Source organism: Sceloporus occidentalis, unplaced genomic scaffold (genome assembly GCF_023333645.1).
Source record: "Sceloporus occidentalis isolate IW3139 unplaced genomic scaffold, rSceOcc1.0.p SCAF_39, whole genome shotgun sequence".
Lineage (NCBI taxonomy): Eukaryota > Metazoa > Chordata > Lepidosauria > Squamata > Phrynosomatidae > Sceloporus > Sceloporus occidentalis.
This window is the reverse complement of record NW_028317019.1, coordinates 8,295,337-8,424,995: the sequence shown is the minus strand read 5'-3', so window position 1 is coordinate 8,424,995 and position 129,659 is coordinate 8,295,337. Positions and strand designations below refer to the sequence as shown.

Here is a 129,659-nt window from a genome sequence, read left to right as displayed (position 1 = left end):
TCTGACGTAAACGCTGAATTTCTGACTATGTGTTCTCAATAAAATTCTTTGTTGTTTCAACAGACTGGACTCATTGGTGTACAGAAGTTCTGCATTTGCACAAAATTTACCCTTTCTTCTCTCCTCAGCCATCATCTCCATTCCCAGCTATAAGAACAGCAGAGGCAAACACACATACATTTATATATATATATGTATATATGTGTGTTTGTGTGTGTGTGTGTCTGTGTGTGTGTATTATATCTACATACATACAGTATACATAGACTTTATTTCCAATGCAGAGCCTTCCTTTCTTGCCTTTCCTGGGCTCCATTGTGGCCTCTTCGAAGTGTCCTCTAAATAAGGAAGGAAGGGGAGGTCGCTGAACCCCCGGCACACTCCTTCCCTTCCCTCAAAGGCCGCCAATGGAATAAACAGCAGGAGCAGTAAAGCCCTGGTGATCCCTGCGCATGATCAGAAGGGGTCTTTGGATGTATGTGCGCATGCACAGTCTCAGCCCTAAAGCCATTGCTGCCCTCACACTCTGTTCTGAGGGAAGGAAGGATGGAAATGGGGGGAAACCGTTGTTTGTTCAGAGGAATGGCTGGAATGTCTTCGGGGGGGGGGGGGGGGCTTGGGGATTATAAGAAGAAGGAATCCCCTCTTCTCCCCCCAACCAAAACGTAGGGGACCTGCCAGGTCTCCTCTCCCTCTTTCCTTCCCTGCCCCCTCCTCGGGGGATTCCTTGGGGCCCTGGTACTTGGGGGTTATCATGAGAAGAGAGGACAGGGGGGGACCATTGGAGAGAGGCATGACCATGGAGGGGGATCCAAAGATAAAAAGGGCTTTGAGGAGCCCCCTCCATCCTGGAAAGTGGGGCAGAGGAGAGTCCCTCCCTTCTGATGCCTCATTTGGAGAAGATTTTTGTGCCAAATAAAGAGCACCACACAGCATAGGCTTCAATAGCATTGGAAACAACATTATTCGGGGGGGGGGGGGGGAGGGGGGAATCTGGGACCTGACTCAGGCACTCCCCCCCCCCCAGAACCCATTATTAGAGCCTTCCACAGCTCACTGTGATGCTTTAAATGACCATTTTGCAAATAAAATCTCTCAGATAAGAGCCAACTTGGATGCTGACATTATTGCTGATGCTATAGGTGAGGTGTCCAGTGACTCTGTGAATGGGATCATCCTGGATGAATTTAAATCTGTGAGTACTGAAGACATGGACAAGCTCCTTGGAAGTGTGAAGAAGACAACTTGCCCTCTCAACCCTTGCCCTTCATGGCTAGTCATCCAAGGAGGAGATGCACTTAGGACTCACCTGAGATATATCATAGATGCATCTCTGAGGGAGGGCTATTTTCCATCTTCCATAAATGAAGCGGTGGTACAGCCGCTTCTGAAAAAGCCCTCCCTAAATCCCTTGGACATGAACAAATACAGACCGGTCTCCCATCTTCCATTTCTAAACAAGGTGATTGAGAAAGCTGTTGCTCTTCAACTCCACGTGGTCTTGGATGAAACAGATTATCTAGACCCATTTCAAATTGGCTTCAGGATGGGATACGGAGTCGAGACTGTTATGGTCGCCTTAGTAGATTATCTCCGCTTGAGTATGGATAGGGGAAGTGCAACCCTGCTGGTGCTTTTGGATCTCTCAGGGTCCTTCGATACCATCAACCATGGCATCTTTCTTGAACGTCTGAAGGAATTGGGGACGAGGAGGCAATGCATTGCAGTGGTTCTGGTCCTATTCTAGATGGAGATTCTTGGGGATAGTTGGTCCTCTAAGAGGGAGCTTAAATCTGATGTTCCTTAGGACACATAAACATGAAGCTGCTGGGAGAGATCATCTGGAGACATGGCATTGGATGTTATCAGTACGCTGAGGAATCCCAGATATATCTCTCCATGTCCCGGACTTCAGCGTCAACTAAGAAAGGCATCTCCCCTCTGAATGAATGTCTTGAAGAATTAATGGGCTGGGTGAGAAAAAAACAGAATGAAGCTGAATCCAGATAAGACAGAGCTGCGTAATGCTGGAGATCCTAATCCAGGTATGGAGGTTTGACACGTGTGATCCACCTGTATAAGGGGTCACACTTTCCCTAAAGGACTATGTTAGTAGTTTGGGGGATGCTCCTGGATCCATCACTCCAGATGTCAGCTCAGATACATGTGACGGCGAGGAGTGCCTATTATCTCCTTCAGTTGATATGCTAACTGCACCCAGTCCTGGAAGCTGAAGACCAAAACACTATAGTTCTGATCTTAATTTTATTTCATTATATTTATCAATTATTTCTATTAACTGATTTTCTGAATATATCTGCTCACCTTTTTCCTCAAATAATTTTTCAAAATATATAGTGAAAGTATTTTTAATTTTCCCTTGTTCCGTTATGATTGTGTTATTTTGTTTAATTTTAGTTATCATTTTCTTTTCTCTCTCATTCTTTAATCTATTAGCCATCCGTCGGCTTATTTTATTAGCATTCTCAAATTGATTTTGCGTTGATCTTCTTAAATTTATAGCTATTTCCACTGTCATTTTTTTTCTCTAATTGTTCTTTCAATAGTTTTATTTCATTCATTATTTTTATCCCCTTTTGTTTGTTGTAGTTTTTGCTCTCTAATTTTAAATTCATTCCTAATTTTTTCCTCTTTCTGCTTTTCTAATTTTTTATTTCCATTGTTCTTTGTATAAATAGTCCCCTTACAAATGCCTTACTAGTATCCCATACAACCTTCATTTTTACCTCCTTTCCACTGTTTTCTTTGAAAAACATCTTTAACTCTCTCTTTACCTTATTTACAAATTCTTCGTCATCTAGGATATCCTCTTTCATTCTCCATCCTATATTTTTGTCCCAATTTATATTTAATTCCAGCTCTATCATATTATGATCCGACATCGTCCTTGGCCAAATTTCCATTTTTTTCACTTTAGTAACCAGTTGCTTCGTCACGAAAAACATATCCAACCTTGAGAAGGATTTATGTGCATCTGAATAGAAGGTATACCCTCCTTTGTTCCCATTACAATGTGACCAAACATCTAACAAATTAAATTCCTCTTTTAAAACAAAAAACCTCTTGGTAATTTTCCTTGTCTTTTCTTAATTACTTTTTTCTGGGATTTCCTGTCCCAAATTGGATTTCGAACTCCATTGAAATCTCCTGTCAAGATTAATTTGTCATTATCAACTTCTCTCTTAACCTCCGCCAAATTTCTGTAAAAGGTTTCCTTCTTCTCTAATGGCCCATAAACATTAATCAGTACAGATTTAACATTATCTATCAAAATCTCCACACACAAGAATCTACCGTCTTTATCTTTCTTCAGTAGCTTTGCTGCATACCTTTTATTCACAAAGATTGCAACTCCCCTCTTCCTTTTATTTACTGTGGCACAAAATAATGTCCCCAATTTACTATTTCTCAAATATTTTATATCTCCATCTTTTATTTTTGTTTCCTGTAAACACAATAAATCAAAATTATTCTTCCCTAGATACTGCATTACATGCTTTCTCTTTCTCTCTTGGCTTATTCCTTTTACATTCCACGAAACTATTTTAAGCCCCATTTTCCTTTTAGAGAGGTTCTTATGTCTTTTATGTAGACTTTCCTATCTCTCCTGAGTAACCCTCTTCTGAGCTTTTGTTTCCCAAATTGTCAGTATTTACCTCCTTAATCCCTAGATTATCTCTCCTTCCTCGCCCTTTTCTCTGGGTCTTTTCTTCTCTTTGTCTATTTACACTTTCTCCTTCCTTCTTGTCCCTTTCTTTATTTCTTTCTTCTTGCTCTCTGTTATCTCTGCTTAATCTCTCATAAAAGGCTTTTGCTTGTTCTATTGTACTTATCCTATATCTCCTCTGATGGTAATGAAAGATCACTCCTTCTATCTTATCCCATCTGTACAGTATCTCATTCTTACTGCAAAAGAATATTGTTAGGAATTTATATTCCTGTCTCTTTCTAATTATTTGCAATGGTAAATCCTTATAAATTTCCACTATTCTATCTTCCACAATCAATTTTTTCTCATAATTTCGTTGCAATATTTGCTCTCTCATCCTTGAGCTTGTAAAACATACCGTAATGTCTGTCCAATTTCCTTTCCTTTGCTATCTTTGAGCTAAGTCTAAATATCTTATCAATCTGTGCCTCCATCAAATCCTCCTCAATATCCACATATTTTGCCAGCATAGGTATAATTTTGTCATATATTTGTTCGTCTTGTTCTTCTTTACTTTCCCTAATTTTAATTGCCCTTTCCCTATATCTGACCTGCTGCAGAAGATTACTCTGTTGTTCCCTTAATTGAGCCTTTTCCAATTCTTCTGTTTTTTTTTCCATACTTTCCGTTCTTTCTAATACTTCCTCCACCTCCACTTTCACTCCTGATATCTCTTTAGCTAAGTTGTCTATGTTTCCCCCTAATCCATCTAGAGGAAAGGAGATTAAATGATGGTCAGAAAGTGGAAAGTCATTTGCCAGGTAGTCAGAAATGGCGCAGTTTGCAGCAAGAACCAGGTCAAGACAGTGACCAAGAGAATGAGTTGAAGAGTTGGAGTGTGGTTGGAGGCCAAAAGAAGCCAGGAGAGAGTTAAAGCGAGATGTTGTCGGGTTATTGGAATCATCAACGTGGATATTAAAGTCACCTAGGATCAAAGTGGGGACTGAATCTGAAAGAAAGAATGTCAGCCATGATTCGAAGTCTGAGAGGAACTGGGTGGCAGAACCAGGAGGGCGATAGATAACTGCAACACGGAGCTGTAGAGGAGAAAAGAGTCTAATAGGATGAAACTCAAAAGAAGAGGAATGATAGCTGGTGGGGAAGATAGAACTTGAAACTGGCAGGAGTTAGATAGCAAGATACCAACCCCTCCTCCTCGACCCTCAGGGCGGCTGGAGTGGGTGAAGGAGAGACCACCAAAAGAAAGGGCAGCGGAGGTTGTAGTATCATGGGCTGGGAGCCAGGTTTCTGTGAGAGTGAGGAGGTTAAAGGATTTAGAGAGAGAAAGGTCATGAATTGCTGTCGCTTTAGGGGCAGCAGAGCGGCAGTTCCAGAGGGAACAGATGAAGGGAAGCAGGGAGACAGGGAGAGGCCGAATGGGGATCAGGTTAGGAGAAATGTGGGGAGCCATGGGAAAGATAGGATTCACTGCCCAGTGATTGACGGGGGAAGGTGTGACACAACAGCAAGGATGACCCTAGCAAAAACAGCAAGGATGACCCTAGCAAAAACAGCAAGGATGACCCTAGCAAAAACAGCAAGGATGACCCTAGCAAAAACAGCAAGGATGACCCTAGCAAAAACAGCAAGGATGACCCTAGCAAAAGAATGGAGACAAAGGAAAGTTCTTGAAGTAGAGGAAGGCTGTTAGGACTATTTGATGCATTGGAAGCAGATAAACTCACAAGGATCTTACAGAAACAAAACAAAACTAAAATGTATAGATTGATAGAAGACTGGGATAAGGTGCTGGACTATATCAAAAAAGAAAGGAAGACTGAAGGGCAAACAACAGATAAAGAGAAAACAAAGACGCAGCAAAGAACATAAACTTTGGAAGTCTTTTAGTTTGTTTGTTGTGGAATCTGAGGTTGGATGTATGGTGAGTTTCAATGTAATTTAGTATGTTTTACAAGTTTTGTCGCTTGTGAATATTTGTATTTGTCAAGTCTTTTAATTGTATCTGTGTTATTGTTGATGGTCCTATATGTCCCCCCCCCCCCTTTTACCAATAAAGTTTTAAAAAGTACAGAATCCTGAAATCTAGAAAGCATATCCAGGAGAAGGTATTTAGGCCACACTGCAAACAATAACCTCCAAAATGCACAAAACAGTGATACCTTTCTCCTGTTTGATGTTTAACGCTTTTTCCCAATGAAGAACCCAGTTGAGCTTCAAAAGCTTGTTTTATCTATTTTGTGCATTTTGGCTGGCCACTAAAGGTATCCCTGTTTTGTGGATTGTGGGTGTTATTGTGGTTTGCTGTATGGTCCAGCCAGCATGGCAACCTCTGGATATGATCCCTAGAGTAGGAATCCCTCTTCGTCTCATGGCTGTTTGGGGCTTTTCTCCCTCCCTCCCTCCCTCTCTGCCCCATAGAAGTCAAGGGTACTTACCTTTGCTAAGGTCTCTTTCAAGGGGCTAGGATTCAAAGACATAGGTTCAATTTGCATTACAGAAATCATGCATTTCAACACTGCTTTAACTGCCATGGCTCAATTCTATGGAAATCTGGGATCTGTAGTTTTGTGAGCTATGTAGCCTCTCTCAGGGAGCTCTAGTGTGAAAAGAGACTACAAATCCCAGAATCCCATAGCATTGAGAAATGGCAGTTAAAGCAATGTCAAACTGCATGAATTCTGCAGTGCAGATTCAACCATAAGCCATGTTATTCAGGAATATCAGTATCCTAAGGGATCTTGTACCACCTTTGAGACTAACTGAGTGAAAAAAGTTGTAGTATATGCTTTTGTAGACTTGCGTCTGGAGTTTTGTGGAAGAGAGTTATGGCAACCCTAGTAGCCAGGACCTTCTTTTGTCCTCCATTTTGGGAGAGGAGAGAGGGAGGCCGAATGGAGAGCTCCCTGGAAAAGAAGTTGTGTCTCTCCAGGCTGAGAGGCCAGAGACCTAGGAGCAGGGCCTCTGCGGTTGGGGAGGAGTCGCTGTCTGAAGCATTGGACCTTCTGGGACCTTCCTTTTGTGCCCATGGAATACAACTGCTTCTTCCCACCAAGAACCCAAAGTAGTCCTCTCCGAAATCCCTTTCTGGGAGCATTGGTGAACTGCCCTGGGCCCTACTACGTTGCAAGAAATAAAAATACACATTTGAAATGATGCAAAACAGCTCATGCTTAAATAATACATGCCTTAAAAGTGACACCAGATTCTCCCCATCCCACCCTGGGCTTCCCTTTCAGGTTAAAATGTGGTGGGCAAAGCATGACCCACGGCTCAATGCATCAGGGACTTCTCTGTAACCCACAGCGGTCAAAAATGTCTGGGGTCTTTTTGTGATCTTGGAATGTGAGGGGCATTTCCGCTATGTTTTGTGGGACCCCAGGGTCAATATAATGCCATAAGATGAGGTGTCCTCCACTCGCTTCCCAGAAGCATGGCAAAAACGTCCCTCATGTTGATGTTGATGTTTCAAATTGTTGCTTGCTTATTTTAACCAATTCTATATTATATTGTTGCCTATTGTTTTATACATATTTTGTAGATTGGCAGGTTTTATTTTTATTGACTTGATCATTTGTATGTACAGCACTGTGTACATTTACAGCGCTATAGAAATAAATGATGATGATGATGATGATGATGATGATGATGATAAAGTTGCACTCTCTCAGCCTCAGAGGATGGCCATGGGAAACCCACTCTGAAGGAACCTGCCAAGAAAACCCCTTCAGAGACTCCCATAAGGTCACCATAAGACCTGGAAACAACTGGAAGGCAGACCCCAAGAACAACATTGGGAAATAGGTGCAAGCCTTGCCTTGGGAAAGTGTAATGACTGGGCCCCAGTCAATGGAGGTCTTCTTCAGGCAGTAAAGGGAGGTTTATGCAAATGCAGAGTGACATCACTGCTACGGAAGGCTCTCTTGACCAATCAGAGAGCAAGATAAAGGTTCTTCTGGAAGCTTCCGTGAGAAGGAGAGATAAGGCCTGAGAGACCAAGAGACAGTTGGGGGAATTGTGTCGGTTGGAGATCGAGAGAGAGAGAGTTAAAGAGCGGATCTTGGAAGTTAGGCTCAGAATTGGACATTTAGGTCTATTTATTATTATAATAGCTTGTATGAATTGAATATTATATACTTACAAATATTGTACCTGCAAGATTCTTAATATCTTGTAGGACTTATATTTTAGTTATATTTTGTTATTTATAATGGGTATCTCCTTAGAGTATCTACTACTCAGGCAGATCCAGCCATTTTGTGTTCTGGTGGCCATTTTGTGCTGCTTGTGACTGTGGGGAATAATGTTCCAGAACCTTCTCTGAGGCCTCAGTTGAACAGAGGCTTCTCTTTCTCTGCTGAGGCTCCAGAGTCAGAAGGAGGCCAGGCTCCTTGGGCCAAAAGAAAGGAAGTGTGTCCCTTTCTGCCTCTGGCCCTCCATTTTGGGGAGAAGGAAGGAAGGAAGGAAAGAAGGAAGGGGTCTGTGGGGGTCTGAGGAAGAGGAGGCAGGGTCTCAGGGCCAGTGGGGAGGCTGGGCTTTGGGGGCTGGGAGAGAGAGAGGTGGGGAAAGAGACCCTCCCTTTGGGCCCTAGCTGGGGAGGGTCCACCGGTCCTTGCCTCCCCCTTTGGGAAAGGAGACCCCCTCAGCCCCCTGGACTCACTCCTGCCACTCATTCCTAGGGCTGGGACTCAGAGGAGTTTCCTAGGCATTGTCACCTTCTGCCCTCCATGGCCATTGGCACTGACCTTTTCCCATTGCCTTCCCTCCCTCAGCCCTGTGGACTTCCTCCTCCTTCGCACTCAGAGCAACCCTTCTCTACGGCTGAGGAGACGGCCTCTGACCCAGGGAAGCTCCGGCCATAAAGGACTACAGAAGAGCCCTTTCTGGGGCTGCAGGAATCTGGGTCTTTGTACTGAAGGTAGGCCTTTATTCCTGGAGCTGGAAGAGGACTTTTGCTTAAATGCTTAAGTCCAGGATTGTGTGGAAGGGTTGCAGCTGAGAGAGTGAGCCCATGCTTTGCAGGCATAAAGCCCCAAATTCAGTCTCTGGCAGCATTATCTTCCCAGAAGGTGGAAGTGAGATTTCCAGACCCCAGAGACACAGTGCGCCAGTGAGTCCTTTGTGTGGGGACTGTATTTGTCTGTGTTGTTTACTAGAGCTTTGTGAGGTATTTGTTTCACTGGGTTTATAAAATAAATAATAATAATAATAATAATAATAATAAAAACTTTATTTATATACCGCCCTTCGAAACATCAGGGCGGTTAACAACAATAACAACATACATCCAATATAGATTAAAAACAATGCAATTAAAACAATAAAAGAACTTGTGCCAAATCACCAACTACTAACGGGGGGGGGGGGGGGAGGGGGCTCTCAGGGCAATGAATCAGGGGTAAGCCTGCTTGAAGAAGAACGTTTTCAGCCCCTTCTTAAATTGGACCAGGGAGGTTGCTGAATGGAGCTCAATGGGCAGCGAGTTCCAGAGGGTAGGGACCGAGGTGGAAAAGGCCCTTCTGGTGGTATTAACTAATCTAGCCTCCGGAACTCTTAACAAGTGCTGCCCGGTGGATCTGAGTGTGCGGGGCGGATTGTACGGAGAGAGGCGGTCCTTTAAGTACTCTGGGCCCAAGCCATTTAGGGCTTTATAGGTTATAACCAACACCTTGTATTGCGCCCAGAAGCGAATAGGCAGCCAATGTAGGTCTTTTAAGTCCGGTGTTATATGACTGGTCCTAGGTATGTTAGTGACCAGTCTTGCTGCCATATTTTGCACTAATTGCAGCTTCTGGGTATGGTACAAGGGTTGCCCCATGTAGAGCGCATTGCAGAAATCCAACCGAGAGGTTACCAGAGCGTGTACCACTGTTTCTAGGTCCCCCCGGCTCAGGTAGGGACGCAGCTGGTGTATCAGCCGAAGCTGATAGCAGGTGCTCCTGACCGTTGCATCCACTTGAGATGTAAGGTGGAGCGACGAGTCAAGGAGCACCCCCAGACTGCGTACAGAGTCCTTCACAGGAAGCGTGATCCCATTCAGGACAGGTGGAACCACCGCCATCCCTGGGCCAGGAGAACCTATCACGAGTACTTCCATTTTCTCTGGATTCAAGCTGAGTCTGTTTTCCCTCATCCAGCCCATTACTGAGTCTAGGCAGGCATCAAGAGGAGAGATGCCATCCCCGGTCACTGCATCAGTCGGAGACATAGAGAAAATTATTTGGGTGTCATCAGCGTACTGATAACCCCGCGCCCCATGTCTCCGGATGATCTCTCCCAGCGGTTTCATGTAAATGTTAAAAAGCGTGGGAGACAGAATGGCTCCTTGAGGGACCCCAGATGTTAGGGGTCTCTTGTCAGAGCACACGTCTCCCAGCTGAATTTCTATAGGTCTTCATATCCCAAAAATGAGCATAATCCAGGATGCAATCTTCACTCATAAACCTATACAGAAGAAGCAATAGAAATACAGAATAAACTTAAATATCTAAAGGAAAGTGATAACATACAAAACATCTTAAATATAATTGAATATTTTGAAAGGCACAATGAAAAAACTTGTACATATCTTTATTGATTTAGAAAAGGCCTTCAATAACATAGGATGGGATATGTTATTTGCCACAGTTGAAAAAATCGAAATAGGAGCTTCTTATTTAAGATGGATAAAGGCAATGTATAAAGACAAAGAGCCAAACTAATTGTTAACTATAAAGAAACAGAAAAATTTAAGATTTCTAAAGGTACAAGGCAAGCTTTCCCACTATCACCCCTTTTGTTCATTCTGATCCTTGAAGCACTGAATAATAGGATAAGATTAGAAAATAAGATCAATGGGATAAAAATTTCAAAATGAGAGTCTTCTCAGGCGACATTTGTATTCCCTGGAGAACCCAGAAAAGAGCACAAGACAATTGCTGGATGTAATAGTGGGATTGGAATATGATTCAGGACTAAAAGGAAACAGAGACAAAACAACATTAATAAAAAAAATAGGGAAAAGGAAGAACAAATCCTGGAAGAAATTAGTGGATTTAAAATGGGAAAGAAAGTTAAATATCTAGGGATAAATTTAACAAATAAAAACTCAGATCCATTTCACAATAACTATGAGACACATGGAAGGAAATCAGAAAAGACCTAGAAAAATGGGGGAAATTACACTTATCGCTATTAGGAAAAATGTCACTGATCCAAATGAGTTTCCTTCCTGAAATACTGTTTCTGTTCCAAGCGATACCCATCATCCAGAATGAAAAACCATTGAATCTATGGCAAAAGGAAATCTCAAAATTTATTTGGAATTAAAAAAGAGTCACGATAAAAATGAAAATACTTTGTGATGACAAAAGTAGAGGAGGGCTGGGTTTACCAAACTCAAAACTTTATGATGCTGCTTGTTGTTTAGTTTCGATTAGACAATGGATTATGTTAGAGAATGAACAGTTGTTATGTCTGGAGGGTGAACATTTAAGATTGGGGTGGCATGAATACCTAATTTACGGCAAAGAGAAAGTTAATAAATAAAGCTCAAATCATTTAGTAAGAAAAGCTCTATTGAAGATCTAGGGGGGAAAAACAAGTGTAGAATATGTCCAAAAATACCTTTATGGCATTTGTCGCATGAGGCTCTTTTCGGGAAGAAAAGTATCCAGAAAACTAAATGGTTGAGATACAAGGATGTACTGAAAGGATTGCAAGGAAAACTAGAGATCAAAACACAAGAAGAACCTAAAGAATCTGGCCTAGATTGTCACTGGTATCTTTATCATCAAATGAGGGAGAGGTTTAAAATAGATGTGAAATTAGAAGGACTACAAAATGAAAAATGGGAATTGTGGAAGCCATGCTCCATGGTCATTCCATGCCTGATTAGAGTCTTGGGTGCGAGGCATTGAAGAAGCATCCAGCTGTGTTTCTCTAGCCAGAAGCCAAAGGAAGGCATTCTCCTCTGAGGGCCACTGGGGAGGTCAGGAGGTTTCAGCAGATGATGCGCTCCTTTTACATCTAGCTACAGGGACATAGCCAGGGTCCTCTCCAATTCCCCATCCCCTGACCCCCCTCCACTCTCACAAGGCATGGAGTGTCAGGACCATGGTGAACAGGTCTGAGGAAATGACATGCATGTGGCCACTAGGGGGAGCTGTTGTGGAAGTCATTGACAGCTCTAGTGGCAGTTAGATGTGTCACCATTTAAACAGTGCATCATTGGAATGTTGATGCAACTGTCAACTGTCATTCTCAACTGTCACTGAGGAAGAGTCAGACAGTGTGTGCCTCAGAGTGGGTTGTTACTGGTGTGGATGGTGGAGGGTGTCAATGTATATAGTGTTGTACACAGTGGAACTTCTTATATGTATAAAAGACTCATCTGAGAGAAGATTACAGTGTCTCTTTGCTCATTGAGAAAGCGACAGGTGTTTCTTCAGCTCACAAGTTACTGACTACAGTCAAGGTGGAGAATCTGGCGCCATATGTTAACGTGTTGCCTCATGTGTTGCGCAATATAGCAACGTCAAAAGCGTTTTAACATGTAGAAGCTATTATGTAGGGGGAGCTGCAGTGAATCTATGCTAGGTCCAGAGGGCTTTGTTTGGTGAAGAGGGAGGAAGGGGATGCTCACCTCTGCATTGGCTCAAAGAATGCATATGTCACCTGCGTATCTCACTAGCAGCATGTTGTTCTCTGTATCTTTGAGTGATGCAGGGTTTCGTGACAAAGCAAGCCTAATCCTAGTCTCTTTTTTCAGGAACTTCATCTCGGCCTCCTTGTACACAGCTTTGGGGCATATTTTGCTGGAAGAGACCCAAGTGCAGGGCCACCAGGACCCCTTCCCACCTAATGGCCAACACAGAGGCCAAGCAGAGGGAGTTGGGCTCCAAGAGAAAGAGGCTGTCGAAGTACAACAACTCTTTGGTGAGTCACCATCCTGACTATTAATTTCATTTGTGTCAGTGCTGAGGCAGCTCATGAAAGCAAGTGGAGAACATATTGTCCCAGTTTGGCTGAGAAAGTCCTGGTTAATCCTCTGTCACCACACTTTTTCAGGGGCTTTCAAAGATGTCCCGGTTTCTCTCTCCTTCTCCCACTTTGCCTCTTCTCCTCAGCTGTCTTGGCTTGCTGCAAAATGACTTCCAAGGAGTTTGCACCCCATCAATTCAAAAAGGGAGTGAGGAGAGGAGATAAGTTGCTAGGGTCTTCCCTTGCCAGGAAGCTGAGGCAAAAGCAAACTGCTGTGCCTTTCCTAGCTTGTGTGAACTTTCTCATAAAAACTTGGGCCATCCTCACCACCTTCTGGTGTTGCTTGCACACATGTGCCTTGCTTTTCCTGTCTGTGAAATGATGGGGATATGGGAGATCCTCTCTGGATCTAAATTGGGGGTGGGCCCAGTGGCCCTCAAGTCCAGAGTGCTCCCCAGAACTCTTTTTTAAAAATGACATTTCTTGTACTATATATTTTGGGATAGTCAGTATCCTAATTCATCCTCAATAGCCCAGCCATGGCCTAAATTGCAGTCGGCCCTTCTTATACATGGATTTTTTATACACGGATTCAAGCATACACGGTTTGAAAATGTTCCAAAAAAGTATAAATTTACCTTGATTTTCCATTTTTTATAAGGGACACCATTTTGCTATGTCATTATGTTTAATGGGACTTGAACATACACGGATTTTGTTATACACGGGGGATCTTGGAACCTCAGCATATAACAAGGGTCCACTGTATATTGTTTATTATGGGCCCGTACAGACAGCCACAATAAAGCTGATTCGGGTCACTTTGGAGTTATGTTGTTTAAATGACACACGCATCCTAAGAGGCCAGAAGCTGCACCATAGCCGTACTCAAGTCCTTAGGACTGGAGGGTGGCTTTGGCGTGGCGTCTGGACTCTTAGGACGCATGCATCATTTAAACAGCATACCTCCAAAGTGACCTGAAGTAGCTTTATTTTGGCCTGTCTGTACAGGCCCTATATTATATTGAAAGGATTCGAGACAAAGTGGATCTCAAAGGCAGTAGCTTTTTTCTTGCTAACAGAATTTAAAGTTTATATCCTGTACTGAATTCTGAAGTGATGAAATACTAATATTTGAATATGCACCATGTGCTTTCCTCCCCTTTTGCTTAGTCACTCTCTGGATGAGGGCTTTTTTCTATTTCAGGTGACCTTTGCAGATGTGGCAGTATATTTCTCCGAAGATGAATGGAATCTGTTGACGAAGAAACAGAAACTTTTGTACAATTATGTAATGATGGACAATTATGAGAATGTGGCTTCTGTAGGTAAGGAACCTGAATCCATGGCTCTTTCTATAAAGACTGAGGGCCCTTTCATACTATATTATCATGTCGCTTTGGTTCCACTAGAATTATAGAATCATAGAGTTGGAATAGACCACAAGGGCCATCCAGTTGAACCTCCTTCTGCCATGTAGGAATACACATTCAAATCACCCCCAAGAGATGGCCATCCAGCCTCTCTTTAAAGACCTCCAAAGAAGAGGACTCCACCAAACTCTGAGGGAGTATATTCACCGTCAAAGAGCTCTTACTGTCACAAAGGTCCTCCTAATGTTTAGGTGGAACCTCTTTCCCTGTGTCTTGCATCCATTGTGGTGTCTCCTTTTCTCTGTAGCAGCAAAAAGCAAGCCTGCTCCTTGCGCAACATGACACCCTTTCAACTATTTAAACATGGATATCATATCCACTTTTTATCTCCTTTTCTCCAGGATAAACATACCCAGCTCTCTATGCTGCTCCTCATAGAGCTTGATGGTTTCCAGAGCCTTCACCACTTTGGTTGCCCTCTGAATATTTGTCAAGATCATTTTTGAATTGTGGGGCCCAGAACTGGACACAGGATTATTCCAAGTGAGGCCTGACCAAAGCAGAATAGAGTGGCACCATTAATTCCTTTGATCTAGAAACTATACTCGTATTGATGCAGCCTAGAATCACATTGGCCTTTTTAGCTGCCGCATCGCACTTTTGGCCCTTGTTCAACTTCCGGTCTACTAGGAGTCCTAGAGCCCTTTAAAGCGTAGTTTAATTGTGATAGCAACATCCTGTAGAATATTTGAATCTGTAGTTCAGTGAGGCACTATTGCTCTACAGTTTCTAAGGATTGTAAATACTCCATCCTAAACTGCCAATTCTAGGATTTTGTGGAAAGAAGCCATGGAGATTAATGCTTTTCACACCCAAATGTTCCTCAGTACATCCCTGAGCAAGTTTCCTACCTTTTTTGGCCCCTCTTCCATCCTTTTTAAGCTCTGAAGAGTCTTCTTGGTGGAAAGACCTCTCTTGGGCCTGCAGTGGCTCAGGGAGGGCCCAACAGTGTCAAAATGGCCTCCACTTCCCCAAAGGGATGCTGTGGGATGTTGAGGGGCAAAATATTATTTCATCCCCCCCCCCCCCAGCAATACAATGTGGGGTGGCCCCCTCAGTAGTCCTTGCCTGTCTTATAGATGTTTTATGGCTCCTCCCTGGCCCTTGACCCTCACCAAAATTGGAGTCCGGGCCCAGCCCCCTTGCTCTGCCTTTGCCAATGAGTTATTTGTATATTGATTATCCTGCCTTTCTCAACAAATGGACCTCAAACAATCCCTTTTATGCACCACACTCTGTGGGTATGTGTCTGTAATAGATAGACGGAGGGAAAGTGAAATATTTAAAGGCAGGGAAGAGATGCTGAAAATGAGATGCTGAAGCGGTGCAGATAGGCAAGAGGGAAGATTGTAGACAGGGACGTAGCCAAGGGGGGGGGGTTCTGCCGCACCCAAGCCCCAATATAATGGTGGCATTTGGTCTGGACCCCCTTCCTAAAATCCTGGCTACGTCCCTGTTGTAGAGCGGATGGAAAAAGGGAAGGGGCTCAGGCAGATGGGAGCCAGGAGGGGAAAGCAGGAGCAAAGCCAGGATTGCCTAGCTCTTTGCAGAGAGGAAGGGAATCTGGGAAGGGCCAGGAGAGGCGCCTTGGGGATTGGGAGGCAGCCATGGACCTGACAGATTTTAAGACCTGAAATGGTGAGAACCAGCTCAGATCCTTGTTTTGAAACATATTAAGGGGTTCCATTTAGAAATTATAAGCAATGTCTATGAAGAGAAGAAAGGACGACACCAAAATTCCTTTTTCTCGAATGTTTCTTTTCCAACCTGAGCTTGCTTAGCTCCATGGTTGATTTCAGAAGCCCTTTGTTAACCGAAATGCTGGAGTCTGGAGAGGATACTCCCAAGTGCTATGCTTTTAGGGAAATTTCATACTTAGCTCACAGAAGAGAGTGGGGCAACAGTGACCTCGGTAGTCATCCTGTTCCGCCCCCCCCCCCCGCCCCCCTGGCGTTAGGAGAATTCAGTGTATTCTCAAGCCCTCTTTAAATGAATGGGGCTCCGTGCAGTGGAGCGGACACGCTCCTGACAGGCACACTCGCTATTAACCCTTATGGTGCACACCACCCCTTTTCTCAGTGTAGCTTTTAATGTATGCTGCAATCCGCATAAGGCATGCCCGCGTATGACGCAAGTGCACTGTACACGCATGCACACACATATAGGTGTTCACGCACACACACAAGAACTAGGTACCAAAGGTGGGAGTGATGAACAGATGTTAGGCTTTGCTAATGGTAATACATAACCTAGACGAAACTTGATTCCAATTGCTGAGGGTCCAGAATGGGAAAGAAGTCAGTAACTCCCATGGCAAGTGGAGCTGGCGAGTGTAGTGAGGGGTTTAGTGATGTAAACCAACAGAGTGTTTATCTGCAATTGGACTGGTGCTGAAGAACAGCCAGGTGGTATATTTATACTGAAATTGTTGCTAGTGGGCAGAACCTGAGTTTTCTATAAGCTTTAAATCGCTTTAGAATGTTTCATGGGTGGGGAAAATATGGTCCAAAATCAAATTGAATGCAGTGGGTGCTTGGTGCAAATCAGGGCTGGCTCTAGACATTTGGCCACCCTAGGCGAGAAATATTTTGGTCCCCCTCCGGTAAGCCCTCAAAATGTAGGGAAAATGTAGGACATTATGTACGACAAAATGTAGGACAAATTGTAGGACGTTCAAAAATGGAGAACACAACCAACTAAAAGCCAAAAACATTAATAAAAAAACAATATAAATTCATGTTTCTCAGTCATGCTCAAAATGGAGAACATTTTGACATTCTTCCTTGGTAGGAGGTTGGGATATAGCTTTGTGTGTTGGACTAGGAGGAACTTCCTGGCAGTAAGGGCTGTTCAACAGTGGAAGACGCTCCCTTGGAGAGTGGCGGAGTCTCCTTCTTTGGAGGCCTTTAAGCAGAGGCTGGATGGCCATCTGTTGGGGATGCTTTGATTGAGAGTTCCTGCATGGCAGAATGGGGTTGGACTGGATGGCCCTTGGGGTCTCTTCCAACTCTATGATTCTATGATTCTATGACTCTGGATACCAGGCTTCAATGAAAATCTGATTCTCTCCAACAGAGAAGGCTAAATATCTTACGTGGGGCACGTGTCGATGACGTGGCTCATGCGCCGTGTCCAAATGGTGTGGCCCACGAGGGACATCACAGTGCTTGTCACACTCTCTCAGCCTTAAGGTAAGGTGAAGGCAAATCCCCTCTGAACAAATCTTCCAAGAAAACCATTGGGCAAGTCACACTCTCTCAGCCTCAGAGGATGGCAGAGACAAACCCTCTCTGACAAACCTCCCAAGAAAACCTCTTGAAGGCACACACCCATTCACTCGCACACCCCCAAGTCACCAAAAGCAAACTCTCTGAACAAACCAAGAAAACCCACTAGGCAAGTAAGTCACACACTCTCATCCTAAAGGAAAGACTGGCAAAGGCAAACTCTCTGAACAAACCAGGATGTTTTGAAATTCCTCCTGGGCAGAAATGTAGGATGTGCCCTGGATAAAGGATGACGTCTGGTCACCCTGGTAAAATGGAGGATGTTTTGACATTGCTCCTGGGCAGGGCTCAAATGTGTGCCGTATCCTGGATAAAGGAGGACGTGTGGTCATCCAACCAAAAATGGAAGACATTTTGACATTCATCCTGGCCAGAAGGCTGAAACATAGGACATGTCCTAGAAAAGGAGGACATCTGCTCATCTTACAAAAAATAAGGGTGTTTTGAAATTCCTTCTGGGTAGAAATCTGAAATGTAGGACGTGTCCTACAAAAAGAGGCCAGAAGAGTCAAGCCTTGATATCTGGGCCCCACAACATACTCCAACTCCCAGAATTTCATAGCCATGAGCCAGAAAAGAGTTAAGCCTTGATATCTGGACCCCAGAACATACTCTGACTCCCAGAATTCCATACCCTTGAGCAAGAAAAGAGTCAAGCCTTGATATCTGGGCTCCACAACATACTCTAACTCCCAGAATTCCATAGCCATGAGCCAGAAAAGAGTTAAGCCTTGATATCTGGGCCCCACAACATGCTCTAATTCCCAGAATCCCATAGCCATGAGCCAGAAAAGAGTTAAGCCTTGACATCTGGGCCCCACAACATGCTCACACTCCCAGAATCCATAGCCTTGAGCCAGAAATGAGTTAAAGCGCTGCCAAGCCGGGTTACTTCTTCAGTGTGGATGCAGCCTGATGCAGCCTCTTGTCCCTCTCTGCCTCTCCTTCAGGGTTTTTTACTGGCTTTGCAGAAAGGAGTCGGGGCCAGGAGAAAAGGAAAGGGCGCTTGCTGGAGTGCCTGTGCGCAGCCTCAAACAAGCGCAAGGGTGCCACTTGCGCTCCTCCTGAAGCCTACAGGAGCGCAAGTGGCGCCCTGGTGCTTGTTTGGGGCTGTGTGTATGCACGTGTGCACGCTCCAGCAAGTGCCCTTTCATCTCCTCCGGGCGACGCACAGCCCAGCAAAGCCAGGAGGAGCGCTTTTGCTGCCCTGGTGCTTGCCTGGGGCTGGAGCTGAGCGTGTGCGCACATGTGCGTGCTCCAAGAGAAGCGCAAATGGTGCCCTTGAACTTGTTGCGTCCTGGGCGGCTGCCTATGTGGCCTATATGGAAGAGCCGGCCCTGGTGCAAATACCTCAGACATAAGGGTTTGGCACACCAGTCCTCAGGTCCTTGTTGGCTCTGAATTCCAGTCCTGTTCACAAGCCCATGTACAGCGCAATATGAACACGATGCTCCCAGATGCAGCTCAACAATATTAGCACAGTATGGAAACAAATTTCCAGATACAGGTATTGGCAATACACTGACCACTTTTCACACTTAAAAGTAAGTCACAGAAACAGCTGATTTCATTCGAATCTTTGGAGGTTCTCTATCTTGAGTTGGAAAATAATAAAAACATTTGCAAGCATTCCTCTCTGACTTCCATCATGCTCACCATCTCTTGTATACACAACTCCAATCCAATCCTATCCACAGCAATCCACATGTGACCCGTGTACTGTATTGGTTGTGAGTCATCTCCTGGTGCCACAACATACTCTAACTCCCATGAAGTGTCCTCTGCAGCTAGCTTGCATCATGCCATGTGCTCTGACTCAACCCTCTCTGGCCGTCTCACAGGATATGAGGCCACTTTTCAATCAAAATATGTTTACACATGTTTAAAAGAATCTTTTTTCAACAGTCTGTATGACTATCTGCTTCTACTGATTACCTCAAGATAGTTCCCCCACAATCTCTTCTTTGCCAGCTACTGTGAGTAAGGATATAATCATTTCATGGATTTGGGGCATCTGCAACAGGGTCATGCTTAGGTCTCCCAGTCCAACTTTATATCAAATAGGGAGGTGTGAATTTAGGGATAAATCTTGGGCTAACACCTTTCTCTCTTAACTCTGATATTCAGTATTGTCTGCCATTATCCTTCTTTACAGAAAAACTTGTCAGTCATGAGAGAGTCCACACAGGAGAGAAGCCATACAAATGCCAGCATTGTGAGAAATGTTTTTCTTTGAAGGCGCACCTAGTGATACATCAGAGAGTCCACACAGGAGAGAAGCCATACAAATGCCAGCATTGTGGGAAAGGTTTTTCTTGGAAGGGACACTTAGTGAGATATCAGAGAGTCCACACAGGAGAGAAGCCATACAAATGCCAGCACTGTGGGAAAGGTTTTTTTCGGAAGTCAAACCTAGTGACACATCAGAGAGTCCACACCGGAGAGAAGCCATACAAATGTCAGCATTGTGGGAAATATTTTTCTTTGAAATCATACCTAGTGACACATCAGAGAGTCCACACAGGAGAGAAGCCATACAAATGCCAGCATTGTAGGAAATGTTTTACTTCAAAGTCAGACCTAGTGAAACATCAGAGAGTCCACACGGGAGAGAAGCCATACAAATGCCAGCATTGTGGGAAATGTTTTTCTTGGAAGGCAATCTTAGTGAGACATCAGATAATTCACACAGGAGAGAAGCCATACAAATGTCAGCACTGTGGGAAATATTTTTCTTTGAAATCATACCTAGTGAGACATCAGAGAGTCCACACAGGAGAGAAGCCATACAAATGCCAGCATTGTGGGAAAGGTTTTTCTAGGAAGTCACACCTAGTGAAACATCAGAGAGTCCACACAGGAGAGAAGCCATACAAATGCCAGAATTGTGGGAAATGTTTTTCTTGGAAGTCAGACCTAGTGAAACATCAAAAAGTCCACACGGGAGAGAAGCCATACAAATGCCAGCATTGTGGGAAAGGTTTTACTTCAAAGTCAGACCTAGTGAAACATCAAAAAGTCCACACGGGAGAGAAGCCATACAAATGCCAGAATTGTGGGAAATGTTTTTCTTGGAAGTCAGACCTAGTGAAACATCAAAAAGTCCACACGGGAGAGAAGCCATACAAATGCCAGCATTGTGGGAAAGGTTTTACTTCAAAGTCAGACCTAGTGAAACATCAAAAAGTCCACACGGGAGAGAAGCCATACAAATGCCAGCATTGTGGGAAAGGTTTTTCTTTGAAATCATACCTAGTGAAACATCAGAGAGTCCACATAGGAGAGAAGCCATACAAATGTCAGCATTGTGGGAAATGTTTTTCTTGGAAGTCAGACCTAGTGAGACATCAGAGAGGCCACACAGGAGAGAAGCCATACAAATGCCAGCATTGTGGGAAATGTTTTTCTTGGAAGTCAGACCTAGTGAAACATCAAAAAGTCCACACGGGAGAGAAGCCATACAAATGCCAGCATTGTGGGAAAGGTTTTACTTCAAAGTCACACCTAGTGAAACATCAGAGAGGCCACACAGGAGAGAAGCCATACAAATGCCAGAATTGTGGGAAATGTTTTTCTTGGAAGTCAGACCTAGTGAAAGATCAAAAAGTCCACACGGGAGAGAAGCCATACAAATGCCAGCATTGTGGGAAAGGTTTTACTTCAAAGTCAGACCTAGTGAAACATCAAAAAGTCCACACGGGAGAGAAGCCATACAAATGTCAGCATTGTGGGAAATGTTTTTCTTGGAAGTCAGACCTAGTGAGACATCAGAGAGGCCACACAGGAGAGAAGCCATACAAATGCCAGCATTGTGGGAAATGTTTTTCTTGGAAGTCAGACCTAGTGAAACATCAGAGAGGCCACACAGGAGAGAAGCCATACAAATGCCAGCATTGTGGGAAATGTTTTTCTTGGAAGTCAGACCTAGTGAGACATCAGAGAGGCCACACAGGAGAGAAGCCATACAAATGCCAGCATTGTGGGAAATGTTTTTCTTGGAAGTCAGACCTAGTGAGACATCAGAGAGGCCACACAGGAGAGAAGCCATACAAATGCCAGCATTGTGGGAAATGTTTTTCTTGGAAGTCAGACCTAGTGAGACATCAGAGAGTCCACATAGGAGAGAAGCCATACAAATGTCAGCATTGTGGGAAATGTTTTTCTTGGAAGTCAGACCTAGTGAGACATCAGAGAGGCCACACAGGAGAGAAGCCATACAAATGCCAGCATTGTAGGAAATGTTTTACTTCAAAGTCAGACCTAGTGAAACATCAGAGAGTCCACACAGGAGAGAAGCCATACAAATGCCAGCAGTGTGGAAAATGCTTTTCTTGGAGGTCATGCCTATTCAGTCACCAGAGAGGCCACACAGGAGAGAAGCCACACAAATCCAAGCAGTGAACAAACATTATTTTTGTAAAGAAGGAATGCAAAAATATTTTTTTCAATTAATCGGCGCTAAGAAAAGGCCCTTATGATTTTATTTGTACGGTTTTTCTGTCTGTATGTCTGTCTATGTTTTAAAGTTATGATTTGTTAAGTTTAGGTTTTAATAGCTACTAATATAGACAATTGCTTTCGGTTATGAATTTGGCTGGGGATTGTGGGTCATAATATAGGTTAGGTAGCTGGGGAGCAGGGATGTTGGCTGAAGAAAGTTGGGGACCAGTAGTAACAGAAAGGGAGCTAGCTTCTTTGAATGTCTGGGGCAGGGAGAGATTGTGCGTGTGAGAAGGATGGCAAAGAGGGGCTGGTTAATAGTGGGGGGTAGATGGTGGGAATTGCAGGTGGGGCTAGGTTTGGTAGAAGGTGGAGTTTTAGGTTTTAGGGTTTCAATATATTCTTTGGCTTGGGGAGGGCAGTTCTGGCTTAAACATTGAATTCCTGACTATGTGTTTTCAATAAAGTTCTTTGCTATTTCAACTCACTGGACTCTTTGATGCACAGAAGTTGTGAATTTGCACAACACTGACACTTTCTTCTCTCCTCAGTTCTCAGCAACATTCCCAGCCATAAGAACAGAGGAGGCAAACACACTACATCTATCTATATCTATATCTATATCTATCTATATACATATAGTATACACAGGGAGACTGTTTCCAAAGCAGAGCCTTCCTTTCCTGCTTTTCCTGGGTTCTATTGGGGCCTCTTCAAAATCTCCTCAAAAGAAGGAAGGAAGGAATAAAGGAAGGAAGGAAGGAAGGAAGGAAGGAAGGAAGGAAGGAAGGGGAGGCTGCTGAACCCCCAGTGCACTCCTTCCCTTCCCTCAAAGGCCGCCAGTGGAACAAACAGCAGAAGCAGTAAGACCCTGGTGATCCCTGCACATGATCAGAAGGGGCCTTTGGATGTATGTGCGCATGCGCAGTCTCGGACCTGAAGCCATTGCTGCTGTTCTCAGGGAGGTAGGGAAGTGGGGAGATCCCTCTTTCCTATGGAGGAATGGCTGGAGGGTCTTCTGGGGGGGCACTTGAGGGGTCATAAGTAGGAAGGAAGGCCTATTCTCCCCCCAAAGAAAGGCAGGGTGCCTTCCAGGCCTTCTCTCCCTCTTTCCTTCCCTGTCTCCTCCTCAGGGGATTCCTTAGGGCCCCAGTACTTCAGGGGTTATTATGAGAAAAGAGGGCAGTGGGACCCTTGGAGGGAGGCATATCCATGGAGGGGATCAGGGTCCAAATGTAATAGGGGCTTTGAGGAGCCTTCTCCCTCCTGGAAAGTAGGGCAGAGGAAAGACTGCATCAATAGAAGTATAGTGTCTAGATCCAGGGAAGTCATAGTGCCGCTCTATTCTGCTCTGGTCAGTCTGCACCTGGACTACTGTGTCCAGTTCTTTGCACCACAATTCAAAAAGGATGTTGAGAAACTGGAGTGTGTCCAAAGGAGGTGAAGGGTCTGGCAACCATGTCCTATGAGGAACGACTTAGGGAGCTGGGGATGTTTAGCCTGGAGAAGAGAAGTTTAAGAGGTGATATGACAGCCCTGTTTCAATACTTGAAGGGATGTCATATTGAGGGAACAAGCTTGTTTTCTGCTTCTCCAGAGACTAGGACCTGGAATAATGGATGCAAGCTCCAGGAAAAGAGATTCCACCTCAACATTAGGAGGAACTTCCTAAGAATAAGGGCTGTTCGACTGTGAAAGACACTCCTTCCTCGGAGAGTGGTGGAGTCTCCTTCCTTGGAGGTCTTTAAACACAGGCTGGATGGCCATCTGTCGGGGATGCTTTGATTGAGAGTTCCTGCATGTCAGGGAGTTGGACTGGATGGCCCTTGTGGTCTATTCCAACTCTATGATTCTTCAAAGACATAGCCATGTAAGTCAGTAGAATCAGTATGTACAGAGATCTTGTAGCACCTTTGAGACTAACTGAAAGAAAGAAATTGGCAGCAAGAGCTTTCCTAGACTTAAGTCTATTTCCTGAGATGCATTTGCCAACTTCTTTCTTTTAGTTAGTCCCAAAGGTGCTACAAGATCTCTATACATAATAATAATAAATGCATCTGAGGAAGAAGACCTAAGTCTAGGAAGGCTCCTTCTGTCAACCTCTCTCTTTCAGTGAGTCTCAAAGGGGCTGCAAGCTCTCTACGTATTTGGGATGTCTAGTTTGGCAAGGCATTTTGCAAATTATATATATATATATATATATGGATCTAGGTTCGAGTCCTGGCTTGAGCAAGATATCTGAGTTGGCCAGATTCACAGCTCTCAAAATGAAAAATAAAATAAAATAAAAACCTGCGCTTGGAAGGCATTGCAGATTCACATTTGCAAATATATATATTTATATATTTTATTTTATTTTTCATCTTGGAAGTTGTGAATCTGGCCAAGTCAGTCCCAGATCTCTTGCCCAAGCCATGACTCGAACCCAGGTCCCTCCTTCCTTCCAAGGGTCTGCTTATTAAGCAAGGAAGGGGAGGCAGCAAGGAAACTCTTCCTGGGAAGAGGCGGATCTCCCAGGCAACTCAAGGCTTGCAAAGGCAGCATGGCTGGGCTGGATCCTGATCCTGAAGAGCCAGAAGCAGCCTGGGGCTTCTCCGATCTGAGTGACTCCGAATTGTTGCAGATCCAGGAACCGGAGTGAATCTGCTTTCCTCTCTCTCCCTTTTCCCAAAGTCCCTGGGGTGCTACAAATCCCAGCAACTGAGGTCCCCTCCCTTGGGTGCTCTGGGGTCCCACAGGGATCTGTCCTGGGTCCAGTTGTATTCAACATCTTTATCAATTACTTGGATGACAGAAATGGGGGCATACTTATCAAATTTGCAGATGACACCAAATTAGGAAGAGCACTTAATACTCCATAGGACAGGATTAAAATTGAAAATGACCTGAATAGACTAGAAAGCTGGGTCAAAGCTAACAAAATGAACTTCAGCATGGAGAAATGTAAGGTACTGCACTTCGGGCAAAAAAGAAAGAAAGAAAGAAAACAGCCCCAAGGACACTCCTTTCCAGGCCGTGGGGAAGCGGCGGATTGGGGCCTTGGAGGCTGCTTCTCTGGCAGCTGAGGCCCTGATCCGGTGAGGAAAGGAGCACCTACAGCCTGCCCAAAAGGGGCGGTCTGTAACGCGCCAATGTCAAATGTTTCCAGGTCCAGTTGCTCTTCCTCCTCTTCTTCCTCCTGTTCCACAATAGCTATGGGCTCACTCCCAGCTGAGACGTAGAAAGGGCCCTGTGGTGGGATCCCTTTATCTCCAACTTTGGCCTCACTCTCTTTGGCCTGTGAGAGAAGAAAACTGGGCAGATTAGTCCTAAAGCAAAATTAGGGATGTGACAAAATCAGGGATCTGACCAATGAAAGAAAGGAGGGTGACAGGGTGTGACATTGCCTTGTTGTTGAGCTGCTGGTGGTGGTGCTGGTGTGTCTCCAAGTCATTTTTGTCTAATGGACACCCAAAGATGCTTTTCTTGATTCTACATTTTGAATTCTAAGCCACCTTGAGAGCCACCCATGGGAGAAAGGTGGGATGAAATGTAATAAATAACACAACCATACAGTTCAAAGAAGGTACAATAGGAATGAATGAATAAGAAGGATGCTTTCAGGTGAGATCAACCAGTCCAACTTGTGATGCCTTCACAAAGCAGGAGTAGGTTCCACTGTAAGAAAGACAGTACAGTGGTACCCCGGGTTACGAAAGTAATCCATTCCGCGGAGCCCTTCGTCACCCGGAAACTTTCGCTAGCCGAAAAAGCCCATAGGCTTTAATAGCGAAAGCCGCGATTCCGGGTGAAATCGCGCCGAAAAGCACCAAAATTTCTTTCGCAACCCGGAATAACCTTCGTAACCCGGAAATAATTAATTAAGTGAATTTCTTTCGTAACCCGGAAATTTCGTAAGGCGGCGCATTCGTATCCCGGGGTACCACTGTACTCAAAACACTAATATCAAATAGGAAACAGGGAAACTAACCCAGAGAAATGCTCTTGTCCTGAGGTCTCTCCTCCTTCTCTCAGCTTCAACTGACTCAACTCCCACCTTGGCCAAGATTCCCAGTTCTTTCCAGGGAAACCAACCAAAGAAACACATTCTCCTTGGTTCCATCTGACCACTTCTCCATGAGTCCAATTACATGGGTTGCATTTCTCTTAACAGGATGATTTCAACTGCTTTTTAATCTTTCACAGTCAGCTCTCAGGATCCACAGATTCTGCATCTCAATATATCCCCCAAAAGCCAACCTTGATTTTACATTTTATATAAGGTTCATCATACTACAACCTCATTGTTTGTAATAGGACTTGAACATCCACGGATTTTGGTTACTAAGTGGGGTCCTGAAACCAAACCTCAGCAGATACTGAGGTCAAACTGTAAATAATGTTCAAATTCCTTTTATTTTCAGAATAAACAACCATACAATCAATAAAATTACAATTCAAACATACATCACAATTCTTGTTTTCTTATTATTACCATCTTTCTCCTTCCTACCTCCTCTATTCTTTAAACTGCATGTCATCCTACCTTTCTACTACCTTCTTTTTCATTCTTTCCACCTCTCTCCTCCTTTCTCTCTATCTCCTTCACAACTGTGCCACTCTCTTACTTATCATTCCACTCTACCCAACTGCAACTTCTACCTTTTACAGTTACACATACCTCCAACTACATACATAACTCTCTTTTTACTACCTCTATCTTCTTTCTCCCTTTCTTTCTCACTTCTAGAAGAATAGGAAGGAAGATCTTATTTCAGCTTCCTCACTTCTAATTTAGTCTATACTTTACTATGTATCATAACTTTCCTTTCTTTCTCTATTTCATATTTACTTTACTACTACACTTCTATGCTGTTACTCAATTTACATTCTTCTACTCTATCCAAAGTTCAGTTCATACACAGAAAAGAATCTCCAATGTCATCTCCTTCTATCTCCTTTGAAGGCTGACTGATGCATTTCTGCATCATTATATACAACAGTAATGACTCCACTCCACTCTTATGCCCTCTAACTCTGGGTGAATTTATAAATAATAATAATAATAATAATAATAATAATAATAATAATAATAATTTATTTGGATCCCGCCTTTTCCTGAAGGAATCAAGGCGGGTTACAAGAAAGAGTAATAAAATACAATATGTGTAAAATATACATTTAAAATAATTGCCAAACCCTAACCCTCCCTCCCACACCCCAGTCCCAGTTATAAAAGTAAATGATGGGTCTGAACAGACATGCCAAAATAAAGCTGCATCGGGTCACTTTGGAGGTATGATCAGAGACACATGCGTCTTAAGAGGCCAGAAGCTGCACCAAAGCTGCACTCCAGTCCTTAGGACTGGAGCATGGCTTTGGCATGGCTTCTTGGCTCTTAGGACACATGCATCATTTAAATAGCATACCTCCAAAGTGACCCGAAGCAGCTTTATTTTGGCCTGTCTGTATGGGCTCTAAGTAAGATAAATTACAATACAGATAAGAAAAAGAAAAAAGGGGTTAAAATTAGGGTGGAGAGGCTGATGGGAGAACTTATATCTATGCAAGTTAGCCAAGGTATCGGTATCAATAACTGTGTCAGTGACAATGAAAAGCCCTAATCTGGAAAGGCCTGACAAAAGAGATCCGTCTTAACAGCCTTTTTAAAGGCTTCCAAGGTGGTGATGTGACGGATCTTTTCCGGAAGGTCATTCTAAAGCCTAGGAGTGGCAGAAGAAAAGGTCCTCTGGGTTGTTGTAGCCAATCTAGTCTTCTTAGGCTTTAGGAGACTTTTTCCAGTGCAGGGAGGATTGTGTGGAAGAAGGCACTCCCGCAAGTAGTCAGGACCCAAGCCATGTAGGGCTTTAAAGGTTACAACCAACACCTTGTATCTTACCCAGACACTAATGGGCAGCCAGTGGAGGGATTTAGGAACCGGTGTAATGTGGGCAGTTCTAGAAACTACAAACTACAAATTCCATGATTTCACAAGATGTTGCTATAATAATTAAATTGGAACCAGTGTTGCATGCAATGTAGCTTTCTAGAGCACTTGCCTCCGTTCTATAGGAAGGGCAATGGGTCCTTACCCACAGAGGACACATTTTCATAGGTTTCCATCATCACCTCGTTGTACAGAAATTTCTGCTTTGGACCCAAGAGTGGCCATTCCTCCTCTGAGAAGAACACTGCCACATCTCAAAAGGTAATCTGCAATAGAAAATAGCCTTTGCTGAAAGACAGAGGATTTTAAATAACACCCCCATTGCATCCTAGTCAGTCAAATTCCCAATGGCTCCACCACAAAAAAGGAGGTCTGGACACTAACCTGTCTGGAGGTCTTCTTTCCTCCAGTTTCTTCCACAAAGGAGGAATTGAGGGCTGTTTCTCTTCTCTCCCTTCTTTGGAAGCCATCTTGGTTCTTTCCACACCTGCAGAAAATACAAAGTGTTTTTATGTGCACACATTTATGCAATCTTTCATGGACCACCGAAAATACAATTCAATAGCGCTAAGGGCAAATCAAACCTGAACCTTCCCTAAACTTCAAAATAAATCCATTGGAAAGCAGGATATTAATTAGTGATGATATTATTATCATTACTATTATTAGTCTCACCTCCAAACCCTCAGAGAGAGAATCTTGTGAATGCTGGAAGACTAAGACAGTTCACTGGGCCTTTTGGGGTGTAGAGACCAGCATCCTTAGCCGGCATGAGGGCGAAGATGGCGTCAGCACAGCGCACTCCCTGACTCTTCCCGCATGCCGGTGTGATGCTGCACATTGCACCACATCGCAGGTGATGTCACGGCGTTCCTCTGGTGCTACATCCAGATGACGCATTGCCAAAGGAGTGCAGAAAAGAAGCACCGTTGGCGGATATGGCACTTTTTCCCCAGTGCAGAAAGGAGCTCCTTTTTGCACCATGGAAAGGCCACATCAGGGCCACACTGTACCTTATCATAGTTCAAAAAAGAGCTGCAAAAAGCAGCGTGTTTGCCATGGCCTTGATCTGGCGCTAAAAGGGGTGGCCTGTACATCCCCTTAATTTCTAGAAAATGGGTCTAGGATTGGAGTCCTAGGGTTGGCCCCAGCCTTCGTGACTCCCAAAGATGTCAATAGGAGGAGGGCTGGGTGGGAATCATGTGTCTGATTGATTTTAATGGGTCTATTTTTTTCTTGCAATAATCTACATAAAATGATAATGATAGACAATAACAACAACAACAACAACAACCCAATAACAACAACCATAGCAACTGCAATATTTAAATGTCTATATTTAATGTTCCCATTGCCTTCCCCTAAGGCTGAGTGAGTGTGACTTGCCCAGTCACCCAGAGAGTTTCTATGTTGGAGCTGGGATTCCATCCCTGATCTCCAGAGTCCTAGTTCCACTATGCTCAGACCACTAGGCCACACTGGCTCCTACAACATGGACATCATTTCACTGGGCCATTGTATGTCATGGACTTGGCCCAGCTTCCTCATCCACGGAGGTCATTTTGCAAGCCCCCCTTCTCCTCCTCCATTTCCAGGCCCAGCTCCTTCTCCATACCCTCCATCTCTCCCAGTTTGGCAGGGACCCTCCCCTGGTTCATCCTCTGCCCTCCCACCTTTTCAGCTGCTCTTCAAAGGCCACAGTTTCCTCCTCCTCCTGCCATTTCTCCCCTTCTCTTGAGCTCACTGCCATTGCTGCAAACTGAGTCCAAAGGGCAAAAGGAGTCTGCCCTCCATGAAGACAGCCAAGGAGAAAGGAGAAGAGGGGCCCTTCCCAGAGGCTCAGGCAAAACAGCTGCAGCCTCTCCTAGTTTGCCTCTCCTTCCTCAGAAAGAACCTTGAAGTCTTGATCATATTCTGAGGTTCCTTGGTCCCAGCCTCCCTTTGATTTTCTTGGATCCCTCTCCAAAATCTCATGGCCCCACAGAGACTCCCAAGAGAGGAGAGGAGGCCTGGCACCCGGAGAAGAGGGGAGGAGGAGGGGGGCTTCCTTGCTTCCGGCCCCCAAAGCTGCCTCCCTACAGAAGAACCTCCAGACCCCCATCCTTGGCTCCAAAATGGGGGCTCTTCCCTTCAGCCATCCGTCTCACAGAGGAACCAAATTTGGGGGTCCCCCATCGCCATCTCGAGGCCCCCACCTTCCCTTTCCTGCCAACGAAACCCAGAAGGAGCCCTTCTTCTTCCTAAGCAGCCAACGGTCAAAGCCACCAGCCTTCTAGAACCCTATTCAGGCTCAATCCAAGCCAACCTCCAGCCTTTCCCAGAATTCCATGCTCTCCCTCCTCCCAGCGGAGGAGACCGGGAGACGGAGCAATGGGTGCAAACTCCAGGGAAAGAGAGTTTGTTTTCTTAAACTTGTAATTTCAGTTGTGTCCCTTTATGAATGGGATTATTATTATTATTATTATTATTATTATTATTATTATCATTAAGAACAATTATGATGATTAGTTTCTTGTTCCCAAAACCACAGAGCCTTGTGAAATCTCAAAGACTGTATTTATCACACGGGGTTTTTTGCAGCTCTTTGCAGCTCAGATCCGTAGCAACTGGGGGTCCAACGATGCGAATTCAGGCGACAACGTTTTGTGTTATCACAGGCGATTCCTTTCTTCTTCTTTTTAAATAAAGTTTATTGAGTTTAAAATAAAACATACATACATACATCTTTCTAAAAAACCACCGACACTTACATTGACAAGGTATATGATATATCAATATTTGTATGTAGCCTTTTATCCTCAGAGGTTCAACAGTCAGTTCTTTGGCTTCTCCCATCTCAGACCTTCTTCAGATCAGCTCCCTGCTCCTTTTATCTTTCTTATCTCACTCATCCAACTAATCACACTTTCCGTGTCTCTTCCTCCTCGTTCATACATACTCTAACCTTCTTCACTTACTTAATCTTATCTCTTCTCTTTACGAATCTGCCTCTGAATCTACATCTTCTACACACCTTGCTAATCTATCAACTACTTCTTCTAACACTCTCATCTTCCACACTAAAAGACTTCCACCGCCATTGATTTATAAAGCTTAGTCCTCTCTTGCAACCCACTTCTCTTCTGTCGGTTCAGTTGTCCATTTGAAGTATAAGTTCTAGAAGATGGTCTGTTTACTTATATGAAATGATGCAAATGGATAAACTCTCCTGTAGGATTAAAGAAGGCTCCTGGGAGACTGTTCCTAAGGACTGGTGTAAAGCCTTAGACCACATTAAGAAGAAATGGGGAGATATAATTATATGCTATTATCAGCTACATCTTGGGATACTATGTTTGAGGTTAAAGAGATGATTACTTTTCTCTCTCTGAAAGCATGCTGGAAGAAATCAATTGGTTTGCTTTGTTGTTGGAATGGTTTACCCTTTACTATAATTCTGAATTTGGTGAAAATAGTTATTCTTCAAGACTGGGCAGCTCTTTCGATCTCCATTTCTTTGCATACAGGATCCTGGCGATAGAAACCATATACATTAAGGTTTTCTCATGTTTCTTATCCAGATTATCTTCAAACATTCCTAATAACAAAGCTTTAGGGTTAATGGAAGTAGGAACCGCTTCCAAGCTCACTCCGATTCCACTCCGAATTGGTCTGGTGTGGAATGCAGCTTCACTTCTGCTCTGTTTCAACACCGCAAACCCCCCGGTTGCAAATTTCCCACAATGCAGCGCTGCAAGTCCCCCCATTTCCTTCTGGTGGTCCTTTCGCTTTCAGGGCAACCAAGGGGGGTGAACAGCAGCCAATGGGAGCGGAGGAAAGTCCAGGTAAAGGGAAGGAGGCCACGCCCCCTCAGGAATGGGAGCCAATGGGAAAATCACATTAGTCCCCATAGACTTCGGTTTTATCAATCAAGAACATTCCTAATGCAGCGCCGCCCTCTTGTGGATACTCAGGGCACTACAGCCTCCTTGGGCTTCTCACCAACTTCTATCCTGGAGCGCCATCTGGTGGCCACTCTTGGCAATTCACTAATAGCAGTTAACCAAATTAAACAGTATATAAAAGAAAAACATGAAACAAGCTAGACAAGGAAACTGTTACATGGATTTGTAATTGGTTGACTGGCCGAATCGAAAGGGCACTCAACAATGACTCCTTTTCATCCTGGAGAGAAGTGACCAGTGGGGTGTCCAGTGGGGTTCTGTTCAACATCCTTATCAATGACTTGGATGACAAAAATGAGGGCATACTTATCAAATTTGCAGATGAAACCAAATTAGGAGGTGTAGCTAATACCCCAGAGGACAGGATCAAAATTCAAAATGACCTGAATAGTCTAGAAAGCTGGCCCAAAGCTAACAAAATTTAATTCAATATGGAGAAATGTAAGGTACTGCATTTAGGGTGGAAAAATGAAATGCACAGATATAGGATGGAGACACCTGGATGAATGAAACTACGTGTGAAAGTGATCTGGGAGACCCAGGTAGACAACAAGTTGAACATGAATCAACAGTGTGATGCGGCAGCTAACAAGGCTAATGCGATTTTAGGCTGCATCAATAGAAGTATAGTATCTAGATCAAGGGATGTAATAGTGCCACCCTATTCTGTTTTGGTCACCTGGAATATTGTGGGCACCACAATTCAAAAAGGACGTTGAGAAACTGGAGCACGTCCAAAGGAGGGCTACTAAAATGGTGAAGAGTTTGGAAACCAAAGATCACAATGGGACAGTCTCAATGCTTCAGGCAAGGAGCATCAACTTCCCTCGGTTCGCCTCTGACGTCTTCCTCCTCCGCATCTTTAACTTGGGCGCCATCCACTTCTTAAGGTCCTTTAATTCCTTTATGTCTTCCTCCATTCAATAAACGTCTACCTGGGGTTCTTCTGTCCTGGGGCAGCTATCAAGCGACTTCCCCACTGCCAGGTCCCAGGCTGTCACTCTGCCCCCCGACAGCCTTCCTTTCCCCAGTCTGGGGCCGGAAACCCAAATCCTCCAGTGGTGGCCTGGATGGTGTGAGCTTCAGGAGGTTTCCCAGTCTTGGGCTTGGCCCTAGTTCCTCTGAAGAAGGCACCTGCTCCTCCACCACCGGACTCTCCAGAACCACCTGGTTCCCCAAGGACTCTTCTTGTTCCTGGGTCTCCATTGGAGTTAAAACTGTGAGACTTTACAAACAGTGAGATCTGGAGTCAGTCCTGTGCTCAAAAAATAAAACCCATTTGAAACAAAATAAGCTTTATTGATGAATCCAGGCAGAAACATCCATTAACACCTTTTTGCAAAGTCTGAAGTCCAAAGGAACTTGCTCAACCCCTTCCTAAGCCAGCCCCCAATTCCCAAGCTAAAGCAACACAAGCGGAGGTTGCATAGATACCAAGGTTGTCTATACTTCCCTTCCCTTTTCCCAGACAGCCTCACCTTGAAGAGCGGTCTTCCCAAGCCAGCTTCACTCCTCCTTGATAACCAGTCTCCAGCTGCAACCCCAGCCCCTCTCCAAACGCCCTCCTTCATCTAAAAGTCACTCCATCTGCCCTTCTAACATTTCCCACTACATCCTTTCTATAACCCATCACTCTACACTGCCTATTATGAACTACAACTATCACTCCTACATTAACTCTAATTACCAAACCCTAATATTTTTACTCTTTATGACAGAACCCTTATAAACTGTTTCTGACACGCAATGGGCCAGTCCCAGTCCTTCAGGTAAAGAGCACCAGTCTGAAGTGACAATTCTCCTGTCTCAATCTTTCAGGCAAGGAGCATCAGCCAGAGGTTGCAATGGGACAGTCTCAATCCTTCAGGTTTACAGCACCACCCTGAAGTCACAATAGCACCGTCTCAATCCTTCACCCAAGGAGCAGAAGCCTGAAGTAAAAATGGCCACATCTCAGTCCTTCAGGTAATCAGCACTAGCCCAAATTCACAATGGTCCCATCTCATGGCAGCAGACAAGGAGCATCGGCCTGAGATCACAATGGGCCAGTCCCATTCAGGTATGGAGCACCAGCCTGAAGTCACAATATGTCATGAATCCCTTCATTCATGCATTTATTCATTTAGGGATTCATGACATAAGGGTTATAGGTTTAGCTTTAAGTTAGAGTTAAGATAGCTGGGATTTATGGTGGGTTAAAATTATATGTTTTAATATGTGCTTTAGTAGAAGATACTAGAAAGAGGCAGGGAGATCATGGATAAAGAATGTGCTTCTTTGCTAGTATTGGAATGTGTGGGAATCACCCTTCTAATAGAGTCTTGATTTTAAAAGACTGGTCTCTGGAAAAGGAGGGGGAACCTAGAGAGTTATTGGTATTGTTATATTGTATTATGTTGTTATGGGTTTATGCTTCTTATATTTTAATTATATATATATATATATATATATATATATATATATATGGTATCGTATTAGATTGGGATGGCTGAGGTTTCATAATATATCTATATATCTATATCTATAGATAGATAGATAGATAGATAGATACACACACACACACATATTGTTAAGCCATAATGTTAATTAAACTGTTGTGTGGCTGAGTTCTATGGTCCAAGGCACATGAGAGCTTAATTGTTTTTAGAAATGCTGCCAGAATCCCATATGGGAGGACACTGCGTGGGAAAAGGCTATCCAATTAATAATTTATTGGTTAATGGGGTGGAGTGAATTGATATGGTTAGAAAAGTGATAGGTTTATAAGTTCTTTCATTCCTGACAAAAAAGTCACTTCTATTGTATGTATCTTCTTCAATAAAAGCTGTTCCTTTTTCAAAGTACTGCCTTTTGTGTTGCAAGAGGGGCTGCACTTAGGACCCTGACAGATATCTCTCTCCCCTTCCATTCACCCTGATATCCCAAAAGGGCTGGAGAGCATACCAAACCAACCACAGAACCTTTCCCTGCTCTTGTGTAATGCCAGGTCAGTCAAAAATAAAACACACATAGTCCATGATCTCCTACTGGATGAAAAGGCTGACCTGGCTTGTTTCACAGAGACCTGGCTGGTGAAGATAGCTCAGCCACCTGGGCTCAGGCCTTACCAGCCGGGTTCTCCATCAGTGAGCAGGTAAGGGGACATCACTTTGGTCCATGAAGACAATCTTGCTTTGGCCAGGATACCTATCCATAAGATGGACCACATCGAATGTATTTATTTCAGCTTAAAGACTAGGGAAAGTCAGGGGATCCTGTTGGTTTAATGTCCACCTCGTTGGTTAACATAAATACTCTCTGTAAAAGATAACATTAGAATTAACACAAACCAGGGAAAGAGTGACATTCCTGGAGGAAGAATATAAAAAATTGGGAAAAGAGATAGAGAGATTAACAAAAGAACATAGTGAAGATACAGCAGAAAGAATTAAATTAGAGCAAAGATTTAGGGAGAGATGTCTTGGAATAATAGGTCTTCCTGAACAGAAGGACAAAGATCTGTATAAAAGGATAATACCGGCCTTGGCTGAATTTATGGACCTAGATAATGAATCTTTTCTCCTTGAGGTGGACAAGATGTTTAGAGTAAGCTCCTGGGTCGCAAAACAGAAGAGTCTGCCCAGTAAAACCAAGGCGTCCAAAGCGCCAGGGCCAGATGGCCTAAGTGCAATCTATTACAAGAGCTTACAGAAAGAGCTAATTAAACCCCTAGTAGAAATCACAAATAGACTCTCACAAAGAAGAACGCCTGACTCTTGGAAGATAGATGATATTGCACTGATTCCTAAAGAAAGTAAAGAGGTGCTGGAGGTCAAACATTTCAGACCGATTTCTCTCCTTAACAACGATTATAAAATCTTTGCAATGGTCTTAGCAGAAAGATTTTAGAAAACCCTACAAAATATCATAAAGGAAGACCAAAGGGGATTCCTCCCAAAAAGGCACCTTAGAAACAACACGAGGAATTTACTAGATATTATAGACTTCTATGAGAAGAAAATAGATTAAAAAGCAGCTATGATTTTTCTTGAGGCCGAAAAGGCATTTGATGAAGTTAATTGGAACTTCATGCTGGAAACCTTAAGAAAAATGGTTCTAGGAGATAGCTTTATCATCTGGATAGATGCAATCTATAGAAAACAAACAGCAAGTCTTATTATTAATGGGGGGGAAGCGAAGGCGTTACCTGTAATGAGAGATACCCCTCTCACCTTTGTTATTTGAAGCCACTTTAGAGACTCTGAGTCCTAGCATTAAAGAAGATAAGAAGACCAAAGGCCTGGAAATAAAACAGGAAGAGTACAAACTTAAACTATACGCGGACGACGTGGTGATATACTTATCTGACCCAATAGAAAGTGTTAATCCCCTACTTTATAAATTTATAAATTAAAGGAATATGGGCAGCAGGTTTCCGGATTAACAGGGATAAGACAAAAATGTTACCAATGAATTTAACAAAAGAATGATCAGGAAAATCTACAAGAGGAGACTGGCTTTAAAGTGGAAGAAAAGGGTCAAATATCTAGGTGTTGAGTTCACCCCTAAAAACCGAGAGCTCTTTAAAAACAGCTACAAGAAAATATGGGGTGATATCAAACAAGATCCCAATAGATGGGCTAAACTCAACCTATCCCTCTTGGGAAGGATCAGGGCAGTTAAAATGAACGTACTGCCTAAATTACTATTTTCATTTCAGACTATACTATCCTTCTTAATGACAAACCATTTTTAGAACGGCAGAAGGACCTGCAAAAGTTCATCTGGGCAGGAAAAGACCTAGATCCAGATTTAAATCTCTAATAGATGACGTAACGATTCACAATCCTCTCTTCTATTTTGACCTGACACCTCTTTGGGTGTTTGAAGGACAGTCGTGTGGATGGATTTTAAAACACAGACCAAGTGGCTGATTTAACAAGGATATAAGTTTATTTTTAAAACAGAATAGGCAAAGGTATCTTTGAGATGGAGTTGTTACTATGTCTTCTTTTGTTAAATATATACAGGGCTGGTTTTAACTCTATAGTAATAATAATAATAATAATAATAATAATAATAACAACTCTGCCCCGCAGGCTATACTGTCACTCAAGAAATGATGTAAGCCAAAGCCCTCTTCCTGAGTCTGGTTCCACGGAGTCTCTCTTCTAGACTCTCCAGAACTAATCCTGTCCCTCTCTGGACAAAGCAGTTCCTTAAGTAACCATCCCTCAGGAACTATGGGAACCCACTCCTCTCTTGGACTCTACTGTTCCCATCCTCTCTATCACTATCTCCCACTGAACTCCCGCTTCATCCCTCAGGATTGCAAACCCTAACTGACTCCACCCAACTGCCAAGCGGAAGCTTCAAACTCCTCAGCCAGCACCTGATTGGCTTAGAGTCTCTGGCCTCTGATTGGCTGGTTTGAAAGTCAGTCCGTCACACGCCTCCCCCTTTAATAGGTTCATTGAGACACAGAACCAAACGGTTCTATGGTCCAAGGAACTCCCAGTTATCAATTATACTTACCCATGATATATAACATTATACACACATCAGGTGACACATGTGATATATTTCATATACTTGTTTTATCAATAACCATTTCCAACTTAAATATCTTTGGTATTTTCCTGTATGTTCCCCTTTTAAACATATGTCTAATATCAGTTTTACTTGTTATAACAACTTACCATCATTTTCTTATACATTTAGCATATTATATCCATATCCCTTATCACTTGTTGGGTTTTAATATTTTAATAACACTTAAATAACCTTTTCCCCAACTTTAGATCTTTATATGTTCCATTTAAATGTTGTTATCAAACATATTTAATCTTTTAACCCTTTTTTCTTATTGATGGAGCATCATCTCCAACTACTTTGCCCCGTTCCCAGTATGGTTTTGAAAACATTTCATCTTCCATTATACTAATGGCAAACTACAATATATTGGTTTTCTAGTCTATCAACTCAATTATATCCTTGTCCTTTTTAGGAGTCTTCTCTGGATCAGTCCTTGTAACTGACCGCATGTTTCTTTTTACCGGCTGTGGACTTAACACCTCATCTAGTAAAAAGTCTTTGCTTCCTCCTGTTTCACTGGACCACATTCCTTGAATGCGCTGAGCAATCTTTACATCTTCTTCTGTAGACCGTAAAGTGTCCCTTATCAAAATCATCCCGTTCTCTAGATAGTTCATCACAATCTTTGGTCTTTTTCCCTCTGTTGAATCTCCTTTTCCAGTTGGTTGATGGCTTTTGGGGTCCCACCGACGCTTGTCTGTCATCTGGTTGCCACCAGTATGTTTGACAGCGAAGTTTATAGACGTGAACATGCTCTGCATATACACAACTATTCTTTCAACTTTTACTTTAAGATTCTTCCAGTCTCTGTGAACTAAACCATTTTCTTGGGTTATATCACCCATTTGCCAAACTACATATTTTTCAACACTGTCCATTTAATATATAGCTTCCAGAACCCTGAACTCTTTATTAGAACCTACATAAGCATGCTGTGATGCTTTTAATAACTACTTTGCAGACAAAATCTCTCATGTAAGAGCCGATTTGGATGCTGGCCTTACGACAGAGGCGACAGGAGAGGTATCCAGAGCCTCTGCTTATACTGTTATTCGGGATCAATTTGAGTCATTAGTACAGAGGATGTGGACAAGCTCCTTGGGAGTATGAAAAAGGCGACTTGCTCTCTCAATCCTTCCCCGTCTTGGCTGGGCATCCAGGGGGAGATACCATCAAGATGGTACTTAAGAAATATAACTAATGCATCTTTCAGGGAAGGCTGTCTTCCATCTTGCCTCAAAGAGGCGGTGGTTAAACCACTTCTAAAAAAAGCCTTCCCTTGACCCTCTGGACAGAAACAATTACAGGCCAGTTTGGATCTTACCATTCTTAGGCAAGGTAATGGAGAGGGAAGTCGCCATTCAACTCCAAGCAGTCTTGGAAGAAATGGATTTTTCTACATCCATTTCAAACTGGATTTAGGAAGGGTTACAGAGTTGAGACAGCCATGGTCACCTTAGTCGGCGATCTCCGTTTGAGCATCGACAGCTCTTTGAAAAGGGGAAGTGTGACCCTGCTGGTGCTATTGAAGGCCTCTCAGCGGCCTTCAATACCATTGACCACAGTATCCTTCTGGAACATATGGGAGAGTTGGGAATTGGGGCACTGCTTTCCAGTGGTTCAGGTCCTACCTCTCGGGCAGATTCCTGTCACTTGGGGACAGTTCTTCGTCCAAGAGGGAGCTCAAGTCGGACATCCCTCAAAGCGTGATTCTGTTCCCAGTGCTATTCAACATTTACATGAAGCTGCTGGGTGAGATCATTCGGAGACATGGGACAGGGAGCAGGGAGACCTTGAAACAGTAGTACATGCGCTGGTCACCTCTCGGCTGGACTTCTGTAACGCACTCTACATGGGACTACCCTTGTGCCAAGTTCAGAAACTTCAATTGGTACAGAATATGGCAGCCAGGTTGGTTATGGGCTCTTCTAGAACTGCCCACATTACACCGGTTCTTAAATCCCTCCACTGGATGCCCATTAGTTTCTGGGCAAGATACAAGGTGTTGGTTCACTCTGGAACGGCCTCCGGATGAGATCCGTCCTATTAACACCTTGGAAGCCTTTAGGAAGGCTATTAAGACAGACCTCTTTCCAGACTAGATTAAATCTATTGACTTGCCTCCCCCTCCTCCTGACCCTTACCCTTGCCATCGTTAGTGTGATGGAAATTGCTATTAATGTATATCGTTCCTGCCCTCCCACCTCTCCTTCAGAAAACGACCCATTTCTTGCCCGAATAAAACTTTTTTACTGTATTGTGTTATGAAAGTTTTAAATTTTCTTGCTGTTTGATAGGATTTTTAAGGGATGATTAATGTTTTTATAATTGGGAGAAGGTTTTTGGCATTTTAATTGTATTTCTTAAATTGTATGTTATTTTATTACTGTAATCCTCTTTGATTCCTTTGAGAAAAGGTGGAATAATAATAATAATAATAATAATAACAACAACATCTCTTCAAGGGGGTCAAAAGCCCTTTTAGTATGCTCCCAGAACTGGGGGGGGGGGGTGTTTCTGGGCTGTGGGTCTCTCTGTTGGTCCTCCTCTGCAGGGTTGTTGTGAAGGAAAAGGTAAGTATGTGAGGGAGGATGCCCAATCTGGATCCTGTGGGCCTCTAAGCCTAGTTCCCAGGTTGACAGGGGATTGCCAGAGTTTTGAGGTCCCTCCATCTCCCTCCTCTTGGCTTTGGCCAAAAGGATTTTGGCTCTTCTCCCCCCACCCCAGAGCCCCCTCCCCCAGGACTCCAGAGAAACCCCCAAGAAAAATGCTATTGAATCCTATCCTGTGCGATGCTTTCTATTTGGCACAAAACTCTTCCATAAATGAGGCATCAGAAGAGAGGGTCTCTCCTTGGCCCCACTTTCCACGAGGGAGGGGGCTCCTCAAAGACCTTTTTACCTTTGGATCCCCCTCCCCTCCATGGCCATGCCTCTCTCCAAGGGTCCCACCGGCCTTCATGTCTCATAATAATTCCCCAAGTACCCGGGACCCAAGGAATCCCCCAAGGAGGGGGCAGGGAAGGAAAGAGGGATATGAGGCCTTGCAGGACCCCTGCCTTTCTTTGGGGGGAGAAGAGGGGCTTCTCCCCTCCAGCCATTCCTCTGAATGAACAAGGGCTCTCTCCACTTCCCTCCCTCCCTCACAACAGACTGTGAGGGCAGAAATGGCTTCTGGGGCTGAGACTGTGCAGGCGCATATAGCTCCAAAGGCCCCTCCTCAGCATGCGCAGGGATTGCCAGGTCCTAGATGCTGCTGCTTATTCCGCTGGAGGCCTTTGTGGGAAAGGAAGGTATGCGCTGGGGTTCAGTGGCCTCTCCTTCCTTCCCTCCTTTCTTCCTTTGAGGAGACCACGATAGAGGCCAAGGTGCAGAGCTGGACTCAGGAGTAGGGTTGCCATTTCACAGTGGTGGGCGGGACTTTCCCGCCCCCTGGGGGGCGTGCCCGGTCCCGCCCCGCCCCCACCCCCGCCCCCATTCCTGGGTGGCTGCCCGACTCTGAGCTCCCAGGGCTGCTGCCTGCCTTCTATAGAGTGCTGTGCAGTGCAGCATGTTTGGAGCAAGCAGCAGGACGACTGAAACGAGCAGGGGCGGGGTCTGCTGCTCTGCCCTGCCTCTATTGGCCAGCCCTCTGCCTCCTTATTTGGCATGCTCCAACGTCGAAGCAGGGAGGGCTTTGCACTCAGGCAAGCTTCTTTTAGTCCTTCCCCTCTTTCTCTTTCTCTTTCCCCTCCTTCTCTTCTTCTTGTTATTCCGTTTTTTTTCTCCTCCTCTTCCCCTCCTCTTCCTCCTCTCCTTTTTCTTCCTTTCTTCCCCTCCGCATCTTCTTTTTCTCTTTCTTCCTCTCTCTAAGCCCCCCTCCTCTTCTTCTCAGGGGTCCAGGGCTTCTCAAGGCTTTGCCCCCATTAGAAAAGAAAATAGGCTTTGGATCTGTCCCATAAATCCCTCCTAAGTTGAGACATACCTGGGAAAAAGAGGGGGCGAGGGGTTTGGGGGGGTTGGAGGGGGCAAGGAAAAGGAGGAAGGGGGGGATTGCTAAGAAGGCTTGGGAGTGGGATGCTTTGATCTGGATTCCTGCATGGAAGGGGGTTGGACTGGATGGCCCTTGTGGTCTCTTCCAACTCTATGATTCTATGTAGTTTGCAGTGGCACAAGGGGCTGCCTGTGATCTTGCAAATGGAAATGTAGTTTGCAGTGGCACAAGGGGCTGCCTGTGATCTTGCAAATGGAAATGTCGTTTGCAAATGCACAAGGGGCTGCCTGTGATCTTGCAAATGGAAATGTAGTTTGCAGTGGCACAAGGGGCTGCCTGTGATCTTGCAAATGGAAATGTCGTTTGCAGTGGCACAAGGGGCTGCCTGTGATCTTGCGAATGGAAATGTCGTTTGCAGTGGCACAAGGGGCTGCCTGTGATCTTGCAAATGGAAATGTCGTTTGCAAATGCACAAGGGGCTGCCTGTGATCTTGCAAATGGAAATGTAGTTTGCAGTGGCACAAGGGGCTGCCTGTGATCTTGCGAATGGAAATGTAGTTTGCAGTGGCACAAGGGGCTGCCTGTGATCTTGCAAATGGAAATGTCGTTTGCAAATGCACAAGGGGCTGCCTGTGATCTTGCAAATGGAAATGTCGTTTGCAAATGCACAAGGGGCTGCCTGTGATCTTGCAAATGGAAATGTAGTTTGCAGTGGCACAAGGGGCTGCCTGTGATCTTGCAAATGGAAATGTCGTTTGCAGTGGCACAAGGGGCTGCCTGTGATCTTGCGAATGGAAATGTCGTTTGCAGTGGCACAAGGGGCTGCCTGTGATCTTGCGAATGGAAATGTCGTTTGCAGTGGCACAAGGGGCTGCCTGTGATCTTGCGAATGGAAATGTCGTTTGCAGTGGCACAAGGGGCTGCCTGTAATCTTGCGAATGGAAATGTCGTTTGCAGTGGCACAAGGGGCTGCCTGTGATCTTGCAAATGGAAATGTAGTTTGCAGTGGCACAAGGGGCTGCCTGTGATCTTGCAAATGGAAATGTCGTTTGCAGTGGCACAAGGGGCTGCCTGTGATCTTGCAAATGGAAATGTCGTTTGCAGTGGCACAAGGGGCTGCCTGTGATCTTGCGAATGGAAATGTAGTTTGCAGTGGCACAAGGGGCTGCCTGTGATCTTGCGAATGGAAATGTAGTTTGCAGTGGCACAAGGGGCTGCCTGTGATCTTGCAAATGGAAATGTAGTTTGCAATGGCACAAGGGGCTGCCTGTGATCTTGCGAATGGAAATGTAGTTTGCAATGGCACAAGGGGCTGCCTGTGATCTTGCAAATGGAAATGTAGTTTGCAATGGCACAAGGGGCTGCCTGTGATCTTGCGAATGGAAATGTAGTTTGCAATGGCACAAGGGGCTGCCTGTGATCTTGCGAATGGAAATGTAGTTTGCAAATGCACAAGGGGCTGCCTGTGATCTTGCAAATGGAAATGTAGTTCGCAGTGGCACAAGGGGCTGCCTGTGATCTTGCAAATGCTATGCCTGCTTGGGAGTGGGAAATGTAGATTTGGGCAGGGGGGGTGTTTGGCCAGAAAGAGACGTACATTTCAGCCTTCTGTCTAGGAATAATGCCAAAATGTCCTCCATTTTGAGCATGCCTAAGAAACATGGATTTATATTAACATTTTAAAAAAATTATCAATTTTTTTCATGTGTCCTCCATTTTTTATAAAAACGTGTCCTACATTTGAAAATGTGGCTCTACATTTGTCCTACATTTGTCCCGGCTTGGAGGTCCTGCCTTATGGCAACCCTACTCAGGAGGGAAAGGCAGGAAAGGAAGGCTCTGCTTTGGAAATATAGCTCTCTCTGTGTATCCTGTATGTTTGTGTCTGTGTGTCTGTGCTGTTCTTATGGCTGGGAATGGAGATGAGAACTGAGGAGAAAAGAAAGGGTCATTTTTGGGCAAATTCAGAAATTCTGTGCATCAAAGTCAAGTGTGTTGAAACAGTAAAGAACTTTATTGAGAACACATAGAAATTCAGTGTTTAAGCCAGAACTGACCACTCCAATACAAACAATATATTAAAACCCCTAAAACCTAAAACATCACCCTCTGCCAAACCTAGCCCCCACTTTCAATTCCCACAGTCTCCGCCTCACAGGTAACAAGGCCCCCTTTTGCCATTCCCAGAAACTAGCCCTTTCTGTTAATACCTGCCCCCACCTTTCTTAAGCCAAAATCCCACACATTGCAAAAGCTATAATTCCCATAACTATGCTAACCAGCTGCAACAAATCCCAACCTCCCATCTACCTAACCTATACCACAACCCACAATCCCCAGCCAAATTGACAACCCAAAGCAATTATCTATACTATTGGCAATTAAAATCTAAACTTAACAAAATTCAACTTGAAAACATACAGAAATATTGACAGAGAAATTTTACAAATAAGATCACAAGGGCCTTTTCTGTATTCTGTATTTTTTGTATTCGTTATTGACAAATATAATGTTAGGATTTGTGTGGCTTCTCTCCTCTGTGGACTCTCTGATGTGCCGTTAGGTGTGACTTCCGAGAAAAACATTTCCCACAATGCTGGCATTTGTATGGCTTCTCTCCTGTGTGGATTCTCTGATGTGTCACTAGGTGTGACTTCTCAGAAAAACATTTCCCACAACACTGGCATTTGTATGGCTTCTCTCCTGTGTGGACTCTCTGATGTTTCACTAGGTCTGACTTCTGAGAAAAACATTTCCCACAACGCTGGCATTTGTATGGCTTCTCTCCTGTGTGGACTCTTTGATGTCTCACTAGGTCTGACTTCTGAGAAAAACATTTCACACAACGCTGGCATTTGTATGGCTTCTCTCCTGTGTGGACTCTCTGATGTTTCACTAGGTATGACTTCCAAGGAAAACATTTCCCACAATGCTGGCATTTGTATGGCTTCCCTCCTGTGTGGAATCTCTGATGTATCATTAGGATTGACTTCCGAGAAAAACATTTCCCACAACGCTGGCATTTGTATGGCTTCTCTCCTGTGTGGACTCTCTGATGTATCATTAGGGTTGACTTACGAGAAAAACATTTCCCACAATGCTGGCATTTGTATGGCTTCTCTCCTGTGTGGACTCTATAATGTCTCACTAGGTCTGACTTCTGAGAAAAACATTTCCCACAACGCTGGCATTTGTATGGCTTCTCTCCTGTGTGGACTCTCTGATGTATCATTAGGATTGACTTCCGAGAAAAACATTTCCCACAACGCTGGCATTTGTATGGCTTCTGCCCGGTGTGGACTCTCTGATGTATGACAAGGACTGACTGGAAAGGAAAACATTTCCCACAATGCTGGCATTTTTGTGACCTCTTTCCTGTGTGGACTCTCTCATGACTCAAATGTTTTTCTGTAAAGAAGGACAATTACAGATGAGACTGAAAATCAGACTTAACAAAGGAGGGTGTTACCACATGATTTAGCCCTCATTAATCCCTCCTTCTTAGAGATTAAATTAATAAAGTTGCTGTGAGTAAGCCAAGCCTGACCCTGCTGCTTATGCCTCTAAATCCATTGAATGGTTGCATTCTTACTCATAGGAGCTAGCAAAGAAGAGACTGTATGGGGACTGCCTTGAGGGAATCAGTGGAAGAAGATAGTCAAAGGACTGTTGAAAAAAAATATTTAATTAAACATGTGCAAAAATACTTTGATTGACAGGTGGCATCATATCCTGTGAGACGGCCATAGACTGCTGAGTCAGAGCACATGGCATATGCAAGCTAACTGCAAAGGATGTTTCATGCTATGTGGCACCAGGAGATGACTCACAACCAATACAGTATGCAGCTCACATGAGGATTGGAGTGGATTGGATCTGAGTTGTGTGAGCAAGAGATGGTGAAGTTGATGGAAGTTGGAGAGGAGAGCTTGCAAATATTTGTATTATTTTGCAACTCAAGATAGAGAACCTCCAAGGATTTCAATGAAATCGACTGTGTTTGTGACTTATTTTTAAGTGTGAAAAGTGGTCAGTGCATTGCAAATGCCTATATCTGGATATTTGCTTCCGTACTCTGCTATGATATTTTTGAGCTGTATTTGGTGCATCACCCTCAGATTGTAGCGTACATTGGCTTGTGAACGCGATCAAAATTCAGAGCCAACAAGAATCTGAGAGCCGGTGAGCTAATGCCTTTTGTCTGATGTATTTGCATCCAACACCCATTGCATTCAATTCGTTTCACACCATTCTTCCCCCACAAAGGAAATATTCTAAAGTGATATAAACCTTTCTGAACTCACAGTTTCTGCTCCCAAGCAGAAACCAATTTCAGTATAAATATCAGCCCCGACTTGCTGTTCTTCGGTGTCAGTCCAGTTACAGATAGACACTCTGTTTGTTTTCATGGCTAAACACCTCAATGCACTCACCAACCCCAATTGTCATGGGAACTACGGACCTCTCCTTATTTCAAATCCTCAACAATTGGAATAAAGATCTGGATAGATAACGTATCACCATTATCAAAGCCTTACATCTATTCACCACTCCACCTTTGTTACCTAGTTCTTGAGTGTGTGCATGAACACTTCTATGTATGTGTCTGTGTGTTTTGCTTTCCCCCTAAATAAAACACAAAAACCTATTTCAAATGCCTCTGAAGATCTGTTTGATTCAGGACCTGCTATAGATTGGCTGAGTCCAGAGGTCACTATTGCCCCAGTAAAACTATTTCGCTCTATTGAACTAAGTACCAAAATCCCCTAAAAGCATAGCACTTGCGTCCCACAACATTCCAGAATTGGCAGTTTAGCATTGGATATTTAGAAACCTTACAAAGTGGAGAACAATAGTACCTCCCTAAAACTAGAAATTCCAAGATTCCATAAGAAGTTGTTATGACAATTAAATTACGTGTGAAAGGGAACTAGGAATGGTAGTAGAGAACAAGTTGAACATGTGTCAACAGTGTTATGCAGCAGCTAAAAAGGCCAATGTGATCCTAGGCTGTATCAATAGGAGTATAGTGTCAAGATCAAGGGAAGTAATAGTGCCACTCTATTCTGTTTTGGTTAGGGCTCTCTTGCAATAATCCTGTGTCCAGTTCTGGGCACCACAATTCAAACAGATGTTGAGAAGCTGGAGCATGTCCAGTGGAGGGAAACCAAAATGGTGAATGGTCTGGAAACCATGTTCTCTGAGGAACGACTTAGGGAGCTGGGTATATTTAGCTTGGAGAAGAGAAGGTTAAGAGTGGATATGACAGCCCGGTTCAAATATTTGAAGAGATGTCATATTCTGGATGGAGCAGGCTTGCTTTCTGCTACTCCAGAGAAAAGGACATGGAACAATGGATGCAAGCCACAGGGACAAGAGATTCCACTTAACCTTTAGGAGGAACTTCCTGACAGTAAGGGCTCTTCAACAGTGGAATATACTCCCTCAGAGTTTGGTGGAGTCTCTTTCTTTGGAGGTCTTTAAACAGAAGTTGGATGGCCATCTCTTGGGGGGTGCTTTGAATGTCTATTCCTGCATGGCAGAAGACTGAAACGGATGATCCTTGTGGTCTGTTTCAACTCTTTGATTCTATAATTCTAAAGTGGAATCATAGCACTCTGACAGTGAATTATGAAAGGGCCCTCAGTCTTAACAGGAAGGGCAATGGATTCAGGTTCCTTACCCACAGAGGCCACATTCTCGTAATTCTCCATCATCACATTACTGTACATAAGTTTCTGCTTCTTCGTCAACATTTTCCATTCCTCTTCGGTGAAATATACCGCCACATCCGCAAAGGTCACCTGCAACAGAAAATAGCCCTCATCCAGAGAGTGACTAAACAAAAGCGGAGGAAAGCACATGGTGCATTGCAAATATTATTTGATCACTTTAGAATTCAGTCCAGGAAATAAACTTTAAATTCTGCAAGCCAGAAAAAAGCTGCAGCCTTTGAGATCCAGTTTGTCTCGAATCCTATCAATATAATATACAATATAATAAAGAATATAATTTAGGCCATTTCTGGAATATTATTGATTGATTAGGATACTGAGTATCCCAACATGTATAGTACATTTAGTCACCAATGAATTATAGTGCATTTAGCCATATCTCACCTAATTTCAGAGGTATATTTCATTGTTAAAAACAGTTCTGGGGAGTGCTCTGGGTTTGAGGGCCACTGGGCCCACCCTCAGTTTAGGTCCAGAGATATTCTTCCATATCCCCCAGCATTTCACAGATGGGGAAAGCAAGACACATGTGGCTAAGCAACACCAGAAGGTGGTCAAGATGGCCAAAGTTGTATGATAAAGATCACACAAGCGAGGAAGGGTACCGCAGTTTGCTTTTGCCTCCGTCTCCTGGCAAGGGCAAGACCCTGCTTCCTCCTCTCCTCCCTTCTCCCCTCTTTTGAGTGGAAGGGATGAACACTCTTTTGAACTTGGAACAAATTTTTCAGCAACTGAACTGACCTGAGGAGAATGGGGAAAGTGGGAGGAGGAGAGAGAAATAGGACATTTTCTAAGCCCCTGAAAAAATGAGGTGACAGAGGATTACCCAGGACTCTTTCTGCCAAACTGGGACAGTATGTTCTCTGCTTGCTTTCATGAGCCGGACCAGACATAGATGAAACTAATAGTAAGGATGGCAACTTACCAAAGAGCTGTTGTACCTCAGGAGCCTCTTTCTGTTGGAGCCCGACTCCCTCCGCTTGGCCTCTGTTTCGGCCATCAGGTGGGCAGGGGGTCCTGGTGGCCCTGCACTTGGTCACGCCCAGCAAGAGAGGCCCAAAGCCGTGTCCAAGGAGGCCGAGATGAAGGTCCTGAGAAAAGGGACCAGGATTAGGATTGACTTGCAAGAAACCCTGCAGCACTCAAAGACACAAAGAACAGCATCCTGCTGGAGACATACGCAGGTGACAAATGCCTCCTTTGGCCCAATGCAGAGGTGGGCATCCCCTTCCTCCCTCTCCACCAAAGAAAGCTCCCTGGACCTAGCATAGATTTACTTCAGCTCCCCTACTCAACAGATACTCCATGCCTTATTAGAGGGGGGGGGGATTAGGGGATGGGGAATTAGAGAGGCCCCTGGCTATGTCCCCATAGATAGATGTGAAATCAGTCCATCATAAATAAATAAACCATCTGCTGAAACCTGCAAAGGTCGCCAGTGCTTTTCCCCAGCATCAGCCCCTTTCAGAAGAAGGCTGCATGCACACTATGGAAATAAGGCACTTTGACACCGCTTTAACTGCTCAGTGCTATGGAATCCTGGGATTTTACCTTTAGGACACTTAGCCTTCTCTGCCAGAGAGTTCTCATGCCACAACAAACTACAAATCCCAGGATTCCATAGAATGAAGCCAGGAGTTTCAAACTGGATTATTTCTGCAGTGCAGATACATCCCGAGTCGATTGTAAAAGGATAGAAGCACCCATGTCTTGTTTTTACCCTCCTAATAATGGTTTTCCTTTAAAAAATTAAGTAGTTTGTTTTAGTCTATAATCCTTATTTTTGTTGTTTGTTTTATGTTTCATTCTTGGTAATATGAGTTATTCTGGTCTGTCTCCTTCCTTCTTGCCTGAAAATCTATTAATAAGGAAACTGGGGAGACTTTTAAAACCTCCCAAAGGAGCCACTTTTGGCCTTTTTGGGGGGACAAGCCTCCTCTTAGAAGCCAAAGTCCAATGTTTGTGAAGAAGAAGAATAAGGCTTGTATTAAAACTCTCCTCCCCATTTCTGATCCCTTTTAAAACCCATGTTCCCCAGAAGGAGCAGAGCTGTGTAATAACAAAACCCTCTCAGAAAAGACACACAAAAGACACACAAAGAGACACACTTCCTTCCTTTTGGCCCAAGGAGCCTGGCCTCCTTCCGACTCTGGAGCCTCAGGAGAGAAAGAGAGGACTCTGTTCAACTGAGGCCTCAGAGAAGGTTCCGGAATATTATTCCCCACAGTCACAAGCAGCACAAAATGGCCTCCAGAACACAAAATGGCCAGCTCTGGTTCAGCACCTGGAGGCCTCAGTGCAGTAGTGAAACCTACCACTTCCAGGCCTTGTCCCTCTGCTCCCTCTCCCCTCTCTCTCTGCCTCCTTCCTTCCTCCTTGTCTCTGTCTCTGTCTCTGTCTCTGTCTCTGTCTCTGTCTCTGCTTGCTTGCTTGCTTGCTTGCTTGCTTGCTTGCTTGCTTGCTTGCTTGCTTGCTTGCTTGCTTGCTCGCTCGCTCCCTCGCTCCCTCGCTCCCTCCCTCCCTCCCTCCCTCCCTCCCTCCCTCTGTCCCCTTCTCACTCACTCTTCCGCGTGCAGAGCTAAATAGAGAGGCAGAAGCTCCTCCCCTTCTTCATTCTGGCCAATGGGGGAAGAGGAGCTGGAAGACCCCGCCCCCCTGCCCCACCCTCACAGGCTCCTCCTGCAGTTAATATGGAACAAGGCAGGAGGTACTGAGGGACCTTGGAGCCTCAGCCACACTGGCGGCCATTTTGTGTTCTGGCAGCCATTTTGTGTGCTGTTTGTGACTATGGAGTATGTTCTAGAACCTTCTCTGAGTCCTCAGTTGAACATGCATAAACACACACAGATACACACACACACACACACACAGACATACAGACACACATATACACACATTTTATATATATATATATATACACACACACACACACACACACACAGACATACAGACACACATATACACACATTATATATATATATATACACACACACACACACACACAGACATATATACACATACATATACTGTATATATATATATATACATACGTGTCACAACAAACTACAATTCCCAGGATTCCCTGATTTGACAAGGGAATTGCCTCCACGCTTCCAGATCACAGCCCCAGAGAAAGAGTCTCTACAGTATATCAGCATTGCCAATTTAAGTCCACTTTTTCAGCTGCATTTGAATTTAATAATGATAATAATAATGGTGATGATGATGATAGATAGATAGATAGATAGATAGATAGATAGATAGATAGAGTAGCACATTTGAGACTCACTAAAAGAAAAGTTGGCAGCATGAGCTTTCCTAGACTTAAGCGTACTTCCTCAGATGTATGGGAATTGTAGTTTATTGTGGCACCAGAGCTCTTTCTCACAAAACTACAATTCCCAGGGTTCCCTAGCACTGAGCCACGGCAGCTAAAGTGGTCTTGAACTGGATTATTTCTGCAGTGTGTCTTGGAACCAACTCAGACTGCATCTTCACTCCAGAGACAATCCAGTTTCATACCGTTTTAACTGCCATGGCCCAGTGCTATGAAGTCCCAGTAATTGTAGTTTGTTATCATACCAGAGTTTGCTGAGAGAGAAGGTTCAATGTCTCACAGAACTAGAATTCCCAGGATTCCATAGCACCGAGCCTTGGCAATTAAAGGGGTGTCAAACTGGATTATTTCTGCAGTGTGGTTGCAGCTGAACACGTTTCTATTTTGCATAAATCTTCCTGGCCCCCCTTCATTTCCAAATAAGTATCTTAAAGGTATTAGAAGGACTGAAAGATTCTTTGTTTGGTCCAATGGTAATTTTGAGAGTTGAAATAAGTTACAATTATTTTTATTCAATTAGGTTTACATTTATTTGCTAAAGATCCACCATATTAATAAAAATATAAATAAATCCTATTATTATTATTATTATTATTATTATTATTAACATTACGGGAACTTTCAAGGGATTTTGACTGAATATTCCGTGTAATATGGGGTGGATTCCATGGATTTTGGTAAAACATGCCGGGAAATAAGTTCAAGGCTTCTTACCAACACTGGTCCTGCCCTGCAGTAAGGCTACTCCAATCCCTCTCAACCGAGGACTACAACTCCCAAGTCTTCTTTCTTTCTTTCTTTCTTTGTTACTTTCCTTCTTCCTTCCTTCCTTCTTTTCTCCCAAGCTGCCTTGTGTTAGTGCTGTTACTGCTCTTGTTGTCGTTGTGTGCTTCTAAGTTGTTTCTGACTTATGGTGACCCTAAGGGAAGTCCATTGAAGGCTTTTCTTGGCAAGATTTGTCCAGAAGTGGTTTTGCAAGTGCCTCCCTCTGAGGCTGAGAGAGTGTGACTTCTTGCCTAAGGTCACTCAGTGGATTTCTGTGGCCAAGAGGGCATTCGGACCCTGGGCTCCAGGGTCATAGTCCAATGCTCCAGCCACTAAACCACCGCTGGCTCTTTCGTGAGGCTTTGTAGTTTTTTGTGGAGTGGCTCTAAGTCATTGCCGACTTCTGGGGAGCCTTCCCTGGGGTTTTCTTGGCAAGAGTTGTTCAGAGGAGGTTTGCCATTGCCTTCCTCTGAGGCTGAGAGAGTGTGACTTCTTGCCCAAGGGACCCGGCTGGTTTCATGGAGGAGTGGGGCACTGGAGCCTGGACTCCAGAGTTGTAACCCAACACTCAAACCATTGCACCACACTGCCTCCCATTCCCATGTACAACCTGAGAAATAATACCAGACTTTTTTCTGTTCTTCATGTGTGTCTTCAAGTCTAATTTATGGCAACCCTAAGGCAAACTTATCATGGGGTTTCCTTGGCAGGTTTATTCAGAGAGGGGATGTCATTGCCATCCTCTGAGGCTGAGAGAGTGTGACTTGCCAAGGGTCACCTAAGTCCCAAACACACTGCAGCAATAATCCAATCTGAGATTGCTTTAACTGCCCTGGATCAGTGCTAGGGTATTGTGGGAGATGTAGTTTTGTGAGACATTGAGCCTTCTCTGTCAGAGGGCTCTGGTGCCTCAATAAACTCCAATTCCCAGGATTCCCTAGCACTGGGCCAGGGCAGTTAAAGCGCTCTCAAACTGGACTATTGCTGCCATGTGTTTTGGACCTTACTTGGCCGCAAACTGTCCATAGCCTGCAATGCATCTCCTAATTCTGTTGGCAGTCCCTCCCTCCCAACAGTTTCTCATTTCCCCCAAAACCAGCGCAAACCTGGCAAATGGAAAGAGGTTTTAAAGCAGCATTTAAATCTGCCATATTTGTTTTTAAAAGACTAAATGTCCCAAATGCTATTATCAGTTTTGTAGCTATTATTACAGAAAGACGTAGAGTTCAAACTCCTCAAGTACCTTTATTTTCTGGAGTGAGATGGGCTTTTCCAACTGACTCACTCTGATGATCTCCGGTGGTCCAAGCAGCCAAACCGCGGCCCTGTAATAATAATAATAATAATAATAATAATAGTTTTATAACCTCTCTTCAGCCAAAAGGCTACCAGAGTGGCTTACAAATTGTTAATTAGACATTTAGACATTATAGCTCTTAGCCCAGCAGACCCTTAAATTCCTTAAATCTCGCTGCCATCATCCAGTGAATTATAAAAGGGTTTCCCTTAACCTACACTGGGACCAGTTAAGGAACCTTATTTCTACTTCTTTACTGATCCTCCCAAGCATCAACCGAGCCAAGATACGTGTAAAATGAGCGTTGAGTAGAAGATACTCCAAGGAGATGTTTATTATAAATAATAAAATATAACTAAAATATAAGTCATACAAGATATTAAGAGTCTTTGAGGTACAATATTTGTAAGTATATAATATTCAATTCATGCAAGCTTTTAAAACAAATAAATAGACCTAAGCGTCCAATTCTGAGACTAACTTCCAAGATCCGCTCTTTAACTCTCTCTCTCGATCTCCAACCGACACAATTCCCCCAACTGTCTCTTGGTCTCTCAGGCCTTATATCTCCTTCTCACGGAAGCTTCCAGAAGAACCTTCATCTTGCTCTCTGATTGGTCAAGAGAGCCTTCCGTAGCAGTGATGTCATTCTGCATTTGCATAAACCTCCCTCTTCTGCCTGAAGAAGACCTCCATTGACTGGATCCCAGTCATTACAAGGCAAGGCTTGCACCTATTTCCCAATGTTGTTCTTGGTGTCTGCCTTCCAGTTGTTTCCAGGTCTTATAGTGACCTTATGGGAGTCTCTGAAAGGGTTTTCTTGGCAGGTTCCTTCAGAGTGGGTTTCCCATGGCCATCCTCTGAGGCTGAGAGAGTGTGACTTGCCCAAGGCTTCGGTTGTTTTGGAAGCCTTTTTGCTTTCTCTTCTAGAAGGCAGCTGAAGTGTTGCTTCTTGCTCTGAAGAAGGAGAGGAACATTATGGCATCCAAAAGGCTAACATTCTCTGGAGTTATGTCTGATAATATGAATATATAGAATTGAAATGCCTGTTCATTTATTAAAAGTTTATAGTGCACCCCATATCATAGACTCTCATAGCTATGTCCCTTAATAGCAGTTAACCAAATTAAAGAGTATATAAAACAAAAACATGAAACAAGCTGGACAAGGCAACTGTTACATGGATTTGTAATTGGTTGACTGGCCAAACCCAAAGGATATTCAACAGTGGCTCCTTTAATCCTGGAGAGAAGTGACCAGTGGGGTGTCCAGTGGGGCTCTGTCCAGGGCCCAGTGCTATTCAACATCTTTATCAAGGACTTGGATGACAGAATTGGGGGCATACTTATCAAATTTGCAGATGAAACCAAATTACGAGGAGTAGCTAATACCCCAGAAGACAGGATCAAAATTCAAAATGTTCTGAATAGACTAGAAAGCTGGGCTAAAGCTAACAAAATGACATTCAACATGGAGAAATGTAAGGTATTGCACTTAGGGTGGAAATATGAAATGCAGAGATATAGGATGAGGTACACCTGGCTGAATGAAAATACTTATGAAATGGATCTAGGGGTCCAAGTAGACCACAAGTTTAACATGAGTCAACAGTGTGATGAGGCAGCTAAAAAGGCCAATGCGATTTTAGGCTGCATCAATAGAAGTATAGTGTCTAGATCAAGGGAAGTAATAGTGCTACTCTATTCTGCTTTGGTCAGGCCCCACCTGGAATATTGTGTCCAGTTCTGGGCCCCACAATTCAAAAAGGACATTGAGAAACTGCAGCGTGTCCAAAGGAGGGCGACTAAAATGGTGAAGGATCTGGAATCCATGCCATATGAGGGAGTGGGAATGTTTATCCTGGAGAAGAGAAGGTGATATGAGAGCCCTGTTTAAATATTTGAAGGGATGTCATATTGAGGAGAGAGTAAGCTTGTTTTCTGCTGCTCCAGAGACTAGGACCCTGAACAATGGATGCAATCTACAGGAAAAGAGATTCCAGCTCAACATTAGGAGGAATTTCCTGACAGTGAGGGCTGTTCGACATTGGGACACACTCCTTCCTCGGAGTGCAGTGATCCTTGGAGGTCTTTAAAGAGAGGCTGGATGGCCATCTGTCGGGGATGCTTTGATTGAGAGTTCCTGCATGGCAGAATGGGGTTGGACTGGATGGCCCTTGTAGTCGCTTCCAACTCTATGATTCTATGATTCTAAGTGAACGTGAAACATGTAATAAGAAAGTAATGCTATGTAATGAGAGGAAAAGGTATGTATACAAAGAACAATTACAATACACAAATCAGCTTCAATTTATCTAGTCTGAATAACATACTGATGTAATGCAGAATAACATCTAAACAATGATAATGTAAAAACTAATTTCAGTTTATTACTATGAATAACCTACTAATGTAAGTAATACAGAATGACTGTATATAAACAAGGGCAATTGTGAGTACAGTTACACAAAGGCTTCAGTACAATGACAATACATATAATTAAGAATGGGCTACAACAAAACAACAAAAGGAACAATTACAAGACACAAACTCCCTCCAATATATCTGCTCTAGGAGACATGCTAAAATAGATGATATGAAACTGAATAAAGTGCTGTTATCCCTGTCTTTGGGAATTGATGGAGGACGTTTCAAGACAAGAGGCCTTCCTCAGCCGTAAGGGAGCAGGCTGTCATCTGAGATACTCTAGTACTTCCTCATTCAAGAAATGTGCCAGAGACGTATTTTGCAACCGATTTTCCTCTACTTTCCTGCATGAAACTTGTCCTGGTTTTGGGATCTTCTGGGGAGGCCCTGGTTGCTGTCCCAGGAAACTCTCAGGTGCATTTGAGGGGAAGGCAGGAGAGGGCTGCTTGGGGGCTGCTCTCAGGATTGGGAACCCCTTCTTAGTCTTGCCATTTTCATTAATATTCTGCTTCCCCCGATTTGGGACACAAGGCAGGTTCTAACCATTAAAACAACCGTTGTTTTTGTTGTGTGTCTTGAAGTGGTTTCTGACTTATGGCGACGCTATCCTGGGTTGTTCTTGGCAAGATTTGTTCAGAGGAGCTTTGCCATTGCCTTCCCTTGAGGCTGAGAGAGTGCGACTTCCCCAAGGTCACCCAGAAGGTTTCTTTTTTAAATCTTTATTGTATTAAAATACATATTTTTTGACGGCAGCTAGAACAGAAATAGCTAAATTATGGAAATCTGATAAGAGACCAACTTGGGAAACCTGGGAAAGTAAATGAGTCCAAGGAATTGGATAGACTTTCATGTATAGCCCAAAATCATGATAAAGGCAGAAGAAAGGAGGAGTGGAAGAAAGTTTTGATAAAGTGGGGAAAAGAATGGGAATTAAACTTGTCGCTAGTGGAGGACTAATCAAAGTCCTCTCTTTTTACTGTTCTCAGTGGATTTGGGAGAATGAAATTTAAGTATCTTTAAGAATATTATGCTATGCATGTTAAAAATTGAATATAAGAATATTCTGTTTCTCTTTGCTTTCTTATATAAATCCCAGGTCAACAAAGAATGATTGAATGACTCACTGTGTATATTAAAAACAATAGAGAGAGATCCATACAATGAAATTGATGTAAACATCTGTATAAATATATATTTCTTCAGTTGTTGTTAACCTTACAAAATAGTAAGAGAAGTAGACAAAATTTCTTTGTAAAATTGAAAGAAAAAAATTGCAGTTTCTTTCTTTTTTTACTTAAATTGTAAAAGAATAATTCACAGCTAGACATCATATTTCGGAGGGAGGTTTCAAGGCGAAGGACATTCAAATGGGCTCAGATTCAGAAGACGGAAAAGGAAGACTTAAGAGGGTCCCAAATGACCAGTCAAGACTCAGATTTGCTTTTACAGGCTATTTTTATTTGGATTATGTATTGGTTGTGTTTTATGTATTTGGAAACTTAAATAAAGATGAATTAAAAACATGTATAATACTTATAACAAAAAAATGAACAACCTTTAAATTACCAAACATACATAGGAATGCCATATATACATATAATTCTAAATGCAAAATACATTAGAATAAACTTCCAAACCTAAAGTGACAGCTAGCTCCTTTCTTTAAATAATCCTCTTTTATCTCTGGCTAATTAGTCTTTACATCTTTTCTTGTTCTTAGCTGCCCTCAAGTCGATTTAGACTCATGGCGACTCTATGGATGAGAGTCCATAATTCTCTATTTGTCTTCATACTTGACCTATACCAATTTTATTTTGAACTGGAATTATTCCCTCCCCTTTTCAATGTAAATCCTTTGTACATATTCCCCCAGATATTACCATTTCTTTCCCCAATACATAGTAATCTTCATTACAAATTTGACGTTTATATAATCTTTATTATTTTCTGAGTCATAAAAATAGAAAAAACGATACAAATCCAGTATCCATAACATCACTGTCACAAATCTTTCCGTTTCCTTGGACCCACTTTCTGCTTTCTGTCTTCTTGGCCTTTCAAGGAGCTCACTTTCATAATATTATAACCGAACCCTGCTTTTAAACACACATTTTATGCACAACTCTAAAACGTATGAACACAATATATCCCAATTGCTTACTGATAATATCAGTTTTCATTTATGTTCTTATCTATTGTCAAAATACCATATGCATAACTTCGCAGTATTCGATTCCTTCTTTATCATGCTTTACTTTAAGCAGGAGACTCAAACTTTCTTCTACTGACCTATAATTAATCAGGAAATAAAAATACACATTTAAACAAATGTTTGAAGAACAGACTTTGTAGATTCAATTCCAGTTAATTCAGACCTCAATGAGCTTCAGATTTCAGTTCCATTCTTTTCCCATTCCTCTTCTCTTTTTCCATATCCTAATTCTGAGCCCTACAAGAGAGTTTGTCCAGTTCCCTGTAATCATTAACTCTCTGCATCCAATTTTCCCGTCTTTGAGTCTCATCTGACTTCCATAACTTTGCTATTTCAATTCTAGCTGCTGTTACAAGTTATAATATAATCCTCCAATATTGTCTTTCGTCCTGTGGGCTTAAAATCGAAGTTATATTGAGTAAGTACAATTTAGGGCTCATTGGGAATTTTATTCCCAATATCTGCTGTGTTGAGTCATGTACTTTCTTCCAAAATTTCTGAATTTCCCTGCAATGCCACCATATATGATAGATGTTTCCCTTTTCACAATCACACCCCCAACAATTAATTACCCTGTGATAATTTATAAGGGTTGTTTTAGCTTCCATGGGGTGTAATATCACCTGTTCATTATTTTCATGTGATTCTCTTTTAGATCCTGCGCTACTGTAAATTTATTTGTTCTATTCCAGGCGTTTTGCCATTCTTCCATTTCCATTTTGCATCCCATATCCTGCACCCATTTCCCCATATACTCTTTTACAGTCTCCTGTTCCATATTCCTGCTCAACAGTAGTTTGTGTCATTTGGATATCTTTTTCTTATCAGGTTGCCAGAACAAATCATCCAATCCGTTTAGTCTAGCTTCGATCCCTATTGTTTTGTTGTCTACCAGAAATCTTTGTTTTAGCTGGTAGGAATTAAACCACTGTCTATTATGTCCATCCTTGTTAATATCTTCCCTAGATCTTATCGGCCAATTCCCTGATTGATCCTTCTTAAGCCAATGTTTGTAAGTGAGCCAATTTCTGATGCTTATCCATCTACCAAAGAGTGGCTCCTGGGCCGATGTCCGAAGTGCTAACTTAAAATAAAATGTCTTTTTAATCTTGTTCCAAGTGAGTAGTAAAGATTTCCTCATTGGATGATTATTGAAATCTTTATTCATCCCCAACTTCTCATAACATAAGAAGGCATTTCAACCAAATCTCAACTGCACAGCCTCTAGATCAAGCATTTCTTTGTCCTCTAATCTAATCCCTCTTTGGATCCAAATTAGATTACATGCCCAATAATGTAATCTGAAGTCTGGAAGCAAATAGCCCCTCTCTCTGAAGCATCTTTGAGCTCTTCCCATTTAATCCGAGGTTTGTGTCCTTTTCATATGAATCTTTTTAGCTTGGCTTCCCAAACTTTAAATATCTTATCCTTAATCTCTATTGGTAAATTTTGTAGCAGAAACATACTTTTCTGTAGAAGTGCCATTTTGATTATGGCAATTCTGCCTAGTAGTGAAAGATTTAACCAGTTCCCTCTCCTTAAATTTTCTCTTATGTCTTTCCATACCCATAAATAATGATTGTCTTTAGAGATCCAAATTCCTAAGCACCTCAGTTTCTTTCCTACTTGGAAGCCCAGTTTCCTCTTTCATTCCTCTACCTCTTCTCCAGTCATACTTTTAGTTATCAACACTGTCTTGTCTTTATTGATTTTCAGTGCCGTGAATCTGCCGAATTTGTTTAGCTCCTGTAGCAGCGGTTCTCTGCCCTGATTTGGGTCCTCCAAAACTGTTACCACGTCATCCGCAAACGCTCTTATCTTGGTTTCCTTTCCTTTCCTGTTAATCCCTTTTATATTTGGATTACCTTTAACAGAGCAAATCAAAATTTCCATCACTTCTAAGAATAAGAGCGGTGATATCGGGCATCCTTGCCTTGTGCCCTTATTGATCATACATCCTTGGGATCTTTCTCCGTTGATAATTAAGCTCTTTGCCGATTATATATTTGCCTTATTGTCTCCCATTTCCATACTTTTTACCACTTCTATCAAAAAATCCCATCTCACGCCGTCGAAGGCTTTCTCCATGTCAATAGCAATGATGGCACTTTTTTTCTCATTACTGACCTGGTAAAATTCAAGACAATTTATAATCGTTCTGATATTGATCCTAATCTATCTGCCTGGTAAAAACCCGTTTTGCTCCTTCCCAATTGTCAAATTCAAAATTCCCTTCAGTCTGCTGGCAAGTATTTGTGTGAATATCTTATAATCAGTGTTCAGCAAACTTATTGGTCTATAATTAGTCATTAACAAGCTGTCCTTTCCTTCTTTAGGAATTAAAGAGATACTCGCTAGCTCCCATGAGTCTGGAATCCCCTCTGCATTATTAGAATCAAACCATTTATATAGTGGATCCACTAGTTCCCTTTGAAATATTTCATAATATCCGTCCACTCCAGGGGATTTCCCCTCTTTATAATCTTCTTATCTTCCCTCCGTCTATGGGGCCTGCAAAGGGAGGGGGCTTCCTTTCCTGGGGAGGGCATGGTCTAGATCTTCCCTGTCTATGGGGCTTCAAAAGAAGGCTCCAGGGCAGAGGAGAATGTGGCCCAATAGAGGGACCTTAACATTTCCCCAAATGAGCACATTGTCCGTCTCTCTGTCCAGAGGCAGAGCCCTCTTTCCCAAAATGGCTGCTGAGGGATTCCTATCCAAATGGCCCCTGTCTTTCAGCAGCCCCCTTTATGCCATCTCTTCCCTTGGCACTTTCCTTCTTTCCTTCCTTTAACCTCCATCCCTTCAAGGAAGGGGACTTTCAGGCAAAGAACTAACAATGGTTTCCATGTCCTTTCTGCTTGTTCCCAGAGGAGGATCACTGGGATCTTTGCAGGGTTGTTGTGAAGGGTAAGGAAAGGATGTGTGTGTGTGTGTGTGGGGGGGCTAATTCAGATCCTGTGGGCCTCTAAGCCTAGTTGCCAAGGGGGTATTGCTCTCCCCAGAAGGGGCTTTGAGCTCCCTCTGTATGCCTGCTTTTGGCTTTGGCCTTAATCTGGGCTCTTCTCTCCCCCACAAACAGAGCCCCCTTCCCCCAGGGAAAACCCCTTCCCCCCAGAAAGCTATTGTTTCCAGTGCTATTGAAGCCGATGCTATCCGATTCTTTTTATTTGTCACAAAAGTCTTTTTACTGGGAGCCTACCCTCTTTCCAGAGATGAAGAGGGTGCCCCCATTGGGAGACCAAAGAGGGGGGCTTGCGAGCCCTTATCTCCCCCCAAATGAGGAGGAAGGGAGGGAGGGTCTCTCCTCTGCCCCACTTTCCAGGAGGGAGGGACTCATCAAAGCCCTTTTTACATCTAAAGGACCCTGCCATGCCTCTCCTCAAGTGCCCCCTGCCCCCTTTTTCTCATACAGTTCTCTCCCCAACTTCCACCTCTTCCTCCCTCTGAACAGACTGTGAGAGCAGCAATTGCCTCAGGGCCTGAGACTGAGCATGTGCACATGCCCCAAAGGCCCCTCCTGAGCATGTGCAGGGATCACCAGGGCCTTGCTGCTGCTGCTGCTGCTGAGGCTTATTCCATTGTGAGCCTTTGCGGAAAGGGAAGGAGTGCACCCTTCCTTCCTTCCTTCCTTCCTTCCTTCCTTCCTTTGAGGAGACTTGGAGGATGCCAGAATGGAGCCCAAGGAGGAGCTGGACTCAGGAGGGAAAGGGAAGGAAGGAAGGCTCTGCTTTGTACATATAGCTCTATCTGTCTGTTTGGTATGTGTTTGTGTGTGTTTGCCTCTGTTCTTCTTATGGCTGGGAATGGAGCTGAGGGCTGATGAAAGAATAAAGTGTATTTTGTGCAAATTCAGAACTTCTGTGCATCAAAGAATCCAACACATTGAAAGAACAAATAACTTTATTGAGAACACATAATCAGAAATTCAATGTTTAAACCAGAACTGCCCTCCCCAAGACAAAGAATACATTGAAACCCCAACACCTAAAACCCCACCCTCTTCCAATCCTAGCCCCCACCCTCAGTTCCCGCAGGATATGCCCCAAAGGGAACAAGGCCCCCTTTGCCATTCCCAGAAACTAGCCCCTTTCTGTTAAAACATCCCACACTTTCCAAAAGCTGTCATTCTCATAACTATTCTAGCCAGTTGTAAAAAAATCCCAGCACCCCCTATCTAGCTGACCTATGGCATGACCCATAATCCCCAGCCAAGTTTATAACCTGAAGCAATTATCTATACTAATAGCAATTAAACTTAACAGACAGACAAACGTAACACACAAAATCACAAGGGTCTTTTCTTTTCACCATTGGATTGAAAATATACTTTTTGTATTCCTTATTGACAAAAACAATGTTAGTTTACTGCTGAGATTTGAGTGGCTTCTCTCCTGTGTGGACTCTCTGATGTCTCACTAGGCTTGGCTTCTGAGAGAAACATTTCCCACAATGCTGGCATTTGTATGGCTTCTCTCCTGTGTGGACTCTCTGATGCATCACTAGGTGTGCCTTTGAAGAAAAACACTTCCCACAATGCTGGCATTTGTATGGCTTCTCTCCTGTGTGGACTCTCTGATGTGTCACTAGGTGTGACTTCTGAGAGAAACATTTCCCACAATGCTGGCATTTGTATGGCTTCTCTCCTGTGTGGACTCTCTGGTGTCTCACTAAGTCTCCCTTCAAAGAAAAACACTTCCCACAATGCTGGCAATTGTATGGCTTCTCTCCTGTGTGGACTCTCCGATGTATGACTAAGACTGACTTGCAAGCAACATTTTTTCCACAATGCTGGCATTTATGTAACTTCTTTCTTGTGTGGACTCTCTCATGAATCACAAGTTCTTCTGTAAAGAAGGACAAGGACAAATAAGACTGAAAATCAGAGTTAAGAGAGGAGGGTGCTACCCCCAGATTTAGCCCCCATTTACCCTTCCCTATTTGACAGTAAATTAATAAAGTTGGTGTAAGTGACCCAAGCATGATCCTGTTGCAGATACCCTAAATCCATGGAACGATTGTATCCTTACTCATAGGAGCTAGCAAGGAAGAGCCTGTATGGGGACTGCCTTGAGGGAATCAGTGGAAGCAGATCGTCAAAGGACTGTTGAAAAAATATTCCATTAACCATGTGCAAAAATACTTTGATTGACAGGTGGCATCATATCCTGTGAGACTGCCATAGAGTCCTGAGTCAGAGCCCAAGGCATGATGGAAGCTAACTGCAGAGGTCACTTCATGCTGTTTGGCACCTGGAGATGACTCACAACCAATACAGTATACAGCTCACATGCGGATTGGTGTGGATTGGATTGGAGTTGTGTGTGCAAGAGATGGGAAGTTGATGGAAGTCAGAGAGCTTGCAAATATTTGTATTATTTTGCAACTCAGGATGGAGAACCTCCAAGGACTTGGGTGAAATCAACTGTGTCTCTGAGTACTTTTAAGTGTGGACAGTAGTCAGTGCATTGCCAAAACCTATATCTGGATATTTGTTTCCATACTCTGCTATGTTATTGTTGAGCTGCATCTGGAAGTGTTGCTTTCAGATTGCACTGTACATTGGCTTATGAAGAGGACTAGAATTCAGAGCCAAGAAGGACCTGAGAGCCGGTGTGCTAATCCCTTTTGTCTGAGGTATTTGCATCAAGCATCTGTTGCATTCAATTTGGATTCAGACAATTCTTTCCCCTCCCAGGAAACATACTAAAGCGATTTAAACCATTTTGAACCCTCAGTCTCTGTCTGTAAGCAACAATTTCAGTATAAATATCTGCCCCGATATTTACTGTTCTTTGGCGTCAGTCCCATTGCAGAGAGAAACTCTGTTGAGTTACATGGCTAAGCTCCTCAATATACTCAACAAACCCACTTTCCGTTCCCATGCAGGACCCTCAGCAATTGGAATCAAGAACATTCTAGGAAATGTATTACTATTAGTATAGCTTTACATTATTCACCAATCCCACCTTTGTTACTTACCTCTTGTGTGTATGTACGAATGCTTGTGTGTGTGCGTGCGTGCATGTATTTTGCTTTTTCCCTAAATAAAACATAAAAACCCATTTGAAATGCCTCTGGAGTTATGTGAGATTGCGTGCCTGGTATAGTTGGGCTGACCTCCGAGGTCACTGTTGCCTGAACAAAATTATGTCTCTTCTTTGGGCTAAGTACCAAATCCCCCCCCCCCCACCCAAAAAAGCATAGCACTTGCAAGTGTCCTCCCCAGACTCCAGCATTTTGAGTAACAAAGGGCCTCTGGAACCAAAAATGCAGCTAAGCAAGCTCAGGTTGGAAAATAAAAGTGCTTTTTCTCTAATAGTGTCCTCCTTTCCTTCCTTCCGAAATATTACTCATAATAGCTAAATAAAACCACTTAATATGTCTGAAAACAAGGACCTGAGCTCTTTCTCATTAGTTCACTGAAACCAGTTCTTAAAATCTGTCAGAACTGCTTCCCAATCCCCAAAGCCCCTCTCCTGGCCCTTCCCAGGGGTCCCTTCCTCTCCGCACAGAGCTAGGCGATCCTGGCTTGGCTCCTGCCTTCCCCTCCTGGCTCCCAGAGGCCTGATCCCCTTCACTTTCTCCCTCTGCTCTCTAACCTTCTTTCTTGCCCATCAGCATCTCATTTTCAGCGTCCCTTCCCTGCCTTTCACTTTTTCACTTTCCGTCTGTCTCTTTATCACAGACACATACCCACAGAGTGTGATGCATAAAAGGGACACTTTTAGGCCCATTTCTTGAGAAAGGCAGGATAATCAATATACAAATAATTCATTGGCAAAGACAGAGCAAAGGAGCTGGGACCTGGACTCCTATTTTGGTGAGGGTGAAGTGCCAGGGAGCAGACTTAAAGCAGCCTTAAAACATGTATAAGACAGGCATGGACTACTGATGGGGTGTGGAGGAGATCTCAGGGGCAACCCTACATTGTATTGCCTGGGCGGGGGGGGGGGGGGAGACGGGGGGCGGAATGAAATAATGTTTTGCCCCTCAACATCCCACTGCATGCCTTTGGGGAAGTGGAGGCCATTTTGCCTCTGTTGGGCCCTCCCTGAGCCACTGCAGGCCCAAGAGAGGTCTTTCCCCCAAGAAGTCTCTCCAGAGCTTTAAAAGGATGGAAGAAGCACCAAAAAAGGTAGGAAACTTGCTCAGGGGTGTGCTGAGTACCATTTGGGTGTGAAAAGCATTAAACTCCATGGCTTCTTTCCATAAAATCCTAGAATAGGCAGTTTAGGATGGAGTATTTAGAATCCTTAGAAACTGGAGAGCAATAGTCCCCACTGAACTACAGATTCAAATATTCTACAGGATGTTGCTATCACAATTAAACTAGGCTTGAAAGGGATCTAGGACTCCTAGTAGACCACAAGTTGAACATGGGCCAACAGTGTGATGTAGCAGCTACAAAGGCCCATGTGATTCTAGGCTGCATCATTACAAGAATAGTTTCTAGATCAAGAGAAGCAATAGTGCCACTGTATTCTGCTTTGGTCAGGCCTCACTTGGAATCATCCTGTGTCCAGTTCTAGGCCCCACAATTCAAAAAGGATGTTGACAAATTGGAGCATGTCCAAAGAAGAGCAACCAAAGTGGTGAAGGGTCTGGAAACCATAAAGCTCTATGAGGAGCAGCTTAGAGATCTGGTTATGTTTAGCCTGGAGAAAAGAAGATAAAGAGTGGATATGATATCCATGTTTAAATATTTGAAAGGGTGTCATTTTGCGCAAGGAAAAGGCTTGGTTTTTTCTGCTACAGAGAAAAGGAGACACCACCAATGGATACAAGCCACAGAGAAAGAGGTTCCACCTAAACATTAGGAGGAACTTTGTGACAGTAAGAGCTCTTTGACAGTGGAATATACTCCCTTAGAGTTTGGTGGAGTCCTTTTCTTTGGAGGTCTTTAAAGAGAGGCTGGATGGCCATCTCTTGGGGGTGATTTGAATGTGTATTCCTGCATGGCAGAAGGGGGTTGAACTGGATGGCCCTTGTGGTCTATTCCAATTCTATGAGTCTATCATTCTAGTGGAACCAAAGCGACATGATAATATAGTATGAAAAGGCCCTCAGTCTTTATAGAAAGAGCAATAGATTCAGGTTCCTTACCTACAGAAGCCACATTCTCATAATTGTCCATCATTACATAATTGTACAAAAGTTTCTGTTTCTTCGTCAACAGATTCCATTCATCTTCGGAGAAATATATGGCCGCATCTGCAAAGGTCACCTGAAAGAGAAAATAGCCCTCATCCAGAGAGTGACTAAGCAAAAGGGGAGGAAAGCACATGGTTCATCCCAAATATTATTTCATCACTTCACAATTCAGTCCAGGAAGTAAACTTTAAATTCTGTCAGCAAGAAAAAAGCTACTGCCTTTCAGATCCAGTTTGTCTTGAATCCTTTCAATATAATAAACATTATAATTTAGGCCATGGATGGGATATTGAGGATGGATTAGGTTACTGACTATCCCAACACATATAGTACATTTAGCTACAAAAGAATTATGGGGCATTTAGCCATTTCTTACCAAATTTCAGAGGCAAATGTCATTTTTAAAAAACAGTTCTGGGGAGCACTCTGGACTTAAGGGCCACTGGGCCCACCCCCAATTTAGATCCAGAGACATTCTCCCATATCCCCAACATTTTACAGACAGGAAAAGCAAGGCATATGTGGACAAGCAACACCAGAAGGTGGTGAGGATGGCCAAAGTTGTTTATGAGGAAGATCACACAAGCTAGGAAGGGCACAGCGGTTTGCTTTTGACTCAGCCTCCTGGCAAGGGAAGACCCTGGCAACTTATCTCCTCTCCTTTTGAGTTGATGGGTGCAAACTCCTTGGAAGTCATTTTTCAAGAACGCAAGAGAGCTGAGGAGAAGAGGGAAAGTGGGAGGAGAGAGAAACCTACACTTTTGAAAGCCCCTGAAAAAGTGGGGTGACAGAGGATTAACCAGGACTTTCTCTGACAAACTGGGACAATATGTTCTCCAGTTGCTTTCATGAGCTGGCCCAGCAGTGACACAAATGAAACTAATAGTCAGGATGGCGACTCACCAAAGAGTTCTTGTACTTCTCCAGCCTCTTTCTCTTGGAGCCAAACTCCCTCTGCTTGGCCTCTGTGTTGGCCATTAGGTCCTGGTGGCCCTGCAGTTGGGTCTCTTTCAGCAAAATATTCCCCAGAGCTGTGTAGAAAGAGGCTGAGATGAAGTTCCTGAGAAAAGAGACCAGAGTTAGGCTTGGTTTCTCAAGAAACCCTGCACCACTCAAAGACACAGAGAACAGCATGCTGCTAGTGAGATATGCAGGTGACGTATGCCTCCTTTGGGCCAATGAAGAGATGGGTATCCCCTTCTCGCTCTGCACCAAACAAAGCCCCATGGACCTAGCATAGAGTCACTGCAGCTCCCCTACACAACAGATACTCCATGTTAAAACGCTTTTGACGTTTCTGTGTTGTGCAATACGTGAGGCAACACGTTAACGTATGGCGCCAGATTCTCCACCTTGACTGTAGTCAGTAGCTTGTGAGCTGAAGAAACACCTGTCGCTTTCTCACTGAGCAAAGAGACACTGTAATCTTCTCTCAGATGAGTCTTTTATGCATATAAGAAGTTCCACTGTGTAAAACACTATATACATCGACACCCTCCACCATCCACACCAGTAACAACCCACTCTGAGGCACACACTGTCTGACTCTTCCTCAGTGACAGGTGAGAATGACAGTAGACAGTTGCATCAACATTCCAGTGATGCACTGTTTAAATGCTGACACATCTAACTGCCACTAGAGCTGTAAATGACTTAGAATCATAGAATCATAGAATCGTAGAGTTGGAAGAGACCACTAGGGCCATCCAGTCCAACCCCCTGCCATGCAGGAAATCCAAATCAAAGCATCCCTGACAGATGGCCATCCAGCCTCTGTTTAAAGACCTCCAAGGAAGGAGACTCTAGCACTTACTGTCAGGAAGTTCCTCCTAATGTTCAGGTGGAATCTCTTTTCCTGTAGCTTGCATCCGTTGTTCCGGGTCCTGTGTTCTGGAGCAGCAGAAAACAAGCTTGCTCCCTCTTCAATATGACATCCTTTCAAATATTTAAACAGGGCTATCATATCACCTCTTAACCTTCTTTTCTCCAGGCTAAACATCCCCAGCTCCCTAAGTCGTTCCTCATAGGGCATGGTTTCCAGACCTTTCACCATTTTTGTCGCCCTCCTTTGGACACGCTCCAGTTTCTCAATGTCCTTTCTGAATTGTGGTGCCCAGAACTGGACACAATATTCTAGGTGGGGCCTGACCAGAGCAGAATACAGTGGCACTATTACTTCTCTTGATCTAGACACTATAATTCTATTGATGCAGCCTAAAATAGCATTGGCCTTTTTAGCTGCCGCATCACACTGTTCACTCATGTTCAACTTGTGGTCTACTTGGACTCCTAGATCCCTTTCACATGCAGTTTCATTCAGCCAGGTGTCACCCATCCTATATCTGTGCATTTTATTTTTCCGCCCTAAGTGCAATACCTTACTTCCACAACAGCTCCACCTAGTGGCCACATGCATGTCATTTCCTCAGACCTGTTCACCATGGTCCTGACACTCCATGCCTTGTGAGAGTGGAGGGGGGTCAGGGGATGGGGAATTGGAGAGGACCCTGGCTATGTCCCTGTAGCTAGATGTGAAATGAGCACATCATCTGCTGAAACCTCCTGACCTCCCCAGTGGCCCTCAGAGGAGAATGCCTTCCTTTGGCTTCTGGCTAGAGAGACACAGCTGGAGGCTTCTCCAATGCCTCGCACCCAACACTCTCATCAGGCATGGAATGAACATGGAGCATGGCTTCCACAATTCCCATGTTTCATTTTGTATTCCTTCTAATTTCACATCTATTTTAAACCTCTCCCTCATTTGAAGATAAAGATACCAGTGACAATCTAGGCCAGATTCTTTAGGTTCTTCTTGTGTTTTGATCTCTAATTTTCCTTGCGATTCTTTCAGGACATCCTTGTATCTTAACCATTTAGTTTAATGGATACTTTTCCTCCCTAAAAGAGCCTCATGCGGCAAACACCATAAAGGTGTTTTTGGACATATTCTACACTTGTTTTTCCCCAGATCTTCAATAGAGCTTTTCTTACGAAATGATTTGTACTTTCTTTATGAACTTTCTCTTTTCCGTAAATTAGATATCCATGCCACCCAAATCTTAAATGTTCACCCTCCAGACATAACAACTGTTCATTCTCTAATACAAACCATTCTCTAATCCAAACTAAACAACAAGCAGCATAATAAAGTTTTAAGTTTGGAAAACCCAGCCCTCCTCTACTTTTGTCATCACAAAGTATTTTTTTTTTTTTTTATCCTGGCTCTTTTTTTATTCCAAATACATTTTGAGATTTCCTTTTGCCATAGATTCAATGGTCTTTCATTCTGGATGACGGGTATCGCTTGAAAAAGAAACAGTATTTCAGGAAGGAAACTCATTTGGATCAGTGACATTTTTCCTAATAGCGATAAGTGTAGTTTCCCCCATTTTTCTAGGTCTTTTCTGATTTCCTTCCATGTGTCTCATAGTCATTGTGAAATGACTTTTTATTTGTTAAATTTATTCCTAGATATTTAACTTTCTTTCCCACTTTAAATCCACTAATTTCTTCCAGGATTTGCTCTTCCTTTCTCCCATATTTTTTGTCATTATTGTTGTTTTGTCTCTGTTTACTTTTAGTCCTGAAACATATTCCAATTCCACTATTACATCCATCAATGGTCTTATGCTCTTTTCTGGGTTCTCCATGGAAAATTCAACGTCGTCTGAGAAGGCTCTCATTTTAAAATCAGTTTTATTTATTTTTCTTCCATTGATCTTATATTCTAATCTTATCCTATTATTCAGTGCTTCGAAGATCAGAATGAACAAAAGGGGTGAAAGTGGGAAAGCTTGCCATTTACCTTTAGAAATCTCAAATTCCTCTGTTTCTTTATAGTTAACAATTAGTTTGGCTATTTGATCTTTATACATTGCCTTTATCTATCTATAATAAGAAGTTCCTATTTACATTTTCAAGTGTTGCGAATAACATATCCCATCCTATGTTATCGAAGGATTTTTCTAAATCGAGAAAGATAAGTGCAAGTTTTATTTCCGTTGTGCCTTTCAAAATATTCAGTTATATTTATGATGTTTCGTATGTTATCACTGAGTTTTCTATGAGGGAGAAATCCTGATTGGTCCTTATGAATCCAGTCTTTAAGAACTTTTTTGAGTCTATGGGCCAAAATCATAGAAAACAATTTATAATCCATATTTAATAAGGAAATTAGCCTATAGCTCTTTACCTCAGTTGCATCTCTATCTTCTCTTAACAGCAAAGTTATATTAGCTTGTTTCCATGTTTCAGGATAATGGTTTTCTTTGATGGCATTTTCTTTGATGGCATTTACAGGAAGAAATACCTTTAAACCCTTTGATCTTTTTGCTCAATATGACATATAAACTGAAAAAGGAAGTAGCTAAAAGATTTCCCAGACTAATTTTGTAGATGGTCACTCACAGTATTGGAAAAACATCCAAATTCCTAAAATAGAGGAGTGGATAATTAAACTAAGGGAAGCAAAGGGATTGGACATTTTAACTGCAATCATGAGGGAAAAATCAGATTAGAAAACTAAAGCAGATTGGCCACGCGTTGATTTATTTTGTAATACCAATTTTTAATTTAAAGTCCCAGATTTCATATGGAAAGTCTACTTGAACATTAGAGGTTTAACACGTATCGATACCTTATAAGAATTTAAGTAAATTAAATAAAAGGGTCATCTTAGCTTAACTTGGAAGTAACTGAATAGTACATTTCTGACAGTTTTGTATATCAGGATGTTATTTATTTCATGTTGTATGTGTATGTTATAGGTATTTGTACTTTTTGTTGTTGTAGCTGTATTTGTTATGCAAATGTCTTGGTATGTTTTTTTTTCATTTTTGTTTGCAAAGGATTGTTTATAAATAAATTACAAAAGAAAAGAAAAGTGGTTTCCAACCGGATTATTTCTGCAGTTCAGATACAGCCTGATTCGGTTATAAAGGATAGAAGAAGCCAAGTCGATTTTTTATCCTGGTAAAATGGTTTTGCTTTTTTTTTTTTAAATAAAAGCAGTTTGCTTTTCTGTCTAATCCTTATTTTTGTTGTTCTTGTTTGTTTCTATGTTTATTTGGTCATAATATGAGATGGTCTGGTCTGCCTCCTTCCTTCTTCCCTTAAAATCTCTTAATAAGGAAACTGAGGAGACTTTTAAAACCTCCCAAAGGAGCTGCTTTTGGCTTTTTGGGGGACTAGCCTCCTCTTAGAAGCCAAAGCCCAATGTTTGGAAGAATAAGAATAAGGCTTGTATTAAAACTATCCTCCCCATTTCTGATCCCTTTTAAAACCCTTGTTTCCCAGAAGGAGCAGAGCTGTGTAATAAGAAAACCCTCTCAGAAAAGAGACACAAAAGACACACAAAGAGACACACTTCCTTCCTTTTGGCCCAAGGAGCCTGGCCTCCTTCTGACTCTGGAGCCTCAGGAGAGGAAAAGAGGCCTCTGTTCAATTGAGACCTCAGAGAAGGTTCTGGAACAAAATGGCCACTGGAACACAAAATGGCTGCCTCTGCCTGAGTGTTTGGCTTTTGGCAGTTTGAGGCCTTCAGGGAACCCAAAATGGAGGATGAAAGGGCCCCAAAGTCAGAAGAGACCCCAAACAGCATTTCCAAACCTTAACAACACCTAAAATCTTTCCTGATGATATTGAGAGGAACAAATACCTAAAGTCTAAAAGACAGTTGGGCAGTTTAATGATTACAGCACAACATGGCAAAAGCGAACTAGGGATAAAGAGGAACAATGGGATTGTGAAAGATTAACCAGAACTGTGGAAACTTGCCTGGAAGGCAGGAAGACAGGAATTAGTCAATAAATTGGTTCTGGAAATTAAGAAATGTTAAAAGGTAACTTGAAGAAAGGATGTTGCTAAAACTATGCATTTTTGAATGTATAAAAGGCTTGAAGAAAGGCAATGGGGGGTGACAGTCTTGGAATTGCCATTGAGGCAGCTGTCACCCCGTACGGATAATAAAGATGTGCTTATTTTGAGCTAAAGTCGGACTCTGGATTCTCTTTGTTGCTGGGTGCTCCAAGGACCCTTCCTGCATAGGTTGGGAGGGCTTGCTACCCTCCCCCTTCATTTTCTGGTGCGGTTGGCCGGGAAGTGGAGCACCCTTGCCTGAGAGTTTCAGAGGAAGGTGTTAGCCTCACCCAGCTGGCACAACCCCGGAGGACGACGGTGACTGCTGTACGACGAGAGGGGCCCCACTTCTACTAGACCGTTGGCAGCTCTCCCGCCGTCCTACGAGGACGTCTCAGCCAGAGGTGCCGACTTTTCAAGTGGCCAAAATAACCGCATAAAGGGGAAGACCAGCGCGCTGGAGGAGGCAAGTATTAGTGCACATTGAAAAGGGAAATATTGTTGGGAGGTTTTTGTGTGTTGAGTGAGTGATTTTATAAGCCTAATCACGATTCCTGTGAGCCTGCCGTCTGCGCAACCGGGGGCCCAGGCTGGTGGGTTGTGAGTCAAGCAGCTACTCCCCCATTTCCTTCAGTAGCTGTGAATCCCTGTTTTCCCTGTGTGTCTGTTGATTTTGTACCGCGGTTGGGTTATAGTAAAAGAAAAGTCTAGACTATAGATTTGGAGGGACATAAACCTCAGGAGCAATTGCATAGGAAGTCGGACTAGGTGAGGGTGCCCCAAGACCCTAGTTTCCGCAATGGGGGGGGAGGACAGTCAAGAGGAAAGACTCCCCCAGAGAAAACAGTAGAAAACAGTTGTTAAGACAGGCTAGTGAGGGTGGGTGCCTCCACCCAAGACCTAGTCTGCAATAAGACAGACTAAATGTAGTCTGCAATGGAAAAAAAAGAAAAAGAAAAGAAAAAAAAAGAAAAAGAAAAAAAAAGGGTTCAAAAAGGCAAGACGTCTTTGGATTGTATGCTAGCAAACTTTGGAGAAAAACACTTTTCGGCAGGCACTGAAAAGCAGGGAAGTTGGAAAAAAAAAAAAAACCTTTTGTATGTTAGAGTGGCCACTTTTCCCTTTAGATTCCCCCTGGCCAGTTATTGTGTCCTTGGACCTAGAACTTATAAGGAAAGTGTTAGTCTTTACAGCAAAGTACCAATCCAGATCAATGCTACTACAATGCTTCTACAATGCTACTACAATGGTACAATGTTGTAAAAGAAAATCTGCCATGGATAATGTTACATGGTAGTTAAAACAGAAAAACCTAAAAGTAAAAAGACAGGAACCAACCCCTTTTTACTGGACTCTGGCAGACAAACCTACCCAACCTTACCCAAGGAGGAGGCTATAAGACAATTACCATCAACAGATGATAAACTACTAATCTGTTTCAATGAAGATGCTATGCCACCATTAGAAGGAAAGAGGATTATCCTGATAGAATAAATCGCAAACCAAACAAAAGGAAGGAGGAAAACAAGCAGGAGTTTTTTTCCCCTTAGAGTAGTCACTCAAATGGTTCCAATTGGAATAACAGAGAAAGGCATTCCAAGTTATACTATTCAAAGTACTTATCAACATGTACTGTTCACCAGTAGTGATTTATTAAACTGGAAAGTAACCAGATTCCCATGGTCGGAAGATCCTACTGGAATGACCACTTTAATTGAAGGCATCATGGGCACCCATATGCTCACCTGGCTTGATATCCAACAATTGTTAAATGTTTTATAAAGTCTGGAAGAGAAAACCATGGCATCAACTCAAGCCAGAGAAAAAGTAGGAAAAGACTATACCAGACCAGAAGAAAATAAGACCCCTTTTGTCAACCTATTGGAAGAGACTAAAGTTTATACAAGCCATTGAATAGCCCATAAGTTCTAAAATGCTCCTAGATGCCCAGTACCTTTGAAATAGACTTTGCCTGAAATTAGAAATTGGCAATGAAATTTGAAAAAGCCTATGTCCGTTTGCTCTGAGGACTGTGTTTAAAAAAATTTTTAAAGGAGCAAACAGAAGATAAACCCAGGAGCATGGGCAGAAAAAAGAAGATTAAAAGCCTGGAGTGTTTAAAATGAAAAATGAAAGATGGGTGTTAGAATAATTTAAAAACACCCAAATGGACTATGTATCATATAAGAAGGAAAATCACATTAATGAAATACCAGTTTGTGTGAAAAAAACACTCCTGTTAAAGAAAAATATAATCCCAATCTGTGTGAGTTTAAAGGAAATATTATTTATTTATAAAGCACTGTAAAGTTACACAGTGCTATAAACTATAATACATACAATGTACAAACAACAAACTTCCACAGATTGAGTTAGAAAACACAGAACCTAAAGTAACAAAGACAAGCTTGAAATTTGGTTGTGAGAGCAGTAGAACAACCACATTTAAAGAGTAAGGACGGGTTTGCAAAGTTATGCAGAACACATGAAAGAACCAAGCATGTTTGTAAAAGGAAAGAGACTCACAAGAAGCCTTTGGATTGTGGAAATCCAGGCTGAGGAAGGGTGTATGCATGGAGGCCTGAGAGAGGAATCCTGAGAGAGAAATCCTGAAATATAATACAGAGCACACAGCCAACCACCCAGAGAAAAGCAGGAGACAATGAGGAAATAAATGGGACAGGATTGCTAACAGCTTTTTAGGAAAACTTTCATTGAGCAATTTAAAAAGGAAAAGTTTCCTTCTAGAGAGCGAAGGCTTTCTTTTTTTTTTTCTCCTGCCCCCCCTTATTCTTGCCATGGAGGATGAAAAAAAAAAAAATACTTTCAGTTCCTCAAGGCAAGGCCAGAGATAAGACACTATGTGCACTACAGAGAGAACAAAGAGTTTGCTTTAAGAAAGCATGAGAGAGAAAAAGAGAGAGAGTTCTTGCAATACTCTGAAAGTGAACACTGGAGGCACTAGAGAGTCAACAAGGGTTCCAGAGCATAACAAGAGTGCTATCTTAATGAAAAAGGAGATGAAGTTACCATTGCAGAATAAGTTTTAGCTGCACTTGATAACAGCAGCAACAACAACAACAATAAAATTACAGAGAGACATCTTGCTAAGTTGAAAGAGTCTGAGAAGGATTTCTAACAAAGAAAAGCATTTCCAGACTTTAAAGAGTTTTTCAGTTCTTGTTTTTTAAACTTTTGATGTTTATGAAATTCAACCACTTTTGAGAGTGTTTGGGACTGTTTGGATTTTGAATTTTGAATTTTTGGGGAAAAGGACACTGTTTCATCATTTTAGCATTTTTGAGTTTTTGGAGGTTGTGATCCTGAGTGAGTTTTAAATGTTTTGTAACCAGACCTGAGAAGATTTGGTAAAACCATTGAAATAAAGATTGTAAGAAAGGACAGAGAAGTGATCTAGAAGAAGTCGTAGAAGGATTAAGGAATGTCCCAGCCTTAGCAGACAGAAAGTTTACAAAGGAAAAGAGAGAAGTGAAGGAGCAGATGCAAGAAAAAAGCAAGTTTACTGGCCTAGCAGCACTGAACCAAGAGAAGAAAGGAGGACGATATGTCCCATTGGACTGAAGAGGCCAGATGAGAGTATGTGGAATGATGATATATGAGGAAGAGGAGGAAGACGTGGACTTAGACAAAGAAGGAAGGGAAGCCATGAACTTAATGTTAGTGCCCCCCTTCTACCCTGCTTCCTAGGATGTTCCTGCTATGGCAATGAGAGATGCGGAAGAAGAGGATTAGTGAGAAAAAGAAAAGTCAGAAGTTTGTTTTGAATTAACCACAAGGAAGGAGCTTCCATTTGAGGTTATTGGAAGAGTAAAAGGATACATCCTCCCAGATTCACTAGTATGAATGCCATCCCAACTTGGCCCAGAAGTTGTCAGAAGAGACACTGAGATAATTGAATGAATAAACTTTATATATTGACTGGCTCTCAAATATGTGCAGAAATGCCCCAGAGGTTGTGTGATTAGAGCTAAGTCAAACCCCTGCAAGAAGTCTGAAGTGGTACTTGAAGAAAATCTGTCAGGAAATAGGATTGGGGTGGACACGGGTGTTATCAATGTGTTTGTTAGAAATCAGATGTACACCAACTAGAATGTTAGGATTGCCATCCTATGAAATGGTTTATGGAAGACCCCCCTTGAAGAATAAAACAGTTAAGAGGAGATGTAACTATCTTGGGAAAACAAGCTTTGATTAATGAGGTTCAAGCATTGGGAATTGTGTTACACAAACTGAACCAATATGTGGGGGAGGCAAAGTACCCTTTCCCTTTTACTGCGCTACATTTTTTCTCTCCAGGAGAATCTGTGTGGCTAAAAGATTGGGAGACCACACCTTTGGGACCCAGGTGAAAAGGACCATTTGTGATTTTGCTGATGACTCCAACCGCAGTCAAACTAGAGGGAGTCAAGCCTTGGGTCCATTATACGAGAATCAAAAGAGACTACACCACCAAAGATCCTGAGTGGCAAGTTACTTTGGACAAAGACAATCCATTTAAGGTAAAACTTAAAAGGTTTGCAGGTTCCAGATGGAGGAAGGGGCAGCATCGCAACGTGAGCCCCCCTTCCGAGGTCATGATTCTAAGATCAGCCTCGAAGTAAGAGGAAGGATTGCCAGCCGCGGGTGATCCTGAAAGAACCAAGGGACATTATAAACATTCAGGAACACAAACCACAAATTTATTTTGGCCAGACCTACCAATTTGTCCCCCATCATCACAATTCACTTGTTTCACGGTTCAACACATGATTATTTGGTGTATTGTTATGATGTTTGTATTTCTTGTAGGATGTGATGGAGGGTGGGGACAAAACAGATTTCACCAAATGGTGAATAATATTTCTAAGGGATTCAACAGGAGCAGCTGTTGGATATGTTCACATGGCCCCTCACATCATGGTCAAGGTTGGCCAATCACTGTTTCAGCAACTCTAAACTTGACAGGGTGGAATGTAACCAAAGTATATTTTGGAGTAGGAGATCCCTCAACATTTGATAAGGCACAATTTTCATTAGAGCAGAATGACAGGCCTCAGGCAGCTTTATGTGTTTGCCATTTTCAGCAGTCAGAAATGGTAGAAAAAACAATATGGATGGGAAATGTAAGCATGGGATATGGCACTAACGTGCTGGTAAGACGTGCAAACTTGGGAGATTATGATAAATGCAATCTCACTGTACATTTGAATAATAGCGAGGTTTGCACAGGATTGCCCTATCCCTTAGGTTGCTCTATCCAAGGTAAACCCACTCTATTTGAACAAGTAGGAAGCCATACACTTTTGGGGGCACTGAATAGACAAATGGGACTACTTGCAGGCCCAGGTAATTGGATAGGAGGGTTGCCCCCGGGTGTATATTGGGTTTGTGGACAATGGGCAGGAAAAATATTACCACCTGCATGGAACGGTACCTGCACTGTTCGAACCCTTATGGCTGGTGAGTTGAGGTTTCACCCACAAGATCAACCCCCCAGTAGCCTGGGACCGACAGTTTGGCTGACATAGACATATGTTGAGAAAAAGGGTGTATGATGAAAAATATGGATATGACCCTGATAACACATACCTGACCGAAGGGGAAAGATTTTCAGCTATAGGTATGCCTATGTTAGGTGTGGCATGGAATATAAAACAGCTCAGGATCCTGTCATACCAAATGGAAAGCTTAGCCAATCGATCTGCAGAAGGATTGGAGACTCTACAGAGAGAGGTAAACTCATTGGCAGAGGTTTTGGTCCAGCATAAAATCGCACTGGACTATCTGTTGAGTTGAGAAGGAGGATTATGTATGTGGCTAAATACTACTTGTTGTCATTTTATTAATGAGAGTGGAATAATTGAGACGGATGTAGAAAAACTGCACAAGATAGCAGAAAGTGTGAGAAAAACATACCAACCAACTAGTGACTGGTGGTCATGGATAACATCTTGGCTACCAAATCTAGGATGGGTAAAAGGCATAGTCATAACAGGAGTCCTAATTTTGGTAATAGGACTGGTTTTATGTATGTGTATTCTCTGTCTAATGCAATATATGCAAAATATGGTAAATAGGATGCTTAATGTGGCTGTGGCCAAAGAAATGGTGATGTTAAGTTCCTATCAGAGGACCCCCAGTAATTCAGGAAGAAATTCGCCAGAAGAGAAGGAGTTCTGGTAGAAGCAAGACTGATAGTGTTACTCGTTGACACAAGTCACAAGAAAAAAATGGGGGAATGAGAGGAACAAATACCTAAAGTCTAAAAGACAGTTGGGCAGTTTAATGATTACAGCACAACATGGCAAAAGCGAACTAGGGATAAAGAGGAACAATGGGATTGTGAAAGATTAACCAGAACTGTGGAAACTTGCCTGGAAGGCAGGAAGACAGGAATTAGTCAATAAATTGGTTCTGGAAATTAAGAAATGTTAAAAGGTAACTTGAAGAAAGGATGTTGCTAAAACTATGCATTTTTGAATGTATAAAAGGCTTGAAGAAAGGCAATGGGGGGTGACAGTCTTGGAATTGCCATTGAGGCAGCTGTCACCCCGTACGGATAATAAAGATGTGCTTATTTTGAGCTAAAGTCGGACTCTGGATTCTCTTTGTTGCTGGGTGCTCCAAGGACCCTTCCTGCATAGGTTGGGAGGGCTTGCTACCCTCCCCCTTCAATATAATATAGAGACTCACTGAGATGCTCTTTATAAATACTTTTACATGTCTTTATAAATAAATAAAATTTAATAATACTAATGCTACTACTAATAATAGTAATAATAAGTTACATCCAGGAGATTTCTCCCTGTGGCTTCTCCCCCAGAGGCCTCTGCGTATGCTCAGGAGCCCCTTCTTCTTCTCCTTATTCTTCCTCTGCAGAATCCTCCAGAGGCCTCTCTGCTCCTCCTCCTCCTCAGGTCCTTCTTCTAAGCCTTCCTCCTCTTCCTCCTCCTCTTCCTTAGGCCCTTCCTGTAAGCCCTTCCTCTTCCTCCTCCTCCTCCTCAGAACCTTCTTCTAAGCCTTCCTCCTCCTCTTCCTCAGGACCTTGCTGTAAGCCCTTCCTCTTCCTCCTCCTCCTCCTCAGAACCTTCCTCTAAGCCTTCCTCCTCCTCCTCCTCCTCCTTAGGCCTTTCCTCTAAGCCTTCCTCCTCATCCTCTTCCTCTAAGCCCTCCTCCTCCTCCTCCTCCTCCTCCTCCTCCTCAGGCCCTTCCTCTAAGCCTTCCTCCGCCTCCAGCCCTTCCTCTAAGCCTTCCTCCTCCTTTTCCTCCCAGACTTTGGGGGGACAATTGTGTGCCTTCAATTCCTTTCTGGGGATCCTAAGGCAACACTGTCACAGGAGTCTCTTTGTAGGTTTTGTCGAAGGGTGTTTACCATTGCCATTCTTTGACGCTGAGAGAGTGTGCCTTGGGGGCTGGGGGTGTGCTGCGTGCCTTGAACCCGTGTCTAGTGACCCTATTCCCAGGGTTTCCTTGCCTTCAGGTTTGCCTTCCACTTTGCCCTTTGTCTTCCTCTGGGGCTGAGAGATTGTCTACTGCCCAAGGTTCCCCTGCAGTGGGTTTCATGGCCCAGAATGGATTGCACTTCCATCATGTAGATGTGTGTGTGTGTGTTGTGTTCCTTCCAGTTGGCCATTGGTCTTTCTCTGAGGCTGAGAGAGTGTGACTTACCCAAGGTCACCCATTTTATATAATGGGACTTGAGCACCCATGGATTTTGCTATCCAAACCAAATCTCAAAGGATACCAAGGGCCCATTGTTTCCCATCTTTTTTTGCAAACAGCAAAGCAGATCTTGCTTGCCTGATCTTTGCATGTTGGGCAAATGCTAAGAGCTGTCTTGTGAGGTTAGGAAGAGGGTCCTGGAAAACAGTCCTTTTCCTCTGGACCCACAGATTCAGAAAGACATGGGCCCCCAATCAATGGGACCCCTTTCTTTGGGGCTGCTCTGGGGCCAGGAGGATCTCTCAGGAGAGATTGGGAAAGTCAGCCTTTGAGGAGTTCTGGTCCTTAAAGGTTAATATCTCCAGGCTTTGCTGAGAGGGCAATATTTGGGATTTGGGCAGATCCAGGCTGCAGGGCTCTCTCAGTTCTGGTTCAAAGACACTGCAGAAATGATGATGATGATGATGATGATGATGATGATGAATCTTCCCTTCAAACCCACAGAGCCTTGTGGATGCTCAAATAGTAACAGAGGTCAAAAACACATTGCAGAAATAATCCAGTTTGCAGAAATAAACCACTTCAACTGCCCTAGTTCAGTACTCGGGAATCCTGGGAATTTTAGTTTATTATGGCATCTGAGTTGTCTGACAGAGAAGACTAAATATCTCACAAAACTACAGTTCCCAGAATTCCCTAGCATTCAGCCAGACAGCTAAATCAGCCCTGAACTTGGGCCATTGTTAGCGGTTGGCTTGGAGCCTGAATAGGGTTCTAGAAGGCTGGTGGCTTTGGTCGTTGGCTGCTTAGGAAGAAGGGCTCCTTCTGGGTTTCCTTGGCAGGAAAGAAAGGAAAGGTGGGTGCCTCGAGATGCCGATGGGAGACCCCTAAATTTGGTTCCTTTGTAATAATGCTGACTGAGGGAGAAGAGAAGGGAGATGGATTTGGTCCCCAGGGAGGCCCCAGGGCAGGCAGGGCAGGCCACACAACATTCGCTAACTCCCAAGTCAAATCCTGGGTTCCCTTCTTTTGCCCAGGACCTAAACCTGGACCAGAAAGGATCAGGTTTTATTTGCTTTCTTCTCCTGTAACAGGTGTTTTTCCTTGCCCTTTTTACACGTGGCAGTAAAGATACGATACAGCAGGGCCTGGCATTGAGCTTCCAGTTTTCATGCATGATCTTCAGACAGGAGATGAGTCTTCCTGATGTTTCGTCAGCATCTGTGGCTGGAATCTCTGAAGATGAACGTCAGAAGAAACTCTTCTAGAACATGGCCACATAGCCCGAAAAACCCACAAAAACCTATGGAAGCCGGCCATGAAAGCCTTCGACTTCACGCTTTTTATCCTGTCTCTCCAAGCAAGTGAGAAAGAATAATTCTCTCATTTCCCCTTGATCTGGGAACAGACCTTTAAAATTTCTCTCTTCATTTTCACACAGGAAAGTATGTTGAGTAGATTTGAATGACAAACTGTGAGCGACTGTGGTTTGTAATTTATGCATTAGGCTGAATGAGATCGCTAGAGGCCCTGCCCCAGGTCCTAGGTTTTAGCTCACAAACCTCAGGACCTGAATTCACAACCCTATAAGAGAGATGGAGGGACACCAGAAAGTAGGCAACCAAAGTCCTATACATATTATCCAGTTGTAGCAGTTTGGTGCCATGATACCGGCTGTGGATCCACCCCAGAGAAACCTGGGAATGGGGTGCTTAGAACTGGATGCTTGGTAGAGAGCCCCAGTGCAGTCTTTCATGAGTTGCTATATAATTCTAAGTACTTCATGAAATAAGAAATCCCAGGATTCTGTTGGACAGAGTCCTAGAAGTTTCATGGCATCAAAGTGCTAGGTTTGAGCAATGGAGATACAACCCAGGTGCCAAAAATGACCCCTAGCAATTCTGGACAGACTCATTCAGTCTCTGTCTCTATTGGTGGAGGGCGATTTACACCAAGAAACCCATGGATCTTCAAGGGATCTCCAGTTTATTTAGTTTATTTATATACATCCATCCTTTCTCCCAATATAGGGACTCAGGGTGGCTAACAGCAAACTTAATACAGTACAAATTCAAAACAATGCAAAGGCATTAAAATTATAACTATTTTTTAATAAAATTAAATCATTTTTACAGTTGGACGTTGAAAATAGTAAATTGCATCAAAAACCACATACAAACCTTGACCTCTGAATTGCAGTTCAAACCTTATTTCTTGTTTTGCTTAGGATCCAGCCCTTGAGGCATCAGCATTTCCAGAATGGAGAGAAAGTGGAAGTGCGAAATACTTTTCGTTTGGAGGAAGTGTCTATCCAGATTCTGTCCTGTAAAACTATTAGAGCCCCTTTGATGCTGTCTTTGATTCAGAACATATGATTTTAAGGCATCTTACACTTCTATCTCCATCCAATAAACCTTTGAATTCTCTGAAGCATTCTGTTTTCCTGGCTGCCCATCCCAAGAGTATGAAACATAGCACCAGTCATGGAGATTCAGTCTATTTCTTAGTAAAGATACAGAGCGAGAGCCCCAGGATCCCCACTCCTGGCATAAGACCTGGCCCAGTTCATTGCAGAGATTTGACGTACTTGATGTTAGAGTTAGACTGGGAGGTTTTGGGAGTCCCTGTTCCTCCCAAAGTAACTTTCCCAAGAGCAGTCTAGGTCTCCCTTCCAAAGACCAGCAGTGGATGGAGAAGGAGGCCTTGGGAAGCAGATGAGAGTTTGGCTTGATCCCCAAGGACTCTCCCTTGAAGATTTCCATCTATCTAGGAAACGGAGGAGCCTGGGAGGGAGACTGAGGAGTAGGGCATGCTGGGAAAAGCTTCAGGGGAGCTTATGAGAGCTAATGTGGGACTTTGCTTTCTCCCCCCAGTTACCGTCCTGCTCTCTTTTGACAGGCTTGAAGACAACACAAGGTAAGCTCAATGGTGGAAAAGACTGCAAAAGCCATCTTCCCTATACATTCCATGCTCACCTCCATGGCACCTTAGGAATAAGCAATCTCCACTGAGGGCAGCACAGTCAAAAAACAAAATCCAAAATGGGGAGTGGTCTTTGAGATCCTGATGGTCCTCTGAGAGGAAAATGCCAGCCCCTTAAACCAATCCTGGCCAGCTTTTGGGAAAGTACCCTCAAGGTTTGGTCCAAGCGGCTCTCAGCCCCTCGCAGACTGTCCCTTCCCTGAGTCTTGCTCTCCTGGAGGCTCAGAGGAGATTCTGGGGGGCCTGGGCACCTCCTCTTCTTAGGGACCATGAGGCCCAAGTTCAGCTGACAAACAGCCATTCGCCCATGAGGACCCTGTTCCCCGCTCTGTCCTGGCACATGCCTTAGGAAACCTCTTCCATGGGAATTTGGGCGCTCCTAATCTTAGTGGAAATGGGAACCTCTGGAAGGCTCCTATTCTTCCCAGCCGGGAAACAAGGTATAGTTCTGAATCTCTTCCAAGGAAAAGAGGGGTTGTTGTTGTTGTTGTTGTTGTTGTAATAACAGGGCTCCAGTCAATGGAAGTCTTCTTCAGGCAGTAAAGGGAGGTTTATGCAAACACAGAATGACATCACTGCTACGGAAGGCTCACTTGACCAATCAGAGAGCAAGATAAAGGTTCTTCTGGAAGCTTCCGTGAGAAGGAGGTATAAGGCCTGAGAGACCAAGAGACAGTTGGGGGAATTGTGTCGGTTGGAGATCGAGAGAGAGAGAGTTAAAGAGCGGATCTTGGAAGTTAGTCTCAGAATTGGACGCTTAGGTTTATTTATTTTTTAATAGCTTGTATGAATTGAACATTATATACTTACAAATATTGTACCTGCAAGATTCTTAATATCTTGTATAAGTGATATTTTGCTTATATTTTGTTATTTATAATACATATCTCCTAAGAGTATCTACTACTCGACGCTCCTTTTACACGTGTTTTGGCTTGGTTGAGGATTGTCAGAAACAAGTCTAACAAAGTCTTCATCAACAAAGTCAAATTTCAGAACAGGAGTCTAAACTCAAAACTTTGTTGAAAGAAAGAGATTGCATAAAAGGCACGGTTCGTGGCGTTATAGTCAGATCTAACTAACAATAATGATTTGACGTTTTATATCCCCAATCAACATCCCACCCCACAACAAGACCTACAGTATTGGGTATTTTATTCCTGCTAGAAATATAATTGACAAGTTAATTACCTCATCATCCAAAATCTCCCCCCCCCCCCCCGCAAAAAAATATGTTGTTTTGAGAACCATTGAATGGTCAGCAAGTTCCCACCAAACCTCCCCACAACAGTGAGATAATTCCCATCTGCTCCCACCATTTTGCGTCCTTAATTTAAACCAAAGTACCAATAAACCCAGTCGAGCAATCTGCCCAAATAACATATATTAAAATTACCTCCAACCAACCCTTTCACCTTCTCAGCTTTCTCATCAGGGGTGGGGGGCAAGGAGGGGGCATGTGGGCGAGTGAGGCTTGGCTGCTTGCTATGGGTCCCATTCCTTTCTCTCCACATTCCTCCCCAACCTTATGTTCAGGAATCAATCCTTCCGCTATCCAGCTCCACAAACTCAATGAATTAACCTTCCCAACATCCAGTTCCACAAACTTCACTCAAACCCTTTTTCCAAATATATAACACCACTACCATTTTCTATAAACTATATAATTACATTCAGTTCGGATTCTTCCATATTTCTCCAACAACAAACATGGAAGAATCCAATTATACACCAACATTCATGGAAGAATCCAAATTTCACATCCTGGTTCTGACAACTGGTTCAACTGGTTCAAGCAATTGGTGTGAACCAGCTCAAGTCCTTGTTTTCTTACATTTTAAGGAGTTCCATTTAGCAACTGTGACTAATATCTATGAAAGGAAGGAAAGGGGACACTGAAACTACTTTATCTCTCATCTATTTTCCTAGATGACATTTGCTTAGCTCCATAGTAGATCCGAGGCGTCCCTCCTCTCTTAATGCTGATATGACTCTTCTCTGTCTTTGCCCTTCTTTATAGAAGAACTTGAGAGTCATCAGAGAATCCAAACTGAGGAGAAATCAAACAAATGTGTGAAATGCTTTGCTTTTATACCTTTAGAGGTATCCACTAGAGAGAAAGTGTAGAAATGTGAGCAGTTAAAAGTACGTTTTTGATTGTTTATAAATTTATGATTTGATAAGACTTCATTAAAAAATTTAAATAGGAAATATGTTTTTGGAGAGGCAGCCTTCATACATTTTGTTGTACAGTTGTCACTCCCTTTTTGGGGACTTAGTATCCGCAGCCTCACTCCTCGCAGGAGGGACAGGTGACCATTAATAAAACGGCGTGCTCCTGCGTACACCTCCCCTCCTGGTGCCATGGGTGTGCAGCCCATTATTTTCTATGGGACTCGAATATGTGAGAGTCACCATTTTTGTGAGGGGTCCGGAACGGATCCCCCGCGAATTGGGAGGGCTACTGTATTTTGTAAAGCTCTGTTATAATCTTCATTTATGCTACTACTGCTACAAAGTTCTTGGTCTGAAAGTATCTTGTCCTTAGAGAAACATTAAATAAACCTCTGCCCTATTTTGAGCATCCTGTATTCTATAATGAGTCTATAGAGTCTGAAGGACAGTGTCAGTTACGGAAGCATCAGTTTTAGCATAAATGAGGTGTTGCTAGAATTCAACTTGTGACTATGAGAAAGGATGCTGAAGATGAATTTCTGTCTCCTATCTAGCCCTATATTGACACACACAACATGCACTGACTCCCGAGTCAAACTCTGATTTCCCTCCCTGTTCCCAGGATCTAAACCTGGGCTAGAAAGGATCAGGTTTTATTTGGGATCTTCTCCTGTAACCTGTGTTTTTCCTTGTCCTTTTTACATGGAGCAGTAGGGGGGCTGTACATCAGGGCTTGGCACTGAGCTTCCAGTTTTCAGGGATCATTTTCAGGAAGGTGGCGATTGTGCTTCTTTTCCATTTTGGGGGGAGGGGGAGGGGGAGGGCAACTCCAATCAAGAGGAAAGGGCTCTGCACTAATATCCAGCTCATATGGAAGAGCAGTAGCTTATTAGAATTTGGAAGGCTTAATTCATTGGTTGCTTCAACTGGCAAAGATTGCAGTGGTGTATGGATTGGCTGTGGTGTTACAGGGGCTCACTACTCTGCATACATGTCTCTCTTCACTTCCATACAGAAAAGTATATGGAATATATTTGAATGACAAGATGTGAGCAACTGTAGTTGGTACTTTATGCATTCAGCTGAATGCCATCACTAGAGGCCCTGCCCCAGGACCTAGGTTTCAGCTCACAAACCATGGGACCTAAGACAATCCTGAATTCACAACCTTACTAGAGAGATGGAGGGACACCAGAAAGTTGGCAACCAAAGGCCTAGTCATACTTCCCAATCATAGCAGTTTGGTGCCATATTAACAGCTGTGCTTCCATCCTATATAACCCTGGGGATTGTAGTTTGGTGGATGGGGTGCTTAGAATTGGCTGCTAGGTATAGAGCCCTAGTGCACTTCTAGTGAGAACAAGGTTTGTGAGCTAACTTCTAGTGAGAGTTGTACCTCATGAAACAAGAAATCCCAGGACTGTGTTGGACCGAGACCTGGAAGTTTCATGTTATCAAAGTGCTATGTTTTGGCAAAAGAGATGTATCCTCAGGTGCCAAAACTGGCCCATAGCAATTCTGGACATACTCATCACATCTCAAAAGTCTCCGTCTCTATTGGTGGAGGGTCTATCTCCACCAAGAGACTCTTAGATCCCCAAGGGATCTCCAGTTTATTTAATTTAGTTATTTGTATCCAACCTTTCTCCCAATATAGAGACTCAAGGTGGATAATAACAAATTTTAAACAGTAGAAATTCAAAACAACGCAAAGGCATTAAAACTGTAAGTATAACTATATATATATATATATATATATATATATATATAACCATTTATAAAGTTGCACCTTGAAAATAATAGTTTATCAAAAAATAAAATAGGAACCTTGACCTTTGAATTATACAGCAGTTCAAATCTCATACCTTGTTTTGCTAAGAACTCAGCCCTTGAGGCATCAGCATATCCAGAAAGGAGAGAAAGTGGAAGTGTGACATACTTTTTGTTTGGAGGGAGAGTCTATCTAGCTTCTGTCCTGTCAAACTATTAGAGCCCTCTTTGATGCTGTCTTTGGTAGTTTTTAATAGTAGGTTTTTACCAGAGGACCTCAATGTGTGGGGCGGATTATATGGGAGAAGGTGATCCTGTAAGTAAGCTGGACCCAAGCCATGAAGGGCTTTACAGGTTAGACCTTGTACTTTGCCTTTACTAAGATCTTGTACTTTGTCCGGAAATTAACAGGCAGCTAGTGAAGAGACTTTAGTATAGGTTTAATATGGTCACCTCTAGATCTTCCAGTGACCACTCTGTCTGCCATATTTTGAATTAGATGAAGTTTCCGGACTTGGTGCAAGGGCAGTCCTTTGTAGACTGCATTGCAAAAGTCAAGACGTGAGGTTACCAGCGCTTTCAGGTTCCAGGAAGGGACACAGCTGGCGTATCAACTGATAACAGGCACTCCTGGCCATTGCATCTATCTGAGCTGACATCTGGACGGACAGATCCAGGAGCACCCCCAAATTGCGAACACAATCCTTTAGGGGAAGTGTGATCCCATCCTGGACCGGCTGACAAACCTCCATATCCAGATTAGGACTTCCAACAGCAAGCACCTCTGTTTTACCTGGACTCAGTTTTAATCTGTTTTTCCTCATCCAGCACATTACTGCCCCAAGAATTCATTCAGAGGGGAGATGCCTTCCTTAGTTGACGCTGAGGCCTGGCGTATGAAGAGGTATAGTTGAGTATCTGATCAGTGTACTGATAATACCCCACTCCATGCCTCCAGATGATCTCTCCCAGTGGTTTCATGCAGATGTTAAACAGCATTGGTGACAGGATGCCGCCCTGAGGAACTCCAGATTTAAGCTCCCTTTTAGAGGAACAACTGTCCCCAAGCATCACCATCTGGAATCTGCTTGAGATATAGGACTAGAACCACCACAACACATTGCTCTCATCCTCAATTTCCTAAGACCTTTCTGGATGCCATGGTCGATGGTATCGAAAGTTGCTGAGAGATCCAAAAGCACCAGCAGGATCACATTTTCTCTGTCAATATTCAAGAGGAGATCATCTACTAAGGCAACCATAACAGTTTCGACTCTGTATCCCATCCTTAAGCCAGTTTGAAATGGGTCCAGATAATCTGTTTCATCCAAGACCACTTGGAGATTAAGAGCAACTGCCCTCTCAATCACCTTGTTTAAAAATGAGAGATGGGAGACCGGTCTGTAATTGTTCATGTCCAAGGGATCTAGGGACGGCTTTTCCATAAAGGTCAAGATGGCAAGCTGTCTTCTTCACACTTCCAAGGAGCTTGTCCATGTCTTTGGTACTCACAGATTCAAATAGACCCAGTATGATCTTATTCACAGAGTCACTGGACACCTCACCTATAGCCTCTGCAATAATGCCGGCATCCAATTCGGCTGTTATCTGAGGGATGTTCTCTGTGAAATAGCAATTTAAATTGTCAAAGTGAGCTGTGGAAGGCTCTAATAATGGGTTCTGGAGGGAAGGTACCTGAGTCAGGTCCCAGATGTCCCCCCCCCCGACTTCAGCACTCCCTTTATGCTTTTCTTTCCTTGGCACTTTCACTCCATTCCTTCCTTCTCCTCCTTTTACATACATCCCTTCAAGGGAGTCCAAGGCCTTTCAGCATGTTCCCAGAACCGGGCGGGGGGGGGGGCATTCTTTCTGTGGCTGAGGGTCTCTCCGCTGGTCCTCCTCCACAGGCTTGTTTTGAAGGAAAAGGTATGTATGTGGGGGGGGGGGGGCTAATCCAGAACCTGTGGGCCTTTAAGCCTAGTTCCCAGGTTGCCGGGGGGGTTTCAGTATCCCCAGAAGGGGCTTTGGGGTCCCTCCATCTCCCTCTTGGCTTTGGCCTAGATTTGGGTCTTCTCTCCCCCCCCCCAGACAGAGCCCCATCCCACCATAGAAAACTCCACCCCTCTCGAATAATGTTGCGCTATTGAAGTACCTGTGCCCCAAGGCCATGCCTCTCTGCAAAGATCCTCCCTGCCCTCTTTTCTCATAATAACCCCCCAAGTACCTGGGCCCCAAGGAATCCCCCGAGGAAGGGGCAAGGAAGAGAGAGGAGGACTAGCAGAGCCCCTGCCTTTCTTTGGGGTGAGGGGATCAGGGTTTCCTTCCTTCTTACAACCCCCCCAACTTCTCCCAGAAGACCCTGCAGCCAAATCTTTGAACGAACGAGGGCTCTCCCCACTTCCCTCCTTCAGAGCAGGCTGTCAGGGCGGCAGGTTCAGGGGCTGAGACTGTGCATGCACATTTGCCACCAAAGGCCCCTCCTGACCATGCGCAGGGACCGCAAGGACCATGCTGCTGCCGCCGCTTACTCCACTGTCGGCCTTTGGAAGAAGGGAAGGAGCCCTGGTGGCGCAGTGTTTAAATGCCTGTACTGCAAAACCATAAGGTTGTGAGTTCAATGCCTGCAAAAAGGTTCAAGCTTGACTCAGGCTTGCATCCTTCTGAGGTTGATAAAATGAGTCCCCAGATTTTGGGGTGGCAAATAGCTTATAATTGGAAACCGCTTAGACACTGTTAGTTCAGTATGAAACCGTATATAAATGAAGCTGTTTGTTTTTTGTTTGTTCCGGAATGGAACCCAAGCTGCGGAGCTGGACTCAGGAGGGAAAGGCTGGGAAGGCTCTGCTTTGGACATATAGCTCTGATGTCTGTCTGTCTATAAATATATGTGTGTTTGCCTCTGTTCTTATGGCTGGGAATGGAGCTGAGGCCTGAGGAGAGAAGAAAGGGTCAATTTTGTGCAAATTCACAACTTCTGTGCATCAATGAGTCCAGTGTGTTGAAACAACAAAGAACTTTATTAAGAACACATAGTCAGAAATTTGGTGTTTAAGCCAGTACTGCCCCCCCCCAATCCAATGAATACATTACAACCCCCAAACCTAAAACTCCACCCTCTTCGAAAACTAGCCCCCACCTCCAATTCCCACAGTCTCTGCCCCACAGGAAACAAGGCCCCCTTTGCCGTTCCCAGAAACTAGCCCTTTCTCTTAATGCTGGCCTCCAACTTTCTTCAGCAAACATCCCAAACATTGCAAGAGCTATCATTCCCATAACTATTCTAACCAGCTGCAACAAATCCCAGCCCCCCATCTAGCTAACCTATACCACAACCCATAATCCTTAGCCAAGTTTATAACCCAAAGCAATAATCTATACTAATAGCAATTAAAACATAAACGTAACAAAATATAACTTTAAAACATAAACAGACATATGGACAGACAAACCTTACAAACAAAATCATGAGGGCCTTTTCACGGCTGCATTGAAAATATATTTTCTTTTAAAAAATTATTGAACATTCATTAAAAAGACATACAAAACAAAACATTAGTACACACTGAAACATATTTACACAATATACAAAGTATATATATATATATATATATATATATATGAAAAAAGCCAAATTAGTTTCTGTATCTCTAAACTATGTATACTTCCTAGATGGTCTCTAAACCTCTTAAATTTTCATTTCTTCTAGTTTCCTGTTTTAATCTTTCAGCAAAGAAAAATAGAGCTAGATAAACAAAAACCCAATCTCCATTTTTACTTGGTTCTTGTTTCTACTCTTTAAGAGAAGAGGAGATTAATTCATCCTAATTTATATATGTTTTGATAGTTGATTTGAATTGAAAAATCAAGAAAAGAACCTTTTTTTCTGAAAATATATTTTCTGTATTCCTTCTTTACAAAAATAATATTAGTTCACTGCTGGGATTTTTTTGGCTTCTCTCCTGTGTGGACTCTCTGATGTGTCATTAGGACTGACTTCGGAGAAAAACCTTTCCCACAATGCTGGCATTTGTATGGCTTCTCTCCTGTGTGGACTCTTTGATGTGACACTACGTCTGACTTACAAGAAAAACATTTCCCACAACGCTGGCATTTGTATGGCTTCTCTCCTGTGTGGACTCTCTGATGCCTCACTTGGACTGACTTCGAAGAAAAACATTTCCTACAATGCTGGCATTTATATGGCTTCTCTCCTGTGTGGAATCTCTGATGTGTCATTAGGACTGACTTCTGAGAAAAACCTTTCCCACAACGCTGGCATTTGAATGGCTTCTCTCCTGTGTGGACTCTCTGATGTATCACTAGGTGTGACTTTGAAGAAAAACCTTTCGCACAATGCTGGCATTTGTATGGCTTCTCTCCTGTGTGGACCCTCTGATGCGTCATTAGGACTGACTTCAAAGAAAAACATTTCCCACAGTGCTGGCATTTGAATGGCTTCTCTGCTGTGTGGACTCTCTCTTGACTCACAAGTTTTTCTGTAAAGAAGGACAATGACAGATAAGTGAAAATCAGAGTTAAGAGAGGAGGGTGTTACCCCCAGATTTAGCCCCCATTTACCCTTCCCTATTTGACAGTAAATTAATAAAGTTGGTGTGAGTGACCCGAGCATGATCCTGTTGCAGATACCCTAAATCCATGGAACGATTGTATCCTTACTTATAGCAGCTAGCAAAGAGACTGGATGGGGACTGCCTTGAGGGAATCAGTGGAAGCAGATAGTCAGAGGACTGGTGAAAAAATGTTCCATTAAAAATGTGCAAAAACATTTTGATTGACAGGTGGCATCATATCCTGTGAGACTGCCATAAAGTACAGAGTCGGAGCCCAAGGCATGATGCAAACCAACTGCAGAGGTCACTTCATGCTGTTTGGCTCCAGTAGATGACTCACAGCCAATACAGTATACAGCTCACATGCGAATCGGTGTGGATTGGATTGGTGTGTGAACAAGAGATGGTGAAGTTGATGGAAGTTGGAGAGGAGAGCTTGCAAATATTTGCATTATTAGGAGCAGGTAACTGTTGAAGTTGCCAGATATTGTGCAGCTGTGATTATTTGTCGCAGAAATTTTTTGAAACTGATGCAGAAACAACCATGAAATACCGTCCAGTTAGTCTGACATCAATACTAGGAAAGATTCTAGAGCAGATCATTAAACAGAGAGTCTGTGAACATCTAGAAAGCAATGCCATAATCACAAAAAGTCAACACAGGTTTCAGAGAAAGAAGTCATGCCAGACAAACCTGATCTCTTTTTTTGATAAAATTACCAACTTGTTAGATGAAGGGAATGCTGTGGATATAGTATATCTTGATTTCAGTAAGGCCTTTAACAAAGTTCCCCATGATATTCTTGCAAACAAGCTTGTAAAATGTGGGCTAGACAAGGCAACTGTTACATGGATTTGTAATTGGTTGACCGGCCGAACCGAAAGGGTGCTCAACAATGGCTCCTTTTCATCCTGGAGAGAAGTGACTAGTTGGGTGTCCAGTGGGGTTCTGTCCAGGGCCCAGCGCTATTCAACATCTTTATCAAGGAATTGGATGACAAAATTGGGAGCATACTTATCAAATTTGCAGATGACACCAAATTAGGAGGAGTAGCTAATACTTCAGAGGACAAGATGAAAATTCAAGATGACCTGAATAGACTAGAAAGCTGGGCCAAAGCTAATAAAATGAAATTCAACATGGAGAAATGTAAGGTATTGCACTTAGGGCAGAAAAATGAAATGCACAGATATAGGATGGGGGAAACCTGGCTGAATGAAATTATGAGTGAAAGAGATCTAGGAATCCAAATAGACCACAAGTTGAAAATGAGTCAACAGTGCGACGCAGCAGCTAAAAAGGCCAATGCAATTTTAGGCTGCATCAATAAAAGTATAGTGTCTAGATCAAGGGAAGTAATAGTGACACTCTATTCTGTTTTGGTCAGGACCGACCTGGACTATTGTGTCCAGTTCTGGGCACCACAGTTTAAAAAGGATGTGGAGAAACTAGAGCATGTCCAAAGGACAGCGACTAAAATGGTGAAGGTTCTGGAAGCCATGCCCTACGAGGAATGACTTAGGGAGCTGGGGATGTTTAGCCTAGAGAAGCGAAGGTTAAGTGGTGATATGATAGCCCTGTTTAAATATTTGAAGGGATGTCATGTTGAGGAGGGAGCAAGCTTGTTTTCTGCTGCTCCAGAGACAGGGACCCGGAACAATGGATGCAAGCTACAGGAAAAGAGATTCCAACTCACCATTAGGAAGAACTTCCTGAGAGTAAGGGCTGTTCGACAGTGGAACAAACTCCCCTGGAGTGTAGTGGAGTCTCCCTCCTTGGAGGTCTTCAAGCAGAGGCTGGATGGCCATCTGCTGGGCATGCTTTGATTTGGATTTCCTGCATGGCAGGGGGTTAGACTCTTGCGGTCTCTTTCAACTCTATTATTCTATGATTCTATCTTGAAATAATTATGACATAGAGTCAGTCTACTGTTTTAAGTCTATATTTCTCAAAGTTATTTGGGACAATTTTTACTTGCAAGGTTTAGGATTTCATTTTATGAACTGATTTTACCATTATTGCTAGGATGCAGTTTACTTATTGTGATTCTTTGTAATACTTGTTTTTACTTTGTTTGTTTTTTTAAGCTGGCCATGTGCCATAATAAATCATTCATTTATTCATTTGTATTATTTTGTAACTCAAGATAAAGAACCTCCAAGGACTTGAATGAAATCTACTGTGTCTGTGACTTATTTTTAAGTGTGGAAAGTGGTCTGTGTATTGCCAATACCTATATCTAGATATTTGCTTCCATACTCTGCCATGTTATTGTTGAGCTGCATCTGGGAGCGTCACCCCCAGATTGTAGTGTACATTGGATTGTGAACGCAATCGAAATTCAGAGCCAACAAGGACCTGAGAGGCAGTGTGGTCTTTGTCTGAGGTATTTGCATCAAACACACACTGCATTCAATTCGTGTTCATGCCACGCTTTCCCCTCACAGTGTTACCCATGCTGCTTCATATAAATTTTGGTATAAATGATAACCCTTAATGACCCCTAGATGAACTCTGTCCACCATTGCCAGCAAGGCACAAGGACATGTACCACACCCCTGAGGGGTACCCACATCATCATATCTAGAGAGTCGCATAAGAGGATTATCATAGGACCAGGAAGAGCAAATGTTTGCCTTGCCTGAGGCTCTTGCCCCCTTCCCAGGTCTGTTGTCCGAGCAGCTTAAGACCACTAAGACAATCAGACAGGGACATCCAGGTGAAAAGCAAGTAATTCAACACCTTTGTTCTCACCATCAAGCACCTTTGCCAGAAGCAAGATTTTGCCTATAAATACTCCCAGATTTGCTTGTTCACTGGGCCAGTCTGGACTTCAGGGGGAAGCTCTGTCCCCTTGAACCCTGACCTGGCTCCTGACTCCTGATTCCTGGCCAGTCATTCCATGGCTGAGCCTCATGCCATCCTCATCATATTCCATTTGGATTCCTGGAGGGAGTCTACATTCTGGTACGTATCACCCCAGTGATGCCTAAAATCCTATTCCATGCTAACCTATGCTTTTCCTGAGCCTTGTATGTGTGTGTGTATGCTAGTGAATCGTATGTGCTTTCCCCTTATAAATAAATTGGTTATTAATTCTAGAAGTCTGTCTCAGCTCCATTTGTTGGGAGGCCCTGGTCTACTCCGTATACATATCGGGAGACGATCTCGGTGGGCTCTTGTAGCCAGCCCCCCTCTTGCAATATTTGGACTAATAACAACATAATAAAATTCCCCTACGGACCCTTGGCTACAATTTGGTGGAGAAAGCTTGGGCATAGAACTCTCCCCCGAAATCTAGACTTTCCAAACTGATCACTTGGGCTGTCTAGATCTCGGAACGTAGAGAGAACAGGGATTCCAAAAAGGCCGATGCAGTCAGGAATAAATAGGGAGGTGTGTGTGTGTGTTCTTGTGCGCTTGGCCATAAGGGCAAAAGGGCTATCTTGGGTTGGCTGATCCCATTTCTGGCTTTGGCTGGATGTTCTGCTCATTGGCTCTGGTACGCCATCCAGTGGTGGGCCCCAGTCACCCCTGGGCGTGTTTGTCGGAGTAGGCTCCCGACGCCCTATTTTTGTTTTCTCTATCCGTGGGTTGGAAAAAGTTACTAGGGACACCCTGGCCAGGCATCCTGAAAACTTTCCCACTCCATAACCTAAAGCTTGCAGTTAAAAGTTAGTGCAAGGAACCACTGCAGCCAAATCCAGGCATTTGGGCTGCAGTGCAAAAAGGAGTCCCAAGCAAACCTCCAGGTTGAGGCATCCCTCGCATGGAAGAGCCTGTTTTAAAATGGTGAGCCAAGGAACCCTTAAGGTCTTGGCATGTTTGGTTTGAAGCCAGTGGGTCTTAACTCCTAGCTTCCCACAGGTGTGTACCTCTTAAAGGTCACAGCCCATCCAGCTAAGTGGTTTTAAAACCCAGAGCTTTCTTTTTAGTGTGCCTTTTAAGGGACACCCCATCTGGCTGCATTGGTTTTAACCCCAGCCTGTCACCACTAAAGCTACAGTATTGTGGGTTGGGAACAAACAGATCCCTTTCCATTGTGTTATCCCAAAACAGCCAGAGGAAAAAAAGGTCCCATAAAACATAACCCAAAAAATCACAGTCACAAATCCCCCTTGAACGGGTGAGGTAGGCAAAAGAGGGAGACGTCCTGGTCCGAAAGCCTAAAACCCGGGGTCAAGGGAGGAACAGGCAGCTCCAAGGAGTGCCATTTGTGGGAGCCTCAGGGAGGTCCCAGGAAAGGAAAACTCAGGCAGGAGTCTAGCTGGGGGCCAAAGTTTGAGTTGTTAGCCAGGCCACGCCGGAGTGGAGCTACAGCGTCCGAACTCCCCAGTGAAAGTGAGGCAGGGCCAAACTGACTTCTGGCCGGGTCTAAACGGAGGACAACCCTTAAGTCGCTCGCTGCAGCAGCGCCGGGCCCTCGCGTGAATTGGGCGGCGTCCCTGACCCAGAGTTACATTTAGGAGTTCTGTGGAGTCCTCAGGGAGGATCCCAGGACAGCAGCTCACTGTAGGACAGAGAGTTGCACCTTGTTTAGGTGGGAAAAGAGGCCCCGGTTCCATAACCTCTCCCAGCCTAGGATTCAACATAGACATACCATCCGTAGAATAGCATAGTACCCAAAAAGTCAGAACCCTAGAGGTTGCCTGACTTTGAACTTCTCCCTTAGCTAAAAGGGGAGGAAAATAGCAAGACGCCCCTTAAGGGTCTTGCAGTTTTGAGCAAGTGGTTTTAACCCAAGCTCTGCAGTGGAGAAACCTCTTAAGGTCCCCACCAATTTGGGCTAAAATTGGGTCTAAACCCTTAGCCCACCACACAGGACACTTTGCAATTTTGCAACAGCCTTGGAGGACGATCCTCCAGAGAAAAGAAAAGGCAGGTCCCAGATCCCAAGGACCCCACCACTAAAATGGAGAAGAAAATTACAGAATTGATAGCCCAAGTCAACTTCCTTAAGGAGGAAAGTTCTACTTTGGCAGCTAGGATCCAAGAATGGAAATGTCCCCCTTTCTCCTGGGAAAAATGCCCCAAGACTTGGAAACCTTTCCAGCCAGGCATGCCAGAGAAAGGGAACCCTAGAGGTCATCCATCTCATCCCCGTGGTCCATATTGGAATGGCACTGGGAGATGTGTTCCCCCAAAGAGGCACAAGTCCAGCTCCTTGGAAGAAACAGCAGGAATGGGTGACACTGTTTCAGCCCAGTCTCTTGACCAAGAGGTGAGCCACACTGTCTCAGCCTCAGCTCCCCCATCCCCCACCACAGGGCAAGGAAGAAAGGCCCCAGAAAATGGCTTTCGAAAAGGTATCTTAGAGACTGCCCTTTGAGAAGCATAGCACTCTGCAGGAACTCCAGGCATGTGCAGAGAACTTTGGTCAATGTTGAGATTTTAGAAAACAGGCAGTTTTCTTCTCCTCTTCTATAGTTTGCCTAATGCCACAGCCTCATGGAAAATTTGGCTGCTAGAAGCCAAGAAAACCGAATCATGGGCAAAGGAAGCTGCAAAGCCCATCATCCTGGTTAGCTTAGGACTCAAATTCAGTTAATGGTAAATTGCCTTTGTTTCCCATTTTGTGATTTACACCACTCAGGGTGTGAGTGGAGGGTTTGTCAACAAGGGAAACATGGTTTATCTCTGTAAAGTTTGCAACACCATTTTGAGAAGGCTTGGAGGGAAAAGACTTCCCTCCCCCTCTTCTTTTCCTGCTCTGCAAATTAGAGACTGAGAAATGTCTCATTGTTTTCTGTTTGCTGACACTCTGCACGTGCTCAGATGCAATGCAGAACAGAAAGCTCAGAGCTGCAGGCTCAGGTTGTTTGCAGCACCCCCTGTTCCATGGAACTAGCCCATTCCTCATTGTGTTTGTTCATTATAGGTCTCTTTTTGAGTTTCTTGGCATAGCTTGGTATAGTTAGGATTGTCATTTCCATGTGTTTTGAGGTTGTGAGATATTCTTGTTGTGTTAGTATTGGTGTTCTGACTCTACTTTTGGCAAAAGCACACCATCAGTCTTTTCTTTATGCTGTTAGGATTTTGTCTTTTGGATAAAGGCATGTAGTCTATGTTATTGTGCCCCTCCAGTTTCTTAGGCACACCTGGTCAGGCTCTGCTGCCATGTGCTCGGGGCTGCATAGGTTTTAAGCTGTAGTTTCCTGTTTCAGTTTTTTGCTCTCTTTACATGCTCAGAGGCCTCCTGCCACCAAACACCCCCATCTTCTCTTTTGTTATTCTTGCATTGCTCAAGAGATCTACTCTTTTGTCTTGTCTTCAGTAATCAGTACTGTGTGTAAAGTTTTGTAGACCTTCTGCTCAGCCAAGAGTTTTTCTTTTGCTCTTGTAAGTCTGATCTGGTCATCTTCCATGAGTCTTGTCCTACATCCTCCTTCCCGAGAGTAGGACTCAACAGAGTTACACTGTCTCAGCCCCAAACCAAAGTTTTGGTCTTTTCCTCAGGTGTTTTTAGCTGATTTGGTGTGCCTTTCTTCAGCTCCCCCTCTTCTAGTGAGTACAACATGCTCTTAGACTTTAATTTGGATGTTACTTGGTTAGACTATAGATCTCTTCTGTAATTATGGAGAATGGAGAAGGGACAGGACTTTCTAGTTTCTTGACCCAAATTTGGGCTACTTTTGTTGTTTTGGATGTGATAAAAAAACATAGCATTTTGTGAAATAAATCTGTTACTTAGGTACTTGGGAAACTACACTTTTCATACTCAACCTGCTTGGAAATGGAGCCCCATTTGTCTCCCTTGCCTTAATTCGCATAGATTTGGCTGACACAGCAGGGTCAGGCATTGTAAAGTTGTTCTGGTTTGTTTGTTTGTTTGTTTGTTTGTTTGTTTGTTTGCTTGACTGCCTGGGATTCAGGAGTCTGAAGGCAACTTCCTTTGTCTAAAGTCTGTATTATGGGTAGGGATTTTTCTGTTAAGTAGTTATAAAGAGCCTCAGGTCAGCATAGTCTATCTGTGAAAAATATCTTGACTGCTGACTCTCAACCTTGATGTTTCCATACATTAATTGGTATTTGTGCTTGTTTAATTGTTTGAGATTTGGGAGTGTGAAGGAACTCCCTCCACTCTGTCTATTTTCAGAGCCTTGGAATTCATAGATGAGCCTCACTGGCAAAGCAGTCTACCTTTTTTGTCCTCCACAATTTATGTAGGACTGCACATCCACTGTTTAATTGGAAGTGTGTTCCAACCAGTTTGTCTCACACAAGCGCCCCCTGTCAGTCACAAGTTGTTGCTCTCCTGCTTTTCTCCTTCCATGCTCAGAGACTATGCACTCTAAGCATGCTCAGGAATCCTCTTCTTTTCTCCTAGGAATTGGGAAGGATAGATTTCCTCATAGTTACTCTGTTCTCTGTTCTTTGCTGTGAGTGTTGCCAATAACGCCACACAGCACCTCCTAAAGGTTTTACTTTGCTCTCTGCACATGATCAGAGACTAGGATCATGCTTCAAATTTACCCAGTTTTGTTCTTCCTATGCTCGGAGAACTGAGTGATTTCCTCCACAAGGAGGTGGCGTATTTTTATGTGTGTCGTTTTGTTTTCATTTTGTTCTGCAACTTTGAGACTGGGTGAAAGTCACACTCTCTCAGCCCAAACATTAGCTGTGCCTTTTCATTTTTGTTATTGTTTTGTTCTATTTTTGCTGTTAGCCCTATGCATTTACGGCAACACATTTGTTTTGGATTCCACATTTTTGGCTAGCAGAGTTTTAGTCTTTTGATTGGTCTTTTAAGGCTGCTTCCCATACATTATTTCGGTAACAGCAGGCCTAGTGGTCAAATCGCCTGACTGTGTGACTTTTTTTTTTTTTGAGTTATTTTCCAGTCAAAGTACTTTCCAATGATACAGTTGTTGTTGTTTTTGCTTTTCTTTTGCCTTTTTCATTGTTGCCAGTCAGCAAGCCCAATGGTTAGATTTTTGCCAAAGTTAAAACTTTCTCCACGGCTGCTCCAGTTTATTTTCACTGTTTTAAAAGTAATGTTTCTAAAATGCACCCATGGCTAGACCCCTGTTAGAATGGTGCAAGTACACCCAGGCACTGGGATCCAAAAATGAATAATTTGGCTATTTTGGAGGTAGTTTTTGCTAAAAGTTGGACTAAATTTACACATCTTCACAGCAGCCTTGGTCAAGCCTGGAAATTGGCCACAACCAAACAATGCAGTGCCCTCAGTCCATTGCCTTACAAATCCCTTGGTTTTCTGTTATTAATGTTGTGTGTTTCTATACTCTGCATGTGTATGCCAGTCCTATCCCTGGCCTCTATGTACTATCTGTCTGCCTATTTAAGTGCCGGACAGTGGCCTCACTGAACTTCTCTGCCACTGCTTTAAATGTTGACCTCTTCCGCATCCTTTACCTATCAGGATTGGCTCCAGCAGGGAGCCAGGGAAAAATTTCCTATCTTTTTCAGTAATTCCCATGGCACATAGATATAATTTGGAGGTCCTATCCTTTTCTTACAAAACTCCTATAGCAAAGCCAGCCTGGTCTCTGCGGGAGACCAGGGGGGGGGAGAGAAGAGACTGTCCTCTTCATCCACCAAGGCAAGTAACAACCATAGCTCTTTTCCACTCCTATTTTGAAGCTGACCCGCTCCGTCGGGAGCAAGGGGGGGAGGAGTCTGTCTTCCTTCATCCCCCACTGCATGTAAAATTCTATCCTGTCCTTGCTCTGTTCTCCTATATCCTCATGGGGAAGGTAAGCCCCAATATTCTTCCCAAAAGCCAGGCCAGACCCCACAGATGTCATCCCATCGATGCCATGATACAGGACACTCCAAGCTGTTTCCCCAGCCTTCCTGATGTCCCCCGCTCCAGGGTTGAGACTCTTTTGCCTGCATCCTTCCTGTGATGTCCTCCATCCCCTGCTGCCATAGACATCCTCCAAAGGATCATTCGAGACACAACCGGTGTCCTCGCACCTCTGCTCCTGTTCCAAATGGTCCTCCATGGCCCTGCCTACATCCAGATGCCTTTCTTATTGCTGTCTGTCCAGATGACAAGCTCCACAGACCTATCGCTGTTAACTTTCATCACTGTTTTCCAAAAGCTCATTGCCTGCATTCAAGTGTTCCACATGTGGAACTACTCGTCACTGGACTTAAACTGCCATCTCATGGACATTAGCCCACTTCACTATGACAAATGCCCGCATACAAGAACTATGGCTCATCCTTTTGCCATATGGACATTGGCTGCAAAGAAACTGTTTCTTACAGGACAGCTATACCTCATGCCCGCATTCTCATATCCGTACTGAGCCATCTGGCTCCCGCTAGACAAAACCTAACATGGACTCTGTCATTCCATATACAAACCACCAACTGTTTGGACTCATGTCACATTCATTTGCTCTTTTCAGTCATTGGACTCATTTCTATTGGTTGTTGCTTTTTCATACTGCATATTGACTGCTCATTGCTTTTCTCTTGGCCTATTGAAGGCTTTTTCTATTGCTTATGTTTCCCATAATTCCTTTTTTCACCCCCACTTTTGACTTTGTATAATCTTTGGTATGTATGGTGTATGATTGGGTTTCAGACAATCAAAGGCTTCCCCTGTGCATCACCAGTGTGATACTTCCCTTAATAGGATGCCCTCTCCAATATTCTCACACCAAAATTTCTATGGCAAAGATTAATTCGGAAAATACTCATCCCCACCCACCTGTGAGTCCTCGTAATTTCCGAGGGGGGGGAATGTTACCCATGCTGCTTCATATAAATTTTGGTATAAATGATAACCCTTAATGACCCCTAGATGAACTCTGTCCACCATTGCCAGCAAGGCACAAGGACATGTACCACACCCCTGAGGGGTACCCACATCATCATATCTAGAGAGTCGCATAAGAGGATTATCATAGGACCAGGAAGAGCAAATGTTTGCCTTGCCTGAGGCTCTTGCCCCCTTCCCAGGTCTGTTGTCCGAGCAGCTTAAGACCACTAAGACAATCAGACAGGGACATCCAGGTGAAAAGCAAGTAATTCAACACCTTTGTTCTCACCATCAAGCACCTTTGCCAGAAGCAAGATTTTGCCTATAAATACTCCCAGATTTGCTTGTTCACTGGGCCAGTCTGGACTTCAGGGGGAAGCTCTGTCCCCTTGAACCCTGACCTGGCTCCTGACTCCTGATTCCTGGCCAGTCATTCCATGGCTGAGCCTCATGCCATCCTCATCATATTCCATTTGGATTCCTGGAGGGAGTCTACATTCTGGTACGTATCACCCCAGTGATGCCTAAAATCCTATTCCATGCTAACCTATGCTTTTCCTGAGCCTTGTATGTGTGTGTGTATGCTAGTGAATCGTATGTGCTTTCCCCTTATAAATAAATTGGTTATTAATTCTAGAAGTCTGTCTCAGCTCCATTTGTTGGGAGGCCCTGGTCTACTCCGTATACATATCGGGAGACGATCTCGGTGGGCTCTTGTAGCCAGCCCCCCTCTTGCAATATTTGGACTAATAACAACATAATAAAATTCCCCTACGGACCCTTGGCTACAACAGGAAATATTCTAAAGAGCTATAAACCTTTCCGAACCCTCAGTTTCTGCCCTAAGCACCAATTTCAGTATAAATATCAGGCCCAAATTGCTGTGCTTCAGTGTCAGTCCAGTTAGAGACAGACACTCTGTTTTCTTGGCTAAGCACCTCAATGCACTCACCAACCACAATTGTCGCAGGAACTACTGACCTCTCCCCATTCCAACAATTGGAATAAAGCTCTGGATAGGTAATAAATACCTTTAACAAAGCCTTACATCTATTCACTACTCCCACCTTTGCTACCTAGATCTTGTGTGTGCGCATGAACACTTATATATATATAGTATGTGTGTCTGTGTATTTTGCTTTCCCCCTAAATAAATAATATAACTTTATTACAGCCATTTGGCCAGCACAATTACAAAATTCCAATTTAAAACACAACATAGGTTCATGTACAGGCAGATTGGAGAGTATAACCAAATGATAGTTTATAAAAAGTAAGGCTAAAAAGTAAGGATAAAAAGTAAGGATAGGGCTGCACGATCAGGTAAACAGACAACGAGTAGGCTGCCATCACCTCACAAACAGCTCTATCATATTGTGTAATAGAGTACCACATTCAAGACATATTAGTTCAAAACCACAGTCATATCCCCTGTCCAACCAAGAGCTAAACTACAAAGTGCCATTAATCAGATGCAACTGATTGGGGTAATTTCATTAGACTTTAGTCCCCAACTAGGTTAGTTTGATGGTATGGTAAAATACGGCCATACCTCCTCCTCTACAAATTTTACCATTAAATCAAGCCATCTATACAGATTTTGAGATTATATTATATTACATCTGTTTAACAAACTGTTAACGATTTGCAATGGCAGCTGCAAAGAATTGTGCAACTGCTTGCGTTATAACTTCCTTCTGATCTGCAAGTAGAAAATTGGTATAAAATTGCTCTTGTCTGCCTGGAAACTGCAACACAATTGGTGTTATATATAAAGCACGTATTTCTGTATACAAAGAACAGCCAAAGAGAACATGATTAATATTTTCGATTTCCTCCGAGCCACAAGGACAGTATCTGTGTTCGTAAGGGATCTTTTTAAATCTGCCCTCCAGGACTGCTGAGGGTAAGATGTTAAACCTTGCTGACATGAAAGCTCTTCTGAATTTCGGGACATTCAAATTCTCAAAATATTTCGCATATTTGCCAGGTCTACTGGATTCCCTAACAGGATGTAAAGTTAGTTGGCTTATATGAGTCTGGAAATCAATATCCTTGATGTGTTGAGAAATAACAGATTTTGCTTTATCATAGCTTAGTAGAGTTATTTCAGATAGTGAGAGTCCAAGAGATAAAGAGTTTCAAGGTCAGTGTCTCCTTCCAGGGGACAAAAAGGAGTCTGTTAGAATTAATGGCACTAAACCGATCGGAACAAAAAACATTTTGAGCCATATATTTAATTTGCATATCCATACACGCGCCTCAACAGATAGCATCCCTGTTTCTAGACGGAGAATGGGATTCGAAGCACAATTTGGGGCACCTAAAATTGTTCTTAAAAATTTTGTTTGAACTGCCTCGAAGGTTGTAAAGCTATTGAAAGTACAAATCTCAGAACCGTAAAATAATTGTGCTAAGATCTTAATAACAAAGACTTGGAGAGCTGCTGGAATGTATTGGCCTCCCTTATTATAATAGAAAGAACATAGAGCTTTAATACTTCTTTGTGTATCCCCTAAATAAAACACAAAAACCTATTTCAAATGCCTCTGACGTACTGTTTGATTCAGGACCCGCTAGAGCTGAGCGGGATCGAGAGGTCACTGTTGCCCCAGTAAAACTATCTCGATCTATTGAGCTATGTACCAAATTCCCCTAAAAGCATAGCGCTTGCGGGTGTCCTCCCCAGACTCCAGCATTTTGGGTAACAAAGGGCCTCTGGAATCAACCATGGAGCTAAGCAAGCTCAGGATGGAAAAGAAACATTAGAGAAAAAGCAGGTTTTGTGTCCCCCTTTCTTCCCTTCATAGATATTACTCATAACTGATCATAGAATCATAGAATCGTAGAGTTGGAAGAGGCCACAAGGGCCATTCAGTCCAACCCCTTGCCATTCAGGAACTCTCAATCAAAGCATCCCCGAAAGATGATGATCCAGTCTCTGTTTAAAGACCTCCAAGAAGGGAGAGTCCTCTACACTCCGAGGAAGGATTGTGTTCCACTATCAAACAGCCCTTACTGTCAGAAAGTTGATTTGATTCTATAATTTTAAAGTGGAAACAAAGCGCTCTGACAGTGAATGAAGAAAGGGCCCTCAGTCTTCACAGGAAGGGCAATGGATTCAGGTTCCTTACCCACAGAGGCCACATTGTCATAATTCTCCATCATAACAGAACTGTACGTAAGTTTCTGCTTCTTTGTCAACAGTTTCCATTCCTCCTCGGTGAAATATACTGCTACATCCGCAAAGGTCACCTGCAATAGAAAATAGCCTTATCCAGAGAGTAACTAAGCAAAAGGGGAGGAAAGCACATGGTGCATCGCAAATATTATTTCAACACTTCAGAAATCAGTCCAGGAAATAAACTTTAAATTCTGCAAGAAAGCAAAGAGCTACAGCCTTTGAGATCCAGTTTGTCTTGAATCCTTTCAATATAATATACAATAAAATAAACAATATAATAAACAATATAATTTAGACCATTTCTGAGATATTATTGATTGATTGGGATACTGATTACCCCAACATGTAAAGTACATTTAGTCACCAAGGAATTATAGTGAATTTAGCCATATCTCTCCTAATTTCAAAAACAGTTCTGGGGAGTACTCTGGGCTTGAGGGCCACTGGGCCCATCCCCAATTTATTTTCAGAGAAATTCTTCCATATCCCTCAGCATTTCACAGATGGGGAAAGCAAGACATATGTGGACAAGCAACACCAGAAGGGGTTCAAGATGGCCAATGTTGTTAATGACGAAGATCGCACAAGCGAGGAAGGGCACAGTAGATTGCTTTTGCTTCCGACTCCTGGCAAGGGCAAGACCCTGCCCCTTTCTCTCTTCCCCTCACCCTCTTTTGAGTTGATGCGCTGCACATGTCTTTTGAACTTGGAACACATTTTGCAGTAACTGAAGTGAACTGAAGAGAAGAGGGAAAGTGGGAGCAGGAGAGAGAAATGGGTCATTTTCAAAGCCCCTGAAAAAATGAGGTGACAGAGGATTAAGCAGGACTCCCTCTGCCAAACTGGGACAGTTGTTCTCCGCTTGCTTTCATGAGCCGGCCCAGCAGTGACCCAGATGAAACTAATAGTCAGGATGGCAATTTACCAAAGAGTTGTTGCACCTCGGCAGCCTCTTCTTCTTGGAGCTCAACTCCCTCTGCTTGACCTCTATGTCAGCCATCAGGTAGGCAGGGGGTTCCTGGTGGGCCTGTGCTTTGGTCACTTCCAGCAAAAGATACTGCAAAGCAGTGTACAAGGGCCAAGATGAAGTTCCTGAGAAAAGAGATCAGGGTTAGGCTTGGTTTAGAAAGAAACCCTGCAGCACTCAAAGTCACAAAGATCGGCATCCTGCTGGTGACATATGCCTCCTTTGGCCCAATTGACAGGTGGGCATCACTTCCTCCCTCTGCACCAAACAAAGCCCCTTGGACCTAGCATAGACTCACAGCAGCTCCCCTACACAACAGTTACTCCATACCTTGTTAGATTAGCTGGGGATCAGGGGATGGGAAATTGGAAAAGGCCCTGGTTATGTCCCCATAGCTAGATGTGAAATGAGGGCATCACCTGCTGAAACGTGCAGAGGTCCCCAGTGGCCCTCACAGGAAAATGTCTTCATTTTGCTTCTGGCTATAGAAACACAGCTGGATGCATCTCCAATACCTTGCACCCAACACACCCACCAGGCATGGAATGGTCATGCGGGATGGCTTCCACAACTCTATGGTAATACCTGGGTCATTGAAAGGCCAATTGCAGCCTGATTCCACCTGGAGCAACACTGGAGCATAGAAGGTTCTGCTGGGTCAGGCATGTCTGGCCTGGTGGCCCCTCATTCTCCCAGTGGCCAAACTAGTTGCCGTCCATCCCCCAGAGAGGCCCCCGGTCAGGCAGGGCAGGAAAGGAGCTCTCTCTTCTCTGGTTGCCCCCTTCCTTGGGATCCAGCCCTCCTCCCCAATTCCCATGGCAGCCTTCTGCATACAGAGAAGTCACAATTCTGAGAGTGTCTTTGCTCACGTAGAGATTGCCTATTTTCCACACTATTGCCTGGCCATGTTGGCTTGGGAATGTCCTGTTCTAGCTACATAGATTCATAGAATCATAGAATTGTAGAGTCGGAAGAGACCCCAAGGGCCATCCAGTCTAACCCCATTGTGCCATGCAGGAACTCTCAATCAAAGCATCCCCGACAAATGGCCATCCAGCCTCTGCTTGAAGACCAAGGAAAGAGACTCGACTGCACTCCGAGGAAGGAGTCTGTTCCACTGTCGAACAGCCCTTACTGTCAGGAAGTTTCTCCTAATGTTGAGGTGGAATCTCTATTCCTGGAGCTTGCATCCATTGTTCCGGGTTCTAGTCTCTGGAGCAGCAGAAAACAAGCTTGCTCCCTCCTCAATATGACATCCCTTCAAAAATTTAAACAGATCTATCATATCACCTCTTAACCTTCTCTTCTCTAGGCTGAACATCTCCACCTCTCTAAGTCATTCCTCATAAGGCATGGTTTCCAGACCCTTCACCATTTTAGTCGCCCTCTATGATTCTATGATTTGTATCCCAGGTGGAGAAATTCTGGCCCCTGGGCTGAATAAGACCTGTATTTCTTCAATGATCTGATCAATGGCTTCCCCTCATTAGGCCCCCTTCCCCATTTAGACACTGGTGAAAATAATCATTTCATTTTTACAAATGAGACAAATCTCTGAGCTTAACTGCTGTGTTTGTAATATAATACTGTAATATAATAATAATACATTTATTTATATACCGCCTTTCCAAAAAGATCAAAGCAGTTTACAAATTGACAATTACAAAATTTGTGTGTTTGTGTGTGTCAGTCATAGCAGGAGCATGAGGTATGTACCTCCTCCCTCTGCTTGCAAAAGCCACACAGAAATTGAGGTATGTACATTTGTGTGCATTGTTTCTGAACGGATATATTGTCAAAATCACAATTTCTTCACTTTTCCTTGTATATTTTTAAAAAAGAAGCACACTGCTGAATATGTTGAACTTATACAACAAAAATCTATAAATGTATAGGTTTATGAGTGAAGATTGCATCCTGGATTATGCTCATTTTGAGGAAGTGAAGACCTATGTAAATTCATTATATAAACCCAGTGAAACAAATACCTCACAAAGCCCTAGTAAACAACACGTACACACAGTCCCCACACAAAGGACTCACTGGTGCATTGTGTGTCTGGGGTCTGGAAATCTCACTTCAAACTTCTGGGAAGACAATGCTGCCAGAGACTGAATTTGGGGCTTTATTCCTCCAAAGCAAGGTCTCACTCTCTCAGCTGCAACCCTTCCATACAATCCTGGACTGAAGCATTTAAACAAAGGTCCTCTTCCAGCTCCAGGAATAAAATCCTACCTTCAGTACAAAGACCGTGCAGCCCCAGGAAGGCCTCTTCCGCAGTCCTTTATGGCCGGAGCTGGGTCAGAGGCCGTCTCCTCAGCCGTAGAGAAGGGTTGCTCTGAGTGCGAAGGAGGAGGAGGTCCAAGGGCTGAGGGAGGGAAGGCAATGGGGAAAGGTCAGTGCCAATGGCCATGGAGGGCAGAAGGTGACAATGCCTAGGAAACTCCTCTGAGTCCCAGCAATTCTAGGAATGAGTGGCAGGAGTGAGTCCAGGGGGCTGAGGGGGTCTCCTTTCCCAAAGAGGGAGGCAAGGACCGGTGGACCCTCACAGTCACAAGTGTAGCCAAGGGTCCGTAGGGGAATTTTATTATGTTGTTATTAGTCCAAATATTGCAAGAGGGGGCTGGCTACAAGAGCCCACCGAGATCGTCTCCCGACATGTATACGGAGTAGACCAGGGCCTCCCAATAACTGAAGCTGAGACAGATTGCAATAACTAAATGTCTACTTTATTGAAAACAGGGGGGAACACACACACAATGCACACACTCACACACACATTCAAGGCTCAGGAAGGTAGGTTGGAATAGTGGAAAAGATGTTCAGGCTTTGCTAATGGTATACTCACCAAGATGTAGTCTTCCTCTGGGAAGCGAATGGGATGTGGGACAGTGAGACAAGTCTGCTCCGCAACCTGGGTTTGAGCAGAAATGCCGGCTACCAGAACAGAGGTCTGACTGACGTGGAGTAAGTAGACCTTTGGGATGGCGCGCTGAGCAGCCAAAGTTGGGACCTTTTAAGGGCGAAATCTCGCCTGAGGGCAGAGAGTTTTGGGGATTGGAACAAAGGCGTTTAATTGCTTTCTTTCACCTGGATGTCTGGATCTGATAATATCACTGACTTAAGTTGTTCGGACAACAGACTTGAGGAGGGGGTGATAGCTTCAGGGAAGGCAAACATTTCACTCCTTCTGACTCAAGATAATCCCTTCATGCGACTTCCCAGACCTTCTAAGATGTAAATGGGGCTTCTCCCCTCAGGGGAGGTGCACATGTCCTCTCGCTTTGCCAGTAATGGAGGACAGGCTTGGAGTCTGGCCAAGGGTCATCCAAGGGTTATCATTGATTCCAAAATTTATATAAACCAGCATGGGTAACAACAAGCAGCACAAAGTTTCTTCCAGAACACAAAATGGCTGCCTCTGCCTCAGCACCTGGCAGTTTGAGGCCTTCAGGGAACCCAAAATGGAGGATGAAAGGGCCCCAAAGTCGGAAGGGACTCCAAACAGGATCTCTGACCCTAAAAAACACAGAAAGGTTTTCCTGATGGCACCCGATGGCTGTGAGAACACAAAAAGTCCCCAAACAGGATTTCTGAACGTTAACAACAGCTAAACATTTTCCTGATGCTATTGAAAGGAGGAACCTGATCCCCTCCTTAATTACAATCAATAGTGAAGGATATTAATATTAATATTAAGAGTGCCCATCGTCCACAACCCAGCTCAGGTCTTGACTGCTCAGGGAGGCCAGTCCAGCTGCAGGTGGCCCTCCATCCGTCCATCCTCCTTTCCTTCTGCATTCCTCCTCTTTTCCCCAGCATCAGCCCCTTTCCCAAGAAGGCTTCATCCGCACCATAGAAATAAGGCAATTTGACACCATTTTAACCGCTCATTCCTATGGAATCCTGGGATTTTACCTTTGGAGACTTAGCCTTCTCTTCCAGAGAGCTCTGATGCCACAACAAACTACAAATCCCAGGATTCCACAGGATGGAAACAGGAGAGTTAACACACTTTAGAACTGGATTATTTCTATATTGCAGATAAAGCCTGGGTCGGATGTAAAAGTCTAATTATTATCCTGTTAAAAATGGTTTTGCTTTTTTAAAATATAAGCAGTTTGTTTTTCTGTCTAATCCTTATTCTTGTTGTTGTTTGTTTGTTTGTTTGTTTGTATGTTTATTTGTTTCCTTCTTGGTAATCTGAGTTATTCTGGTCTGTCTGTCTCCTTCCTTCTTCCCTGAAAATCTCTTAATAAGGAAACTGGGGAGACTCTTAAAACCTCCCAAAGGAGCCACTTTTGGCCTTGTTTGGGGGACTAGCCTCCTCTTAGAAGCCAAAGCCCAATGTTTGTGAATAATAAGAATAAGGCTTCTATTAAAACTATGCTCCCCATTTCTGATCCCTTTTAAAACCCATGATCCCCAGAAGGAGCAGAGCTGTGTAATAAGAAAACCCTCTCAGAAAAGACACACAAAAGACACACAAAGAGACACACTTCCTTCCTTTTGGCCCAAGGAGCCTGGCTTCCTTCTGACTCTGGAGCCTCAGGAGAGAAAGAGAGGACTCTGTTCAACTGAGGCTCAGAGAAGGTTCTGGAACATTATTCCCCACAGTCACAAGCAGCACAAAATGGCCACCAGAACACAAAATGGCCGCCTCTGCCTCAGCGCTTGGCAGTTTTCAGTTTGTGGCCTTCAGGGAAACCAAAATGGAGGATGAACGGGCCCGAAAGTCGGAAGGGACCCAAACAGGACTTCTAAACCTTAACAAAACCTAAGCATTTTCCTGATGCTATTGAAAGGAGGAACCTGATTAATTACAATCAATAGTGAAATATATCAATATTAATATTAAGAGTGTCCCTCGTCCACAACCCTCTCAGGTCTTGACCGCTCAGGGAGGCCAGTCCAGCTGCAGGTGGCCCTCTGTCTGTCCGTCTGTCCTCCTTTCCTTCTGCATTCCTCCTCTTTTCCCCAGCATCAGCCCCTTTCCCAAGAAGGCTGCATCTGCACTTTAGAAATAAGGCACTTTGACACCGCTTTAACTGCTCAGTGCTGTGGAATGTAATCTAATGAGAGCGATTTTGTATCAAGTGTTTTACAATTTTAATGAGGACTGCAAGAGAAAACAAATTATTTGTAAGGATAAGTATAAGTAGAACAATATATATTTACTTTTTACTTATTAACAGATAATTAAAAAATGAATGAGATAGAAATAAAAGTTTGTCTGGTAGTTTGGAAGCAGCGAGTAATAGGTTTGTCTTTAACCTTCAGTGCTATGGAATCCTGGGATTTTACCTTTGGACACTTAGCCTTCTCTGCCAGAGAGCTCTCATGCCACAAAAACTAGAAATCCCAGGATTCCATAGGATGGGACCAGGAGAGTTAAAGTGGTTTCAAACCGGATTATTTCTGTAGTGCAGATACAGCCAAAGTCGGTTGTAAAAAGATAGAAACACCCATGTCAAATTTTTATCCTGTTAAATATGGTTTTGCCTTTTTTGAAATATAAGCAGTTTGTTTTTCTGTTTTATCCTTATTCTTCTTATTTGTGTTTGTTTGTATGTTTGTATTTATCATTCTTAGTAATATGAGATGGTCGGGTCTGCCTCCTTCCGTCTTCCCTGGAAATGTATTAATAAGAAAACTGGGGAGACTTTAAAAAATTCCAAAGGAGCTACATTTGGCTTTTTGGGGGGACAAGCTTCCTCTTAGAAGCCAAATCCCAATGTTTGTGAAGAAGAAGAATAAGGCTTGTACTAAAACTATCCTCCCCATTTCTGATCCCTTTTAAAACCCTTGTTCCCCAGAAGGAGCAGAGCTGTGTAATAAGAAAACCCTCTCAGAAAAGAGACACACTTCCTTCCTTTTGGCCCAAGGAGCCTGGCCTCCTTCTGACTCTGGAACCTCAGGAGAGAAAGAGAAGCCTCTGTTCAACTGAGGAGGCCTCAGAGAAGGTTCTGGAACATTATTCCCAACAGTCACAAGCAGCACAAAATGGCTGCCAGAAAACAAGGAGGCAGGGGCTGAGATTCTTGCCAATCAGGGCCAGGGATGGTGGGAAGGACTGGGATTCCAGCCAATCAGAGCCAGAGACTGTGGGAGGCACAGGGAATCCAGCCAATCAGGGCCAGGGATGGTGGGAGGGACTGGGATTCCAGCCAATCAGGGCCAGGGATGGCAGGAGGGACTGGGATTCCAGCCAATCAGGGCCAGGGATGGCAGGAGGGACTGGGATTCCAGCCAATCAGGGCCAGGGATGGTGGGAGGGACTGGGATTCCAGCCAATCAGGGCCAGGGATGGCAGGAGGGACTGGGATTCCAGCCAATCAGGGCCAGGGATGGTGGGGACTCCAGCCAATCAGGGCCAGGGATGGAGGGAGGGTGGGGACTCCAGCCAATGGCAGCACCTCAGAGTCTCCTCAGGAGGCAATCATGTGTAAACTACATGTCATAAAAACATCACAAAGTATAAATTCCAATTACAGCAATTGCAGGGCAGTTATGCTATTATGACCGGAAGTAAACATATATACAATTATAATTATATATACACGCGGATGTTGACCAGAACCTGGGGGGTGTATACATGTGCATTCATATGTACTTACATATTTCTCTATGCATTTCCTTATGTTTAAATTGTATGCAAGTGGAAGAGTATATATAAATATATAAATCATATATATATGATCCAACATATATGTGTACATGTGTTTGCATCTCTCTCTCTCTCTCTCTCTATATATATATATATATATAAAATACATGTGCGTACACAGGTATCTATGGGTATGTATAGATGATGTATCTATGGGTATTGTATGCAAGATCTATAGACTTTAAACATTCCATGTCTGTGTGTGTGTAGGCTCTTAAAAGTATAAGTCTGAATGCACTTAGATAGAGATGCCTCCACATACATACATATATATACAGATGTATATATACAGATGTATATGCACAAACACACATGCCACATCCTTCTGTTGTTGTCCATTGTTCTGGTCCGTTGTTCCAGGTGATGCTGGAGAAGAGGCCCTGCCTCCAACGGAACCAGAGGCTGCAGGAGATGACCAACCCCCCATATTTTAACCCAAACCTTACGGCTGGAAGTGGATCAGAACTCCAAGGCCTGTCTCTTGTAGTGGAATCGTAATGGGTTAACAAAGGAAGTGTGTCCCCACTGCTTGGTTAGTTCTCTTTCCGCTTTCAGGGATCAGTGCAGAAGCTCCAGAAGGTGAAATGAGAGATCACACACCTGTCACCAATCTAGGTCTTCTTCTTTACATCTAGAGTGGTGAGTAAATACAGAATTGGGCTATAAAACTTTTAATCAGACACATAAGAGACCAGATCTGGGTTCAAACACTTTGTATGTAACATTTATTCTAACATTAGGGACATTCATTCTACTATATTACATATCAAGAGGCCTCAAATCATGCACACATTCATACAATGCTCATGCACACAAATCTTCCCAGAGGTTGGTCAGTTTTCTGAAAGAGCGATGGGTGCCAGTTCCAGCTGATTTTGGCACACTAGCACCATGGTTTTGAATATTCCTTTATGCTTTTTATATGTGCATCATTTTTCCTGATGAGTGACTTCTTGTTCCCATTCCGTTCTTCTTCTGGTGCTCTTTACATCAAGTTGTGTTATACACAGTCCATTCTTCTTTTAGTACAATCGGTTTCATGTCCTTGTATTACGGTGTCTTTATCTTTTGCACATAACTTTTCGACTCAGCAGTTTGAGCTTTTCTTGCTTCTCTGTGCCAGATCCTTCATCTCATCCTTCATCTTCTAATTCTGTCATATTCACACATAACACACCTACCCACCATGCTACATCTTCCTATATGGCAGGGGCTTGGACTAGATGGTGCTTGTGGTGCCTTACAAAGCCAGAATCCTATAAATCCACGCTTTGTCATCCTGTGTGTCGGGGGTTGGACTGCATGGGTCCTGTGGTCCATTCTTATTCTAGAATTCTATAAAAAAAAATAAAAACAACAACAACAACAACACAACAACATACAAAAATCAATAACTTTATGAACAGAAAACCCTTAAAAACAAAATCACAAGGGCTTTCTCTTATCACCAATGCATTGAAAATATTTTTCTTGTAATACTTCTTAACAAAAACAGTGTTAGTTCACTGCTGGCATTTATGTGGTTTCTCTCCTGCATGGACTCTCTGATGTATCATTATGTATGACTTCGAAGAGAAACATTTCCCACAATGCTGACATTTTTATGGCTTCTCTCCTGTGTGGACTCTCTGATGTATCATTATGTATGACTTCGAAGAGAAACATTTCCCACAATACTGGCATTTGTATGGCTTCTCTCCTGTGTGGACTCTCTGATGTTTCACTAGGTCTGACTTCTGAGAGAAACCTTTCCCACAATGCTGGCATTTGTATGGCTTCTCTCCTGTGTGGACACTCCAATGTCTCAGTAGGTGTGGCTTCCAAGAAAAACATTTCCCACAATGCTGGCATTTGTATGGCTTCTCTCCTGTGTGGACTCTCTGATGTTTCACTAGGTCTGACTTCTGAGAGAAACCTTTCCCACAATGCTGGCATTTGAATGGCTTCTCTCCTGTGTGGACTCTCTGATGTGTCACTAGGCTTGACTTCTGAGAGAAATATTTCCCACAATGCTGGCATTTGTATGGCTTCTCTCCTGTGTGGACTCTCTGATGTCTCACAAGGTCTGACTTTGAAGGAAAACTAGTCCCACAGTGCTGGCATTTATGTGGCCTCTCACATGTATGGACTCTCTCAAGACTGACATGTTCTTCTGAAGAAAAAAAAAAGAACAATGACACACAAGACTGACTCTCTGAATCAAGAGAGGAATGTGTTACCCCAAGATTTAGCCACCTGTTAACCCTTCCCTATTAGATATAAAATTAATAAAGTTGGAGTGGGTGCCCTGAATTTAGCATTTTTGCAGGTATGGATCCCTACTCATAGGAGGTAGCAAAGAAGAGATTGTAGGAGAACCTGCCTTGAGAAAATGAGTGGATTTAGCTGCATGATCCATTTATGTCTGTAGAGGTTGAAGGGATTATGGCTAAGGAATGGGACTGGAAGGAAATAGTCAGAAAAAGGCTCTGAGAATCAGTGTGCTAATCCCTTTTGTCTGAGGTACTTGCACCAATAATAATAATGATGCTGATGATTTATTTATAGCCTGCCCAATCACAAGGAATCGGGGTGGGTTACAACGATAAAAATAAAGAGAATAAAATAAAATACAAAAATAAATAAAATACAGTAAAATAAAACAGAGTGATGTGAGTTACAGTAAAATTCACAGCTAGGCCTGATGGAAATCGGGCCTGTCTTTTTCACTCCCTCCCAGGTCTGATGATGACAGTTGGGGCGGAGGGAGGGCTCTTCTTTTTGAGGCCAGAATATAATTTTAATTTAATTTAATTTAATTCTCCTCATTAATTTAAGAGAAGAAGTGATGGACAGAGTGAAGGAAGTCACAGTAAATGGGGAGAGCTTAAACCAAGCCCTCATTGCATTAAATTTGGTTTCAGACTATTCTTTCCTCACCCAGGAAACATTCTAAAGCAATTTAAACCTTTTTGTACCCTCAGTTTCTGCCACTAAGGAACAATTACAGCATAAATATCTGCTCCTAGTGGCTGTTCTTCAGCCTCAGTCCAGTTGCAGGCAGACACTCTGCTCCCTATTGCATGGGGTAAGAAAGCCAGGGTACCTTTCCCAAACAGAATTTTAATTTGGGCTATGTCCGGGTCCAATCTTATGTAAATCACTGCTGAATCTATTGGCCAAATCCATCCCAGATGTAGCCTGGGTCCGAGGCATGCTCAGCCATCCCCCTCTTTTTTAAGTGGAAGCTTCCAACACTAAAAAAAATGGCCGCTGAAGTGCTGCAGGGATTTGGGCTGAATCCAGGATGGATTTGGCTGGTGGATTCAGCGGAGATTCACATATGATAGGACCCGGATGCAGCCCGAATCAGAATTCAATTCAGAAAAGTTAAGCTGGCTTTTTTATCCCATGCCATAGGATCCTCTGTCGGTTTACATGGCTAAGCACCTCAATACACTCTCCAACCCCACTTGCCATGGGAGCTACTGACTTCTCTCCCCATTCCGGATTCTCAGCAACTGGGATTGAGATCCATCCAGGCAACATATTACCATTAGCAAAGTCTTACATTTATTCACCACTCCCACCTTTGTTACCTAATTCTCTCTGTGCATGTGTGTTCATTTTGCCTTTCAAATGCCTTTGGAGTTCTGTGTGATTGCAGACCTGCTATAGCTTTGCTGGATCCTGAGGTCACTGTTGCCTCAATCAAACTATATCTCCCCTTTGAGCTAAGTATCTAATTCCCCTAAAAGCATAGCACTTGCAGGTGTCTTCCCCAAACTCCAGCATTTCAAGTAAAAGACCCTAAGCAAACTCAGGTAGGAAAAAGAAACATTAGAAAAAAAGGAATTTTTGTGTTGCCTTTCCTTTCTTCATAGACATTGTTCATAATTGCTAAATGGAAGCCCTTAATATGTCTGAAAACCAGGGTCTGAGCCGGTTCTCACCAGTTCAGTTCTTAAAACCTGTCAGGTTGGTGGCTGCCTCCCAATCCCCAAGGCCCCTCTCTTGACCCTTCCCAGAGGTCCTTTCCTATCCACATACCTCACCTTATTTCCCCTCACCTTCCCACTAGGGCCCTCCGTTCTGGTAGTCAAGCCTGCTGTCCCAGCCCAGGATTTCCTCTGCCCCATCTAGGATTCGCCCCTTCTCACTCGCTGCCCCTCACTCCTGGAACCTTCTTCCCCCGCGAGCAAGAGCCATCACTTCATTAACCAGCTTCAAAACGGAGCTGAAGACCATCCTGTTCAGAGAAGCGTTCCCAGGCATTGCATAATTGTCACTTGCTATTTGATGTTCTTTTCTTGTCTGTTTTATTGAATCGTTTCCGGTATTGCTATGTATTTTATATGTATTATCTTAGTAGACAGGCCCCTTAACCACCACCACTCCCTTCTCCTTCTGTGTCATGTCTTTTTAGATTGTAAGACAGAGGGCAGGGAACCGTCCAATTAAAAAGATTGTATGTACAGCGCTGTGTAAATTTACAGCGCTTTATAAATAAAGGTTAAAAATAATAATAATAACAACAACAACAACAACACAGAGCTAGGCAATCCTGGCTTTGCTCCTGCTTTCCTTTCCTGGCTCCCAGAGACCTGATCCCCTTCCCTTTCTCCCTCCACTCTCCAACCTTCCCTCTTGCCTATCCGCACTGCTTCAGCTTTCACCTTCAGCATCTCTTTCCTGCCTTTCTGTTTTTCCCATTCCCTCCATCTCTCTATCACAGACACACATCCACAGCATGTGATGCACAAAAGGGACATTCTGAGTCCCATTTGTTGAGAAAGGCAGGATAATCAATATACAAATAAGTCATTGGGAAAGCAAGAGCAAGGGGGCTGGGACCTGGACTCCAATTTTGGTGAGGGTCAAGTGCCAGCCTTAAGGCATCTATAAGACAGGGATGGCCTAATGTTGGGGATGGGGGGTCACACTGGCCCACAGGGGATCTCAGGAGCAACCTAACATTGTATTGTCTGGGGGTGAAATGAAATACTATTTTCTCCTCAGTATCCCACAGCATCCCTTTGGGGAACCAGAGGCCATTTTGCCACTATTGGGCTCTCTCTGAGCCATTGTAGGGCCAAGGGAGGCCTTTTCCCCAAGAAGACTCTCCTGAGCCTGAAAAGCCTGGAAGAAGGGCCAAAAAAGCCAGGAAACTTAGGACCTTTCCAGAAGGGCACCCTAGTACGTACTGTGTACGTACTAGGGTTGCCCGGGGGCATCTTTTTCAAACGCCCCCAACCCTAGTACGCACACAGTACGTACAAAATGGTGGCGCCCATTCTACATGCAGATGGTGATGCCCATTAGGATGTCACGACTGCGCCGCATTCAAACGGAGCGGCATGGACGTGACGTCCTGGTGTCATGAAAGGGCGCTTGTGGCGCCCTTTCCACGGTGCAGGAAGGAACTCCATTTTGGAGCTCCTTCGTTCATTTGTGTCGCTGGTGCAGCCTTTAGAGAGCTGCGCCAGCGATACAAAAGAGAAAGGTGCAGAGTGGCCCCTTTCTCCTTTCCACGCCACTGTTGGGGTGTCTTTGGGGCTTGAAGCCCCAAGGACACTTTTTCCAGGCCACGGCGTGGAAAAGCGTTGGATTGGGGCCTCAGGGCTGCCGCTGTGGCAGCTGAGGCCCTGATCCGTTGATGAAAGGGGCAGGTACAGGCCACCCCAAAGGGGCAGTCTGTAAACCGCCCTACTGAGGGATGTGCTGAGGAGCATTTGGGGGTGAAAAGCATTTATCTCCATAGTTCCTTCCCACAGAATCCTAGAATTGGCAGTTTATGACAATTAAACTACGTGTGAAAGTAGCTTAGGACTCATAGTAGACCACAAGTTGAACATGAGGCAGCTAAAAAGGTCAATATGATCCTAGGCTTTATCAATAAAAGTATAGTGTCTAGATCAAGAGAAGTAATAGTGCCACTCTATTCTGCTTTGGTCAGGCCTCACTTGAAATAACCCTGTGTCTAGTTCTTGGCACCACAATTCAAAAAGGATGTTGAGAATCTGGAGAGTATCCAAAGGAGGGCAACCAAAAAGGTGAAGGAACTGAAAACCATCAAGCCCTATGAGAAGTGGCTTAGGAGCTGGCTATATTTATCCAGGAGAAGAGAAGGTTAAGAGTGGATATAATAGCCCTGTTCAAATATTTGAAGAGATGTCACCTTGATGGATCAAGCTTGCTTTCTCCTATTCCAGAGAAAAGGAGAGGAACAGTGGATGCAAGCCACAGGAAAAGAGATGCCACCTAAAGATTAGGAGGAACTTGCTGACAGTAAGGGCTGTTCGAGAGTGCAATATACTTCCTCTGAACGTGGTGGAGTATCATTATTGTTATTATTGGCCTGGTACAAATGGGCACTTTGTGGCATGCCGGCGGTGATTTTAGGGTTTGGGAGCATGCAGTAACTGCACACTCCCAAAGCCTAATACTTATGGGCAGCACAATCTTGACGCAGCGCCATCCATACGGCGCATGCATCCATGACGTGTCTTGTGTGACGCGTCCAAACAGCACGGCGCATAAGACATATCACCGTGACGCTCCAAGGTGCAAATGGCGCCTTGGTGGCATCACAGGAAGGAGTTCCATTTCTGAGCTCATTTTGGCTGCAGATCGTTCTTGCAGCCATGAGGTTGCTGCGGCAATGATCCGGAGGAGAAAGGGACAGCCTGTGGCCACCCCTTTCTTCTAATCTGTACTGAGCCATTGTTATTATTATTAAGATTTATTTCTAAAGTGTTCCTTTTTTGGAGATCTTTAAACAAAGGCTGGATGACTATCTGTTGGGGGTGCTTTGAATGTGTATTCCTGCATGGCCAGGGGTTTAACTGGATGGCCCTTGTTGCCTATTCCAACTCTATGATTCCATAATTCTAAAGTAGAAACATAACACCATAACAATGTAGTATGAAAGGACCTTCAGTCTTCACAGGAAGGGCAGTGGAGTCAAGTTTCTTACCCGCAGAGGCCACATTCTCATAATTCGCCATCATAACATCGCTGTACAGAAGTCTCTGCTTCTTTGTCAAGAGTTTCCATTCATCCTCGGTGAAATATATCGCCACATCCGCAAAAGTCACCTGCAATAGAAAATAGCCCTGATCCAGAGAGTGACTAATAAAAGGGAAGGAAAGCACATGGTGCATCCCAAATATTATTTCATTACTTCAGAATTTATCCCAGGAAACAAACTTTAAATAATGTTAGCAAGCAAAAACTACTGCCTTTGAAATCCAGTTTGTCTCGAATCCTTTGTGAGGCTACAAGCCCCTCTGTTTGGAAGAGAAAACTGAATTTCTCAGGCAGGCTCCATGCTTTTACACAGGAAAACTTGTAGGTGTTGATAAGGTAAAACATGCCAATGCTGTCCCAATTTAAAAGATATTTTAAAACCTTTGTTGGAGGTAGCAACCTCCAATAGTACAGGTCCCATCCATTGGCCTTCTCTTTATCATTCTCCCGTGAAGCCTAAAATGTGGTATATTCACATCCATATAACATATCCGATATCCTACTTTTGTGGATTTGGGATGCTACTGCTATATGGCCAACATGGCTCCCGCTGGATATGTTAATTGCATATGTGTGTGTGTGTGTGTGTGTGTGTAGGATAAAATCTGGGAAGCAAAGCTCTGAGTTTCTGACATTCTCTGGGTGTCAATAGGAAGGTCTTTTCACATCACCCTGTTTCCCATCCATTTCCTCCTGGGTTCACCCCACTCCATTTCCTTCCAGAGCCCCCCAGCTCTCTGTCCCCTCCAAGGGACTGACTGGGTCTGTGGCCTTCAAGTATGGCCTCCTTTGGAGGAAATGGTGAGCTAACAGGGAGGGCTGAAGGACAAACTCTGCCAGAGCTGGAGAACCATGGTGGCTGCATTACTGGCTCTGGTCGAAGGTGGGGCAGCCCTTGAGGAGGGTGAGGAATGCCTGGAAAAGACACCCCAGCCCCACCATCACCAGACACATGGAGGTTAGAAGTCAGGTGCTCTGCCTTCCCTGAGGCCATTTCAGTAACAAGAGCCCGGGGCTACCTGGGTCTCGGACATTTCCTACCCCTTCTTGTTCCTCCCAGGAACGGTCTTGTGCACTTGCTTGCATGGCCAGAGGAATGTAGCCCATAGCAATGTGTTGTGGCTGGGAAGACCCGTTTCCATCCCATTGACCACTGGGGCTGAGCTCTGAGGGGGTGAGAGGAGAGGGTCAGGGGGCTGTTGCCAGAGGAAGGGGCACAGACCAGGTTCAAAGCTGCAATATCTTTCACACAGTTGGTCTCAAGGGTGCTGCAAAATCCCTCTGCACACAATAACTACATCTTATAAGTATAACCCACCCAATCATATTTGATTCACTATTATTCAGTCTGAACCATCAAATGATTTTCATTACCATGATAAGGGCCTGAATCATACTATTAGTCTCAGCCCAAGAAGACCTATTGATCCCATAGGATTTACAACCATGTGTGGAATAAGCTGAGTTTCACAAGTATTGTGATTTCACATAAGCAAAACTGCCTCTGGTCCTCACCAGAGTAGACCCACTGAATCAGCTGAATTTACCTATCTGTTGAAGAATCATTTAGTAGTTGATTGAATGGGTCTATTCTAGCTCGATATACACAATATATAATATATAAACCAAAGATAAGATATAAACAAAATAACTTAGGCTATGGCTGGGATATGGAAGATAGATTAAGATATTGACTATCCCAAAACATATACTACATTTAGCCACCAAAGAATTATAGTGCATTTATCCATTTGTTGCCAAATTTCAGTGACAAATGTCATATTTAAAAAACAGTTCTGGAGAACGCTGTGGGCTTGAGGGCCACAGCTTAGATCCAGAGATGTTCCCCCATATCCCCCAACATTTCACAGATGGAAAAAGAAAGACACATGTGGACAAACAACACCAGAAGGTGGTCAAGATGGCCAAAGATGTTTATGAGGAAGGTCACAAAAGCGGGGAAGGACACAGCAGTTTGCTTTTGCCTCAGACTCCTAGCAAGTACTCCCTGCTCCCTTCTTTCCTCTTCTCTCCCCACTTTTGAGTTGATGGGGTTCAAAATCCTTGGTACTCATTTTGTAGGAACTGAAGTGAGCTGAGGACAAAGGGGAAAGTGGGAGGAGGAGAACAAAACTGGGACATTTTTGAAAGCCCCTGAAAAAGTGGGGTGGCAGAGGATTTACCAGGACTGTCTCTGCCAAATTGGGAGAGTATGTTCTCCACTTGCTTTCATGAACTGGCCCAGCAGTGAAACACATGAGACTAATACCCAGGATGGGGACTCACCAAAGAGTTGTTGTACCTCCGCAGCCTCCTTCTCTTGGAGCCCAACCCCCTCTGCTTGGCCTCTGTGTCGGCCATCAGGTGGGCAGGGGTCCTGGTTGCCCTACTCTTGGGTCACTTCCAGCAACAGAGGCCCAAAGCCGTGTACAAGGAGTCCGAGATGAGGTTCCTGAGAAAAGGGACCAGGATTAGGATTGGCTTGGAAAGAAACTCTGCAGCACTCAAAGACACAGAGAACAGAATCCTGCTGGTGACAAACGCAGGTGAGCAGAGCTGTGTAATAAGAAAACCCTCTCAGGAAATATACACAAAAGACCCTCAAAGAGACACACTTCCTTCCTTTTGGCCCAAGGAGCCTGGCCTCCTTCTGACTCTGGAGCCTCAGGAGAGAAAGAGAGGCCTCTGTTCAACTGAGGCTCAGAGAAGGTTCTGGAACATTATTCCCCACAGTCACAAGAACCACAAAATGGCCACCAGAACACAAAATGGCTGCTAGAAGACAAAATGGCTGCCAGAACACAAAATGGCCACCTCCACCTCAGCGCTTGGCAGTTGGAGGCAGGCCTCAGCACAGCAGTGAAGTCTACCGCTTCCAAGCCTTGTCCCTCTCCTTCCTCCTTGTCTCTCTCTAACCCCTTCTCACTCTCTACTCCTCACTCACTCTTCTGCGCAGAGAGCTAAATAGAGAGGCAGAAGCTCCTCCCCTTCTTTAATCTGGCCAATGGGGGCAGAGGAGCTGGAATACCCCGCCCCCTGCCCCACCCTCACAGGCTCCTCCTGCAGTTAATATGGAACAAGGCAGGAGGGACTCTGGAGCCCCAGCCACACGGACGCTGGCCAAAGGCACACGTTCCCAGAGCCTAAGACCCATGAAATGCAGGGCAGGACCCCTCCTCTTTCTGGCCATGTGGATGCTGGGAGATCCAGTCAAGCAAATACACTGTAAATCCCATTGGCAAGAGAAAAGGCTGCTACTGCCTTTCAGAACCAGTTTGCCCCAAATCCTTTATGGGTCCAGAAACCCCTTTGTTAGGAAGCAACCCCAAATATCTCAGGAAGGCCCTATATCTCCCAAGGCCCCTTCCCTCCAGGACCTCCTTCCCTCAGTCTCTCTCTCTCCCCTGAAGGCCTCAAATGTCAACTGCCAAGCACTCAGGCAGAGACAGCCTTTTTGTGTTCTGTCAGCCATTTTGTTTTCCGGAGGCCATTTTGTGTTTTGGAGGCCATTTTGTGTTCCAATGGCCATTTTGTGTGCTGTTTGTGAGTGTGGAGAATGTTCCAAAACCTTCTCTGAAGCCTCAGTTGAACAGAGGTACACTGTTGCCAATTTTGTGACTTTCACACGGAAATTGGGATTTCTGAGTGCTTTCCGTGTGATTTCTGTGCCTGGCTCTATTCTATGGAGATTCAGGGACTTTTGCACATTTCAGCTCCAGCCCTGAAAAAAAACAACCCAATTTCCGGGACAAACCCCCGAAATTGGCACCAGTGGCCCTGACTCTGAGAGCGAGGCTACAGAGCAACCAGTCCTGTTGGGAGTCACACTGAGAGTTTTCAGGCAATCAGAGAGAGGAGAGTGGTCGTCCGCCCCCCCCCCCCCCTCCGTCCTCAGGAAAAGCTCAGCCAGGGCAGACGTGCGGGAGACAAGGCTCTTATATACACACACAAATATATATACACAACACACACACATATATATACACATACATGTCACAACAAACTACAATTCCCAGGATCCCCTGGTTTGACAAGGGAATTGCCTCCACACTTAGAGATCACAGCCCCAGAGAAAGAGTCTACAGTACATCAGTGTTGCCAATTTAAGTCCACTTCTTCAGCTGCATTTGGATTTAATAATGATAATAATAATGGTGATGATGATGATACAGAGATAGATCTTGTAGCACCTTGGAGACGCATGGAAGAAGAGTTGCCAGCATGAGCTTTCCTAGACTTAAGCGTACTTCCTCAGATGCATGGGAATTGTAGTTTATTGTGGCACCAGAGCTCTTTCTCAGAAAACTACAATTCCCAGGGTTCCCTAGCACTGAGCCAGGGCAGTTAAAGCAGTCTCAAACTGGATTATTTCTGCAGTATGGATTGGATCTTGAGCATTTATAATAACAAAGGTCCAAAACACACTGCAGAAATAATCCAGTTTGAGACCGCTTTAACTGCCTTGGCTCTGTGCTAGGGAATCCTGGGAATTGTAGTTTGTTGTGGCACCAGAACTCTTTCTGATAGAGAAGGCTCAATGTCTCACAAAACTACAATTCCCAGGGTTCCCTAGCACTGAGCCAAGGCAGCTAAAGGGATGTGATACTGGATTATTTATGCAGTGTGGTTGCAGCCGAACATGTTTCTATTTGGCACAAAGCTTCCTGGACCCCCTTCATGTCAAAATAGATATCTTAAAGGTATTAGAAGGACTGAAAGATTCTTTGTTTGGTCCAATGGTAATTTTGAGAGTTGAAATAAGTTACAATTATTTTTATTCAATTAGGGTTACATTTATTTGCAAAAGATCTGCCATATTAATAAATATATAAATACATCCTATTATGATTATGATTATGATTATTAACATTACGGGAACGTTACAGGGATTTTGACTGAATATTCCGTGTAATATTTTGGGGGGGGGGGGGGGAATTCCGTGCATTTTGGTAAAACTGTTAAGGAAAATGCAACATGGGATATACAGTGAAAGAAATAAAACATGTATGTGAGAGTCAGGGTGACTCAGCAGAAGCAATTAGAAGCCACACAGGTGTAAAAGGTAATGTAATTAACAAGTCCTAAATGCCAAGGACAGAAATGTAAAGTGGATAATTGAACACACCTGAGAATTGTTAAAGTGGACAAGGTGAAATGATGAAATCATTAATTGTGGGTTGAACCAAGAGAACCAATGAGAGTGGATGTACACGCCCACTGGGTGGAAACAGACAACAGTGGGTGGTATTTTGCAATGACTCTAATAATGGCTATGAATCCCAATGTATTTTGTGGGTAGTAGTAGTGGGTAGTAGTGTGGAGTTGAGTAGTGAATTGTTTTGTGCATAGTGTATATATTAGAATAAAGTAGATCTTTTATATAAGACTACTGTGTTGTCTGGTGTCTTGAGTGAAGATACAAGAGCCAGCTGGATCCTGAAGAAGTGGGAAGACTTCTGTGGAAGCAAGAGTGAGAAGGCTTGGAGAGTTTGTCAGGGTCTTCAGCCTATTCTCTGTAACTCTGCTGCTTTAGAGCAAAGCTTTAACCACTGGCCAAAACTGGTCAGCGCCGGTGCGTAACAAGGTGGTGAGTTCGAGCCAGAGGAGAAGAGCTACAACTCCCATCATCCCTGACAAAGAACCCCAACCAGGATTTCCAAACCTTAACAACACCTAAAATGTCAAACCAAAAGAACATTCCCAGAGTTCCATACCACTGAGCCATGGCCATTACAGTGGTGCAGAACAAGAATGCTCAGCGATGGTGGCATTAATAATGATTAAGGTCTGGCAGCAGCTCCATCCTCCCCCAAGGCCTGACATCATCATCATCATCATCATCATCATCATCATCATCATCATCATCATCATTGCTACAGCATGAGAGCCACCATTAATAGCATTGAAATCCCCTTTGGGGAGTCATACTCTCCCTCCTTCAGAGAGAGTGGGCCTTGCCTAGAAGGACTGCTGGGCCTCCTTCCTCCCCACCTTAATGGCAGTGGCCAAAGAGAAGCAGCAGCAGCAGAAGACCCAAGCCAGGCCCAGCCAGACCTCAGGGCAGCAGTGAAGCCTAGTGGTTCCAGGCCTTGTCTCTCTGCTGTAGCTTCACTCCCCCCCTCTCTTTCCTGTCTGTCTGTCTCCTTCTCCCTCTAAAACCCTGCTCCTTTCTCCTTACTCACTCTTCCGCGCGCAGAGCTAAATAGAGAAGCAGAAGCTCCCCCTCTTTTTGAGGCTGGCCAATGGGGGCAGAGCAGCTGGAAGACCCCACCCCCCCTGCCCCAGACTCACATTTTATGTTCCACCCTCTTCCAAACCTAGCCCCCACCTCCAATTCCCACAGTCTATGCCCCACAGGTAACAATCCCTCTGAGGCTGAGAGAGTGTGACTTACCAAGGGTCACCTAAGTCCAAAACACACTGCAACAATAATCCAAATCTGAGACCGCTTTATTTGCCCTGGCTCAATGCTAGGGAATTCTGGGAAATGTAGTTTTGTGAGACATTGAGCCTTCTCTGTCAGAGGGCTCCGGTGCCACAATAAACTCTATTTCCCAGGATTCCCTAGCATTGGGCCAGGGCAGTTAAAGCGCTCTCAAACTGGACTATTGCTGCCGTGTGTTTTGGACCTTACTTGGCCGCAAACTGTCCATAGCCTGCAATGCATCTCCTAATTCTGTTGGCAGTCCCTCCCTCCCAACACTTTCTCATTTCCCCCCAAAACCAGCACAAAGCTGGAAGATGGAAAAAGGTTTTAAAGCAACATTTAAATCTGTAGTATTTTATTAAAAAACTAAATATCCCAAATGCTATTATCAGTTTTGTAGCTATTATTACAGAAAGACGCAGAGTGCAAACTCCTCAAGTACCTTTATTTTCTGGAGTGAGATGGGCTTTTCCAACTGACTCACTTTGATGATCTCCGGTGGTCCAAGCAGCCAAACTGCGACCCTGTAGTAATAATAATAATGATGATAATGATAATATTTTTATATCCCTCTCTCTTCAGCCAAAAGGCTATCAGAGTGGATTACAAATTGTTAATTAGACATTTAGTCATTATGGCTCTTAGCCCAGCAGACCCCTAAATTCCTGAAATCTCGCTGCCATCATCCAGTGAATTATAAAAGGGTTTCCCTTAATCTACACTGGGACCAGTTAAGGATCCTTATTTCTACTTCTTTACTGATCTTCCCAAGCGTCAACCGAGCCAAAACACGTGTAAAAGGAGCGTCGAGTTGTAGATACTCCAAGGAGATATCTATTATAAATGATAAAATATAACTGAAATATAAGTCTTACAAGATATTAAGAATCTTGCAGTTACAATATTTGTAAGTATATAATATTCAATTCATACAAGCTATTAAACAAATAAATAAACCTAAGCATCCAATTCTGAGACTAACTTCCAAGATCCTCTCTTTAACTCTCTCTCTCGATCTCCAACCGACACAATTCCCCCAACTGTCTCTTGGTCTCTCAGGCCTTATATCTCCTTCTCACGGAAGCTTCCAGAAGAACCTTTATCTTGCTCTCTGATTGGTCAAGAGAGCCTTCCGTAGCAGTGATGTCATTCTGCATTTGCATAAACCTCCCTTTACTGCCTGAAGAAGACCTCCATTGACTGGAGCCCAGTCATTACACAAACTGCCTAACGACAACTAAACCGCTTCTGAACTGCGTCCAAACCGCTCCTAGTCTCCTGGACGCTCAGAAACGCCTCACAAACGAAGCCGGAAGTGGCGTACCGTAAGTGGAGAGACAAGACACGCGGCTTCAGGAAAGCTATAGCGTCGGGCAACAGCGCCATAATGGAGTCAATGAGCGCTAGCTGTGAAGACAAAGAATGAGAAGCAATTTTGGTGCGATCTATTCTGCCTCCTTTGGATTCTACTATTCTTTCAGAAAGGGTTTTTCTTTTTTAATTTCCTGTCTGATTTTAACTCTTAAGGTTCCTCCTTTTTCCCTGGCAGCAATGAAGATTGGGGCTAGATATAGTGCCAATATTGCTGTTGATTGCTTTGAGGATGCCCTCATTTAGTTACAGTTTTGTTGTCTATATTTTAACCGAATTGAATTTTATACCTTTTACATGCAAGATTATTATGTAATTTACTTGTGTTGTACTTTTATTATGCTGTTCCTACTGCTGTATTGTATTTTAACATTTTGTATGCAAATGGCCTTTGGTCTAAGTATGAATAACTGATTGATTGCTAATGTTCTAATTGCAAGGCTTAATGGATTTGTTGCTTCAACTGGCAAAGATCGCAGGGGAATCCCTCTCTACTCTGCATCCTCCATCTGGCTAGAAACAAGGAGGCTAAATTACATCTTCTTCATCCTTTCTCTCCAAGGAAGTGGAAAAGAATATTCTTCTCAGTTCCCATTGATCTGGGAAGAGCCTGTTAAAAATGTCACTCTTCATTTGCACAGAGGAATATATATATTGAATAATGTTTATTAAATTTTAAAAACATATAAAAACAAAAAACAACATTTGACGATCATCCATAATATATCATAACACAAAACTAGTATCTGTCGTGTTTATGTTCTCAAACATTACTTCCTTACTGTCAGACTATCTCTTTATCCCTTTGTTTTCTAGTTTAAATGATCTATTAAACAATAATAATAGACGTTCTAATTATGCTTGTTCCTACAATTACATTTCCCCTCGTCATCTTCATTTCATATGTATAATTATCATAACGAGTCCTCTCTAAATTACATATCATTAGAGTTAACCAATATACGCATATACATTCTGTCAGCTGTTATCACCCTGAGAAACAAAACCTTTACTTCCACTTCAACGTAATCTCTACCCAGAACAGCATTTCCCCCCATTTATTTTGGAGAAAGAGCATAATGTCATTCCAATCTTCTTTATATACATTCTTGGATCCATTCCTGATTTCTCTTGAGAGCTTGTCCATCTCCATCGTGTCTAATAACTTGAGCATCCAGTCCTCTTTAGTAGGGATTTCTTTCAGCTTCCATTTCTGGGCGCAGACTATTCTTGCCGCTGATAACATATAAAATAACATTTTACCATATTTACTCTCTAAATCAAGATCAATTATATTTGCCAAAAAGACTTCATAGTTATGGCAATTATTTTCTTGACTTCAAAGAAGATTGATTTCCAAGGTTTACATGCTTCCCGACAAGTCCACCACATGTGAGAGATTGAGCCTTGCTCTTTCCCACATTTCCATCACAGATTGGTACAATCATTATACATTTTGCTGATCTTAAGGGGAGTTAGGTACCATCCGAAGTAGACTTTACAATAGTTTTCTCTAAGGTTCTGGCTACAGGTATATTTCAGTCGCTTTATCCACCTATTTCCCCATTGGTCCAAATCAATAGAAAAACCAAAGTTTTGGGACCACTTAATCATATTGTCTTTGACAACTTCTTCTTCCATATACATTTTAAGAATACATTTATACAGTCTTGACAATAAGGCATCTTTGTTTAGCATTAACTCCTGCTCTAACTCAGAATCTACTTTACCAATCTCATACTGTTTTTGTCCATAAGAAACCGTTCCCTTAGCTGTCTGTAAAAGAACCACGATATTTGATACCCTTCTTCAGTAAGGTTTTCCCATGTCTTTATCTCATATCCATTATTATTTATCACCATCAAATCTTCATAGATAACCCAACTCTCTTTCTTAGGGTTATATTTAAAAAGGGCTTCATGGGCAGATGCCCAAAAGGGGACTTTAGGACATATTCGTTTTTGGTATTCTTTCCAAGTTCTGAGTAGAGCGTGTCTCACAATGTGATCATTAAAGTCCCGGTTTACTTTATCCTTGTCATAAAGTAGGTAGGTGTGCCAGACAAATCTCAAATTCACACTTTCCAGATTTAATAAATCCTCTTTTAGAATGATCCAATCTTTTAACCACGACAGACAGGCTGCATCGTAATATACTTTGAGATTTGGCATGGCAAGTCTCTCTCTTGAACCCTGAAGGTATTTCATTTTCACTCTTGCTTTCTTACCCTTCCAGATAAACTTAGACAAGCCCTTTTGCCATTCTACAAATGGATTTTCATTTGCAATAATTGGGATAGATTGAAATAAAGAAAGAAATCTTGGCAATATATTCATTTTGACCACAGCAATTCTTCCCAACAGTGATAGATACAAGTTTTTCCAGTTTTCTAAATCCTTTTTAACACTGGACCACAATCTTTCATAGTTATTCGGGAATAAATCAGAGACCCAAATTCCTAGATATTTAGTTCTTTTACTTGAGTTAAAACCTGTAATTGATTCTAACTCTTTTACTTCTGATATCGTCATATTTTTAGTTAGTATCGTTGTTTTATCTTTATTTAATTTCAGTCCTGAAATTAATTCAAAATCCTTGAATACCTTTATTAGTGCTTTAGAGTCATTAATAGTATCACGAATAGTTACCATGAGGTCATCTGCAAATTCCCGGGTTTTGTGTTCGGTTCCTTTAATCTTTATTCCCTTAATCTTCAAGTTATTCTTACATTTTGTCACAGCACTTCTATAATCAGCACAAAAAGCAAAGGGACAAAGGGCATCCCTGCCTGGTACCTTTGTAGATGTTTATCATTTCAGATCTCTCTCCGTTCACATTAAGTCTTGCATGTTGTTTTTGATATATGGCTTGTACCCAACTTAAAATCCTATTCCCCAGTTCCAACTTTTGCATAACACCAAATAACAAATTCCATGAAACGTTATCAAAAGCCTTTTCAATATCAAAAAAAGGCAGCCAATTTCTTATCAATATTAATCTCGTGATACTCAATCAAATCTCTAAAATGCCTAATGTTATCTTTAATATATCTTTTGAGGATGAACCCTCTTTGATCTCTATGTATCACTAATGGTACTATTTCTTTAATTCTCTCTGCCAAGATACTTGCATACAGCTTATAGTCATTACTGAGTAGAGAAATCGGCCTATAGTTCTTTAGTTGTGTTGGGTCTCTTTCGTCTTTGGATATCAAGGAAATTACCGCTTCTTTCCAGGTTGGTGGAAAAGTGTCTTCTCTTATACTGTTCATCATGTTTCTTAGTGGATCTATTAGTTCTAACTGAAATGTCTTATAGTACAATGCAGGGAAACCCTCTGAACCAGGAGCACTGCCTGGTTTACTGCATTTAATAGCGTTTAGGACTTCGCTCGCGGTTATTGGTTGGTTCAAAAGGTTTCTTTTTTCTGTAGTTATTTTAGGTAACTCAGTGTTTTGTAAATAGGAATTCATCTTGTCCAAATCTTCTTCCTCTTGGTTATACAATTTCCCATAAAACTTATGAAAGGCCTTTTTTATTTTGCTTTGTTCTGTGACCATCCTCTTAACAACTTGAATCTTCGTTATCATCTTCCTTTCTTTCTTTTCCCTAAGTTTATAAGATAACCGCTTCCCCGGTTTATTAGACTGTTGGAAATTATTTAATTTGAGATGTTTAAGCTTGTTCTCCATCTCTTCAATTAGCATAATAGAGAGTTGTTTTTGTAGGAGTTTAATCTCTTTATTTGTCTTTACATCACTTGGGTTTTTTTGGAGAGCCTCTTCCTTCTTCTTCAGCTCTTCATGAATTTTCTGAGTCTTTTCTTGGCTTTTTCTCTTGTATTCCACATTAAGTTTTATTAAAAACCTCTTAACACGGCTTTCGATGCAATTTATTATATGATCAGTATCTTTCCCCATGTTTTCTTCAAAATACCATTTAAGAGTCTGTTTTGCTTTTGCTACATTTTTAGGAATCTGTAATAGTTTTTCATTCAGTGACCAATTAAATGACGTTTTAGCTTTCTTAACATTCATGGTTATAGGATTTTGGTAAAATTTCCATTTCCAAAATTTGCCCAGCTAATGTTTTAGTAGCTAAAAGAAAGTCAATCCTAGAAAAAGTCTTATGTCTG

The 129,659-nt window shown here is 43.4% G+C and overlaps 1 protein-coding gene and 1 pseudogene across 1 annotated transcript; both read right to left on the bottom strand.

Moving 5' to 3' along the window:
- Positions 1-43,665: 43,665 nt before the first annotated feature.
- On the bottom strand, positions 43,666-83,162 carry LOC149290524 (uncharacterized). Its single transcript, XM_089489362.1, has 2 exons — positions 83,045-83,162; positions 43,666-44,633 (listed from the first exon to the last, which is right to left on the bottom strand). Exons 1-2 carry the CDS (start codon positions 83,160-83,162, stop codon positions 43,738-43,740), a joined length of 1,014 nt encoding a protein of 337 aa, XP_089345488.1. The 3' UTR covers positions 43,666-43,737.
- A 3,303-nt stretch (positions 83,163-86,465) lies between these two features.
- Positions 86,466-126,678, bottom strand: LOC149290523 (uncharacterized; annotated as a pseudogene).
- Positions 126,679-129,659: the final 2,981 nt, after the last annotated feature.

What these genes read in the sequence shown, in the direction of transcription:
- LOC149290524 (XM_089489362.1), bottom strand. Translation starts at nt 83,162, where the DNA reads ATGTGGAGAGAAAGGAATGGGACCCATAGCAAGCAGCCAAGCCTCACT. An exon ending in GGTGAAAGGGTTGGTTGGAG is followed by an intron (nt 44,634 to 83,044) that starts GTAATTTTAATA and finishes CCTTCTTTACAG; the next exon opens with AAAAACATTTGAGTCATGAG.